This window comes from Ptychodera flava, chromosome 3 (assembly GCF_041260155.1).
Source record: "Ptychodera flava strain L36383 chromosome 3, AS_Pfla_20210202, whole genome shotgun sequence".
Taxonomy (NCBI): Eukaryota; Metazoa; Hemichordata; class Enteropneusta; family Ptychoderidae; genus Ptychodera; species Ptychodera flava.
The window spans coordinates 21,559,914-21,675,354 of NC_091930.1; the positions used below are offsets into that span (position 1 = coordinate 21,559,914).

The window sequence follows — 115,441 nt, forward strand, 5'->3', positions numbered from 1 at the left end:
CAATCGCTACGGGGAAAAAAGATGAATGGTGATACATTAACCGATCAAGTTAAGAGAGGAAGAACAAAGATGTGAAAACCATTGTTCATGTTGTGAAACTTTTGATTCGGTTGTTTAATAAATAGATATATTTTCCTTGCAGAGCATGTCTTTGATTTAATTTTAAAAAAACTGCACCCACTCTAACAGAGGAAGTCTAAAACAGTTCATTGCTGTTTCACTATTTGGAATATCAGGGAGGCATACAAACAACAACAACAACAACAACAACAACAGAAAAAACCAAGGTTGTTATCATTTCTTGACAGAGGGAGGGCAAAATCAGGCCGTAGGGACTGAGGGGCTTCAAAGGGTAAAGAGGGGTGGAGGAAATCCATAAAAAGGGAAAGTGTGATCTCATTCGCGACAAAGACCAATCTTCCTAGGTTGCCCTCGGGGCAGTGGGGCCCACTTTTTGACCTTCAGGACAAGGGGACACACATGCACACACACGCACACACACAAGCACACACAAGCACACAAACAAACGAACACTCTCACTCATTCAAGCAATGTTTACACACAAACATCAACAAATAAATTCAAACCCACCATTGAATCAGTTCAAATTAACTAAATTGACTTTGATTTATTGCATTTCAAAAGATAAACAAGAAACTGCATTTTTTGCTGTGTTACCATGTAAAAAGACATGAAAGGTACAATTTGAAAACAAAACAAACTGTTGATCTGTCATGTTAAATTTCAAATTCAATATTTGAAAATTAAAGGGAGGAAATGTACCCTCTTGTTTCTTTGTTTTCATTTGCAAATATGAATCACATACATTTAAAGTGTCTGAAATATACAACTACAAGTCTTACAAACAGATTGATTAGAATACATTTGCAAAAATATTGATCAGGAGATTTTTTAATTGTCAAACTACCTATAAGCAAGATCAATTTTAATTATACTAAATTTGATGTTTTGAAGAAAGTATTCTTTAAAAACATTATACAGTGAATCGCTGGAACATACATGAAATTGTGAAAACATTTCACTACACTTCATTACATCAACCTCGAATAACTTGAAAGAATAGCACTTTACATAGATGCCATGGCTATAAAATAACATTTACAATAATTCTTTTGTTTGAGTGAAATCAACAAACCCTCATGATGGTTGCATCTATACCATAATCTATAAGTGTTGCAACTGATCCATTTAACTGATGGATACATTTTGGGTTAAGAGAGGGGGACTCAATCTTAGTATGAATGCAAAAATTTGATAAATTCTCCTTAAGGTATGAATCTGAAGGGAGAATCATCTGCTCTTAATTCTTAGGAATGAATTCTATGTTAGTTAGTTTTGAATTCTGAGAAAGACTCCTTGTATAGGATGAAAAAGGGGATACTTCAGGTAGGGGGATATCGTTGAATTGAATCCAGAGTGTGAATAGATAGGTTGAATTGTACTAGGTTTGTACATTACTACAAATTTCTTGTCAGTAAAAGGTATTATTCAGTGAGAACGGAACAAGTGACAGTCTGGTCCTCTTATTTTTCACTTAGTGTAGCCATATGATATTGTGCTCTCTTTTTTCATAATTAAGCTATTAAGTAGCAGAAGCTGTACTTGCAGACCTTTTCTAAACATGTGGACATTAAACCAAATCATATCAATGAAAGAAGAAAGCTATGGGTAGAACAATTTCCTAGAATTAGCAGTGTATTTATTTTCTATATTTAAAAGATCTTGTATGGGTTGGGGTGGGGGGCTTCAATGTAAAAAAAAACAGTAATAGAAATAAGGTTGTCCAAGTGCATGGTGAGATACCACATACTTCATAAGTAGACATGGTTTCTTCATACAGTTGGCTTTATTTCTTGATGATGGCAGAAATAAAACATAACCTAAAAGGTACCTTCTAAGTATTGAACCATAGTTCTGCTTTCACCTGATGTTCAAATAATATTCCACGCTCTTTCCTTCTCTGTGACCCAAGCATTGTTTCTCAGTGAAAATAAATTACTATATCTTTCAGGTATTTAACCTAAATTTCCATGATGAATACTTCGATGACTGTGTTGGAACATACAAATATTACTATGGATCCACATTACTTTCCTGATGTATCATATTTTAGTTGTGAACCAAGGAAATGTTGTGTCACAGTCACTGATTGTATCTTCTCACGAACAAAAATATGTTCAAATATGAGTCAAGTATTTTTGCAGAAATGATAGTCCATGACGAAAAACTTTGATGTTGAATGTTTCACAGATACGGTATTCTGGCAGGAGGACGGGTCGGGGTGGGGTGGAGTAGATGCTTTCCTTGAGACACGATTATTCCCTGGCATCAACCTATGGATTAGTTTCTAGTGATGAAAGTCTCACGTGTACAACCTAGTCATCCACTTTATTTCTTGGCGATCAGCAGATTAGAATCAACAGCCACCTGAAAAGAAGATAAATTATCAGAAGAGTGTAATGAAATTCATGGAGAGTTAAACAGCTGAATGCATGGGAAAATAAATCTCAATCTACACCAGATTATATGATTAACCCCCCTTGGTTCTGTATAAGTATAGTGGAGAAGGTAATAGATAAAAAAATTAAAAAAAACATAATACAGTGAGGTGATTTTCTCTTTAAAAATCCATCGACATTATAAATAAAAATATGGCACTGCATAACAAAAATTATTTCAAATTTAGTAAAGGTGACTATAACACTTAAAGCAAGCAAACAATACTGAATACAAATAATAGCACAAATAATGTAAAGTATTGTATATATAATGTTGTTGTGTGTGTTTTATATAAATTTGCTTGCAATTTACATCAGTGGGTGTGATTTGTTTGAAGCTCTTGTTCATCGACGGGAAAGAAATATTGTGAAACGATCAACTCTTAGATTTTTTTTGTTTGATTAGTCACTTTATTTTAACTTTCACAGTTATTATCATTTTCATAGGTTTATTTTTTTATCACAGGAACACAGGTCTCAAACAGAATTTAAAACAAGTGTAAACAAGGTGATATAGTAGTAATTTTTTAACTATGCAAGCTCTCATTCAAAACACGGCATAATTTCCTTTGTGTTTCAGTGTCACCTTACATTTGGTGCTAAAGTCAATGAACTTTGAAACTCAACGCAGAACAAAAGTAAAAAACTGGGCAGCTAGGCGTTTGCTTATTGCTTACTACTTTGCGTGAAAAAAAATCACGTCTGGCATTTTAACTTGTTAAAGAAATTGTGATTGTACAGTTTACCACTTTATCAGGATAGCACATTCAATTTTAAGACACAAACGAAGTTTGTCAACATTTATAACCAGACGGTAGATCAGATAGGAGACGTTTGAAATGACATCAAAATAGCGGCCGATTTCGATTGCCCCGGCCGACCGCCATAATAAACATTATCATATACCCATGCCCATATTGCTACATCCTTGTGACGTTCAACGTAAAATATCAGCCGTGATATTTCACGGTAAACGTCGAGATATACACGATGAACGTCATCAGTTTTAGAGTTTTCCCGAACTACATTAGCAGTTTGTTGGTAAACAACGTAAACAACAAAATGGCTGCCGCTCCCCGCCTGCGAAGCGATGTCGCCGACGTAAAAACTTGAAGGGCTTCGAGGAACACGGGTATTTCTGGTTGCAAAATACGGAAATATCACGTTGAGTCTTGAAATTTTTTCCCATGGTATTTTTTTGGTCAAGTTCTAGCAAACATTCTGCCGTTCCCACGGCGCCGGCACTGTGCACGGTCTCCACCGAACAGGTAGTGAGCGCGTGGCGTGACAGCGATGTCGCGCGCGCGCGACGACTGTTGACATGGCAACTCTAAAGGTAAACTAACAAAATGGCGTCCCCTCTCCGCGCGAGCTCCGTGCCGTACGACGATCGAAATCAGGATAGATTTAAAGCTGAGCAGTTTTTGATCGGTTACAGTTGTACTAGCATATTGCACCTTAAAATGTTCCTTCTGTATGACGATTTTTGTATCCCGGTGTCTTTCTTCTTGGGTCTCATTGGAGATATGGATGACTTGCAGCGATGTGCGCGTGGTGTTGACATCTTCGTCGTATACTTTATGAATGAAGCCTGTTCACATAAACATTCTGATATTTATGCGCAAGGCGTAATAAAGTAAAGCCTCAAAATGAAGGTTTTTCGTTCTATTAGTAAAAATTCCCTAAAATATGGGCATGGGTATGTGATAAATCGGTTATTACCCAATATCACCTATTCCTTTTGTCGTATCAGCATTCATGTCATTTGTGCTGCGTCAGACACTCGACTTCGTCTCGTGTCTGACGCAGCACAAATGACACTCATGCTGATACGACACAGGAACAGGCGATATTGGTAATAACCTCTAAATATACTCAGACACAGCATACAACACGGACTTCGTGCATAGAAAGTTTCCGGTATCATGCACACTGAGTGACTGTCGATCAAAAATTTGTTACAAAGTCTCTCTCCCTTGCTAGACATTGACCTAGTCGTGTGTATGTGACCAGTTGCGTATGTTTACAAAGTTTGTGCTTCCAGTTCTTGCCCATGCACAGCTTCAAGTTTCTTTCTTAAAGCAGTTTTAAAAAATTGCTGGACGTGTCCTCTACTCAACAGTAACATTAGAAGAGGGCAGATTTATTTCTTTTGCTTGTTTAAACGGTTTCCCACTTTCTAAAGCCCAAAATCAGCAGGTTCGCTGCAGTGCCGTGCTGCATGTTTATCGAAAGAAATTATTGTAAAGTTTCAACATCGCTGCGATAACTTAACATCACGAATCGATTCAGGACCAAATTTTCAAATAGGGCAGACTTTTACATTCAAAGTACATCATCAAAGGTACAGAAAACATACCTAGCCTGCACATCGATTAGCTCCGGAGCCGTAGCGTAGCCCCATCGGTGCAGCGTATTTGTAGTACATGTCATGTCATGACCTGTAGAATCACAGAGTGGTTATATGCCAACAGTTTAACCACCGAAATAAACATTTTAAGCGTCACCAGTGCTGCGGGTGTGATAAATTTATTAAGATGGCAAAGAAAATATTGAAAGATCCGAATCATCCACTCCATACAGAATACGAATACCTTCCAAGTGGTCGTCGCCTTAGGGTTCCACGTTCTCGTACAAATAGATTTAATCACAGAGTGGTTATACGCCAACAGTTACCTTTGAAATCATCACATTTTCACTCCATGATTTACGCGAGTACCGGACAATCGAACGCAAACAGTATCATTATCTTGCAGGTCAAGTACACACGGACGGTATCACTCGCGTTACTTCTAGTGCTTGCAAAATGATGTCATTCTATCGAGTACAGTTACGGATATGTCAGTTCTCTTTAAAAATTGATAGATTTGATCCAATGAACTTGAAAAATTATAATATTGAACAATGTTTTCAACCTCTTCCTTCAACTCGTATTCGTCGCTAAGTGTAACGTGTTCACGGACAACATGCACTGTATGGTGCTAGCGCCGCGTATACTGGACAGTGTTGTACAGTACGACATCGCTCCTTTAGTTTACATTTTAAAGGCAAAATTCTCATTTCCTCATACTACCTACTCCTTTATCGAATGTAGCAGAATGATAATATATCACTACAACAGTTGACATCGTGAATGTACATGCCCCGGCGCCCCCTCTCCACTTGTTTGATAAGGTAAATTGGGCAATTGTGGCCCATAAGGCAATTTTGGCCCACGATACGTTCTCTGCTTTTTAAAGCGCCATCTATCAACAACAAGGGCATACGAACGTCTGCCTGTATAGAACCCGGATGTTGTTTTCAAAATCGGCCATTATCTGAGCTTGTGGACGGAGAGGGGTGCGAGAGCATGGATTTTTCTGATACAGGTAGCGATATTTGTGCAGTCTCGTCAACGAAAATAAGCATTGGAAATCGTTATTTGTTGAACCGTCTGTGTATTTAGTCTTAAAGCATATTTCAGTCAGGAAACAGCAAAAAAGGAAAAAAAAACCGGCGTTCGTATCATTTGGTCAGCGATTTACCTATCTATGTACATTGGCATTGCCCCGAATGAGAATTTTGTCGTCTGCCTGGTCGTCTGCCGGCTGGTTTTGTAACATTTAAATATGGCGGCCATTTTGAATTCAATATAACAAACGTCTTGTACAAGAATTCTAGACGTTTTGGCATTTTTACATCTCTATGTCAGTTTTCGGCTCAATTTCAAAGCCATACACATCGTGACCATTCTCTTTGCAGTAGTTCATATAGAACCAAGACACTCAGGCATGTATGATCATTTGATCATTCCAATAACAAGTGACAAACTGGGATGACCATCCACATGTTGTGCTATATCACAATATGTCATGATGGTGGTGCAATATACTGAATGTCTAGATTTACCAGACATGATGAAAAAAAAAAAACATTCAGAAGAGTGAGTAAGCCCGTGACTAGCTTTCATTTTAGGCCTATGGGATCATGTTTTGTTATAGTTAACCACACAAATACATGTATAATGCACAGGGTTCAATTTGGAGACCATAATACAATAGTTCAGTGAAACTGCCTCGTGTACACTAAATTGTTGTTTGATGGCCATGAATAAATCTATAGAATTAATACAACATGATCAGTATCTTTTCAGCCCAATAAAAGCATTTTGTGGATTGACTATATTAAACACCTATTGCCTAGTCAAGAAGGCTATAGCGCCGGCTATTACCACTCGTGGCCGTGTGTTACCAGAACACATCGCTATTCCCGAGGCCTTATATAGCGATGTGTTTCTGGTAACACACGGCCACGAGGGGTAATAGACGAGCGCTATAGCCCGAATAAAGACAAGGCTATAGGTGTTTTATAACACACCACATGCTCATGTTGTATTGTTATATAGTTTTAATGTGTTTTGATATTTTGCACCGCAACAATCCATTGTGACAAGTTTACTGGGCGATGTTTCCACAGCGGTTTCAGTTGTACGTGGTACCACTTTCTTTCAAAAAATATTCTAAGCATACCTAGCGACATCCTTAGTTGCACTTTAATCTTTTCCTTCGATGAGCTGTTCAAGTTCCTACGCTGTTGGAATGTTGGAAAATGTTGGAAAATCTGTTTTAGAGAATGTGTCGTCACCTATCCCGGACGCACATCATGTTCCAGTCACCCGCCATTGTTGCAAAACTGCAGACGACACTACGGTCACGTGACCGGGCACTTTTCCAAATTTGGTCAGAACTATTTCCCTAGGGAAATAGCTTTTCAAAAAATACCCTCTGACGTCACTTTTGTCGATCCGGTGGGGACTAGACGTATCTATTTTCTCGTCACGTGACGTATTCTGGCGATCGCGACACGGAATGAGCATGTGGCGTGTTATAATATAAAGTAGAGTCACTGATGGCAGGCCCAGGGCAGCCTACTCATTTTCTTTACTTTCATAAATTTAATATTGTTACTCTAGAATGCCTATTGGTGGTAGTCAGCGAGGCAGGTCAGTGATGAGAAGTACCTTGAAACACCATAACAAGAAGAGAAGTTGGTAAAATAACCATGGTAGCTAGGCCAGGACCTGCAACCATCTTATCACCTGAAGAAGAGAGTAAATTAGTGACGTACCTACTTGATATGGAAGCCATGGGATTTGGCTTAACTGTAACTGACACATGTAGACTAGCCTATGAGATAGTAAGCATAGACCCAGCACGTAAACATCCATTTAATAGAGTAACAAAGACAGCAGGATATGACTGGTTTTGTGCATTCAGCAACAGACACTCTGAAATATCCCTGCGTTCTCCAGAGGCAACTTGCAGTTCACCGTGCGCAAATAGGAAACGTAGAAGTGAAGAAAGAATACTTCAGTAGACTTGATGGAGTATTGACTGACTTACAATTGAAAGATAAACCAGGTCAAATATATAATGCTGATGAAACAGGCATTTCTCTTGTTCCAAAGGCAGGGAAGATTATTGCCAGAAGGGGTAAAAAGAATATACACGTTCAAACAAGTGGAGATAAAGGCATCAATACCACTGTTCTAGCATGTGGGAAAAAATGCTTCAGGAAATGTACTACCACCATTCATTATATACAATGGTGAACGGCTGTCAGCAGATCTGATGTTTTCTGCTCCACCGGGGATGTATTTGGTTACAGCACATCTTCTTACATTGATGCTGAATTGTTTTACAGCTGGTTTGTACATTTCCTGAAGAGTATCCCGCCTGTACGACCAGTATAGTATTACTAATAGATGGCCATGGATCTCACATTTCTCTCAAAGTGATCAAACTTGCCAAGGTTTCCTCCTCATACAACCGCCCTATACCAACCACTAGATACAATGTATGTGTGTGTGTTTAGGCCTCTAAAAATCAAATTTACAATGAAGGCAAAAAAGTGGATGCACTCACATCCTGGCAAAACTCTGAGCAGAAATGATTCTGCAGTGTCTTTAGCATAACTTGGATGCACGCTATCGCTCCAGCTAACCTTGTGAGTGCATTCAAGAAAACTGGAATATATCCATTTGATTCAGACCAGATAACACTGAGAAGGCTTGCCCCTTCAAAGGTGACAGAGTTGGAAAACAAGCAAGGGGACTCTGATGTGCATGATCAAAACAACACTGCTAATGTGTGTGAAAAGGAAAAGCAGCTATATCTCGATAAAAAAATCACTTGATACCATCAGAGGAGTTTTGGTATTCCCAAAAATGACAAATTAAAAGAGGTAGAATCAGGGGAGGGACAAAAGAAAAGCAGAAGGGTGAGTAAATCCAGAGTGTTAACTCAGGATGAATTCATTAAAGAAATGGAGGAGAAAGAGGCTCAAGAAATAAAGCAGAAGGAGGAAAATAAAAACTGTAAGAGGAAAAGGGAGAAAAAGTGTGTAATCAGATTAAAAGAAATAGCTGAAAGAAAGAAAAAGGCAGCTGAGAAAAAGCTACTGCAAAAGGCAAAAAAGAAGAGATTGAAAAAATAAAACAGGAAAAGAAACTGGAAAGGGAGGAGAAAAAAAGGAAAAGAGAATTTGAAAAGAAAAAAGTAGCACAAAGAGAAAAAAATGTAAGACCAGTACAGAATAAGAAAAATTAGAACTCAAAACTTGAGAAGGTGCCTGATGATTTGATAACCCTGAGAATTATTGTGGTTCATGTGATGGTAATTTCTATGATGATGAAGCAGAGGAGGAATGGATTCAATGTCAGTATTGCTTTAAGTGGTTTCACTGCCTTTGTCAAGGCATGTTTGGTGAAAACGGGCAAATTTTTGTGTGATAAGTGTGACATTGAAATATTTGAATCCTGACAATTTCAACGACTCGATGAATTTCAAATTGTCCGTGTTGAGGAAAAAAATCAGCCTTAACAGCAGTTTTACAAATGAATTTTTGCTGTTTGTTGTTTGAATAAAGTAAACTTGTGATTTAATTCAAATTCTAACCATTAATAGGTGTGGTGTCAATGATTTTTGAAGGTATGTATGATGGTCCACAATACCCATGTAATGCATATGAAATTTACCTCATTATATATGCAAATTAGCAGACAAGACTGGAGAACGCTGTGCCTAAACAAAGATGTAGCAGAATCAAACATGTTTGGGATATGCTTGCATTATTTTATTCATCATTAAATGCATCATCATTGGAGCATCGATTTCTACCTTACGAGGATACGGCCCCCTTTTGCTCTTGAATCCCTCTTTATTGTCTTGATACTGAACGCCAGTAATTTAAAATCCACTTTCGAAAGAATTGTCACTTGAAGGGAATAGCAAACTTGGTTTTTGAGTTGTAGGACATTCAAATGCAAAAAACAAATATATTGATCTAACAAAACAGCCCTTCAGTAAAAAAAAAGACTACAGGTTGTGAGATAATAACTTTGAGTGCTGATTGGTGGTGGTTTCGGTAGAGCGCTACATCTATATGCATACATTAAATTGCATCTGGGTGGATTTAAATCATTTGTCTGCCCATATGGACCTTTTCCCGACTTTGTGTGGAACTTCCAGGATGATTGCCTTCATGACTGAGAACATAATGTGGATACTGACATAGCACTAAAAATCTTTGAAACTGGGTTTTGTAGGGAATGTCAGCAAAGGCGACCTGCCAGCTTGTTATTCTGTCAGAATCTCGGTTCGCTTTTCACAATGGTAACAGAAATGTGTGGCTGGGATAAAAAAACGCTATTTTCTCAACAATGGTGAGATTCTGCGGTCATTATCACCAGTATAAGGCGGGAAATTCTGGGGTTTTTTACCAACATATGGCGACAACTAAAATCTATACATCAGCCTGATTCTCAACTATGCCGCACTGTTCGGCATAGTTGGCCCCAAAGACTAAATCCCACAGGTGACATGAAAGAATTTCAATTTTCACCGGTGAACAGCAACAATATTCCATATCAGGGGGGAGAGTCAGGCTGCTTAACTTGTTTTATCACATTGTTGGTAAGGACCAGAATTTCTCACCCGATAGAGATGAGAATGACAGTAGGAAATCACCATTAATGAGACAGTAGCAATTTTCCATCCAAGTCCGAATGCCCATTGTTTTTCCCCACTCTGCTTTTGCTTATGTCCTTTTGTGGATTAAGAGCTTCTTGAATGATAGTTAAGACATATCGGATCGGCGATGAAAATTGAGAAAGGCAACCTGAACTGGACAGCCGTTAAACACACTTATTTCAGACTAAACAACACACGTAGGCCATTGAATCGGATTTGCTCTAGCGCTTGATGAATCGATTGATTGCCCAATTTATATGATCATATGTCAGTAAGGCTTCGGTGAGGCAGTGGCGTAGAAATTAATAGTACTGAATTTTTTGCTGCGTGAACTTTTAGAGTTTGTTTTAGCCAATTAAAGTAAAATGTATCAGTATGGGTCCTGTCAGTGACGTCTGAAAGTCTGTGGCATTTTCCAGAGCTTGTGTAGAATGAATATTTTTACAGCTTTGTGTCAGTCTCACCTTGTTTCCAGCTGTCATATGTGCCTGTGTTTGTCAACAGGTTTATCCGTAAGTGGCCGGCTATTTGTTCTCATCATGTTGAGAAATACCTACATTGAGTTTCTTGCAGGGTACATAAAAAAAAAAAACTTGCGTTCACAGCAAGTTTCCGAGTTTGTACCGTTGTTGATATTTACGCTATAAGACGGAGATATCAATTAATTCTTTCAACAATAATATCAAAAATATAGTTATCACTCAATCATGCCGCTGTACTGAATGGGTAGTGTATTGTAGTCTTGAAAACTCTCTGAGGTTTCGGGAATATTATTCATATCATGAATAAAGTTGACAAAATGTGTCACAAATAAAGTTATCGATATTTTGTGGTTTCATTGTGACATGTCTAAAATGACTTTTATCATCCAATGTGTTTGCTTTTCAGAACGCATGGCAGCAGTTTTATGATACAACATATTTGCACCCCTTCAGTCCCTGCATGACCCGTTTTATATCAACGCATGCGTACTCGCGCCCTCACAACTGTATGCACGTACACGTACTTTATCCTTGGTTTCTGTGCACGTACCGATTGTACGTTCTGATTAGCGAATTCGGCACTAGCCTCTATGTCGGTACGCGCGCAATCGTGTGTTTCTTTTTATGAAATATAATTTCGCTCTATTCGTTTGAGTCTAGAGTGTTTACAGATTAATATGCCCGAGGAAACTCGATCCTGGTTTAAGTAGTTCTAACCAATCACAATATTTACGTTTAACATCCTAACCTTTACGAGGTACAGGTTCTTCATATTTCAATTAGGCTTGAAAGAATATTCTGCTTAACCAATTAAAAAGTCGTCAAGAGCAGTGAAAAAACATTGTACTGAACGGCAACATGAGCAATTATATACACTTGAGGTTAGCCCCTTACACCGTGATTTAATATTTTTTTTCTAAAAACTGATTGATATGCATCTAAGTTATATCGTTCCTCATAAATTGTGTTGGCGCATCTTCGATTTTGACAAAGTCGACCGTATGATCATGAAACACTGGAATGGCGTATGCGAAACAAACTTTACACCGAAGACCTGGTACACAAAAGTTACACGACAGCATAGACTATAGGAATTTTGTGTCGTCAGCTAAACTATGTTTCAGAATTTGAAACAACACCGTACTGGCTTGAACTCGAGGTCTAATTTTCATGTTGCACTTACCGACATTTTGAATTTCAAATATCAATATATTGACGACAACTTTGTTCTCATACTTTTACGCCCAATGCTGCTATATTGTAACATTTGCACTTTAAGACTTTACGACTTTTGTAATATTTGTAATATTCAAAACCGAGAAAGATTAAGTAATACATTAATATACATACACACACATACATACATACATATATACATACATACATACATACATACATACATACATACATACATACATACATACATACATACATACATACATACATACATACATACATACATACATATATACATACATACATACATACATACATTATTAAAGCTATGCATAAATTTGTCACACTGTAAGATCGAAATATTACTAGCTAAGGCCAATGTGATCAGGCAGTGTTGATGCACTCATCTCTTCGTTCAACTGCGAACGGTGCTGTTAAACATAAAGCCTTTTGATGTCTGAGCACGCTGTTATGAACATTCGTAAACAAATATCTACGAATTAGCATCTCCAATCGAATTGATAGAGTTGTCCCTAGCTGTTAGTTTGTATAAATAAATCACTGCATATTCTAAAACTAATTGAGTTTGTTTGCCTGTAGTATCACCTGTCTAACTGTCCTATTACCTGAGTTTCTTTTACTGTGACGTGAGCTTTGTGACAGGAAGCAGAATTGGCGTAATAGATGATAAACGGAAATAAATGTTTTAAGTAAAAACAGCCGGTTTCAGCAACTTGAAAATTCTAAGACACCATTGCTATTGAATTTCTTACCAAAGTTGCTACTACAAATTCCTGACTATCACCCTCCGATATTAGGGTCAAGAGAATAACTGAAATAAAAAAAGGCAGAGAAAAGAAATCTGTTGATATTTTCATTAAAAATACCGTAAACCCGTCGTATAAATTTGTAAAGTTTAGTGACTAGATTCTACAAACGGAGGAAAATGAAATTCTGGATAAACAATTCCTGAAGTTCCACGTTGGCGAAACGATAAAAAGGGGCACGGGAAGTTCAACTTGTTCTATGTCAGTTTGATGGCGCTATCCAGCCCAGTGGTCGCAACTAATTGCACGGTTTGCTACTGAGTAATTGGCCATCTGAGAACCCATCATGGCACTGAAATAATGTCCTCGCGGAATGATACTCCATGTGGTATTCATAAATCAAGTCATTTCTTACAGGCTTTCAAAAATAATGTTAAATTTTGTCTGTAATCGAAACTTGAAGGTTGAAGTGTTCTTCTTGTTCTTTTTGTTGTAATGTGTGTTTTGCGTGCTTGTATTTTTTGGTGTTTGGAAGTTGTGTATTTTCTGCTAGTTTTAGCGGAGGACAACGTGTCTTTTTATCTCTATGAGGACCATTATGGAAATAAGTTGCTTGTGCAATCCTCGGCAAGTGTTTTTCAGTGATATTTTTATATGTGTTTTTCAGTGGTCTTTTTCCAAGTTCGACTTCCTTTTTCGTACTGAATAATTTGCCGAATAATTCAAATCAAAATAATTTTATAGGGTATAGAAATAAATGAGCCACAAAATTCCGACTTCACCACTCACGAAAAATACACGACAGAGGTGTGCACATATATGTTTACAGCGAAACTAAGCCTGGTCCCGTCGTTCGGATTTTCCAGGCAAGCATGCATATACTTACTTTCTGGCCAAACCGGTGGTGGCAGTCCCCCGGGTTGGTGGGTACCCATGCGCGTTACCAAATTCACGAAAAAGGGGGTGTTTTTCTTCAGTCATCTCGGAGATTCTAGGTCCGTGAAATCGAGAAAAAGGGGTACTTTTTCAGAGTAACCTCCAAGATTAGGGGTAGTCCTTTCATAATCTCCCTAGGACACTAAATCTGGTCTAGTCTCACTCACAAAGAAAATGAAAAACAGTACCGTACGTTTGTATGTACATATGACGTATACATGCCCATCACTTAGGTCCATCCCAAAGTCAACCTCCAGGTCAACCCTGGAAGTCAACATACTAACCTCCTAGATTTCGAAAATAAGGGTATGTTTTTTACAGCTAATTTCTCCCAGATTTGCCACAAATAGGGGGTGTTTTTCTCAGAAATATTCTAGGAAAGGGGGTACTTTTCAAACTTGGGTAACAAGCATGGGTACCCACCAACCCGGGGACTGCCACCGCCGGGCTGGCCAAGGACTGGTGTACCTTGCAAACCGGCGCCCGCTAGTCAAAGCGGTCTGGCCGTTTGTTGACATGAGCGTATGCGTAAGTAAATGATTGGCAAAGACCCTCTGACTAACAGAGAGATCTGTTTATCACAAGAAGCACGGTCCCCACAAAAAGTAACCTTGATTTGCAGACGATAGTTCTCAAAACTTGAGGAACGAAGTTTTCTTGTCTTGGTATGATCTGAGGAGGATATGTGCATGCAAAATGACCAGGCAATTTGCCTGACACCGACATACCAACACTCATTACTACACAGTACAGTGGTGAATAGGCCTCCGTCACGGGCCATGTCTCCGTGTTCCGTGCATGCATGGTTTTCCGTCCCATTAATCAAGTTGTATTTCCCGATTTGTAAAAAACAAGAGTCACAAAGTTACCACATTGAACATTCTGGAAATAGAACTTCCGTAATCAGCGCAATAAAGAATAATGGCTTGTAATTCAATAGTTGCAACATCCCACTTCCACAAATTAAATTGGTCTGTCTGTTCATCATACATATTTATAAGCCTGGCGTCGTTTACCCCGCACAATGTTCACAATTCTGCTGTAGGCCATCGCGTTCACCCTAGGGAGCATACGTTTTTTTTTGGGGGGGGGGGTGTCGGTGGAACTTGAGTGACAAAGAAAATGTAATCAAAGTTCAAAATTTTGAACCCCTCCCAAATTCATCAATTTTAAATTGTGACCCCCCCCCAAAAAAAAATCATCAGATTTGATTCATAAACCCTTTCGCACCCTATGGCCCCGGGGTGAAAAATTGGGATCTTCAAAAGTGTTTGCAAGAAAAAGAGTGATCCACCCCAAATTTCATGCACAAAAAACTTCGACCCTCCCCAGGATGTCACAATCCGTATAAATAATTTCCCATTTGACCTTTAAACTTTCAAAGAATCCTTTTTGAACTTTACAAATATTCACTTGGGTGAAATTTCAATATCATATTTGTTTTTCAGGTCTGCTTTTTCAGACATAATATCATCATCACATACTTTTATATCTATTGTTAAACTTTTTTAAAGCACAGATTTAGCTAGTTTTGTATTATAAAAAAATATCCAAAGTTTCCTCACAGACTACAATGTAAAGAGAACCAACATTTTTGGTGACACTCCAAAATCAAATTTCTTGCTCTCACATGCACCTGTGACCACCCTCGTCTGATCAAGTACATTAATATCAATAATAGAGAGTCTAAAAATACACAGATTTAGCTAGTTTTGTATTTAAAAGAAATTATTTATAGTTTCCTCATAGCCTACTCATAGATGATCAAGAAACACTTCAGTGAATTTCCAAAGTTGAGTTTTTTCCATGACTCTGTAAAAACCTTTGTAAAAATATGACCCCTCCAATCATTGATTGTAAAATTTGACCCCCGCAAAAAGGTTTCGTAAAAGTCAACCCCCTGACCGACCCTCCTCCCTGAAAAAAACGAATGCTTCCTTACCAAACAGCCTGTCTACTACTACGCTACAGTCTGCTGAAGTTTTTTCCTCCAATTTACTCTGCTTTAATAATATTTAAATGCCCACAGACTTGGAACAAGGCTAAGGGAGACTCAGGTCAAGTTCGTGTCATGTTCCGTGTACGTTCACTAGGATACAAGCAAAGTAAGATACACCAAAGAAGGTCAACTTTTAATGCAGGTCATATAGGCATGTTTAGTTCTTCTTTCGAAAGGCAGTAAAGAAAATATACGAGCAGACGATGCAAATGCTTTTGAAATGTTTTATTCGTACGCAATAAATGTACATTACAATGAATTGACTGGTAAGTAAGGCTACTAACGCCAACATCATTCCAAGATTCACTGGAGCTGTTCGCTGTGTTTCATCACGGCCACTCGATCGAGTATACTATTGAAAACGTCTTACCCCGACTCTTATGCACACAAGAAACAACTGTCCAAACTACACACATACTATGGGCGATGCGGCAAGCTCCCGCGTTTATTGAAAAAGTAGGACTTTAAAGAAACAATTAATCTAATGACCATACGAGGAAACCGTGCAAATCTCATAATAACAAACTATGTAGAAAACACACGATGAACTACAAAAAGAGCATATAGACGTCCTGGTAAAAACCAGAGATAAAACCCTAAATACAAACAGAATTAGGAAAAACTCTGGAACCGTGTATCCGAATATTTTGCTACATATGCTCGCAACAGATGTCGGGTATCATCTTGAAAATAGGACTAAGATCCTAACGGTAATATTTACGTAACAGAAAAAAAGTCGAAACGAAAGTAAAATAATAACTACAGTGGAAAAATAAATGTTTTATTACCTACGACGAAGAAAGATGACTCACAGTGAGCAAACGATCCAAAATGGAATATATTACATTCTTTCGATTTCATATGACCACGTTAAAGTTTAAGGTAGTTTGCTCCTCCAAAGTAAAAGTCTAAAATTTTAACCATTCTGTCAGCAAATCCAGAATAAAAATAGGCGTCATAGAGCGACGTTTAGTGTTTAGAGAAACAAATTACCTAACATTTAACGATATTTGAAATTCAAAATGACTGAAATTCCTGTGTCAAAACGACTCTACCGGGGAAAATGTAATTTTCGATTTTGGAAAAATTAATGAGACGATGAAAATATTTCTTACTGCAGGAGCTTCGAAATGAGCACCAATACTAACTGATAGATGAAAAAAAGAATTAAAAATATCCGAATATCCGTCCCCGAGACGCATTCCACTCTAACTCAAACGACAAAGATGGTCTTGAAAGAACATCGCATACTTCCTTACCAAAGGCGGATATAGATTGTTAGGAAGTACTTGCATATCTTCTAGCAGTAAACTATGTGCCTTAATTGCCATAGGAAGATGGGCAAACGTTCTTTGATTACTGATGGTGTCCAATAGAAAAAAAAAACAGTTCAAGAATCAGCTGGTAGTGATACTGTGACGCAACACTAAGGAAGAGTTGCATAACGATCTTGATTGCCATAGTACGCCTGGTAGACGATGAGCAGTCCGCTAACCTTGGCAAGGGCGACCGACACCCAGCCAACAATAATGGAGTAGCCGAATGCAAAATCCCCACCTGCTTGTTGTACCTCTTCGGTATAGCCTACGGCGAACCAGGTTGTTCCAACCAGAACGAGTAAACCTGTGGAGGGGACGGAAATGATTTTACTGCTTCCATTATTGGTTTTAGTTTATTTTCTTTTTGAGATTGACGTAAGTTTCCTTGCAAATCACATCTAGTTAATTAAAAAATCAAACATTTTATATTATAACATTTAGGGACCGTTCAGTTTTTACGGCCGGGGGGAGGGCGGCAAAATCCAGATGGGGGGGTCATCGTAATTTTGGAATCTGCAAAGGGGGGTCATCGCTTTTTCACTGGTAGGAAAGGGGGGGGTCACCACATTTTCAAAAACATAATACCAACAATAAAGTTCACTTTATGCCATGGCCATGATCGACCCTCTTTGGCGGCCCAGTACAATAATTATACATTGTGTATTACCCATGACCCTCTTAACGGGCAGACGCCTTTGGCGGCCAACTGCAATTAGGTTTACTTCATGCAATGGCCATGATCAACCCTCTTTACCGGCGGGCCGCCTGCGGCGGCCCACTAAAATAAATTAACTTTATGTAATACCCCACGGCAATCTTACCATAAAATTCCCAATTTAAGCCGTGGCTTGTATTGGAAACATTTTTGAGGGACCCCTGGGATCACGCACTGAATAATGGTAATGGCCGCGCGCCTTCAGCGGCCCTGTCCAGTAAAGTCTACTTTATGCAATAGCCATGATCGACCCTCTTTACCGGCGGGCCACCTTTGGTGGCCCACTAGAATAAAGTTGACTTTACGTAATGGCCCATGACCCTCCTAACCGGAGGGCTGCCTTTGGCGAACCACTCCAATAAAGTTTACTTTATACAATGTCCATGGACATGAGTTGTCTATGGAAATGAAGTTAAAAATTGCCTTACAGTCGTCCTAATTAACAGACGTTTCAATGGATGTGGCTGAGAAGTTTGTGCACTGGCATCTCTGCTACACGAATAAAGTGCACCGCGTACCGGAGTTCAAATCCAAACCATGCGGGTAAATTTGACATATGGGTTTTGGTTTTTTTCAGGGGGGTCATCAATTTTTTTCGTCTGACAAAGGGGGGTATTTTTTTTCACAAAAAATGCAGGGGGGTCTATATTATTTTGAACACCGGCGACAAGATTTTGCCGCCCCCCCCCCCCCCGGCCGTAAAAACTGAACCCTCCCTTATCAACCTTGAGTCGACGGCTAACCCTGCCAGAAACAGTGCGTTTGAAAAACAGAGCCTAATAAAAATACTAATGAGGTAGACCTTTGTTGATGAAAGAAGTACTGCAGTTTGAAAGAAAGGTCACATGACCCTTACTCAAGATAAACCTCGACATGTCTGTATAGACTGGTAGACTTTCCGCTGTCAAAATGAACGAATAGTGCTAGCTCTTAGCTCAAAGCATTTGATAGAAAACATTTTGATTGAAGCCCACCTGTGCTGACGTACATTATCCCGACAGCTACCATGCGTAATTTGGCTCTCTCTGCAATGAACATCAGCACGCTGCAAACCAAGGCGATGAAAGCCAAGATACAGGCTGACACCATACATGCTCGTGCACCATACACGAAAGCTGGAAAGCATGGAAAATATCAAGTGATAATAAATAAACGTTTACTCTCTTCACGAAAAAAAACCGGCATATTTAAATGTAAACTGATACGGAGCCCATCATTTGTTTGTACGAGCCAATAAAATGTACTTCCCCATTGTTTATGCCGCAATGTAGATTACAAATTTCTATTTAGTTCAGAGAAGACTTCATTTTAACCGTTTGTGAACATTTATAATCTTGCTGCCACTCATTATCTTATCGATGTTTTATTCTTCAGAGTGATCGTCTACCAAAGATAGTTTTAATTGTAGTAGCAAGGGTAGACTTACCATTCAGATCACCACCTAAACCTTCGCACTCCTTCTCACCATAACCGTAGGCACAGAAACGCCACAGACCTGTTGAAAATGTTGTCCCTTCTATCGGCCCAACTGTAGTCCAAAAATCTGTCGCTGTACTTACAGCAATAAGGACGCAAACAACAACGAATAACGACACTCCAATCACAACTTTTGCTCCAGCCATTTTCATCCGCAAAATCGTCTGGACCTGCAACAACTAAGTTACAAAGTCAGTGGGACTACCTATCCAGCATTACGCATGCGCTAATTTTACCTCTCACAGTCAGGCTGAGGGCGGACATCGGTTGTAAGGCATTTGCCGGGGGGGTCCTCGCACGCTCGGCCCTTCCGCCTTGCAAGCTCGGTCCACAACAGCCGTGCTAGTGCGGTAAATATTATTACTTAACCTTTTTGTTGGCTCGTCAACACGACTTTCAACCGTTCATTGTATCCATTGGCCTAAGTGCTGCATGCTTGGTATCGACAATGCGCTTATTGTATCGGAGATGCGTTTTATCATTGAAGGAATAGGGTTATATTTCTGATGGATGTGTACCGTGTGGATATTTGGTTTCCTGAACTGATAGGCTTCAAAAAGTATGTTTTATTTTTGCTGAATGTATGGCGAAAAAATAACGATTGTGGTAAACATTGCCAACATATCTCTAATGCGTTACTCTATTCACACTGTTTCAGTTGCCTCGCCAACTTTGGGCAATTTTCGATGGGAAGTGGGGGATGGGGGTTGGTCGAGGGTAGGCTGATGATTTGAGTTAAAAAAAAATTCAAAATGTTGCGTTCGCTTCCGGGGCGGTTATCAATTGGACTCAAATAGAAGCTGATGGCCAAACATTCGCACTGGCATGTATTACGGCAAAGTTTTCTTCCTTTTCTGCACTCGTCCGAGTCATTTTATAAACACTTCAGTGAGCATCAATAATGCCAATGAATATTTTTCAGAAGTGATAATAAGAAATTGTACAGTTCCCATTTTATAAACACTTCAGTGAGCACCTATAAAGTTAATGAATATTTTTCAGAAGTGAAAATCAGAAATTGCATTGTTTGTTCCAGAAGGAAGAATTTTAAATTGCGGCGAATTTAAACGATTTAAAACTATCGGAAGTCGATGCGTTTCTAAGGCTGCGTTCACAAATACTGGTGAGAGGGGTTAGAGGGATTCAGGGGGATTTGAAAATTCGGGTGGTAGCTGAGGGGGACTTGAATGTTTTTCTCTGCATATAAAAAGGGGGACCTGAAAATATTTTGGTTCTTTATTATTTTACCATTTTCAGATTCCATACGCTTCTAAAGGTAACGCAATGATAAATGAATAGCATTTTATGCCAGTCAATATTACTATTTTCATAGTAATATTTAAACAAAATCAAGAACCCATTTTTCGCATTTTACGACTTTTGAAAAAATCTCAAAATGTATGATGATGTCATCGAATCGTCACAAGAAAAATAACAATGACAAAGTGTAGCCAGGAATTCACAATTGCATCCTCTCTCGTGATCGTCATTTTGGAAGCTCTTCAGTTGATTTCCTTGACCTGACCAGAGTAGGATTATCTCAAGTCGGCCTAGACTTTGAACTTCAAAAAAGGTCAAATAATACATTTAAAATGAATCAATTTAAGAACCTTGCCTTAGTAATATAGCTTTACAAACTGCTGACAACATTCCTGTGACCACTTCAGAATATTTATATGTGCGTCAAAAAAGGTAGTGTCGAACATCTTCCATGTTTGTTTTCCATGCGCGTACATCCCTTGAGAAATCCCACTTTCCACCCCGATATCTACCTCGATATCTCCATGAACTTGGAAATGATAACACTCTGTTAAAACAAAACATGTTGCAAACAAAACTTTTAGTGTTGAACTTGAAGTGTTTTTAATATTCAATTATTCACGTGCTTGGTGTTCTTGTGGAACCGTTTTCCACTTGTACCATGTATGTTGGTGTTTTTATATTATTTTTTCAACTTTTATCTGTTTTTTCAACCGTGGTGATCGAATTCGTAGGCGTAACCCTTGCCAACGGACCTGCGGCTATTTGGCTACTGCTGTGAGAACTTGAGGACAGATTATACGTATCCATTTCGAAAATATCGTTTGACAAACATTTATCGTCCGCCTGGGGTATGATGAAAGTTTGTCAATCGACGTGACGATGTGTGTTTGTTTCTTGGCAATCACAGTAACATGGCAGGCAAATTCCTACGGTTTTGGGGAATTATATTATATCATACTACCATACGCCATTCTGATTGGACGAGAGCTCATTCCACCTATGCTAAAAACTGTTTTAGCATATGATAGTCCGCAGGATCAAGTACGCAGATCAGTATATGTTGTACTTTAGTACATTCGTTATATTTTCAAATGACCCCAAATTAAAATACCTACATGATATAAAAAGTCTGTCTTGAAAATTTAGTTAGAATATAGCTTGTTCAAAAACCAAACCGTAGAATCGTAATCCATTGAATTTCTATGATAACTATCTCGGAGTCTGTTTATAACCATGCAGCCAAGATCAGTTAACAGCTTCTAATTGATCATGATACGAACAGAACCATGTGCAGAAATGCTACTAGAACTTCGTGTATTCATGTACCCACACATTTTACTTGATTTATTTTATTTATTTATTTATTTTATTTATTTTTTATTTATTTTATTTATTTATTTATTTATTTATTTATTTATTTATTTATTTATTTATTTACTTACTTACACATTTATAGAGCAGCCGAATCGCTGGTAAAGGTACCACTATGGCGTTTTCAGGGCCCGTGTTTCATGGAACACGTACTATTATAGCATTTAAAGTGCGACAAGTTCCGGAGTAGGCACCCTGACGTAGATGTAGTGTAATCAGACATGCGTCATCCGAAATCACTAACTGCACTTCGATAGCTTCAGAGGCTTGACGATTTTTTTATATTTTTCTTTCTCTTCTTTTTAGATAAATGACTAATTTTTCAGAGAAGTTGCTTTGTAATCACGTTGTTGGAATAAATTTATCTTTTACCAAAAAGAGGCTTGTACGACTCCTAATTGTTACAGTATCGAATGCACTCGTTACATTAAGGTAGAACACGCCTCGGGGACAGATATTCGGACTCTCAAACTTTTGAAATCTTTTCTGATCTACCGCTTGTTGGGGCTCATTATAAGGCTCGTGGTGAAAGAAAAATTTTCACCGCTTTAGTTTTTGAAAATCGAAAATTTATCTTCCTTCATTGAGTTAACCCAGGGACAGAGATGGCGGCCATTTTAAAAATGCAAATATCGGTAAATCTTGGGTAATTTGTCTCTCTAGTACCAAAATCTGTACGGGTACACCCTTATTTTTATTCTTGATTTTGAAAGAGTGTGGTTGAATCATTCATTTTGAGGAAAGTTTGAGCTGGTAGTTTAAGTCTTTCATTTTTAAGGCGCATACCACCTTAATACAACATATGGTCCTAAGTTTGGAGGGCACCTCGCTACGACGGTGTTGACGAACATCTCTGAACGATGTGGCTTCTCTAGTGTTGACACATTTTATGTAAACAGTCGATAAAGCTGAACTGTCTACCAACCATAGTTTGCTCGGTGATAAGCTGACATCGGACGATCATCAGGCAGGCTACAGCGTGCGTGACTGACAGCTAGAGACCAGGATACATCAAAACCAACATATTTATCGCTCTCTTAGGGTTTAAATATTTCTTATCAGTTAAAACTTTACAGTTCAGATTTAAGTTTAGGTACACTACTTAATACCAGACCTGATTTAATACAGTACTTGTAAATCAGGTTGTTTTTAGCTATTGTGTGAGGGGGATAGGGGTGGTAGAGGAATTTGAAGGTGATAACATCCAAAGGCATACCCTCAGGGAGGGCAACATTTTGCAAATTTTGCCTGTGGCAGAACTGCACGTTTCACCATAGGGAGTAGCCTATGTGTCCGTCCCCAGGGGTGGGTAGGTGTTTTGTTGTATTGCTAATAAAGGTTTATTCTACCAAACTCTGGTGTTTTGGTCTTGCACTGCCCTTTACTGAAAGATTCCGTCGCGTGTCCTACGACCCTTTCGCAGTGCGCCGGAGCGCCCGCACGCGACGGAATCTTTCAGTCTATGCCCTTGACAATCTTGCGTAAACGTTTTATCAGCATTCTGCATCTATTATCTGACCAGTTTGATTGCCTAATTCGCCAAAGCAAGCAAGGGAGTAATTTAGTCTATTATCTGATGAGTTTGAGTGCCTAATTTGCCAAAGCAAGCAAGGGTAAATTACCAATCTGTAAACGCTGTCACCAGATTATCTCCCGATTAACTTAGACAAAGTCAACAACGAGCGCACCGCCAAGGTATGCGCTCGTTGTTGACTTTGTTAGCAATACAACAAAACACTACCCATCCCTGGGGACGGACACATAGGCTACCCCCTATGGTTCCACATTCGCAATTTGCTGTTTTACTCTGTTGAGAAACTTTTCACAAGATTCCCAAATAGCTGTCCAGCAATACATGAATTTCATCTCATCAGTTTAATACACTGTGTTAACTATGGATCAATACATGAATTTCATCTCATCAGTTTAATACACTGTGTTAACTATGGATCAATACATGATTTTTATCTCATCAGTTTAATTCACTATGTTAACTATGGATCAATACATGCACAAAAATAACAGCATACAAAGGACCAACTAAAGGTATTATTAACACCATTTTGATAAAAAAATGAGAATAAACCATATATATCTATTGAGCGTCAGCTTCACATGTTCTACTAAAATATGTGATTTCCATTGCACCATAAAAATTGGTTTCAAAAAGAAGAGACAGAAAGAGAGACAGAAAGACAGACAGACAGACAAACAGACAGATAGATAGATAGACAGATAGATAGATAGATAGATAGATAGATAGATAGATAGATAGATACATACATACATACATACATACATACATACATACATACATACATACATACATACATACATACATACATACATACATACATACATACATACATACATACATACATACATACATACATACATACATACATACATACATACATACATACATACATTTGTTTATGATCGATAACTGTATTAAAACGTTTATATGTAGGCACTGTGACAAAATTTAGGAGGTTATTTGAACAACAATGTCTGGGAATGCATCAGTAATTAGTGTTACTGGAGCTTTTATTACTGATAATTTACAATAAATGGCCGACGATGTCTTTCACCTTTTTCAGGCTGAAACAACAACCAAGTGTACACAGACTACCAAGAACCGCTACCGTTTACTCATGTAACAGGTCATTCAAAAACGCTAAGCTGTTACCCTGTTACCACATAATCGGTCTCGACTGCGCTGATGTGCTGTTCTGCTGTGATATTCTCACCTGTCATGAGAAGTGCAACAAGGATCACAAGTTGCCGGGAGATGGCGCCATCTCCTTCCTCGATGTCCTGATGGACGGGACTCTCGATTCCGGCTCGGCTCCCAAGACTCCCGTCGCTGAAAGTCAAACGGGGAAAACATGGGTTGTGTTCAAGTTGTGCTGCGTTTGCACCAAGAAAAACTCGAGTAAATTCAGCAGCGACTGCGGTATTGTTATGTGCGCGCAATGCAGTAAGACCCACTACCAGGGACCAAGAATCACCGATTGATGACCATAGACGAATGCAAAGAGGGCGCCCTTCTCCAGGCGGAGGTAGTCAGACCGAACGAATGCCCGAAGCACAAATGGCGCGAAATGATGTCTTACTGCGCGACGTGCGACGTCCCGATTTGCGAGTTGTGCGTCAACTTTCAACACAGAAAGCTCGACCACAAACACAAGACGCTGAATGAGACGATGGGGAAGAAGCAAGGCCTGCTCTTGCGGAAGTTGGAGGACGCTTGAAGGCCTCAGGCTAAGGTAGTGAGCTTTAGAGGAAAGACAATGCCTCGGCGGAGTGGTACAAAAAGAAAGAAGAGTAGATAAAAGTTGGTTTCAAGCAACTCATGGATGGACTGACGAACGCCATGAAATTTCTGGAAAGTGAGCAAGATGAATTACTTCGAGACATCCACAACATTCGCAGCGCAGAGAAAGCACTGCACTACGGTCTCAAGGAGGAGACGGATTCTCTTGGCGCCGGCGCCAACCTGCTGCAGCACAGCAATGAGGTTGGATTTCTGTCCCTAGTCGGGGATACCATTTCAACCATCGATAAAACATCGACAAGGAACTTGGACAGGTGCGAGATCTGACTATCAAGGCAGGGCCGTCGCCAGAGGACAAGCTCAGAAGACATGCTGAAAAAGAAGAGCAAGGGAACCTTGAAAGGGACGCTTAAGTTACTCAAAAAGTGACCAGAGGCTCAGTCTATGCGCTACTACAGCGTGTCTAGGTAGTTTGAGTGTTGTGTTGTGCAGTTTGTGAAAAAGTTTTATTTTTCTTTTGTTTCCCATGTATTGCTTATTATACCATACCAGTATATTGATGATGCAAATACAGCGATCTGATTTGTCGAGACGCGAAAAGAACCGTGGTATATTGGCGATATACCACGGCTGGCATACGCGCGAGTTCTCAGCTTGAGCAAAATTCCTGTTATGACGTTCTACGCCAGAATTTCAATATACTGTTATGATATAATAGCAATAAATCACACCAAACGACGGTATAGCACTAGATTTTGACCAGTTCACTTCATATATGCACTCGCTATCTATCTCGACGTGCATATATGTTGTGAACCGGTCAAAATCTCGTGGTATACCATCGCTGGGTGTGCTTTATTACTTAAATAGAACTCGGAGATTTTAGAAAAAATAATTGTACTCAAAGAATCTAACATTGTCCCATTTTTTCCAGGTTTTTTTTGTCAATTTGTGTGTGACGTCTATAGTATTCTGATATATGTCATTTTTGCCAATGTAGTTTGAATTTCAGGACGACTTTCTGTCTTTCTATGTATTTTAATCTTTTATAAAGTGTTCGTATTCTAACGAATGAAATATTTCTACTGTTTTTGTAACGGTTCACTGTATTTGTTATCTGAAGTTGTTGAACGTTTAAGAGTGCGCTCTCAACTTATGTTGTCATGGCAATGAACGTAAGCGTAACTACACAGAGTATGTAATGTGTGAATTGGAATGTACCAATCGTGGATAAAGTGTTTCTTAATGGATATTTTATCACCGTGAGAGGGAGCAAAATGTCTCATGATTATTGCCGATAATTCTAACCTTACAGAACCCCTCGATGCCGATCTGCAGCTATACTTGTTTCACACACAAAGTCTAACGAAATGAGAAAACAGTGTACCTCTGCATGGGGTGATAGATCTACCAATCATCGGTGCAACGGGTAATGATATACAGTCACGGCAACTTAGAGGTATTTCAAGTACTCTTACTTATGATGTTTACATACCGACAGTCGGCTCTTCTCAAACGAACGAATATTAATGGAAGTATTATATTTTACACCTTTCTTGCTTACTGTAATGATACCACTTTCATTTTACCTTTCAACGCTTGGAGTCGCTGTTTTGTGTGTTCCGCCTGATTATCCGTCTTAAGCTATATGGCTCTGAACTGAATACGATAGATACTTATTGAATCTTATCCATTAATGTTTCCTGTTGTGGAGTTAGTTTCTTCCCATCGCCAGGGAAAGAGTACAAGATCAATATAGCGCCAAAAATCAGGACTTGCGGTTCAGCTAACACGTGTCATAGATTGTGTAGTTACTGAAATATGAAGAATAATAGTGTTACTTTCATTTATTGAATATATGATTGTCTTGAATACAACACGACATCGGCACTTTTCAGTATTTCATCCGATACAATTATAATTTAGTTTTGACTAATACTATCAATATTGAGTTCGCATATCGCTGCTGTACCTGGTAGCTATGACAACTCAGGAGGCTATAAATTCAGCACCTTTCAGTAATCATTTCGGTAGCATATGCAATGCTAGTAATGACTTAATTTTCGAAAGTAGGCAAACTTTATCCCAAGGCAAGGTGGTACAGTTTCAATACTAGGAATCAAAGGACTGAAATAATGAAAAATTCAAAACACACTAATGCGAGAGCTCGGGATTGATACTGTTAGCTTTTATCGACAATTCCTCACTAATGCTCTGACAAGTATTCAGTATGTCAAGATACCGTATCAGACAACGTATGCCGCGGCCACATAAACCAAGTCGCGTACGGTACTTTTTACAGCCTCGAAAGAAGGGAACTTTTTACTGCACTGTGAAGCAAAATACCTTTTCTCGCAATCGTTCATATTTTCTCGAAGATTCTAATATACAACCGCCCAACGTCAAATAACCAACCCTTAAGATAAGTTGTTATTGAATACAGTCCGTACATCATTGCGAAACTTGCAGACACAGAATTTAACGCGGAGAGTACACATTCAACTGAGAAGACGTCTAAAGAGACCAAGACTTAAGAGAATATGATGATTTAATTAACACGTACATTAAAACCTCGTTATTGAAATTTCGTCAACTTTGCAAATTTGGTGTAGCATGGCTATTCTAACTTGATGATGGTTTTCTATAACAAGCAGACAGACATAAACACGGCTCTGTGGATATCGAAATCTTGTGTGACCAGATCTCGGTAAAACAATAGCTGCCCTGGTCCATTTTCCTATGACAAATTGTATTAAATGAGTAGGAAGAAATTACAATGAATAGTTAAAAAACTGTGTGACCAAGCTGGCGTGTGAATAATTTCCTCTGAGTGTTTGTATTTGTGAATTTCAGCCTGCGAATTTATCGAGTGCGTTGACCTGGTTTGACCCCACGATGACACCCACTTCAAACAGTCGTCCGCCACCGTAGCTCGACATATTGGTATATTCAACATTGGCGTTTATCATTGTTTTAGAACTTGTGGCCGTTCTCAAATTCAAAAGGTTAATATTAGCTACATTTTTATCTACATTACGGGCTACATTATTGCAGGCGTAGTAAGAGGAATACGATCCGACAAAGTGGCTACGGTAAACATACTTTGAGCATTTACTAAAATTATTGCATCGTCTTTGAAGCTTTGTTAACGAAGTTATGAACGTCTTTTTACAAATGGTTTTGTACTCTTAAATCCTATATTATATCAATGGATCATAATACTTTCCAAACCCTTCCCCTAAATAATACAAACACAAACAAACAAACAAACAAACAAACAAACAAACAAACAAATAATCGAGAAAAAAGAAAACGTCTGAAGGCATTGTTATAGGCAACGTACGCATAATGTGTGCCACTGTTTTGATCCCTTTTTCGCCTCATGGACATTCTTGATCGATGAAATCCGATTTGGCACTATGTTGATAATATTTTTTTGGGGGGGGGGACGTAGAGTTTTGTCGCCATATTTTGGTCAAGATAAAGACTATTCGCCCTATTTAATAAACGATTTAAAAGTTTGTGATATGTAGTTTGAACTGATGTACACTTCTCCCAAATCGAGGGTCAGGTGCCCCTCCCAATCCCCTTGAACAAAACGTGCGTGAAACAAAACGTGCGTGAGCGAACATAAAATACACCAGCCACGCGGTAACATATTAATTGTTAATAATTATTCATGAACTGTTTCGTGAATCTTTCGGTGCATATATGACCATGTACCACATACGTCTTGCTTTCAAGGTATTTGGTTGATAATAGTTCTCAGCCACATAACAACACAGCTTAATACATAGATAATGCCTCGCTGCCTGCCAAGTTTTTCCAATTCCCATTCAACATAATGCATTCTATTTGGGTTACTAACCTTACAGGCCCCATTGACGACACACCAATATGCGACTGTCAAGAGTCGAGCGATAAAAAATGAGCTAATTCTGGTGTAAATGAAATACAAAATTATCTTTTGTTTGTATCATGCGTGGATAGCGTGTGTACCGTCGCCGTCATCTCCATCATTAGGGCAACTGTCGATAACTTTCTGAGAGCATTCTTTCTTGACTTTACTGTGTCTTGCGTGTATCTCTCCGTCTATGTCTCTGTCTATCTGTATCTCTGTCTCTGCCTCTGTCTGTCTGTCTGTCTCTGTCTCTGTGTCTCCCTTTTTTCTATCTGTCTCTGTCTGTCTGTCTGTCTGTCTGTCTGTCTGTCTGTCTGTCTGTCTGTCTGTCTGTCTGTCTGTCTGTCTCCCTCTCTCTCTCTCTCTCTCTCTCTCTCTCCTCTCTCTCTCCTCTCTCTCTCTCTCTCTCTCTCTCTCTCTCTCTCTCCCTCTCTGCTATTTCCTTTTTTTGATTGACATTTGTACACATGACCAGTCGCGTACATCAATGATGTGCTCGCTGTAGTTGTAGACAACTGTTTTTTTGCCCGGAGAAGGTGAGTATTTGTTTGTTTCAGTTGGTATCGAACGTTGATTACCGGTCATACCCATATCTTGTCTATCAAAAACTATCCTAAACCTATCGTTCAGAGTTCAAATGAGCATGCGCGAAAGGGTTTCAACTGAGATGCTCGGGTCGTAGTATGATACTGGTTCGCTTTGTATTACGGATAGTTTCGAGACACCAAACAATCGCATGTGCTGTCAACTTTCTGAATGGATGGTAGGAGCAGGTCGAGGGAAACGGGTAGTTACAAAGACTTTAGATGAACAGTATTCTCAGCTGAAAAAAAACCAAAAACAACGAAACTAGGATTAAAAATGGCAACTGATATGAAAAAAATTTGCATTGCCGCAAAGGAAACTGCTGGTAAAGAACAAATACCATCGACCGACGGGCCTGACAATGGTCGCACGAAATACCGCTAAGTTTTCGTTGTGCACATGGAGGTAAGAGTGAAGAAGATCGAAGTGAGACTCCATGGTACAAGAAGATCGAAGTGAGACTCCATGGTACAAGTAGATAGAAGTGAGACTCCATGGTACAAGAAGATAGAAGTGAGACTCCATGGTACAAGTAGATAGAAGTTAGACTCCATGGTACAAGAAGATAGAAGTGAGACTCCATGGTACAAGAAGATAGAAGTGAGACTCCATGGTACAAGAAGATAGAAGTGAGACTCCATGGTACAAGAAGATAGAAGTGAGACTCCATGGTACAAGAGATAGAAGTGAGACTCCATGGTACAAGAAGATAGAAGTGAGACTCCATGGTACAAGAAGATAGAAGTGAGACTCCATGGTACAAGTAGATAGAAGTGAGACTCCATGGTACAAGAAGATAGAAGTGAGACTCCATGGTACAAGTAGATAGAAGTTAGACTCCATGGTACAAGAAGATAGAAGTAAGACTCCATGGTACAAGAAGATAAAAGTGAGACTCCATGGTACAAGTAGAAGGTTAACGGGAAACTTAGTTGGTCTATTATAGATTGGTCGTTGACGAGCTAAGAATTGAACTTTTCTGTGAATGGAGCAATTTAATAGTTTTTTTGTAAAAATAATTTACAAGAATGTCTCTTATCAATGCCAAAACTGTCGTGCATATGAACGGGGGCATGCGCAAAGAATGCTGGGATTGAATTATAGAAGAGCGCCCCCTGTGTCAATAATTAGATTCAAAAATTGCAAGTTTTTAGACGGAACGCTATAGTTTTCAGCTTGCAAGTGGAAGGTGGGCAGTGCGGTTACCATTGCAATGATAATTATTGCATAATACGTCCCTTGTTTAACGCCATAGGCTGTTATCATTGTAAAAATTGCCAATTTTTGTCCAAAATTTTTACACGCTACAGAAAATCTATACCTGCCCTGCTGCAGGGTTTGACGTCGTGTAAGTACGTGAACTGCTTTCATCAGAGGGAAACTGGGCATAGTTGTCATATAAACGTTTATGAAGTAACAATTACAGCTTATCATGAATCAATACAAATAACATTGCCAATCTTAACCCCTGGCGCGACACCAAGGGCTGAGCCCTATATAATATTAGTTTTTTTGTGAAAATAATTTACAAGAATCTCTCTTAGCAATGCCATAGATAGTGATAGTATAATAATTCTTTGAATTTTGATGCTCCATCGACGATGCAGTGCACAGTCACTCAAGAAAGTTTATCCAGGCCAAAAATGACGATCGTCTGAAGCATTTTAAAAATATAACTGTCTCTCTCAAAACAAACATTAACAGGTCCTGGATCATCTGTTTAAGTTTATTACTTGCGCATTTATATTTGTAGTTGGGACTGAAACAAATTTGTTGCAAACCGGCAATGAAGAATCTTGTTCGATGTAGCCTGTGCAATGTTCTGATCAGTGATTGGCTTGAAAGAGTTTCAGAGCTGGACACGGCATAATGACTTTGGTTGTAGAGACACTACCTATTAATGACATTCATGTACTTTCAAGGTCAACATCTGGAGCTTTATGAATGTGTAGTATGAAGAACAGCAGACAGTCAAATTTCTGGCACGCACTGAAATATTAATGACGACTGATATATAAACTGATGTTACAATATTTTTAATACGACTATTGTAAAGAATTATTTTTAATACGTTGTGGTTTGGTTTTGCAGCAGATTATCATTGTTCTAATTCCGGAATCATGTTGGGATTAACAATATTAATTTCATCTCAGCCTGTGCAATTAACTGAAAAAACATCAACAGTTACAACTACTGGCTCTTTAAGCAACGACTGAAGAGATACCACACAATCTTCTCTGAATGAAAGAAAAAATGATGATATCATCGAGTAATAGCTACCAATAACTCTCTCTCTCTCTCTCTCTCTCTCTCTCTCTCTCTCTCTCTCTCTCTCTCTCTCTGTTCATGTAACGGTTGATGTCATGATTTTTTAACGCTTGACTCAATAATCAAGGAAAGACAAGTCGTAATATTTAAAAGACTATTCAATAAATGTGTACAGAATAAATGAGTCGGGATCGTTCGAATCAATTCAAGGGGCAATCACAATAAAAGGTACTTACGTATTGTTATTTGTTTTTGTCTCATTTCACTGCACTCCTGAAAACTAAGTTTCACTACTTTAGCCACGTGCGTCCTGGTCATGTTGCAATACCAATTTTTTTCCGATGTCTTGTTGCGTTTCCTGTTCGTTTACCGTCACGGCGGTCTGACTCCATAAAAGGTAATTCATAATGATATTAGGAAATTCCACTGAAACATTGCTATAGTAATCAATGTCGTGCTTTCCAGTCTAATCAGATAAAACATTACTTTGTACTCGACTCGTAAAAGTTTTCCGTTGGTCGAACGGTACATGGCAACAAGGACAAAATTTGCGTTTTTTTTAAGTAATGCGACATCGAGAATGTCTCTAACAACACAACTTCACACATGCTATATCAATAGTTTTTAAGAGTGAAAAAATGCATGGCTTATATTTGAATCAGGTTGACTGTCAACTTGTTTTCTCACGTCATGGTTGGTACCAATAGCTCTGCAGGCTAGCCGTGTCAACAGTTCGTTTGCGGTCGTATTCCAGGAAAGGACTAGCGCCCTCAGTCGTATGGAACTTGTTCAGCGTCGAGAGGAAACGCATATAGTTGGACAACAAGGTAGTATGTGTATGGTGTAGGATGGTTCAAAATGGACAGAGTTGTATGAAGTAGATTTGAAAGTCTGACAGAACTCACCGATAGAAATGTGCACACTCGATTGGATTACCCACCATCCAAATGTCACAAATCAATAGATCATCTCCCAGGGAATTCGTCGTAATTGTCGATTTAAAATCGGTGATGGTAAGAAAGGCGGACATAGACTTTAATTTTATGATTGTGATTTCGTTTTATTGCGATTCTTCAAATTGTTAGATATGAAAGTTCAGAAAACAACTCAAAGTTTACCTTATAAACACATAAAGGTGAACGGTAACACTAAAACTACAAGGGTTAGGGTAATATTCTGAAACGGCTAACAATATTGATATCAATCTAGCATGAAATAAAAAGTACACTCGCAAAAAATTGAAACCTCGAAACTCTGTGCACATGTCATTTGTATTGATGTGCATTAAAAAACGATTGAAAATCAAGAGACTGGCTATAAATTCTGCTTTTAAGATACTAGTAGTACACAAAAGTATATGTCAATACAATATCCGTGACGTTAGGATAATAATGAGTGAAAGTAACTATACCTATCGAAGAGATAGCTATCTTATCTCTGCAAGTAAATACAAATGTTCCATGCCAGCTGCAGTCACCAACAATGCTGTGAAAATAGAGATTGTATTTGACTAGTACTTGTCAAGAGTTCGAACATATCAATTATTCTAGTGTTTACAGTATGGAACAATTGAAAAAAAGTGAGTTATTTGATAACAATAACAACTGTAATTTAAACATGACAAGCCAGCTCACTAACAGAAATTTGAAAAGTCAACCCTTATACAAATAAACGCGTTCACCACGTGTAGCAATGACTAAGATAGAAGGAAACTACAAGTTAAATTTTCACAATATATTCTTGAAAAAATACACACAACTATAATTTTTATAATTTTCATAAATTTGGTAATATTACGTTTCCCACGTGTTATAAAAAAACTCAAGTTTACTAATCTCACAGAAACTTGTCTAATCTACGCTCGCAAAGTCTTCAGTTTTCACCATCCAGTAACCAGAATTGCTGTGAAATTTTGTTTTACATAAAAAATGCTACTCCTAAACAAATCTATTCTTAACTATACCAAGTCAAATCTACAAGGGAAAAACGTGGAATACAATTTCTGATCCAAAAATACTCACTTAATTGCATTATTTTAATAACAGTAAAATAACAGTAACAACGGAGCTGTAGTAAAATTCAACTTGACAGCAACGGTACAGTAACAAACCCAACAGTAGTCAATATCGCTCAAATACAAAAAAAAATTCTTCTGGCAAGATAGCTCTATTTACATTTCAATGATTATAAATCTTATAAAAAATAAAACGACGTCAATGCACGACAAATATACCAATGCGTACTTCATTTTTCGAAGTCGATATTGTCTGGCCTGGGCCTGACGGCGGTAATTGAAATAGCGCCACCTATCAGACCCAGCTGATACGCGTAAGAGTTCAACACTGTATTGTGAACAGGTTCGTCCCTCATCGTTTGAAATACAGACATGTTAAAAATACAAAAGTGGTAGGATGTGCGATCCATGGCGATTAAGCTTATCTCTTTGGTTGCTATCATTAACTTAACAAAACTGCAAAAACTTTAAATGTTTAGATTTTATTCGGGACTACATTTTCTATGGCGGAAATTATTCCGGGTGAAACGTGCACATAGAATCATAACACAGCGTACAGGTTGCTAGCTAAAGTGACCTGTGGATTTACTCCCGGAATTTTACAAATCTGGCTTTGTAACAAGAAATCGGAAGGTATTATTCTGACCAGGAATAGTCTCAGAGTGTATGGACATTGTTCAGGTAAGATCTGATGTGTGTCTTTCTTGAAATCGAAACAAATATGAGAAGATTTCACAGCGATGCTTTGATGAATGTTTACAGTGAATACAACTGTCATTGCAATGCTGTACAGAATTAACAAATGTATTCTGTAAAAAAATATGAAAATTTCAACCGATCACTTTGATTTCTATTTTATGAACTTAATTACATCAAGAGGTAAAATTCTAACCCCAACATGGCCAGGAAAATGTGAATATTTTCTGAGTAAAATGACATTATTTACATTGATCAGGTTAAACAATTGCTTCAAAACAATCATAATTCATTTAACAATTTCACAAATATTGACGGAAAAATAGTAGAAAATTTCAGTTTATGAATTAAATATTCATATTTCTGAATTCCTTACATCCAGACAAGAAATTCTAACGCAAACATGACCGGGAAAATCTGGATAGTTTTTGAGAAAAATGAAATTATTTGTGAACTCCATGTCAAACAATTGCTTCATTTCAAAACAAACAAGATGGCCATTTCTTTACATTTCCAAAATGTTGACTCTGAAAATTATACAAAACTTCAAACAATGAATTTAATTTTAACATTATTGGATTCCTTACATCCAGAGGAGAAATTCTAACCCCAACATGACTAGGAAAATATGAATAGTTTCTGAGAAAAATGAAATTGTTGACATTGTTCAATGGTGTCAAAACAAGACGAATTAAAAATGGAATTTCCAAAAAGTTGACTCTGAAAATAATACAAAATTTCAAGCAATGACTTCAATTCCACTTGGAGTCATTTCCTTACGTCATAACGTGAAATTCTAACCCCAACTTGGCTGACAAAAAATGGTGCGTTTTGATGAAAACGGTGGAAATTGTGTCAGTTATGGTGGTGATGTGTTTGTAGGTTGTTCAGTTGTACAAGTTGTAATTTGCTGCAATATTTGCATTGACTGTCTTCTCAGATTTCTTACTTGTAAATGACCTTGACAGTGTCATTGACATCTGAATAAACTATTCTACCGTCTGTAAACACTGCAATGTCATAAGCATTTACATCTTCAGTTACAGTTTCCTGGTATTCACCCTGTCTATCAAATTTCACTATCTTCCCTTCATCTGCCACATAAATATTGTCTGCGTTGTCAACTGTAACTCCAAATGGGTCCTCTAAGTGATCACTTCCAAATTTATTCAATATTTCAAGATTACTGTCCAAAACATAGATACAATTTTCATCACCCTGACATGACACTATGAGTTGATATTTGCTATTCATGGTCAGAGACCAGGGCCACCTGAGTTGTTGACTTGAAATAATGTCCCCATCTCCATTACATTTGATTACACAGTCTGCACCGTAGTCTGCTATGAAAACATTTCTGTCTTTATCAACAAATACACCAGTGGGGTCTTTCAGTTTACCCATTGCTATTATTTGTTTCACTTCACTCTTTGCATCACTCACTACAATGCATTTGTTGCCGTAATCCGCTGTGTAATAGTCACCATTGTCTGCCATTGCTGTGTCTTGTGGACTAAATCTGTGAGGTAAGCCATGAACTGTGACAGATGTTAGAATCTGTGCAGTGTCTGCTGTTATTGTCTTCACACTGCCAGGCTGCTCACTGTATTCATCTCCATAGTCACTGACAAGTACATGTCCATTCTGGTTTATTGTCAATCCCTGTGGGTCATAGACTTCTCCTGGTTTCTTACCACGCCTTGACAATGACCTGATAGTGTCTGGTAGGGGTTTCCCTATAAGATATCAATTTGCAAATGTAGGTCAAAGGTCAACAGCTGATAAAACAATAGAACTGCCTTATAACGATTTCTTTTGAAATGAAACTGACAAATTCTTGCAAAGTTCTTCACAAATAAATAATTTATTATTTTACAAATATTACTAATTTGCATAATTAATTAATTTTCACCCCTAAACATAAATCTAAGGCAGGTTTATGTATTTTTCATCTGTTTGTGAATTTTGTTGTTGTTACACTGATCATTAATGAAAATTATTTTGCATTCTTTAGGTTTTTGGTGATAATTTAAAGTTTGCTAGTATCATTTCATTTGCATAATTAATGAATTTAGGTAATTAGGCAATATCTCAATAATTGTTCAGTGTAGTTTGCTACAATTTTGCAGAATTGTTACTGAAGCCATGGCAGTGTCACTGCCTTTTGTCTGATGGATTTTATCTCTTTTATAATTACTTATTTGCATAATTAATGAACTTTGGTAATTAGGCTGTATCTCAAAAGTGGTTGGGTGTAATATGCCATAATTTTGTGGAATTGTTAGTGAGGCCCTGGCAGTTTTATTGCCACTTGTCTGGTGGATTTTACCTCTGTGATAATTACTTATTTGCATAATTAATGAACTTTGGTAATTAGGTGTATCTCAAAAGTGGTTGGGTGCTATATGCCAAAATTTTGTGAAATTGTTAGTGAAGCCCTGGCAGTTTTATTGCCACTTGCAATTGTCTGGTGGATTTTACCTCTGTGACAATTACTTATTTGCGTAATTAATGAACTTTGGTAATTAGGTTGTATCTCAAAAGTGGTTTGGTGTAATATGCCAAAATTTTGTGGAATTGTTAGTGAGGCCCTGGCAGTTTTATTGCCACTTGCAATTGTCTGGTGGATTTTACCTCTGTGATAATTACTTATTTGCATAATTAATGAACTTTGGTAATTAGGTTGTATCTCAAAAGTGGTTTGGTGTAATATGCCACAATTTTGTGGAATTGTAAGTGAGGCCCTGGCAGGTTTATTGCCACTTGCAATTGTCTGGTGGATTTTACCGCTGTGATAATTACTTATTTGCATAATTAATGAACTTTGGTAAATTGGCTGTATCTCAATTATGGTGTGGTGTAAAATTTGTGGCATTGTTAATGAGGCTTTGACAGTATTATTTCCTTCATCAAGGAGATTTAATTTACTTAGTAAAAGGGTATTTGCATAGTTAATGAAGTTTGGTAATTAGGCTGTACATCAGTAGTGGTGCAATTTAAAATACTACAATCTTGTGCAATTGTTACTGAGTAAAGTGTCATTGTTTTGTGTTATGTGAATTTTATCTTTGTGGTAAGTAATAATTTACATGATTAATGAATTTAGATAATTATGCAGTATCTAAATAATAGTTTGTTGCAATATGCTACAGTTTTGTTATTTTCTTACTGAAGCCAACACAGTTTTATTGCCTGCTGTCTGTTGTCTTTTATGTCTGTGGTAATCACTGATTTGCATAATTAAAGAATTTCAGGCTGTATCTCAATAATGGTTGAGTAGAATGTACAACAATTGTTTTGGAATGTAAGGGAAACAATGGCAGTGTCATTGCATTTGGTCCAGAGAATTCGAATTCTGAAGTAATTACTTATTTGCACAATTAATGAACTTGGGTAGAGTACTTGTCCGATAGCTTTGGTTGACATGTTCCTAGGGATGATCTCTGTGTGAACTTTTATGTTCAAAATATGATGAGTTCTTCAATTTAGTATTTTTGCAGTTATTTTTGACATACTTTGTCTGGCCATCCTTAAAGAGCTATCCAAGATTCCCACTATCACATTTGTCACAAGTAATTAAGGTTCCAAGACAAGAAATTGACCTTTTTAAGCCAACAGTTTTCTAGTGGTTAGTTAAGCTCAGAACCCCCATAAATTATATGTTTTCAGAAAGCCTAGATATAGGGGAACATTTTGGTTTCCATAGTGTCACCATAACTATCATGTGACAGGTAATTTGCATAACCTTTCAAAAATCGGTTTTCCCTATGTTTTGTTTCAGTGCTCAGAGATATGTGGCTGATATTTGTGTGAGTGCAAGCTGTCCTAAGGATCTTCCAAAGTGTGTCTCATAATTTTTCTAAACCTTCTCAAACAATTTTTATGCCAGAAAAACTTCCAGAGCGATGAATTTATCCAAGTTGATTTCTTTATAATTGTGCTCAATTAAAAACTAAGCAAGATATAAAAAATCTGAGACACACTTTTGAAGAGCATTGTGACACTAGCCTTCATTCCAGCAAGTTTGAATCAGATATTTTGAAGTATTGAGACAAAACATAGGGAAAACCAATTTTTGAAATGTTATGCAAATTACCTCTCACGTGATAGTTATGTAAACAATGGTGACACTGTGATTACCAAAATCTTCCCTTATATCGAGGCTTTCAGAAAATGTATAATTTACGGGGGTTCTGAGCTTATTAACCACCAGAGAATTGTTAGATTAAAGAGGTTGATTTCTTGTCATGGAACCTTAATTGATCTTTACATAACACAGCGGAACTATATCGGCCGTTAGGTCGCTTGTTTATGTTTTTATGATAGTCTTTTCTTACAACAATTGTTTTGAAACTTTACCATTTCAGGAAGTACATTGTAGCTTTATAACCACCATTTACAGAAATACAAGGTACCTTGATCAACCATTTACAAACATGCAAGGTAGCTTGAATTACTATTTCAGGAAATACAAGGTATCTTTTCACTCATGACTTCATGATGTATGTGGACTATTTTGAAATATATATTACTCAGTCTATTATGTTGCAATACAGTTACTTTTTTATTAATAAACAGTAAGTGTTTTCTATTTCTTTTGTTCCATGTGTATCATTAGAACCCCCTCACCCTTCTCTAGGTCTGAAGGTACTGTTGTCAAGCAAACAGGTCTGTGAACTTTAAAAGGCAAGTGGCAAAGCAAATTGTTGCCTGCAGGTACAAGAATCCAGGGTCACCTGATGACAGTCTAAGTCATAATATAAGTAAAAGGCATCACCAAAATTCCACGCCAAATTTGTGTGGGTTTTGATCAAAAACCTACTCAAATTTGCTGTGGAAATTTCGTGATAAGACACCTTAAAACCACCCAATGCAAACACACCTCAAATACGCCATGAAAAGGCACCATAACGGCACCTAAAGCGACCAATTTAAGGTAGTTTCTGGTGCATCCAAAGGCACCTGTGCTTCTTCAGTGGGTGCCTTTCAGGTCCACCTAATGGCACCGATGGCATGTTCAATCTAGTGCCTTTCAGGTGCACCTGAACACGCCAAACAACACACCTCTAATACGCCTCAAAAAGCCACCTGAAAGCCACCTAGAGTGGCCAAATCAAGGTAGTTTGTGGTGTGCTGCGAGGGTGTTTGGGGCGGCACCTCAAGGGCACCTAGTAGTGCCCACTAAGGTGTGTATCAGGTGCACCCAATTTTGGTAAGGGTAGGACTGCATTCACTGACTGTTGTATACAGGCAGTGTGACTGAGTGTTGTGGTTGGGTTGTAGGACTGCATTCACTTACTGTTTGTATACAGACAGTGTGGTTGAGTGCTGTAGATGGGTTGTAGGACTGCATTCACTTACTTATTGTATACAGGCAGTGTGACTGAGTGTTGTGGTTGGGTTGAAGAACTGCATTCACTGACTGTTGGTATACAGGCAGTGTGACTGAGTGTTGTAGTTGGGTTGTAGGAATGCAATTACTGACTATTAATTGGTATTCAAGCAGTACGACTGAGTGTTTTGGTGTGGTGTAGGACTGCATTCACGCACTGTTGGTATACAGGCAGTGTGACTGGGTTTTGTGGTTGGGTCGTAGGACTGCATTCACGCACTGTTTGGTATACAGGCAGTGTGACTGCATGTTGTAGTTGGGTTGAAGAACTGCATTCACTTACTGTTTGTATACAGGCAGTGTGACTGAGTGTTGTAGTTGGGTTGTAGGACTGCAATTACTGACTATTAATGGTATTCAAGCAGTACGTCTGACTGTTTGTGGTTCGGTTGTAGGACTGCATTCACTGACTGTTGGTATACAGGCAGTGTTACTGAGTGTTGTGGTTGGGTTGTGGGACTGCGTTCACTGACTGTTGGTATAAAGGCATTGTGACAGAGTGTTTTAGTTGGGTTGTATTACTGCTGTCACTCATAATGAGTGTCTGCACACAGGGAATTAACAGTACTATCGAAATGTTTAATGCCAGTTAAAAAGCCTATTAAAAGAAATGAGGTTACCAGTCGTACTGGTAGGAGAGTTGAATACTGGTAGGAGAGTTGAAATTCCACTCTCATAAAACTAAAAGTATCAGATAATGCAAAAGTTGACTTAAACCACATCTTTATTTATATCTTTCAGAATCTTGAACAGGACCACCTATTGCAATACAGTGAAGAGGAAAAATATGAAATAATATTCCACAGTCATACTTGTAATGATGAATTTAGAATTGAAATTTTAATTGACTCTTATAATTAGGGCAGTATTGATGATGCTCAGACTACATAATTGATGACCACTGCCACAGTTTGAAACTTACAGTGAGTGATACTCTGATGAAGACTGACACAATGTCAAATACTAATATTCATGGATCTAATGAAATTTTTTGATAAAATGAACACAACTTGAACATTGCCTTGATAACTGTGCGAAATTAACGTTGGTCCGACGGTCCAAGACCGACAGATTTCTCGTCGGGCCGAAAGTTTTCAGACAACATGTCGGTCCTTATGACCGACTGGAATTTGGAATAAATGGTGAAAATTTCTCCATCAAGACCTGTAACAGACGCAGATCATGACTGACTCTGAATCATGTGATTCAGACTTGAATGTCATGCGCCTATTAATGTTTTCCACCGTGGGAGTGAGGGGCAACAAGGGATATTGATCGCACTTCGTGTCCCGGTAGTGGGGAATTCGATCTCTGTGGTACGCAAGACCGGGGGGGGGTTGACAATGTCGCAACAAAGTAATTTTTGGTTTTGCGACTTTTTACATTTACGAAGAGTCTAATCCCTCCGATCGACACGCAGAGTACGGTGCAGCTGATTACATTCAGATCAGTATGAATTACGTCCGTGCATGCAGATTCTAGCAATGGAATGCATTGATTTTGGTGCAACAATGGGACACAATATTATAATAATACTCATCTAGTGAGTGTAAGCCTGGTAATGTTAGCATATCTGTGTCATATGATAACAACACCCAGAATCACTTCACTAGTTCCACACTTTACATGTAAGTGTTTGGAATTTACATGTATACAAATGAACATAATACAGTACTTCATTTTATCAAACTGACTCTGTTTTCTTTGCTTTGATTTTCCATGAAGCGTTCAAACATCAGCGGTTCATAGAAGAGTTTAAGACAAAAACCTACTACGACAACAGTAGCTGTTGACTAATATAAACATATTTGGTTTTGAACATGGAGGTATTTTTTTACCTCCATGGTTTTGAACTACGCCCAATACAAGGATAAGATGTTACACGACAGCCTAAGTGTGCTACCTGCAGTCGACAGGCAAGTTCACGTTTCGCTGCATTTGTTTGTGGACCACTAGAACATCTTGCTTTTGCTCGTTGGTCTTCAACCAAAGTTCACAAGGCCGACTGTTACCACGATGTATCGTGATAACAAGTGTACATTTTATAAAACAGAGCGGCCTTATCATTAACAGTTTTGTCGAGTTGCACGATCCGTCGTGTATACTCTCAGAGGCCGAGAGTAGGGCTTCAAATTGTTTCGATGTATACCGTTTTACGACAGGCAGGAAAAACTCACCGTCATCCTGGACTGTGTTTAGGCCTAAATGTCGCAAAAATTATTTCTTTTTTACGGTATCATTTACTGATCGTGTCGATGATCGATTTTACGGTATCATTTACTGATCGTGTCGATGGTTTTCAGCAGTATCGAGTGTCTGTCAAACTTTTCAGAGCCATTTTAATAGCTTTAAGCTTTCAAAGGGCAATGAGACCCAGCAATCACTCAGGCAAACATTTCGATCAGAAAATATGTGCCATTCATGTTGTCTGCAATTTTTCTATAACTGAGAAAAAAGTTACGATACTTGTCCTTTTAATTAAAAGTATAACTTCATCTGTTTCTTCATGAATGCAACAGCGGTCATATTTAAGCATATTTATTGAAAAAAATTGAAAGTAATCCATACGTCATATAATAATACATACCAGGTATTTTCTCCCTTCTGTTTTACGTTACAATAAGACACGTTTTCCTTCCACTGTCTTAAAGCAAGTAGACATGCCACGTGGATCTCACTAACACTCCAGCCAAAAGTAGGACTGTAGGCGCAACGATGTAAGTTGATTTCCTTTTATGACTTTCCAATTATTTAGAGGACCATTTTGAATGCAGTGCTTAGATATTTTTGGTAGAATTTAGTTCTTTTCTTCTTTTACATTGAACTTGATTTGCCTCGACTCTCCGATGTAGACAATGAATGACCTTGTATTTGAAATCGCTTATTTACCAGTTTTCACCGCTTCTTGAATAAATCTACTCTAAACTAAAGCAACTGAGGGTGGTTATTTCTTGGAGTGGTTGGCACTTAGCGGATACAAAAGTAACTGGACTCCGCCACAGTGAAAAATCGTCGCAAGTGAAAAATCGTCGCAAGTGAAAAATTGCTGACAACCAGTGAACCATTGGACAAGACACTGGCTCGAGTGCATAGCGGACACTGGCATATAGGCTACAAGGTAGGCTCACTGTATGCACATATACAGCCGACTACAACTGACTCAAAGAAACTATAATGGATGAATATCAAGTCGAAGGAGCTGAACAACCAGCCCATACAGAATCTCAAAATGAAAATCAAGGAGATATTTCTAAGGCAGAAAATACCACAGAACAAACAAAGGAAGGGGCGGTTCCCAGTGGGACGGCCACTGCTGGAGGTGGATCTGCTGCCCGAACTGAAGGGCGCCCTCTACAGGACAGTAGAAAAAACGAAGGAGGACTGCTCTATGCTACCTGAACACTGAAAAGGCCCTGTCAAGCATTTGGAACCAAACAAGGGGAGTTCTCATCGACCTCAGGGGGATGCAGGACCCAACAGAACGCAAAATTGATACAGCAGAGACACTTTCCAAGGAATATGAACAAACTTGGAACAAACTTCAGAGACTTTATCAACAAGACAAGACTCCAGAAGGTAAGGAGCAAGCAGAATTAACGGAAATAAGCTTCAATAGGAACATTGAACAAGCAAATGAATACATTAACGATGCAAAGACAAGGAGAGCTGAAAACAGCGCCCCCAACTTCAAATCACCATCCGAAAGAGAATCTACACTAGGCAGCTTGTGTAGTTCACACAGAACCAGATCATCAACATCATCCAGAACAAACGCATTAAAGGCACAAGGCAAGGCACGCTTTGCAGCAAGAGAGGCAGCGTATATGAAGATAATTGCTCACCATCAAACAAAAATCTAAGTTATCAAAGCTGAAATGAAAGCAGAAAAGGCAAGGATAGATGCAGAAACCCTCCAGCAAGTAGTGGAAGAAAAATCCTTACCAGTACAGACACATCCCTTACGGAAAATTGAGATCTACATCTAGTCCACATTAGATCTACAGTAGACTTTATTTTAATTGGGCAGTAGATGAACTGCTTCATCTACTTTTGTGCATACTAATGAGGTCATAGTTCAGAGAGTAGATGAAATGTAGACAAAATGTGGATGAAAAATTAGATGAAATGTAGATCTCAGGTAGATGACATGTAGACAAGATGTAGATCTATTGCTTTGTCTACTTTTGTGCATATTAATCATCAGGTCATAGTTTAGAGAGTAGATAAAATGTAGATGAAAGGCAGACAAGATGTAGATGGAATAAATTACGTATAAGATGTAGCTAAGACAAAGAACAAGAAATTAGTGAGGCATGGAGATCTTGCAAAAGTGTTGAAAATGAAAATGTAAGTATGTTAACATGTCAATAAATTTTTAGACTTTAAAAATTGACCGATGGCCATGGTGTAGCACAGGCTAGGGCTGCAGTTCATGATGAGTATCACAATATATTGCATATCACAACAACATCCGTTTGATGTAATTTGGTGGCAACTTCACTGAGCACCATGGTATCGATGGACCTTTGCATAAGATATCTCACGCTGGAAAAATCAATCATTCAATGACCGATCATGAGTGGTATTCAGGTCGAAATAGAGAGTAGAACATTGTGCATGCTTAGGCCTACTCAAATTTTTCAAAATCTTTCTCAACTGTACATATCGCTGCAAAATTGTAGCGCTACGGTGAGGCGGTGGTCGGTGATTTAGCGCTACAATTTGCAGCTACTGTACATACATCATTACATGATTAACAGAATAAACTGCATACAGAGCATTTCAGTACATTCAACGACGCTTTATTAAAAAATTTAGAACTGAAATATTCTACATGTTACACAATCAAAATTCATATGGTCGTGGTATCAAAACAGGCGATCAACAAACCTTGCCTACCTCAAGCTCACGGGCCTACCTTACAAGTTGCATTACAATTACCGCAGTACCAGTACGTACAGCTGTATACTGGCAGTGTAGAGGCACTGCCATCGTCAAGTTATCGATGCAAACCTATGTCTCAACCGGTGTAATTCTCGATCGGAACACTTTCTATGCATATCAGAATTGATGTCACATTGTTTCCAAGGTGTACAGATGACGAAAATGTGCTTGAAAAATAAGATTTGTTGAAGTACGAATGGTGAGCAGGCTGGCTTCTCTCCCCGATATGCATTGATATGATCATGGATGTATGAACCGTTGAAAACATGGCGCCTTCAGATTGCGCATGCGCATATAAGGTCAACTCTCACAGTTGACCCGGAAATCGAAGCCAGTTACAAGGTCATTTGCTCTGAAAGAGCAAGAGATGGAGGCTGAAACTTGAAAGGTGGTGGGGAGATCAGTCCATGCGCGAACTCTTCATGAAAATGCAAGAAAATACGTCGCTCAGGTGAAGAAATTACTTAAAGCAGTACTGGTAATTTTAAAGCTGACTCATGTTATGCATGTGTACTGAAATGCCATTGCCAAAATAACACTGTAACGTAGTCTTATCTGTTACGTTGCAATGATAACAATGTCAATACAATTATTTGTAAGTTGACCGAGAGATAGGGCCGTGGCTGCTGATTTTCACACGATTCAGAAGTGACTTAATGATACTCAGAAAGTTTTATACGAGGATAGTTTTGATTTTATTTTTACAATTAAAAGCAGCTGGGATATCAAACAGGTTCGTTTGATTGTTTGTTGGATATGAAGCCGAGGAAATAAAGTTGCAGTTAACAAATAGCTCACTTGCATATTTATGAAGTTTTGTAATAGTCACATAACTAAAAAAAACAACTTATGAATTAGATCAGGGTCCGGCCCGTGGTTAGATGCTACTGTATTGACCAATCTGAAGAAAGTATCAATGAAAACATTGATTTTTTTTATTCTTTTTAATATGATTCACTTTAAAGTCACTTTTTCAAAATTAATTACTGGATAATCTTTACATTTTTAACTTTACCACAAAATTGTAGTTTGATCCCTGTGATATTTTGCATTTGTGTTTCTCGAGTTAAACAGGAGTGCCTTAGGATGAAATGAAAATTAATTCACTAATTTCTTCTCTCTATTGTTGTACAGTATATATTCAAATGTAAGGTAAAATGTCTTGTCTTTTACTCATGCCTTCTCGCATGGAGCCTGCAGTTTGCCAATCATAGAATTTGAAGAGATTGGATTGTTGGACATAGTATACAGCAAGAAACAATACATTTTATAGATTAAATGTAGACAAGATGGTGATTTTTGAATTAGAAGTAGATGAGTCTTTGTTTGCCTAAGTAAATTTGTAGATGAAACTCCCTTAGATTGGATGGTAGATCAGTGTAGATCAAGCGTAGACGAAGTTAGTGTGAAATGTAGACATAGTCATATCTGGTGTGGACAATATCTGTAGACAAAGCTTCATGTAGACTAACTGCTGTGGCTGTTCATCTACAAAACCCTGATGTAGATCTACATAAAGTCTACTGCAGACGGTCCGTAGATCTACTCTCATCTACTGTGGACATAGGTTTTCCGTAAGGGTTACTACACCAGACCAGTCATTGAACGACCATGTATCACGATACATTGCAATGAAAAGAGAAATGGAGCAAGATCCATTACCAGCACTGAACTTTACCAAGTTCGTACCCAAAGCACAAAACAAAGACTTAGAATCATCCCCTCTACTGATACAACCAGGACAGGGAACACCAACAGAATCAGGTGAGACAGTCACACCTACTTCAAATCAACAGACACCTACAACAAGCCAGAACAACAACATGCAACCTCTGACGGAGATAGCCCAAATGATGGCCTGTCAACGTTTACCACTACAACAACCAATAACATTTGGAGGCGACCCAACCATGTACATGTCATTGAAAAGATCATTTGAGGCCACTGTAACACGGCCTGCATACAGACATCTGAGAAACTGGATTTCCTGCATAAATACACGCAGGGAGATCCGCAGAAAATCGTCGAAGACCATCTACAACGATATGTAGACGACCCAGACGAGTCATATAGAGAGGCTTGGATAGAACTAGAAGACAGGTTCGGCAACCCTGCAGTCATAACCGCAGTAATCCTGGAAAGACTGAAGTCCTTCCCGAAAGTTAAACCAGACGAAAGCAAAAAGCTACTCGAACTATCAGACTTATGTTCTAACACAGAGGTACACATGAGAAAACTTCCTGACCTTTCGTCCCTCAATACACCACAGGGACTAAAGCCTGTCATGGAGAAGTTACCAAGATTCGTCCTCAACAAATGGAGAGATAACGTGGCATCATACAAACGACGCCACAAAACATTTCCTCCATTCAAGTTCTTCAAAGACTTCCTGAAAGACACAGCGAAAGCAGCATGCGATCCTGATATTCCAAGACCAGACGACACACACCCTGGAACAAGTAAGTCAAAATCCAGTCAACATACGAAGACTAGAGTGCTTGTACACGCAACGAAATCATCAAATGAAGAAAAACAATGTCTCTTCCACGAGGCTAAAGGACATGACCTGAAAGATTGCAAAGCATTTGCGAAGCAACCAGTTGCTGACAGAATTGAACTGTGTAAGAAGAAAGGCTTGTGCTTTAAATGCACTGAGAAACATCTCGCCAAAGACTGCACATCGACCATTGAATGCGTCATATGCAAGAGCAAGAAACACATCACCTGTCTCCACGCTACACCCGGTGACAGATCTAAGCAGAAAGCAACCGAAACCAAACCTGAAGATAAAGTAAAGGAAACCAAAGAAGCTACAACAAATGTACCAGACTCACGAAATGCCCAGCCGGACGTTCGTGTGGTAAGATAGTCCTCGCAAAGGTGTATACACAAGACCGACCAGCAGACTACATAGAAACTTACGTAGTCCTAGACGACCAGTCCAACGCCTGTATGGGTGACAGCCACCTCTTCGACGCACTGAAGATACACGGCCCATACCTTGAATACGAACTGTCAACATGCAGCGGCAAAGGAGAACTCAGAAAGGAACGACGTAGCAACGCGTCAACATAGAATCACATGACGGAAAGAAAAAATTCTCTCTTCCCGTCCTGCTAGAAAACGACAACATACCGAGCGACAAGAACGAAATACCCACACCAGACATCTGCAAGACCTTCAAACATCTGAAGCCCATCATCGATTACATTCCAGAACCAAAAAAGAACGTTGGAATTCACCTCCTCATTGGCAGAAACTGCCCAGAACCACTGAAAGTCAGAGAAACAAGGAACGGACCTGTAAACTCCCCTTGGGCTCAACGCACCGACCTAGGGTGGACAATTTCAGGCGAACTGTGCCTAGAGACAGCAAGAGGTGTAATCCGCACTTCAGTACACCGTACGACTGCAACCCTCAACAGCTACGATGAATCAGCACTCGAATGTAATCCTCACATCCACATCAAAGACATAATAAGCCCAAAACCTGTCAACTTCGGCACCACCGTCTTCAAGCGGACACCTTACGATGAACAAAAGGCACCCTCTATTGAAGACAAGCAATTCCTGGACATCATGCAACAAGAAGTCCATGTGAATGAGGAAGGCAATCTAGAACTTCCGCTCCCCTTCAGACAAGATCCAAAGAAATTACCAAACAACCGACAATCAGCTCTGAATCGATTCTACAATCTACAAAACCACAAATGATGGAAGAATACTTTCAGTTTATGAAGAAAATAATGGAACGTGACCACGCAAGTTCCGTTCCAGAAAACGAAATAGATGCCGACAACGCATGGTACCTACCACACTTCGGTGTCTACCATCCCAAGAAACAGCAGATCAGAGTAGTATTCGACTCCAGTGCAAAGTACAACGGAGTCTCCTTGAACGACGCATTGCTTCAGGGACCTGACCAAATGAACAGCCTCCTTGGTATCCTGCTATGATTCTGACGCAAGCTGACAGCAGTAATGGGCGACGTAGAACAAATGTTTCATAGCTTCCACGTCAACAAAGAACACAGAGACTATCTGCGCTTCTTTTGGTTCAAAAACAACGACCCTATGAAACCAGTAATTCAGTACAGAATGAACGTACACCTGTTCGGCAATGTCTCCTCACCAGCCATTGCTACCTTCGGACTGAGAAAGATCGCTGAAGACGGCGTATCTACATATGGAGAAGACGTGAAAGAGTTCATCGACAAGAACTTTTACGTCGACGACGGACTAACCTCAGCACCAGATGCACAGAAAGCTATCAGTCTCATCAATAGAACAAGAGACTTACTAGCGACCAGAAACGTTAACTTCCACAAGATCGTTTCTAATGATGAAGAAGTCATGACAGCACTTCCAAACAAAGTACGAGCCAAAGATCTACAGAGTTTGGATTTCAACCAAGACACCTTACCGACACAGAGATCATTAGGGGTCAAGTGGTCTCTAGAGGCGGACGCATTCACATTCGAAGTAGACTTGAAGGAGAAGCCATTCTCACGGCGGGGAGTACTGGCGATCGTCAACTCAATATACGATCCACTCGGTATACTCGCACCAGTTTCCATAGAAAAAAATTAATACTACGAGGCCTCATGACAGAAACTAAAGGACGCAACTCATCAAACTTGGATGGGATGAAACATTACCAGAGAAATACTTGCCCAGATGGACCCGCTGGTGCAACAACCTCAACTACATCACAAAGATACAGCTACAGCGATGCTACACTCCACCCACCTTCGGACCCGTAAAGAAAACTGAGTGTCACATTTTCTCTGACGCCAGCAATGAAGTCATAGGTGCTGTAGCGTACATGCGGTTAATCAACCATGAAGACAATGTCAACGTATCATTCATATTTGGCAAAGCAAAGGTAAACCCAACTCATGCAGTCTCCATACACCACCTGGATCTGTGTGCAGTCGTCCTAGCAACAGAAATCGCACAGAAGATCACATCAGAATTCGGCCTGAACATTAACAATGTCATATATCACACGGAAAGCGAAATCGTTCTTGGATATTTAAACAACAGTTCGAAACGTTTCGACATATACGTAGCGAACAGAGTAGAAAAGATACACAACATCTCATCACCACACCAGTGGCGACATGTGTCTACACACGAAAATCCAGCTGACATCGCATCACGCATCGTACCAGCCCCAAAACTCAACTCAACTATCTGGCTATCAGGACCAGCATTCCTGTGGCAGCGAGACGAGCAAGACAAAGACAACCATGAAGAAACAGAACACAAATACACAGTAAGTGACGAAGACCCTGAGGTCCGCAAACAACTTGCTGTCCTCAACACATCAACGAAGGAAGTAGAACAAGACGACTTAGGTGCTCACCGATTTCAACGATTCTCATCATGGAGATCCTTGAAGAGAAGTATTGCCAACTTAATAGGCAAAATTCGACAAAGAAAATCACCAGAAAAGACAGACAAAAAGGAGAAAGAGAAGTCTCCAGAAGAACTGAAATTGAGATAATGGCACAAGCAGAAACCATCATCCTACGCTCAGTACAGAAAAGTGTGTTTCATAAAGAATATGAGATACTATCTGCAGCAAAGTCAGCAGGCACGGACAACGACAGACTACAGAAACGAAATCCCATCACCCGGATGAACCCATTCATCGATGAAAAAGGCTCATCCGCATTGGAGGAAGACTTCGTCAATCTGATATCGACCTCTGCGGCCGACACCCCATCATCCTCCCACAGGACAACCACATTTCACGACTTATCATCGATCATGTACATCGACAAGTACAACATCAAGGCAGACAACTCACCCTGTCGAACGTCAGAGCAAATGGCTATATGATCATGGGTGTACATGACATGGTAATAAGTATATTACACAAATGTGCAATATGTAGAAGACTGAGAGCAAAACCACTCACTCAACTCATGGCCGACCTACCGTCGGACAGAACAGAGAAAACCCCACCATTTACCAATGTCGGAATGGACGTATTCGGCCCCTGGACTATAGCTTCCTGCAAAACCAGAGCCGGTACGTCTAAAGCAAAGAGATGGGCAGTTATCTTTGTCTGTCTCTACACTACAGCAGTACACATAGAAGTAATAGACTCCATGGACACTTCATCCTTCATCAACGCCCTACGTCGCTTCATAGCTATACGAGGCAACATCAAGAAACTCAGATGTGACCAGGGCACCAACTTCATTGGCACAAAGAACGAACTTCAGGCAGCAGCCAAAGAGCTGGATCAAGATCGCATAAAGAAATTCCTTACAACAAGAGACTGTGAGTGGATTTTCAACCCACCTCACGCATCCCACTTCGGCGGTATATGGGAACGACAAATTGGTACCATCAGACGCGTTCTTGACTCCATGCACTATCAACTAGGCAAGCAACAATACACACATGACTTGCTGCAACTCTCATGGCAGAAGTCAGCGCCATCGTCAACTCCAGACCTATACCGACTGTATCATCAGATGCAAACGATCCTCAAGCTCTCACCCCAAACATGCTACTCACCATGAAGACTCAATCACCGACACCACCACCAGGCTCATTCGTCCAACAAGACATCTACAGTAGTAAACATCGGCGACGCGTACAGTATCTAGCTGATCAATTCTGGATACAATGGAGAAAAGAATATCTACAAAGCCGTCAGCCACGACCAAAATGGAACAAATCTACAATCAACGTCAAAGAAGGAGACGTGGTTCTTTTGAGAGAGAAAGAATACGCAAGAAACAGCTGCTGGCCCCTCGCTCGCATAGTGAAGGTCTACCCCAGCGATATGACAACATGGTACACAAAGTAGACGTCATGATCTACAAAGATGGCGAACATCGAACCTACCTCAGACCAATTAGTGAATTAGTTTTGATTGAAAGTACAAATTGAACTCTGTGATTGAATTCAATGAACACTATATACGGACTCTTAGTATGAACCCTTTCGTATATACTCTTAGCTTTTAGAATTTATTAAGACCTAAAGTTTTAGTAGGCATCTATTCTATTAGAAATTTATGATTAGTAAAAATTCAGCTTACCGCGCATTTTTAGACGGGGAGTGTGTCACTTGTGATTCGATACATGATGGCCGATGTGTGGATGCATTACGTATGCCACACAGCGGCCGTCGTGTATTGAACCACACGAGACTGTGGTAGTCTGACGCACTGGACGTGTTCGCCTTGCATGCATACCGGTACATGTCCACGGAATTCGCGGAAGCTGGAGGCATCATGGGCACGATAATATTTCCATAGGCTACGACAACAATAATCCAAACTACGAAAACACAAGAATGTAAAGCTTGTATATTCCTAAGGAATTACATGAACATTTTGAAAACAACGAACTCGAAGCTGGTAGCATTATACTGTGAGTTCCGCATAGCAACCAGGGTCTTGACGGGCGCAACGTTATTGTCAGTGAATGTAACTAAACTGGTGTCGGTATGATGCACATAAAAAAGAAATGAGGGCATGAGACCTATGCATGTATGGATTTTATTGTAAACATGAAGAAGACATCAGTATGAATGGCATAGGCTTCTTTTTTTAAACCAAGTTTCATGTACTGGCTCTTGAAATGCTCAAAATGACCTGAATGGTACAGGCATGTGTGAGTAATGGCTCTTGACATAAAAAAAATCAGAATGCTAGATAAGAACCAAAATGTTTATTACAGAAAATATCTGCTATAATTAGCTACTGATACTACCCTCAGTGTGACAGTTTTCGGACGACCTCAGTTTTCGGACATTTAGTGACATGCTGTTAGTTACACTCACTTCGCTCCGTATCGATAGCGTTTTACAGGTCATGTGACCTCATATTAAGTCAGGTGACACTGTTGTCCCGTTTTCGATAGTTTTTTTGGTAGAAGCTATTGAGTTCGCTACGAGCGGCGGTCACAAATTGTCGTCTGACACCGCGTCAGTGATACTGTCAACCTACTGCCGTCAGATCAAAGTAACTGAAATTTTGACTAAAGTCCTTATTTAGCATTGAATTTTGAATGTGGGGGAGAATAATGATTTTGAAAATATTCATTCTATTGTTCGCTACGATTGCATGTAGTTTTAACGAAAACTGCCGTCAGATCAACATCTGTGCCATGTTTCATCAAATTTGAATGAAACATGGCACAGATGTCATGCATTGCCACAGTGGCATGCATTGATATGTAGTAGCATCATGTCAATTATGTGCTGATCACCATATATAATGATGTTTGTAATTAGGCTGGTATGTCAAGAAATTATTTATCAAATCTCATGAAACTTAGTACAAATGTTGAGCACACATAATGACATTGCTTTATCATTTGAATGAAGAAATATATCAGTGTCATTCAAATTTATTGCTAATTGCATATTTAATGAACTGTCCTAATTAGTTTGCTACGTTCAGAATACTGCATCAAAATTGATGAAACTTGGTACATATGTTCATCTTTCAGTACTGTTTTACTGTGCAAAGACATTCAAAGTAGTATCATTTGAATTCATTGCTAATTTGCATATTTGATAAACTTTCATAATTAGTATGATATGTCTAGAGATGCTGTACCAAATTTGAAGAAACTTGGTACAGATGTTAATCTTCCAGTAGTGATATGGCATGCAGCTGATTTGCATATTTAATGATTTTTCATAAAAGGCATTTATTTAGTACACTCAGTGTGACAGTTTTCGGACAGGGTAGTGAATTTCGCCCAAAGTCGTTTCCTAAATGACCAGCAATACGAAATCTTATTACCATACCTTTCGAAACTTTATTGTGGTTATCCTCAAACTCAGTTGACACGACGGGAGTGGTATTTCGGGGTCAAAGTTGCCAAAGTTTTGACCCCATGTTGAGGGCGTAGTAATCGGACTGCAATCCCAGAAATCGGACGTCGTGTTTGGAATGTGATTAGGAGCTAAGTATTGATAATTTAAACCTTAACTTCAAACCACCGATTTTTAATTTCGATGTGTTTAGAAAACTGTATATAAGAATGATGATAATTAGTTATGTTTAATCCATGGACGACTCAACTATATTTCGACGTGTATAGCGCTTAGATATATCGGACACGGGCTGTCTCTGTGCGTGTTGCTTTCGGCACCTTGTATCGTACGGTATGGGTAACTTCGCTAATTTGTTCAGTGAGTATATACTTATAATTGTTTCCATAGCATATTTTGTTTGTATTAGAATCGCACAGGCATTATTTAATAAAAATAGCGAGTATATTTCATCGTACGGAATTATTTACCTGTCAAGTTTTTACACAGTAAGTCACTTACTACGTTTACACAATTATGCTAAATATTGTCTGTCCGAAAACTTGTACACTTCTTACGTTCATTAAATGTACTTTTTTTCTCGAAACAACTGCGCAGTTTTCGTTAAAACTACATGCAATCGTAGCGAACAATGGAAAGAATATTTTCAAAATCATTATTCTCCCCCACATTCAAAATTCAATGCTAAATCAGGACTTTAGTCAAAATTTCAGTTACTTTGATCTGACGGCAGTAGGTTGACAGTATCACTGACGCGGTGTCAGACGACAATTTGTGACCGCCGCTCGTAGCGAACTCAATAGCTTCTACCAAAAAAACTATCGAAAACGGGACAACAGTGTCACCTGACTTAATATGAGGTCACATGACCTGTAAAACGCTATCGATACGGAGCGAAGTGAGTGTAACTAACAGCATGTCACTAAATGTCCGAAAACTAAGGTCGTCCGAAAACTGTCACACTGAGGGTAGTATCAGTAGCTAATTATAGCAGATCTTTTCTGTAATAAACATTTTGGTTCTTATCTAGCATTCTGATTTTTTTTATGTCAAGAGCCATTACTCACACATGCCTGTACCAGTCAGGTCATTTTTGACATTTCAAGAGCCAGTACATGAAACTTGGTTTAAAAAAAGAAGCCTATGCCATTCATACTGATGTCTTCTTCATGTTTACAATAAAATCCAATATATGCATGGGTCTCATGCCCTCATTTCTTTTTTATGAGCATCATACCGACGCCAGTTTAGTTACATTCACTGACAAATTGCCACTTACAAGTGGGGACTATGCCATTGTGAATGTCTTGTTGCTTCTGAACTGCGCTCATGTTTAGCGAACATCAGCAGTTTCCACGTTATGGCTGGAGTTACATATTCACTGAAATCAGTCTTCAGTTCTCTGTTAAGTCGTTGCATTTTGAAGAGACTCTCATGTTCACTTTGCTGTGAGTAGCTGGACTTCAAATATCTCATGCTAGTGAGATATAATTTTTTCTAGAGTTTGGATTCTAAATTTACTGTATTATTTCAGTTCATTTTTTGCAATGTATTTTAGGTCTCTCACTGGTTTTAATATGTTGTTATACTTCCTTTTGTGCCCAGTGTTCTCACCAGAACAAAAATTTGTGGGACATTTTGTCCCGCTGACCAAAAAAAAGCGGGACAACAAATGATTTTTGTGAGACAATATATAAATATGTTAAAAAGTCAAACTGCAAATACGAACCTTATTCTATGCATGGAAAAAATAAAGGACTCAACAACTCATTCAGCTTAACAACTTTTTTTGTAAACATTCGGTAAACATATCAACTGATATTGAATATCAGTGCCTTTTAATGAAAAGTCTGTGTCGGGGCCCTCTACCATAACAGTAGTTGCTAGAGTGTCCAGCCGTTCAGCTCCCAGTTGATTCCTGTCATTACAGTTTTTTTTTGTTTTTTTTGTTTTTGTTTTGTTTTTTTTTTGCACACTAAACCCCCTTTCACAATCAGCAGAAGGAACAGGCCAAGTCAGTGCTATGGCATCTATTTAGATCAGGAAACATATCCCTATGATGTTTGTAAACAATCATCAACTTTTGACGTGAAATTTTGGTCGCCAGCCAAGGCTACAAATTTTGTCAATTGATCGAAGCATGGAAAAAAGACGTCCATGTTCTCACGTATGAGTTTGCCTGGAATAATATACTTATCACATGCGCAAGCCAAGAATTGATAATTTTTTGCATAATAAGGGAACTTTCCTCCAACTGTTCCACATTTAAACCTCTGAACTACTTTTGGAATAATATTATCAATCGGCAGTGGGCCAGTTGTCAATCATTTCCAGTCATAGGTACTAGGTCACGCAGGCAAGGAACAGAGCAAAAGCCTGATAACATCACACAACACGTATCTCCCGCGAAGTTTATACATGATTCCAAACATAGCAAAGACCTAAAAATTATCTCAGACAAAGTTGCGTTATTTTTCGAGAACAAAAATTCACTGAATCTCAACGGCACGAACAATAACGTTGCGCCCGTCAAGACCCTGGTTGCTATGCGGAACTCACAGTATAATGCTACCAGCTTCGAGTTCGTTGTTTTTGAAAAATGTTCATGTAATTCCTTAGGGATATACAAGCTTTACATTCTTGTGTTTTCGTAGTTCGGATTATTGTTGTCGTAGCCTATGAAAATATTTATCGTGCCCATGACGCCTCCAGCTTCCGCGAATTCCGTGGACATGTACCGGTATGCATGCAAGGCGAACACGTCCAGTGCGTCAGACTACCACAGTCTCGTGTGGTTCAATACACGACGGCCGCTGTGTGGTATACGTAATGCATCCACACATCGGCCATCATGTATCGAATCACAAGTGACTGTGGTTTAAGTACGCCCTCTGACGGGTATTGCTTCCAGATTGCCTCGGTTTCAACCAGGAAGTGTAATTACTCGCGTCAATCATTTACGTCCATGGTGAAAAGTACTGGCTGTATGATACGGCCGGGCGGCAATACGGCTGGCACCACGAAAGTTTATTATTTCAAAGGCGCGCCACCATTGGCGCGCAGGCCCAAGAAATCCGCGACAAAACAGAAAAATAAGCGAGAATGTCGCAGAATCGCGACCTGGTGAGAACGCTGCATGCCCTAGTTTAGTTTTCCTTACCATGTATAGTTGATCCATATTTTTGGTCAAACACATAAGCACTTGCTATAATTATATCAATTATCGAACGTAACGTTCATAAATGCACAGATATTGCTAATATATTGCAATAAATGTTCATATTATACCAAGAGACTTCCTTTATTGGTTAATCAAACACATGCCCTTTTTATCTCCCATTTCAAGCAAAGTACATTTACATAAAGTATAAGTAAGATAGACTTCCAAGTATTATGATTTTTTTATTGTTGCACAAAAACCTCTATCGGCCCCATCTTGCCTTCTTATAGTGGCATAAAAATGGTTACCCCGAAGGCATGCATGAAATATCATGACCATTCAAAATGCTTTTGCAAAAAATTTCGACACAGCCATAAGACACTGGCCTCCTCACTGTAATTTTTCTTCAGTCACGAATAGCTCATATTCTAATATGTTCACAGTATTTACTCTCCGTTGTATACATTTAGCATTTTCCCATGTTTCAATATTATAGCAAGGTTCACTATTCCAGATTGTAAAATGTGATAATGTTAATTCGTTTCATAGCTTTACATACCTCTTTCAACATGCCGCGTTTATGATAGATCTCTTTCTGTTCACCAGGAATATCAGCGTCATCAACGATTGCCTGGATGCGCTCATGCAGATTCTCTTGCTTTGCAGCCAAACTTTCGGTGACAGTCGACTTCCCTGACTTTTTCTTTATCATCATTCTGAATCGCTCCTTCATATCTCCTTTCGTCTCTGTAGGAATGTTTAAGTCAAGAATGGTGTTCTCAACATATTCCATGAGTAAGTGTCCCTCTATCACCAGCTGTGGCCAGGCTTGCTGGTCTTGTCTGTACCAACAGGCAGGAACTTCTGGAAAGCAGCCATTAGCTCTTGCTTTATTTTTAAGGGAATGTCAACTTCATTGACTATGGCCCCGACATTTTGAGTGAACTCTCTGCGATCAAAAACTAAATCAGAATGAGTGATATTCAATTCTTGTAACTGCTCCTTTATCTGAATCCATTCATTCATTAGTTTGTCGAGTTCAGAAGCTCTAGCTTTGTCTTCTTCGACTGACATTCCTCTTAGATTATCTCTGTTTCTAGCTTTCTCCCTGGTAGCCACTTGCTTTACTGAAACGTTGGCCACGTGCCCTTTAATTTCAGATTCAAATTTCTCGTTCATCTCTTCAATCTCTTCTATGGACAGATGGTATATCTCCCCATCTGTTTACATAAATGAATGAAAATGTTATAAGTAAGGTGCACAATACTAAAGTTATTTTCACTAAAATATATCTTAGCATTTTTGGATCTTGCTTGAATAACTCTATCATTCTTCCAGGGGAGGTCAAAGGGGCATTGTAATTTGGGAGTTGTATCAATGTAAATTTTAAAATTATAAGTGGAGCTTTCCAGTGACTACTGTTTCCATGTCATAAAATGTAAGTGGAGATTATGAAATATAGACAGTATTGAGGGAAGATCTGATCTTCCCTCAATACTGTCTATATCTGATCATATGAAATATTATGTATAACAGTGTAGAATTTGTTTCGTGTCTTATTTGTTTTACATAATGATTTTAGTCTACCCATCAATGAAATTAATTCCCCAATTGCAAATGCATACAATATAACACTTTCTAAACATACACATTCCAAACAATGTTTTAAAAACCCTATATACAAAGAGGGAAACACATACGTGACCTATCTATTAATTTCATGGTTCATCTCTATATCGCAATTTATTAGTCGTCCGTCTACTTATCTATATTACAGTGTGTCACGTAACGTGATTAATGTACCTTCAGTGTCTGCCAATTCCTCCTGGCATAGCAGATACTCTTCATAGTCTATCGATGTTCCTAATGACAAGTAGAGAGCTCCAATCTCACCCAGCAGGCTTTCAGACAGAAATGTACTCTTTACCATCCTGTGAAGACTTCCACTTGAATAGTCACCCATCAAAGACTCCAGGGCTTCCAGTGACTGGCAATCCATGATATAGGAAATGCTACTTTTACCTATATGATGTAACTTCATACGTTTATGGCGTTGATTTAGTTGTTTACCAACCAATATCGCATTTCCTTTTGTCTTTTCGTTGGAGTAGAAATCAGCAGTAACTTCCCGTACACGTTTGCCTTCCTTCGGAATTATACCATCCGGTCTCACTTTCACTTCTATTTGACCTGAGGTGAAAAACAGGTAACAGAACAGCTACCCCCGGACATTTAGTCCCCAGACATTTGCCACCTACCATTTACCCCCCCCCCCACTATTTACCACCGGACACTTACTACTCGGATACTTACCACACAAGACATTTACCACTGGACAACCCTCTCTTAAAAATTAATTTTAAATGACGTCTGATTCATTATCTTTATTTTCAGAACAGTTTGAACTTTGTTTTGACAAAGCATAGTCACTGTTTATGATTCAAACAGCCTTGTATAGTATATTTTATATTTGTGATGAAGGAATTAGAAAATATTTTATGAAACATCTAAAACACATTCTACCCGTATAATATGAAAGTGAAGATGTGTGTAACTTTCGATACAACCCGGTTTTGACAAAAAAAGACAAAAATCGAAAAAGAGACAAATATTAGTTCCCAAGTGTTAGTTTCAAGGTTAGGTTTATGGTAAGCCAATAATATCGTTTGTATAGAGACAATGCTTTAGTCCGTTAACACCATATAGCTGTTATTTTACTTTCATTTATATTATTCATTTATTATTTAATGCAAAATTAGACATACAGTGTCAAGTTCAAGATTAACATTTGAACTGACAGCCGCGGGCAATTCCGCTTGGCGTAGTTGTTGGAGTTGGGGTCTTTAGTTAAAGCATCCCCGGTTCGATTCCCTGATATACAAAGGGTAAAAATAGAATGTATAGTAACACTTGCTTGGCATGGTGAAAGGTAAATCATGTGGCACCCAGAAGGAGAAACTCTTAGAAAAGATGCACACGCAGTCGTCGGAATGTTCTTTTTCCATAATTTGCCATTTGAGATCATTTTCGACAAGGCAATATTGCCGCTATAAATAGCTGTAGGGGGTAAATATCCGGGGGGGGGGGTAAATATCTTTGGTGGTAAATGGTTGGTGGTAATTAGCCTGCGGTAAATGTCTGGAGTCCAGAGGGTATTTGTCTGGGTGGTAACTGTCCTACAACCGAAAAAAGAGGTGTCTAAAAAAATATGTTTTGTATTTACTGAGTTTTGTACTTGGACATCTTTGTCGTATCGCATTATAAGCCAAACCTTTTAAAGTCATCAGTGAGTCAAGCTTTTATGCTTTAAGCAATTTGAGCATCACTAATATTGAGCTGCAACACAAAAGATATCTAACATTTTCCTCATTATTGATAGAACGGTTTTTAAATACTTTACATCTGCTTCAATTATCCTTGACGTTCATCGAAAGACATTTTCAATTAACATTTGACATGCCACGTTTTTCATTTTTACATTTCGCCTGAGTGTGTCAGTCACTGGAGAAAGCTTTTAAACCTTCAATTATGTACTTCTGAACAACGGTGAAAATGCATGAAATTGCTGATTTCTGCACATTTTAGTACCAGCATAGAGCGGTTTATATTTTCTGTGCTCATATTTAGAATAAAACTTATTTTCTTACATGGGCCACGCTTTCGCTTGTTTTTCTTTTGCCATAGCTGGTGAGAAGGAGAATCTTTTGACTTTCTTTTGGATCTTCGAACATCTGGTTCGCCTGCAAAAGATGTATGTGTTAATGAGAATGCAGATATGGTGAGAAATGTTTGACATAGACAGATATTAAACAAATCTCAAGCAGATATCAATATATGAGAACTGTTTTAACAGACCAACCAATGCGTTACAATGCATTGGCCGATCAGAGACAAATGTATCTGTCAAATGTGTACAAGCTATATCAGCACCTTTACTCTTTTTGCAGGAATTTTTTTATCCAATATCGATCATATCAGAGCCAGAACTGTCTTAATAAAATGTCGCTGTAGGAAAATGTTACAGTTTATATACACAGTAAGATAGATTTGGCATTCTAGGTAATCTGAATGGTTGTGTTTAATGAAAAGGGCACATTAGTTTTTACGGGACAGGGTCGATGGAAACCGGGGGGGGGGGGTGACTTTGGGGTTGTCATGTTTTACAATGGTTGGCAGTCAAATTCTACGAAGATTGGTATCGAGTTATGGCAAACCCACAACAGAGTGTTAAAACGGGATACGAATATGGCTTTATCCTGTCTGAACAAGTGATAACAAACAGAAGAGAGCACTTTTGTTCACAAAAATAAAATTCCCAAGTTGGCAATGGGAAATGTGTTATGCCCCATTCACGATATAACTTTTATAACACTTTGATTACTTGGAAAATAGCTCCGACTTTTGAAAATAGCTCCGAATTTTGAAACAATATACTTTACACATTTGTCGTTTACTTTTTCAGAGTAACTTGCTTGATAATAAAAATGAAAGAGAAGACAGAATGAACTATATTAGTATGTGATTGGTAATCAAGAAAACAAAGTAGGCAAGTTAATTGTTTTATATGTATATTTTGAAAACAATATACTGCAGACATTCCTGTTTTATTGTCTTCAGAAAAACTGTTATTAGATGGATAAGGGAAGACATGGGACGACATGGATGCCTATTGTTATGTAGGTCATTTCCCCCACACTCATCATGACCTGAGTCCAATTAGTCAAGGTCACTGCCCTCAATGACCTCACAACCTTGAATTCAACTAGTCATGTTTGGAATCATCTGGAAAGTTGATTAGTTGTGTAAGAGAGATAATTTTAGAACAGTAATTAGCATGTCAATAAAAGTTGTAGACTGTTCTTATATGCTCTTATGTAAGCACATGTGTATAAAAGGGACGTGCACAGCTTCCAGTCAGACTTTTGGGATCGTGTCTCTTGTGTGTTACTACATGTGTTTGGAAACCCAGCAGTAGTCATTCTCAAGACTTTTCAAGACCTTCACTGCCAACGCTGGATTTATACTGTGGACTTTTGTGCAGCTTCAAGCCTGCAAGTCAAAGGACTGTACATTCATCCGACTGACTGTTACGTATACAACTCTGAGACTGGAGCTTTGCCGTCCCAGCTGAGATAAGTAGTCGGGAAACTTGTACCTGGTTGGTCTAAAGGGCTCTTCCGATAATTTTTATGACCCCTCCTGCTGGTGAGGTGTTAAACTTCTTTTTAACAGTAGTATAGTCTCAGCTATACACAATGATCAGTATTACAACTGCATAGCATCGGTTGAGACACCATGGAAGGTTTCGCGCTTGGCTGTAAGGTAGAAGCTCTTGACGATGGTAACTGGTGGTCCAAAGGCATTGTGAAGGAAGTGATTCAAAACAAAGGGACTAGTATCTAGTTGGTTTGATGGCTGGTCGGCAAAAAAAAGTCAAACTGGACTCCTCGAACAACAGAAAACACAAAAACTCGAAAGCTATCTAGAAGCGACAAAACTCGCACTTCTAGAGATACCCTTTCAAACAAGGAAACAGAACATGTCGCGTGCTCAAAGAATCGCGATAAACAAGCTCGACAAGGGTCCAGGCATCGTCATTGTAAACACAAAAGATTACGTACACGAATGCGAAAGACAATTACGCAACACCCAGTATTATACACAACTAGACAATGACGACACAGAACAAACAGTAAACAAAGTACACGAACTATTAAACAAAATGTACGAGAAAAAACACATCGACCATGATACTTTTAAGTATCTCGATCCAAAAACATAAAAATCCGTACCCCGCAGTGGTACTTACTACCTAAAATTCACAAACCGCCGCCCGAAAACTCAACGTTTGCAGGGAGACCAATAATTAGTGGCTGCTCTAGTCCCACAAACAGAATCTCAGAATTCTTGGATTACATCATAAAACCATTGGTCCAGCAACAACCAACGTATTTAAAAGATACAACAAACTTCATACAAGAAATTGAAAAACAATGTCCCCCTACTAGTCAAACAAAATTCACAGAAGTAAAGAAACAAAAAACAAACAAACCAGACCACCAAATGGACTCACAACGAGACCCAAACATTGATATTCTTGCCTCGCTATTCAATGAGCAAGATCACTAAAACACATTAAAATAAATATTCACAAACACATAAAAGTAAATATTCACAAACACAAACTAAGGAAAGAATCTACATTGCGACTGATGAGAAACCACACTCGGGTTTCGAAACGCAAGCGTCGAAGGGCCACTCTATCAACTTTGTAACACCATAGGTCCGGCTGCGTCTCGCCATAAGCTTTCCCCACACAAACAAAACATTACCGTACACACTAATCAAAACTTCCCTACAAATATCCGAGGCGAAACAAACATTTGTTTTTAACACAAACAATCGGATAAGAATGTAGGAACACATTTTTGAAACAAACCAAACACAAACTCGACACAAAAACATTTTGGATAATTAGGTGGGGAGCCTCTTTCACACAATATACAAATCTGCTGATGATGTCATGAATATGTAATTAGGTGAAAGTGGCCGTCGACGCGTCGCGACTGGCAGTGGCGCTGCACTTGATAAGTCTTAGTCGGGTGGTTACCGTATAACTGGAACAGCCGATCGTTTGCTGAGACGATCAAATGTGTCAAGTGCGCCTCCTATTAAAGTAGTAAAGTAAACTATGCATAACTAATAGACGGGGCCCAGAACGTCGTTTCAGGCCCAAACGACACTCTGAGCCCCGTCAAGTTCTGTGTGGGCGCAGGGCTGTCATGAATATTTTGAGCCGTTTGACAACATTTTGCCTGCCTTTTCAAAACTACTGTATACTGCGAACTCAGCGAAATTCAATCATGGCGGAATTCAAACCAGACGAATTTATGGATGACCTTGATCAGGACACATTTAATTCCCTCAGAAAAGAAAACCTCATAGCACTGGCAAATTTCCTTAAAGTAGATGTCAAAAGATCTATGCACAAGCGAGAAATACAGTTCAAGATTGCAAAACATTTAGTTAATCTAGGCCAATTTGAGGAATCCACCTTGAAAGATTATGAGCCTGAGTCTACCTTCGAACTAAGAAAATTAGAATTAGAAATACAGGCAGATTTGGAGCTTAAAAAATTGGCATTAGAAAAAGAAAAAGAATTACAAATGAAAGACAAAGAATTACAAATGGAAGAAAGACAGAGAGAAAAGGAGAGAGAATTGGAAGAACATCGACTACAGTTAGAAATGAGACGTTTAGAGCTTGGACAGTCAGGAAAATTCTTCCCTTCAGACAAGTTTGACATCACTAAGCATTTCAGGTTAGTTCCCCCTTTCCAAGAAAAGGATGTTGATAAATATTTCCTTCATTTTGAGAAAATTGCTCAGAGTCTGAATTGGCCTAAGGAGTCCTGGTCTATGCATATGCAGAGTGCTTTGGTGGGTAAAACCAGAGAAATTTACATTCAGTTGTCAGTAGAGCAGGCTTCAAATTATGATTCTGTGAAGGAATTAATTCTCAAGGGTTATGAGTTGGTGCCTGAAGCTTACCGTCAGAAATTTAGGGATTGCAAGAAGGTGAAGGATCAAACTTATGTTGAATTCGCTCGGACAAAAGAACAACTGTTCGACCGTTGGTGTTCTTCTTAAAAGGTCAGTCAGAATTATGACAAATTACGACAACTTGTTTTGATTGAGGAATTTAAGAGGTGCATTCGGAGTGACATCAAGACGTTTATCAATGAACAAAAGGCAGTACATTGGAGGTTGCTGCACGTTTGGCCGATGATTATTCATTGACCCACAAATCTTCATTCTCAGCAAACCATCACAGTCCTTTTCCTACAGAAACAATGCAGGTAAATTTAACTACTCCTTTTCATCCAAGAATTTTTCAAAGGACAGTAGGAAATCAAATGAGAACAGTTCACAGAGTTCAAGTAACACTCCCACATCATCAGATCCAAAGTCTCAATCTCCTTCTGACAAACAGTCCAGTACACTTTCTTGTAATTATTGTAAGAAAGACGGCCATTCAATGTCAGATTGTTTCAAATTGAAAAGAAAACGTGAAGGTCAAAGTGGTCAAAGTGGATCTAAGCCCACCGGCTTTATTTCTTCATCAACTCAATTAGAATCTAATAATGTGTGCAACACATTTTCTGAGGTTAAATCCCTCTCATCCCCAATTAATGAGGTGAAGGTCAATTCTTCTCAAGATAGCATTATGGGTATTTTCGAGCCATTTATTCATGATGGTTTTATATCACTTTCTAGTGATTTTTCTTCCGCTACCCCTGTCAAAATTTTAAGAGATACCGGGGCTTCCCAATCTCTTTTGTTGGCAGATACCCTGCCGTTTTCTGAAAAGTCATTTTCAGGTTCTAAAGTTATTATTAAGGGGTAGATTGCAATGACTTTATTCCTGTTCCTCTCCATAATGTCTATTTGTCTTCGGACTTTGTTTCTGGACCTGTGACTTTAGGTATTAGGCCTTTTTTGCCTTTTGAAGGGATTCACCTTCTTCTTGGAAACGACCTTGCTGGGGACAAGGTCATTACTAATCCACTTGTGAATGATAATCCTAGTTTAGATCAGGATCCAGAGCCAATTGAACAACACATACCTGATTTATTTCCTTCATGTGCTACTACTCGAGCCATGTCAAAGAAACTTCTGAGAATCAAAATACTCTCAAAATTATTGTCACAGATGTTGACTTAAATGACACCTTTCTCAGTCAGGTGTTTGACACGGATCATTCCGTTATCCCTCGTGGATTTGAAACTTCCAGTAAAACTTCCGCTGACCAAAGTCAGACATTTTCTAGATCAAATCTCATTGCAGAACAACACAAAGACCCAGATATTTTGTCTTTGTTTGACAGGGTAGATGATGAAGGTAAAACTTCAGATAGCTCTGTTTCCTATTATACAAAATCTTGTATTCTCATGCGTAAATGGAGACCTCCAGATGTTTTGGTTGATGACGATTGGGCTATAAAACATCCAATTGTGGTTCCAAAGCCCTATTGTGCTGAAATACTGTGCTCAGCCCATGAAACCCCCTGGGGTCGTCATCTAGGAGTAAGGATGACATCATAAAATTCTCAGTCACTTTTATTGGCTGGCCTAGTCTCAGGCAGGATGTAGCACATTTTTGTAAAACTTCTCACACATGTCAAATGGTAGAAAAACCAAATCAGACCATTCCAAAGGCCCCTTTAAAGCCAATTCCTGCATTTCAAGAACAATTTAGTAGGATTCTCATAGACTGTCTTGGGCCTCTCAAAAAACAAGATCAGGAACTGAGTACATGTTGACAATTATGTGTACATCTACTCGGTTCCCAGAAGCCATACCACTAAGAACCAAAAAGACAAAGACTATAGTGAAAGCTTTAGTCAAAATTTTCACTTTATTTGGCCTCCCTAAATGTGTCCAGTCCGATCAAGGCTCCAACTTTATGTCTGGTATTTTTCAACAAGTAATGGATCAGCTAGGCATTAAACAGTATAGGTCATCCGCCTATCATCCAGAAAGTCAGGGTGCTCTTGAGCGATTTCATCAAACTTTGAAAAACATGATTAGGACCTACTGTTTTGACACAGAGAAGCAGTGGGATGAAGGAATTCATTTTCTGCTTTTTGCTGTAAGAGAGTCAATTCAAGAGTCTCTTGGTTTAAGTCCACTTGAGCTTGTATTTGGTCATACAGTCCGTGGCCTACTTAAGCTCTTTAAAGAGAAATTGCTATCAGACAATAATGATTGTCTGAATATTTCACAATATGTGTCAGATTTTCGTACAAAACTCTCTAAGGCATATGAATTAGCCAGAGAAAATCTTGAATCATCTCAGCAGTCCATGAAAATCAAATACGATAAAAACACCTCAAAACGGAAGTTTGAACCAGGTCAAAAAGTTCTTGTTCTACTTCCGGTTCCTGGCAAACCACTCCATGCTCGTTACTTTGGGCCATATCTAATTGATAAGAAATTGAGTGATTTAAATTACATCATAATAACACCTGACAGGCGAAAACAAAAACAGCTATGTCACATAAATATGCTTAAGCCATATTTGGATAGGGATAATCCTACTATAACTCAGCCTGTCAGTACAGTCAGTTCTGGCCATTATGAAGATAGTGATACTGAAACTGACTTGAGTGAAAATACTCTAAACTCAAAGCTTGGCTCGGTCAAGCTTCAGAACTCAGAAATCCTGGAGAAGCTGGAGTCTACAAAGTTGGCACACCTCCAGCCAGAACAACAACAACAGGTGAAAGAACTGCTCCACGAATATAAACACCTGTTTCAAGATGTTCCAATGAGGACAAACGTCATCTATCACAACGTTGTTGTTGGGGACAGTAAGCCTGTAAAACAACATCCATACAGACTGAATCCAACAAAAGCGAAATATCTCAAGGAAGAAGTTAAGTACCTGCTGGACAATGACTTTATTAAACCCAGTAAAAGTAACTGGAGTTCGCCGTGCATACTTGTTCCCAAATCAGATCACAGTTATCGTATGTGCACGGACTTTAGGAAGGTCAACACTTTAACACACACAGACACTTTTCCCAATCCCGAGGATTGATGACTGCATCGACCGAGTGGGAAAAGCCAAGTATGTGACGAAATTTGACCTACTGAAGGGATTTTGGCAAGTCCCTCTGACGGATCGTGCTCGTGAAATATCCGCCTTTGTTACACAAGACGGATTGTTCCAGTACAAGGTGATGCCATTCGGAATGAAGAACTCTCCGGCAACGTTCCAACGAATAATCAACAACGTCATATCCGGGCTAGACGGATGTGCAGCTTTCATTGACGACGTCGTCCTCTATAGTGACACCTGGGAGGAACACATCAAGCTCATGCGGAAGTTCTTTGAGAGACTGAGTAAAACAATGTTGACTGTCAACCTTGCCAAATCTGAGTTTGGTTGGGCAAGGGTGACTTACCTCGGACATACTGTAGGACAGGGTGAGGTAAAACCTGTTGATGCCAAAATCAGTGCCATTTCAAGTTTTCCCATACCAAACTGCAAAGGACAACTGATGCGCTTTCTCGGTATGGCTGGCTACTACAGAAAATTCTGTCCAAATTTCTCCACAATTACTGAGCCTTTGACTAACTTACTTAAAAAGAAAGTAAAGTTTGTTTGGTCAGAGCAATGCCAACAGGCATTTGATACACTTAAAGCCATACTGCAAAGTGCTCCAGTGTTGTCTGCACCAGATTTCACTTTGCCATTCAAATTAGCTGTGGATGCTAGAGATACGACTGCCGGTGCTGTTTTATTGCAAGAGGATAGTCATGGTGTAGATCATCCTGTTTGCTATTTTTCACGCAAATTTAACAAATCCCAGAGAAACTACTCTACAATTGAAAAAGAGTGTTTATCTTTGATATTAGCTTTACAGCATTTTGAAGTTATGTTACTTCTTCAAATCAGCCAATAGTGGTTTATATTGATCACAACCCTCTTGTTTTTCTGCAGAAATTTAAAGGCAAAAATCAGAGATTGCTAAGATGGAGTTTAATGTTACAGGAGTTTAATCTTGACATTAGACATATCAAAGGCAGAGACAATTTAATTGCAGACTGTCTCTCTCGTATTTAGAGTTTATTGTCGTTCACACTTTTAAGATTACATTTGTAAAAGAAAAATTTTTCTTTGAAAAATTTTCTTTTTTTGAAGAGGGGGTGTGTTATGTAGGTCTTTTCCCCCACACTCAGATTTAGCCGAGTGGTTCTGTCTCTGGCCTCTCAGCTAGGCGACTGATGCCGTATGTTGTGGGTTCCAATCCGATTGAAAACTATCCGTATTTTCTATCCTGGGTCGGTAACACTGCTGGTGGACAGAATTGTCCCCGAGGTTATCGTTTGCCCAGTTAAAGCGATGAAATTCGTTTCTTCGCTTCGATAAAGTGTGTATGTGCGATGCATGATAGTGAGCATGCGTGCGTGAGTGCTTCACGAACTCTACAACGTGTTGAGCGGTCTCAGTCAGAAAAATGTAACAATTAGCCGGCTATTGAACCACTCTTTTTTGGGAGTGGAGATTTAGCCGAGTGGTTCTGTCTCTGGCCTCTCAGCTAGGCGACTGATGCCGTATGTTGTGGGTTCGAATCCGATTGAAAACTATCCGTATTTTCTATCCTGGGTCGGTAACACTGCTGGTGGACAGAATTGTCCCCGAGGTTATCGTTTGCCCAGTTAAAGCGATGAAATTCGTTTCTTCGCTTCGATAAAGTGTGTATGTGCGATGTATGATAGTGAGCATGTGTGCGTGAGTGCTTCACGAACTCTACAACGTGTTGAGCGGTCTCAGTCAGAAAAATGTAACAACTTACCCGGCTATTGAACCACTCTTTTTGGGAGTGGAGATTAGCCGAGTGGTTCTGTCTCTGGCCTCTCAGCTAGGCGACTGATGCCGTATGTTGTGGGTTGGAATCCGATTGAAAACTATCCGTATCATCATGACCTGAGTCCAATTAGTCTAGAACATTCTCAAGGTCACTGCCCTTAATGACCTCACAACCTTGAATTCAATTAGTCATGTTTGGAATCATCTGGAAAGTTGATTAGTTGTGTAAGAGAGATAATTTTAGAACAGTAATTAGCATGTCAATAAAAGTTCTAGACTGTTCTTATATGCTCTTATGTAAGCACATGTGTATAAAAGGGACGTGCACAGCTTCCAGTCAGACTTTTGGGATCGTGTCTCTTGTGTGTTACTACATGTGTTTGGAAACCCAGCAGTAGTCATTCTCAAGACTTTTCAAGACCTTCACTGCCAACGCTGGATTTATACTGTGGACTTTGTGCAGCTTCAAGCCTACAAGCCAAAGGACTGTTCATTCATCCGACTGACTGTTACAACTCTGAGACTGGAGCTTTGCCGTCCCAGCTGAGATAAGTAGTCTGTACCCTTTTAAAGCTTGTACTCTATCCCTGACTTAGCAATTAGTTTTATTTTCGTAATAAATTTTGTTTAAACGTTAACTGCTGAGTTCACCCTTTTGTTCGTTTTCTCTGCACGTAACACTATGTCAATTACAAACGGCAGCGATATCATCCATATCGACAATATTATGTTCTATAACACCAGCGCTTTTATTCTTATGTATATGCTTCAAAAAGGGCCTTTGTTTACATTAAACTTCATAAGAAAAAATTCAGTGTATCTTTTCGTGTACATTTTACAAATTTACGCCAATTTTTGCTGATTTGATGGGAAGCAATGCAATAGTTTAGTAATGGAAAATGATAATCTTCTATGAAATTATTAAAATTAACATGTGGAAAAGTACAATATATTTATACGTTTGCTTCTACTTCAATATTTAATGAGATCGCATGACCACAATTCGCATTTTTTGTGACAAGTATTTAATGGTTTTTAAAAAATATATGGTTATCGGGACAGTCTTGGATTATGTCAGAAGTCATGCCACATGGTAGTTCTAAACGTCAATTCCACCCGGAGCTTTAGGGTGCAGAAGGGTCAATCAAGCAAATCAGATCATTGAGGCGTCACATTTTAAAAATGATGAATTTGGGGGTGTCAAATTTTAGAAATTTAATTTGGAGGGGTGCTTTTTGTATATCATTCAGGAAGTATGCGCTTCGAAAGTGAAAGACTTAAACTTGTGTTCAAACTTTCCTAAATGAATCTCTCAACCATTCTTTTACTAAATCAAAAATTAAAGTCGGGGATCACCATGCAAAGTTTGGAACTAGAGAATGACATTGCCCAACATTTTACGATATTTGAAATTCAAACAGCCGCCATTCCTGTGTTAACTCTATGGGGAAAATTAAACCAGGTTTTCGAAAAACTGAGACGGTAAAGGTTTCTCTTTCTGCAAGAGCTTCAAAATGACCCCCTCCGCCACACGTTGTAAATCAGAAAATAATTGTAGAAATTTGTGAGTCTGAATGAGCCCGCAATGAGCGTTCTACCTTAAGGCTTACGTTCATAGGAACCCACCAGTAAAAAACGAATGCTATAATGTTCATTTCTTAAATACGCCTTCCATGTTGATGGTATCTCTAGGCGTCTTATTTGTTATCACTGCTTCCACTTCTCTTTTCGCAGAAAAAATGCCGAATTTAAATTTTCCTCACCTATAGTTTCTTGACCGATGACCTCACTGAGAATGTTTCTCACAACATCAGAAGTATAGCTTACTGAAACCGATCAAAATTAAAACAGATATTAAAGTCTGCAAAACAAAACTGCTATTTCGTAAGAGCTAAATGAACCCTCTTCTATTTTTCAGCCTCAATTCATTTTTCTTAATGTTTCGCTGATATTACTACTTCAGTTCAGCCTTTTTTGAAGGAAATAGCCCAATGTTTTCGTTGTTCCTTGAGCGGTGAACCTAATGCTTGCTAAAACCAACAAACACAACTATCAAAACAAACTAAACAAAAAGGTAACATTCATTGCAGCAAGTTTAGTACCTCTCTTAAAAAAAGGTTGTGTGAACATAAAAATGTTAAAAACAAAAAAGGATATATATATCCCAGTGTGAAGAGAAATCAGCGTCCAATGAAAATTTTGTAGCTGTACGATAGTTTGCCAATCCTCGCCGTTGTCTTTGTCTCATATTCTTTAGTTTTCTTACTCTCCTTCTCTTTATATTAATTTCACACTAACCTTGACTTTGATCAGCTGATAGACTAGGAATGTTTTCTCGTTTTTGTGTTCCTCTATCCACTTGTGGTATCATTGGTTGCTCAGCAGACACTGGAAGTCAGACAATAAATTTGCAAAATCAACATGAGATCATTATTTTGCATGCCCGTACCTGCTTGTGTGTCTTTATCTTATTGTTTTATGTATGTATGTATGTATGTATGTATGTATGTAGGTAGGTAGGTTGGTATGTATGTATGTATGTATGTATGTATGTATGTATGTATGTATGTATGTATGTATGTATGTATGTATGTATGTATGTATGTATGTATGTATGTATGTATGTATGTATGTATGTATGTATGTATGTATGTATGTATGTATGTATGTATGTATGTATGTATGTATGTATGTATGTATGTATGTATGTATGTATGTATGTATGTATGTATGTATGTATGTATGTATGTATGTATGTATGTATGTAAGTATGTATGTATGCATGCATGCATGCATGCATGCATGCATGCATGCATGCATGCATGCATGCATGCATGCATGCATGCATGCATGTATGTATGTATGTATGTATGTATGTATGTATGTATGTATGTATGTATGTATGTATGTATGTATGTATGTATGTATGTATGTATGTATGTATGTATGTATGTATGTATGTATGTATGTATGTATGTATGTATGTATGTATGTATGTATGTATGTATGTATGTATGTATGTATGTATGTATTATGTATGTATGTATGTATGTATGTATGTATGTATGTATGTATGTATGTATGTCATTCTCTCTGTCCCTTTTTAGAAAGCCTCTTCATTTTGTGTGTAAACTTATGCCGTTTTTGTTTAGATGTGATTGGTGCTGTCCTGTTAGATTTAAGTAAGGCATTCAATCTTGTCAATCATAATGTTTTACTTTCAAAACTTAAGCTTTACGGATGTACAGATCATGCACTGTCACTTTTTAAATCCTATTTGACTTCACGAAAACAATTTGTAAAATTTCAAAGTCGCTGTTCTAATATCACAAATTTGGAGGTTGGCGTTCCACAGGGATCGATTCTCGGCCCTCTACTATTCATTACCTACGTCAATGATTTGCCACCGTATTTGAAAAAACTCAAAATCAACATCATTTGCTGATGATACTACAATTTATGTTACTGGTAATAATATTGCAAAAATTACGACGGCACTTAACACAGATCTTACGAATATGCGTTACTGGTGCTTGAACAATACGTTATGTATAAATGCAAACAAATCAAAGTCTATGTTAATAGCATCTGCGCACAAACGTTTTCACTTGAATGCGCAGTCTCTGTCTGTTTCTGTAAATAATATAAATTTAGACTGTGCTAAGAGCGAAAAACTATTTGGTGTCATGATAAACCATACATTGGATTGGTCTGACCATATCCGATCGATTGAATCTACAGTTAAGCCCAAATTATACCTTTTATCAAGAGTCAAGCGATTCTTGACTCTACATTCAAGGAAGATATTCTATTGTAGTTTTATTTTACCTTACCTTTGTTACTGCTCTATTGTTGGGGTTCAACACCAAATACTAATTTACAGATTCTCGAGCGTCTACAGAGACGTGCAATTCGTATTATTTTTGATACTGATTCCAGTGTGCCAACCAAGGATCTTTATCATAGATTACGATGGTTACCACTCGCTTTTAAAATTCAATTAAACAGGCTGGTCCTAGTTTTTAAAGCTAAGAAAAAGCTCGCACCAAGTAATATTAATGAACTTTTTAACGAATACCGTCCTTCGAGAAACTTACGATCTGCAAATAAGCATCTTTTAGACATTCCAAGAGCCAGAACAGAGTTTTTTCAGAAAGTCATTTCAAGTAACAGGTGCAATTGAATTTAATAATTTACCTTTTTATCTTAGGGAGCTGGAAGATGTTAATGATTTTAAAAAGGCTTGTCATAATTATTTATTAACCAAGTACATCGAAACTTGTTAATGCTGTTTTCTCACGCACTGTATCATTTCTTGCGTGATTTGTACTGTGTCTCTTTTAATGTTTCATTGTATTTGTGTTTTATGTCTTTTTATGTCTCGACCTCCATGAAAAGAGGTTTTCGTAAACTATGGAGTTATCGAGATTAATAAATAAAGTTTAAATAAATAAAATATAAAACAAATGAGCACAGCATACTCATACACTAATTACTAACAAAAACAAAACGCAATACACTCTTCCTAATGTACCAAAAGTGTAATATATTGCATGAAAGTATTAATACCTTTGCTTTTATCAGATTCTGTATCTTTGTCTGGATCATTTTCGTCGTTGGAAGTGACTTGCATATCAGCAGTTATGGCAGAAATGAAGTTTTCGTTGCTGTTCCGTAGATCCTCAACGACTTTATCCTTTATGTGATTCCTTATGATCTTCGCTCGCTCCAAAGCTGTCGGATTCCTTAGCATGACGGATATTATTCGTTGTTTCAGATCTTTTGGATCTTCATCCATGTCAATAGCACATTCTTTCGCTTCTATTACGTCAATATGTTTATTGACAAGTTCATGGCTGTGAGACCCTCGAGGATAGACCACTGGTATTGCTGCACACATACCTGCCAGAGTGAGGTTGACATAGCTTGTTGTAGTTGGTGGTATGAGTACGAGATGAGAAGACAGAAGTTCATTGTTAAGTTCATCAGAACGCGTCACGTAAGTAGGCGTGATCTTTAATCTTGAGCTTCTTGTCAGCTTATCCACTATCTCTTCTTCTCTACTCGGTGGTATTCCTATGATTTTCCAAGCAGGAGGAGTCCTTTGCAGCTCATAGATATTGTCTGCGACTGCGTTTACCGCATTGATGACAACATCAAGTTTCTTGGGGTCATCAAATTCGTAATCCTGGACGACCGATAAAATTTGAAATCTTTCATGCTCGAGTATCGGTAGTTTATCTGATCTTGGCGGCAATAGGTATTCCTCGTATACTATCGGAGATAGGAGCTTTTGATTAGTTTCATGATAAAGTCGTCTATATCTCGCGAATACTCTTTCTCCGACAGAAAATGAACATTTCGCATTCTTGAACTCATCGGACATAATTCGCTTGCGAAATTCAACTTCTTCCTTACTGCAGCCTACGATCAAAGGCGTGATGTCATCCTTATCGAAGAGATTGATCAAATAGCAAGACGCTTTTGGAAACACCTTACTCGTGATGTGAAAGGCAGCTTCCGAGGTGAACGCGCTGAAGCAAACACGAATTTGACATTCGCTAATTCTTCCAACTTGGGATAGTGTACGTTATGGTACAACAACCAGTCACGAGTTGGCGATCTGAATTGCAGTGTGCGGTCTTTGTTGGAAGTTCCAGATTGACTCCAAGTTCTTCTGCCTCAAGTTCCTCTTCTTCTGTTGCTTGTAGGGCGGTACAATGGACAGATATTCCCATATTTTGCAGTAGTCTGATAGCCAGATGAAGACCATCGGTGACTCCTCCATGAATTGATGGTCCCCATCGATCACACACGATTAATGCCTTGGTAACCTTAGACCTATCACATGAACAAAGTGATCGCTTGACTTTAAAATACAATGAGCCTATTGCGATGAATGTAATGTGTCTGCCCTTTTATTTATCTGGTCATGTTCTCTGCGACAGCACATGAACAGAAACATGGTCTTTTTATTTTACGGAATATATTAGCTACAAATGTTTTTGTCTCTAACAGAATTTGATATGTCACAACGTTACATCAGTTACAACACTTAAATTTGATGAGCTATTGCCAAAAAAGGTATCGTGTTATCACCTTTGAGATGCCACATAATCTCCTTACTGCGTCCAAAGTCTCCTTATACTGTCATAAAACAACTGCCAAAACGCTATTTTGTATCTTTTAAATTTATGGTTTTTAAGATTGCTAGTTAAACTCAGGCAACCTCAAAACTTCAAAATGAAGAGTACGGAATCGACATTAACTTTGAACATATTACCAATCATTTTACAGGAATGATTTTACACAACATTGCCATTAAAGGTATACTGTCACATGTTCCAATTTTGCCACAGTTACCATGGGAAAGAGAGAATCTAACCAATCACAGATTTTAAGCGGGTGGCCGCTTTTTAAAAACAGCGCCCTCACATGAGAATTCTGAATACCAAGGCACGCCCCTTTGACCATATAAGGGCATAGTTAGATTACAGGTGACTGTATACCTTTAAGTCAAACACCACTTGAACAAAACAGAATGCGTTCATGGTGTGCCTAATATCATAGTAATAATGTAGAACAGTTTAGAATCCATGATAACTCAGAAAAGTTTAGAATCACGATAACATCGAAAACAAGGGAGTGAACTTGTTGTGAACATGTAGGTCGTGTAACGTAAACTTTGTTCTCAGTTTGTGCAGAAATAATTTTAGTGCAGAATTTATTTAATCTGTTGTCAGGTTAATGAGAACATTCTAGAAAAGGGAATGGATACCAATTTTATAACGTTTACGGCTTGCTGAGCCTCCCTCATTCCCTGCAAACAAACGTTTTTCACTAATTCAATGATAACTTGATAAAGGCCTATTACCAAAATAACCAGTGGTACTTCTTATGTTAGTTATTGCTTTTTCTAGAAACTAACAAAAAGTAAGGATTGTGTAATGAATGCGTCTTCAAATTCTTTATTTTCTCTGATACTTGCGATTCAAGTTCAGTTAGCAAGCCGGAGTAATGCATGACCTCAACTGACCGCCATATTTTGTGACGAAATAGTCAATGATGTGGCAGCATACTTAATAGTTTGAATGTCATCACATCTCATGCTAAAAGTCTTTTTAGACTATTTTGGGTGTAATTTTCTTTGGAAGTACAACTTTCGGAATACGGAAGAGAGTTCATAAGTGTCGGTGTTGTTAACATTTCTGAAGGAAAGTGACATGATCACATCGCCTTAACGCAATTTGTAAAGGTCATATTGAGATACCTAGATAATGGCAACCTGTACATGCGCGTCACGACTTGCCCCTTTCCATTTTATTTTAAAGTAATAAGGGCGGGAATTTCCTCTTATCTGTATGCTTATGAATGCTGAGCCGAATAGTAAAGTATTGTAAAGTATGTAAATAGTAAATAGTAAAGTATAGTAAGTATGTTGAATCATTGCCACTCGAATTGGTCGGACGCAGTTTGTCCTGTTGCTAAGGCAGTGTTTGTAGCCACTAAAATTATCACATCATATCTGAATGCAATCGGTTACACTCAGTAGATGCCACACTTCACACTTGAAATGGTAAATCAAGTTTCTTATCTTACATGCTAAGTGATTGAGCTGGTTAACATATGATATCCGTAGTCATGAAAAAAATAACAATAAATAGGCGCTTGAGGCGTGTTTATTGAGGCGTCAGAAAATAATCTCTAAGTTGAAGTTTGAAAATCTTATGTCCATCGCAACGGCGATATGATTTTGAAAACTCAACATAGCTTGACTTTTGAAAATTTACCTTTTCGTCTTCGTTGGCGTTGTACTGCCTCGTCGGCCGCCCTTACCACCTCTGCCGTCAGAAGTACTACGTTTTACGTCAGAGCTTGCCATGTCGTCTCTGGATCTGTGCATATTAAATTCACCGTGAAAGATGGCTTAATCCAACAACGTAATTCGTAATTAGAATGACCCAGAAACGTTTAATTGTAACATATAAACAATATACAACCGTGTTAAAAAAAAGACCTCGTGACAAGAGCATGCCTGAATTATTAACTTTAATGCGTGCGTATTAAAGAGTATTCCTGCACAGTAACTTGCAACAAATGCCTAAATTTAAACAAGTACGAAAAACAATGAATTGCAATTGCCCTTATAAATTTAAAAAAGGAATAATATCGGATTCTAAAACAATATCTTGCGCACTTGGCTTTTAAATCATATTGTGTGTACGCTCTAATGCGATCTGAAAATGACTGACTGTGTGTCCTACACTGCGACGACATAGCGTTGTATATAGGCAATCAATCATTCTGACGAGTGTCGTGTGTCAAGCTGGAAACCAATAAAATGAACCGTGGAGTAGATATCATGCACATGAGATCAGAACAGCTACTGTCACTATTACTATACGAGCAACTTCACAATTGTTTAAATTGTCGAGATTTAACTGACCGGCCGTGGTCGCAATGTGCTGCGTGTTTGCGATCCTGGAATAGACATTAGGGACTAGTCAGTTTCTTCGGCCTGGGGGATTATTTTTTGCCATGTCAATAGTGGCTGACCCCCCTATTCCAAATTTCGAAAAAGGGTGAACCCCCACCCCGCGCGCGACAACGGTAAAAAAGGGTGTACATAAATTATATATATATATATATATATATATATATATATATATATATATATATATATATATATATATATATATTATATATATATATATATATATATATATATATATATATATATATATATATATATATATATATATATATATATATATATATATTAAATAGTCATTCTATGTTTTAATGAAATTGTTGACATGTCAGTTGTAAGATAGGAATTTCAAAGTGTCAATCTCGTATTTCACGCTTTCTATGCTTAACCAGATGCCCTGAACTGTTGTACAGAAATGGATGTCAATCATTAATATCAAGCAGGAAAAGGCAGTAAATCAAAAACTTTGATGAGTGTTAAGACTTGCCAGCCATCTAATTAAATCTCCTGAGGAGCCGTAGAGAGGTATTTTAGCCAAATCTGATGTGTGCAGTGTCTGAGAGGACCTTTTCTTGTAACATTGAAACCATAAAAGCACAGATATTGCCTTTTTAAACTGTTATTTTGGTCATAAAAAGCATCTTTCAAAACATTTTTCTATCTCTAAAATAAGTCACTGTATCAAATATATATTGTGAAATATTTGTGCATGTTGAGTTCTCATACTTAATTCTCATAGAGAGAACAGAAAAGTATCAGGAATTTGTCATGCTTTTCTTATGAACTGCAGATTTTATAATGGTACACTTTCACTTAGCAAACATCAAGATATCTCTGACATATATATCTGATTTATCAAAGTATGCGAAAAATATGAAACATCCTGATATTTCTGATATATATGTTTGCATATTAAAGTCATGCGCCGGAAGGACGTGCTGAAAAATGTCTGATATATTAAAGTAATGTGCTCAAAGAGCACGTTGAAAAATATTAAACATACAGATATCTCTGATATATGTATGCCTGATATGTTAAAGTCAAGTGTGCTGAAAAATATGTCTGATTATTAAAATTACGCGCCCTTAGGGCGCGCCGAAAAAAGCAACTGAATGATGAAATTTGTGGCTGACACGATGCATTTTAGGCAATGATGAGCCTGTGTCAAAATTCAAAAACAACCCCCTATCGGGCATTTCAAAAACATCGTGACCCCCCTATTACCAAAGTCAAAAACAGGGTAACCCCCATGAATCCCCCCCCCGCCGGCCGCAGAAACTGACCAGTCCCTTACACTATAGATAAAAGCTATACGCGAATGGTATGCCCATGCTACCAAACTAGAACTTGCAATTGCTTGTCAAATTTTACAGGTTTCTAATTGTACATCAATGCCATTTTTAGCTCACGTGTGTAAACACGTGGGCTATTGTCATAGCGATGTCTGTCTGTCTGTCCGTGTGTGTGTGTGTGTGTGTGTTAGTGTGTGTGTGTGTGTGTGTGTGTGTGTGTCTGTCTGTCTGTCTGTCTGTCTGTCTGTCTGTTTACACGATAACTCAAAAACGCCTGAACGGATTCAAGTCAGATTTGGTAGACAGGTACCATATGCTACTTGCAAGAACTGATTACATTTTGGTTAGTGTGGCTTGCATATTAATGAAGTTATGCAATATCGTTTTTTTTTTCCGTACAATGGTTTCCCTATGGAGACGGTAATGACAGTGTCGACATATATCAAGAAATACTGCACAAAATTTCATGTAACTTTTCACAGATGACAATCTCAGAACATTATGATGATGCTGTGAGTGTCATGTCAATTACCTTCTCATTTGCATATTTAATGAACTTTTGTTATTAGTGAGATAACTCTGAAATTCCTGCACCAAACTTGATGATACTTGCAACAAATATTGATCTGATATATATCTAATTATACTTAGAAGCATTGGGCAGTGTCAAGTTAATAAATAGGTCATTTGCATATTTTATGAAGTTTTGTAATTAGTCATATAACTCCGATATAACTTCACCAAATGTGATGAAATCTGCTGCAGATACTGATCCGACTGATATCTAACTGTAGTGTAAAGAATTAAGTAGTGTGAAATTAATTAAGGGTTCATTTGCATATTTAATGAACTTTGTAATTAGATATATAATTCTGAAATTACGGCACCCAAGTCTTTGAAATTTGGTACAGATACTGTTTTGATAAATATCTAATTGTACTGAGAAGCATTTGGCAGTGTCAAGTTAACAAATAGGCCATTTGCATATTTTACGAAGTTTTGTAATTAGTGACATAACTCCAAAATAACTGCACCAAATGTGATGAAATCTGTTGCAGATACTGATCCGACTAATATATAATTGTGGTGTAGAGCATTTACTTGTGTGAAGTTAATTAAGGGTTTATTTGCATATTTAATGAACTTTGTAATTAGTGATATTACTCCAAAATTACAGCGTTAATTTGATGAAACTTGCTACAGATGTTGATCTGATGGATATCTAATTGTCCCATGAAGCATTGAGCAGTGTCAAGTTAATTAACAGCTCATTTGCATATTAATAAAGTTTTGTAATTAGTGATTAAAATCTGAGAGTACTGTGCGATGTTGTAAAAACCTGCTTCATTTAGTGATAACATATATCTTATTGTTCTGTGAAGCGTACTACTATTAATGAACTGTTGTAAAACACGTGAGCATATTCAGTTCATATCTGGTTCAATTCATGCAGGATAGTCCGTGGGCTACAGGGGTCTACGTGCACCCCCCACAGGATAACAAACCTGTATTTTTCAGAAGCCTTGGGATCCCTAGAATACGAAATGGAATTTTAACAGAAAAATATAGGGATGGAATAGCTGTCATGGTCATGTTTTGAAGGGTACCGCAAAATCACGATTTTCCAAGCCAAATGCATTTTCGTCAAATCTGTCTTCTTGTAAGTCATGTGCTGAGCTCATTTTTTAACATAACCTCACTTGTTTGGTATCATTAGAAAGGGAATTTATTCTTCTTTAAGATGACATATGCACTATACAATATCTTCTACAGTTTTTGTCAAAAATAACCAAAACTTACCCCTTACCCCAAAATTTAACATTGCAAATTACAGTAAATCTCAAATTCTACCAATTTTTTAGCTAGGCATAAAAAAAATGCAATGTTTTGTCTGAAATCTATTTTATTTGATACAAGAACATGTCAGAAATATGAAATAGACTTTTAACAGAAAAAATATTGGGAATCTACAGCTGTAACAGTCATATTTTGAAGGGTACTGCAAAATAACAGTGTTGCAGATTTGCATGCATTTTTGTTAAAACTGTCTTCTTATAAGTTATCTGCTGAGCTTGTTTTTGAATATAACCTGGCTTGTTAGGTATCATTAGAAAGATAATTAACTAATCTTCAGAATGACATATTGTAACATGCAATATCTTCTATAGTTTTCATGATATATAACCAAAACTTACCCCATACCCCAAAGTTTACATTGAAAATTTCAGTCATAGCTAAAACCAAATTCTACAATTTTTTTAGCTTGACACAAAAAATCTGGCCGTTTTTGCTATTAAATCTATTTTATTTGGTACAGGGACATGTGAGAAATATGAAATAGACTTTTAACAGAAAAAATATTAGGAATCTACAGCTGTAACAGTCATATTTTGAAGGGTCTCGCAAAATAACTATTGAAAACTCGCTTGTTTTTTTGTTAAATCTGTCTTCTTATAAGTCATCTGCTGAGCTTGATTTTTGACATAACCTGGCTTGTTAGGTATTACTAGAAAGGTAATTTACTAGTCTTTAAAATGACATATTGTAATATCCAATGTCTTGTTTAGGTTTCATGAAATAGGACCAAAAGTTACCCCATACCCCAAGGTTTACACAGCAAATTACTGCAAATCTGAAACTCTATCATTTTTTACAATTTATTAACTTTGTATACAAAAGGCAATGCTTGTATGCAATCTATGAAATCTGTGTTTTTGTTAAAAAAGTATGTTACAAATATGAAATTAACTTTTTACAGGAACATAATATGATTTTGTAGCCTTTAGGATCATATTTGGAAGGGTACCAGGTATCAGGGCAAATTTGTCAAAACACATACATTTGCAATATATGGGTTCCCCCTCCAAAAATGATCCAAGTGGCTACTAAATTGTATCATCTTCCATTAAAAGTTAATGTTATACTTGTAACATACTTTTGTAACAAATAAAGCAGATTTTAAATAAGAATTGCCTTTTGTATTATGTGAAGCAAAAAATGGTAGAATTTAAGATGAGCCGTAATTTGCGATTTGAACTTTTTGGGTATGGGGTAAAGTTTGACCATATTCCAGGAAAACTATGAATAACATTGTATATTACAATATGTCATCTTAAAGAAGAATAAATTGCCCTACTAATGATACCTCACAAGCCAGGTTGTGTCACAAAATAAGTTCAGCAGATGACTTACAAGAAGAAGAATTTAACAAAAGGTGCCAGTTTGCGGTACTGCGATTTAGCATTTTCCTTCAAAATATGGCTGTTACAACTATACAGTCCAAATATTTTTTTCTGTTAAAAGTCTATTTCACATTTCTGACATGACCCAGTACCATATACAACAGATTTAATACCGAAACAGAGCTATTTTTATCATGTCTAGCTAAAAATTCACGGAAATTGATCACGTTATCTATGACAGTACTTTCAATATAAACCTTGGGGTATGGGGTACGTTTTGGTCATATTCCATGAAAACTATACAAGATATTGCCTGTTACAATATTTCATTGTAAATACCAGTTAATTACCTTTCCAATGATACTAAACAAACCCGGTTATAATCAATAACAAGCTCAGTAGACTACTTATAAGATGACAGATTTAACAAAAACGCATGCGAATCAGGAATACTGAGATTTTGCTGTACCCTTAAAAATACAGCTGTTACAGCTATAGAATCCCAATATTTTTTTCTGTTAAAAGTTCATTTCATATTTCTGATATGGCAAAATACAAAATAAAACAGATTTCATACAAAAAATTGCCTAATTTTATATGTCTGCGTAAAAAATTGCTTGAATTTGACATTAGCTATGACAGTAGTTTTCGATGTAAATTTTGGGGTATGGGGTAAGTTTTGGTCATATTTCATGAAAACTATGCAAGATATTGCATGTTACAATATGTCATTTTAAAGATTAGTGAATTATTTTTCTAATGATACCTAACAAGCCAGGTTATATTCAAAAACAAGCTCAGCAGATTACTTATAAAAAGACAGATTTAACAAAAATGCATGCAAATCTGCAACACTGATATTTTGCGGTACCCTTCAAAATATCACCGCTACGGTTGTAGAGTCCTAATATTGTTTCTGTTAAAAGTCTATTTCATATTTCTCGCATGTACTTGTACCAAATAAAACAAATTTAATAGCAAAAAAGGCCAGAGTTTTTGTTTCTAACTAAAAAATTTGTAGAATTTGGTTTTAGCTATGACTGAAATTTTCAATGTAAACTTTGGGGTAAGGGGTAGGTTTTGGTTATATATCATGAGAACTATACAAGATATTGCATGTTACAATATGTCATTCTAAAGATTAGTAAATTATCTTTCTAATGATACCTAACAATCCAGGTTATATTCAAAACCAAGCTCAACAGATAACTTATAAAAAGACAAATTTAACAAAAATGCATGCAAATCTGCAACACTGTTATTTTGCAGTACCCTTCAAAATATGACTGTTACAGCTGTAGATTCCCAATATTTTTTCTGTTAAAAGTCTATTTCATATTTCTGACATGTCCCTGTACCAAATAAAACAGATTTAATAGCAAAAACGGCCAGATTTTTGTGTCAAGCTAAAACAATTGTAGAATTTGGTTTTAGCCATGACTGAAATTTTCAATGTAAACTTTGGGGTATGGGGTAAGTTTTGGTTATATATCATGAGAACTATACAAAATATTTATATATAATCCCATGGTATTTTTCTCTGTTTGACGTCATCGTATACGAGTGTTTTTCGCGGAGCCGTACAACTTCGCGCTAAAACACGAGTATACGATGACGTCAAACAGAGAAAAATACCATGGGATTATATATTTATCACATGAACAGTCTTCTTATTTTTCTTTTGACGTGAATGGATCAAAATTATCGTAACAAATTGCATGAATTTCGTCGCGATTTGTGTTTTACTTACGCGGATTACTTTCATTTAAAGAGTAAAGCGGCCCGTCACCCAGGAGATACTTTCATTCATAAATCCCATCAAGGTGAAATTTGCTACATGAAAATGGTGTCTCCACCAACCAGACGTACGGATTCTGTCACGTGAACCTGTCAATCATGTCTCGCGCTGTACCGATGCCAAGGCAAGTCGGCAATCGGTACGGTGGACATAATCGTGCTAGCGACGGATAGCCATAGTATTCAGAGTTATTCAGAATATTTACAAATAGATTTATGAAGTAAATGAAACGACACGATCGAAACAGTAATTCTCATTCTCAGAAATTCCGTGGCTTTTCAAAATATCACACAAGTTTACGACCGTGGCAAGCGCGAAAGATTCCGTTCGATGACACACTGAGTGTACCGCATTGCATGTTTATGCCACAACGCTCAGCGGCCGTCACCGGTCTCTGCCATGCCGGTGTCAACTCGTTAATCCCGATCTCGGTCGTCAATGTTTTTGTCTTAAGGACTTTGATGTTTGCAGTGACATATATCTCACCCGTAGATACATCCTAATTTTACTCTACGGAAACTCTGTTTTGAGTGTTGTCTGAGTCAACTTTCGAAGTACATCGGATTCCACAGCTCTGCACTGCAGATACAGCTCAACAGCTGATGTCTTCGATAGCGCTACAGCCTTACGCCGCGCTACAGGTTTGATTCCGAACAAGAATTTACGAATTTTTTGTATGATGAAGGAAATTTATCATTGTTATTCGAATAACTTTATGCTTGTGCCTGAATGTCGCTTTCCCGAAGATTATGCTGTACTCATTTATTCAGTTGAACTACCGTTGAGGTGAGGATTTCAGGTTTATCGCCAACCGGGATCGCCAGGTACGACGTCCACATTGAGCCTTACGAGGCGACTATACTGGATCGGCGGTATCCCATTCGATTCTCGGGAACAGCTATAGTTTTAGCGACTCAAAATTTCGCTGGACATGCCTTCTATGTTTCCATGTGTGGATCTATCGGGTCACCTATTTGAAAAAGTGTCATGAGAGCACGGCATCGATCACGACAAATCGGTCTATGTTCACGTCGCGACCCGCATGAATGAACGGTACCATGCAAGAAAACAGTTCCGGTTGATGACGTACAACAGGGGTAATTCGGATTCTTATCCGTCCTGTTCTACGTCACACAGGTGGGAATTCGGGCCAGTTCATGTGATAATGCATATTACAATATGTAATTCTAAAGATTAGTTAATTATCTTTCTAATGATACCTAACAAGCCAGGTTATATTCAAAAACAAGCTCAGCAGATAACTTATAAGAAGACAGTTTTAACAAAAATGCATGCAAATCTGCAACACTGTGATTTTGCAGTACCCTTCAAAATATGACTGTTACAGCTGTAGATTCCCAATATTTTTTCTGTTAAAAGTCTATTTCATATTTCTCACATGTCCCTGTACCAAATAAAACAGATTTAATAGCAAAAACGGCCAGAGTTTTTGTTTCTAACTAAAAAATTTGTAGAATTTGGTTTTAGCTATGACTGAAATTTTCAATGTAAACTTTGGGGTATGGGGTAAGTTTTGGTCATATATCATGAGAACTATACAAGATATTGCATGTTACAATATGTCATTTTAACGATTAGTTAATTATCTTTCTAATGATACCTAGAAAACTAGGTTATATTCAAAAACAAGCTCAGCAGATAACTTATAAGAAGACAGTTTTAACAAAAATGCATGCAAATCTGCAACACTGTTATTTTGCGGTACCCTTCAAAATATGACTGTTACAGCTGTAGATTCCCAATATTTTTTCTGTTAAAAGTCTATTTCATATTTCTGACATGTTCCTGTATCAAATAAAATAGATTTCAGACAAAACATTGCATTTTTTTTTATGCCTAGCTAAAAAATTGGTAGAATTTGAGATTTACTGTAATTTGCAATGTTAAATTTTGGGGTAAGGGGTAAGTTTTGGTTATTTTTGACAAAAACTGTAGAAGATATTGCATAGTGCAATATGTCATCTTAAAGAGGAATAAATTCCCTTTCTAATGATACCAAACAAGTGAGGTTATGTTAAAAAATGAGCTCAGCACATGACTTACAAGAAGACAGATTTGACGAAAATGCATTTGGCTTGGAAAATCGTGATTTTGCGGTACCCTTCAAAACATGACCATAACAGCTATTCCATCCCTATATTTTTTTCTGTTAAAATTCCATTTCGTATTCTAGGGATCCCAAGGCTTCTGAAAAGGTTTGTTATCCTGTGGGGGTGCACGTAGACCCCCTCTAGCCCACGGACTAGGAGTGCTGGTTAGTGCCGAGACGTGTCTACGTAAACAAAACACATTCTTTGCGGCCCTTTTTAAATGGGTTTAACAATGCCCCCTCCCCTTGCCCCCCCCCCCGTTAACAGCAACGACTTAAACAAACTGTGACTCGGGACTTTCTTGGTTATTTTATTACATTCCAGGTTAAAAGTTTGTCGCCAATAACGCGACTTATTATGTGTAAAATGTAATAAGAAATACACTGGTCAAATGGATGGATGAATTCTTGCTTGCACTCAGTGGTTATATGATGAATAAATAAGCACTGAGATAAATGCCATGGGTGTTGTTATTTGCTATGATCACCGTCATTATATTTTATATTATGACCTATTTATGAACACAGGTGTGATTGTGTATTTGAACTTGTTTCAATGTTCTACGATTGAACTTCCCGTTTCAGTTCCCATTCCTATTCCAGTCAGAGTCTATAATTCAGGCACGTTTTCATTCTTTAGCTTCTCAAACTGAATACGTGTATAAAACCGTTTTTTCTGTTTTGATGGTGTGCCTTTTTATGCAAATGAAATTACAATTTAAATCCTTGTGCATTTATTCATAACATCATAGCCGCATATCATGTCAATATCGACTAGTCTTGCAAATTTTGTGGTGGCCCAATGACTATATAGTTGCGTGAATGTCACGTTTTTCGTGAAAGTCACATGACGATAGTGGATATTGACATGACAGGCTTTAAGAACTAAAAACTAAAATTAAAAACTGTTAAAGGTTTAAAATACTCGTCGGGATTAGTTATCTCTGTTACACGTTCTGTCATTAAGATAATCATGGTAACAGACTAAGGGCAACATTGCCAGTCACATCGTACTGTAGCCCCGGCCTCCATATTTACAATTTATAATAACTAAACAGCAGTTCTGCAGATAGTCCCAAGTGCATGACTGATCAGAGAAGTTACGACTTACGTCGTACTAAATTTCCGGGACATTTGTGAAATACAGCAACATGACTAATTACGCATAGGCTACGGAGTCAAATTCAGAAAGCCTGGCAAAGCCTGTCGTCATGGAGATGACCACTGCAAAAGGTCAGAACAGCTGATTTCAGCTTAATGGCCTGGCAAGCGATAGAGGGAGTACGCGCGTTTGGGAGTCCTGTCATCTGGTTGTAAATATGTCATGTGGTTGTTGGCTATGACACACCCATATTTGGTTATTTTTCGATGTCAAAGATCAGAGTTGAAAGTCCAAGCATGGGTAATTCCTTGCATTAATTCTTGATACCTTGTGCTAGCTCTGGTTGTCAAAGCACGTTTTCATTTGTGCCATTTCGAAGCAAGCAAGTGAGTACAAGTATAGTAGTCTGTTCGATTCTTGATGGTAGGCTTGTAACACAAGGATACGATTTCTCATATATCTCTGGTGTTAGCATGCAGGCGGTTTTAAAATTCAGAGGTCTTTAAAATTCAGAGGTCAGACGAAACCAAGTGTACATGACAGTCCGCCTCTGACTGTGTCTACATACATCAGTCATCATGATCGACCTCGACAGATTCAGCACTTTAGTGTTTGATTGTTATGGTCCAAAGGCGTACAAAGCTACTGTGCTTGCTTTTGTATTCATGGCACTGCTAAATATCAATAGCAAATCTCTTAGCAACATTTTTATCCGTATTGAAACCAATGGAGGTTTGACTTTTCGAATTTTAAAACAAACCAGTTCGAAGGACCATAGGTAAGACAAAATGCCTGTGTTAGACTGATCACTTTAACCTTAGGGGTGTAACAGTAACACACAGCAGTATACACTCTTCTACAATCGTTAAGAGCAATGATTGTTAGCGTACGTGTCTCTTAAATTCACCAGATGTTTCACAGTTGTGTCAAAAGAGTCAAAGAGATGTCTTGAAAAACATCAAAGTCTACCTATTTACAAACATTAAAGTGGTTGGCCTTGTTTTATATTATCACTTTTCTCTTGATAGGATGCATGCTTCAGTGACAACGGTCGAAAATGCTCAAACCATTATACACCTGTTTGCATGGACACTCCTGCGCATCTCTCTTAGTGTGCTATGGCTGTGACTTCTACGTTTTCCAAGTGGTTTTTCATCTTTCTAATAGTTGTCTAAACTAAATTTTTGCAGGAACTGCATTTTGAGTATGCTGAGTCACTATGTGTCACCTGGTTGCATGGACACTCCGGCGCATCTCTCTTAGTGTGCTATGGCTAAGACTTCTTAGTTTTCCCAGTGGTTTTCATCTTTCTATGCTATCGCCAACTGATTTAAGTTGTCTAATCAAATATTTTTGCAGAATCTGCATTTTGAGTATGCTGAGTCACCATGTGTCACCTGGTTGCACGGACACTCTGGTGCATCTCTCTTACTGTGCTGAGGCTGTGACTGCTAAGTTTTCTCATTGGTTTTCATCTTTTTATGCCATCACTAATTGATTTAAGTTGTCTAATCTAAATTTTTTGCAGGAACTGCATTTTCATTATGCTGAGTCACCATGTGTCACCTGGTTGCACGGACACTCCGGCGCATCTCTCTTACTGTGCTATGGCTGTGACTTATAAGTTTTCCCAGTGATTTTCATCTTTCTATGCTATCGCCAACAGATTTAAGTTGTCTAATCAAATATTTTTGCAGAATCTGCATTTTTAGTATGCTGAGTCACCATGTGTCACCTGGTTGCACAGACACTCTGGTGCATCTCTCTTACTGTGCTAAGGCTGTGACTGCTAAATTTTCTCATTGGTTTCATCTTTCTCTGTTATCGCCAACTGATTTAAGTTGTCTAATTTAAATTTTTTTTGCAGGAACTGCATTTTTAGTATGCTGAGTCACCATGTGTCACCTGGTTGCACGGACACTCCGGCGCATCTCTCTTACTGTGCTATGGCTGTGACTTATAAGTTTTCCCAGTGGTTTCATCTTTCTATGCTATCGCCAACAGATTTAAGTTGTCTAATCAAATATTTTTGCAGAATCTGCATTTTGAGTATGCTGAGTCACAATGTGTCACCTGGTTGCACGGACACTCTGGTGCATCTCTCTTACTGTGCTAAGGCTGTGACTGCTAAGTTTTCTCATTGGTTTTCATCTTTCTATGCTATCGCCAACTGATTTAAGTTGTCTAATCTAATTTTTTTGCAGGAACTGCATTTTTAGTATGCTGAGTCACCATGTGTCACCTGGTTGCACGGACACTCTGGTGCATCTCTCTTACTGTGCTAAGGCTGTGACTGCTAAGTTTTCTCATTAGTTTTCATCTTTTTATGCTATCACTAATTGATTTAAGTTGTCTAATCAAATATTTTTGCAGGAACTGCATTTTGAGTATGCTGAGTCACAATGTGTCACCTGGTTGCACGGACACTCCGGCGCATCTCTCTTACTGTGCTATGGCTGTGACTTTTAAGTTTTCCCAGTGGTTTTCATCTTTCTATGCTATCGCCAACTGATTTAAGTTGTCTAATCAAATATTTTTGCAGAATCTGCATTTTTAGTATGCTGAGTCACCATGTGTCACCTGGTTGCACGGACACTCTGGTGCATCTCTCTTACTGTGCTAAGGCTGTGACTGCTAAGTTTTCTCATTGGTTTTCATCTTTTTATGCTATCACTAATTGATTTAAGTTGTCTAATCTAAATTTTTTGCAGGAACTGCATTTTGAGTATGCTGAGTCACAATGTGTCACCTGGTTGCACGGAGTCATGTGGTACATCTCTCTTTCCCTTATAAGGCTTTGTCATCTAAGTTTCTCCTTGGTTTTGCTCTTTTTATGCTATTAAAAAGTGATTCAAGTTTTGAAATAAAAATTTTATGCAGGAATCTGCTGTTAGATCATGCTGAGTCAGAATGTGTCAACTGGTTGCACAGAGACTTTGCAGTGGTATAAAACTTGCTAATTAAGGGGCGCTGCACCCAACACAGGGTATTTTGCACCAAAATCACTTTTTTGTAGACATTCATTTAATTTAATGAAATTGTTAACCCAAGATTAAATATTATCATTTGGGTTCATCTTCAAGGCTGTCAAGCAGTCGTAGGTTGCTTGATAAAGAAGTGTTAATTTTTGCAAATGTTTGCAAATCACCCAATTTCCTGGCTTCACTATTCTTCCAATTTCAAGATTTCCAAACAATTTAACTCCATACTGACTTGGTCAAACTTTCTTAGATTTTCACATTATTTTTTTAAATGTTGTTCAACAAAACTTTTTTTGATTGGCAATAAAGTTCTTACATTTTGAATAAGAGGCATTTTAATTTGTATGAGGATCATGTACTGTAAAATATGTTCAGATGTAATGACGACCATGTTAAAAGTGATATTTTATTCAAATCATATGTGTCACTGCCCATTTAGGGCAACTGCTGTCATTTCCACTTATATATAACCATTGCAAGACTGGTATCATTTTTATATGCAAAGCAAAACATAAACTGTGTCTTTTGAAGGTTTATGGCATGTCTAATTTTTAATATGAAACGTCTATGAACAGTGTCTATTCATTCTAATGTAATAATGGATTTTTGTTTGTTTTGACAGTATCTTTGAATGCTATGACCCTGCCTTAACAACAGATGGTAAGAAGTTTGTTTTGGAAGAGGAATGTGAAAGAAACGTCAATGTAAGTAGGGTATTATGTTCATATGTATGTTGCTTCTCACATTGGTGTACCATTTTGTAGTTACAACTTGAGCTGTATCATGTGAATGGTTTTGGGATAATGGTGTAAGTTATTATATTACAACTCTCAAAAATTTAGAGGGCCTGTAATGCTTACTTTTGATATTTTTTTCATTATTTATATTTGTCCACTGTAAGTTGTTATTTTACTAGAAAAAGATTGCTAACAATCAATATTTAGCTTGTCAGCATAGCATTTGTATGTGTGATTGCACTGGTATTGGAGAGCAGCCGTAAGGACTTGTTTTAAGGTGGTTGGAAAGGCTAGAGCATCAGTTATAAACTTCAACAAAACTATCAAAATATAAAAGTAGTCAACATTCTCTGTGGAATAAAAAAAAACTAGACATTTGGGCACAAAGGCATTGCAGAGTTATAGCCTGTTGAAACTTCTGAAAAACTGACCAAATAAGAAGAAGTTGGTAGAGGTCCCCAATAAAATGTTTAAAAAGGGAAAGTCATTATTTGCTGTTTTTCAGGAAAGTTTGACAAAGTGGTGCTTGCATTCAGAGTGAGTGACTGCTATTGTAAATTCATTTTTAGATTCTTTGAGTGTCAAAGAGGTGTCAAAAGTGAGATTAACCAAAAAGACTGCTCTGTGACTTCAAAAGAGGTGTGCAAATATGGCTTGTTTTCAACATTTTTGACAGAATAATAGTTTTCCTACATAATTATATACCAATTAATTTAATCCAACCTTTGAAATGCGATATGGACATTGAATTTTTACAGCCTATTAACAAGGTTACAGATAAGATATGTATGGCACAATTTTCCTGTATTTGAAATACTTTTTGAAAAATCACATTTTGAAATTTGAAAGAATTTTTAATAATTTTTTGATATGTAAACCCATGTACAATCATAAAAACAAATTTATTTACAAATCCTGCCATGCAAATCTTACAATTAATAGTGTCAACATATTTATAACTAATTTGGTAATATTAATACTATCCAATTATTATTAAATTCAAATATGTAAAAAAAATGAAAAATTGAATTTTAATATTTACTGGTGTCATATTTCAAAATCATGGCTGCAAATATACATTTTTATATTCTTTGGAGAAAGTATTAACTAAGAGACTTATCCTGAAAATTTGAACTAAATATCTTGATTCTACACTTGGAAATTGACATTAACTCTGAGAAAAGAATTGGTGCAAACATAGCCTTACCAGCCACCTTAATACGGCTAGTTTTCGATCAGGTTCAAACCCACAACAAACGACATAAGTCGCCTAGCGGAGAGGCAACAGAGAGAACCGCTCGGCTAAATCCCCACTCTCAAAATAGAGTGGTTCAATAGCCTGCTAAATTGTTACATTTTTCTGACTGAGACCGCTCCACACGTTGTAGAGTTCGTGAAGCACTCACTCACGCATGCTCACTTTCACACATCGCACATACAAACTTTATCGAAGTGAAACATCAGCATCCTGGTGCACAGTATACTGGGTAATCAGACTCAACAAGGAGCCACAAGCATAAGCAGTGGAGGTCATGAACACCCGTGCTAAATAAGAGTATTTTAACAAATATTTTTTATTGCACACAAAACTCATATAATTATTGAACTATTACATTCTATTGAATTACATTTCCAATGTTACTGTGCACAAGTTTATGGGCTTGCCCTATCATGATATCATACATTTTATGACATTATCTACCACAGGTTTCATGGGTGAAAGAAATATACAAAAATGTATTAATAGTTTATCTATATTTCTATTTTTCTCACTCAGGTTTGGTTTAGACTACATCACAATTGTGTTGTTGGAGGAGGCTGAAGTTTACCTTATGTCAAAGAAAAGAATGGTTATGCTTGAAGAAGCAAAATAACTCTAGTATTGCCACAGAAATCTAAATGTACTGTTCTGCAGGGATAACCTTATTGACATTTGTCCATATTGTTATGAAATATTTTAAAACTCTAGTATTGCCACAGAAATCTAAATGTACTGTTCTGCAGGGATAACCTTATTGACATTTGTCCATATTGTTATGAAATATTTTAAAACTTAAATTTAAGGCAATTATTGTCATATTTAACCAAAAATATCATGCAAAAGTTCTGGTCAGGCAAGTTAATATTGATTATACATGTCCCTTACGATGACAGCAATAAGATTTTGTAAAATCGTGCCAAGATATGCAACTTTGTATTATTGAGATTATTTTTGTCATTGTAGATCTATTTTTTTCTTCAAAACTCCTGCAGACTTTTGATATTCAGTATACAGGTCCTTAGGATGACTTAAGTCAGATATTTTTATACAGTGAGGAAATGCAAAGTTTTGTATTTTTGGAGCAATTTTTGTCATATTTGGTCAAAAAGTGCTTTTGTCTAATTGGTGTTTATCTAATATCTTTGCATTTTCTTATAAAAATCCCTGGAGACTACCTAAGCCAAATCATTTTTCAAACTGGGGGAACCCATGATTTTTTATTTTTGGAGCCAATATTTACTCTGCAAGCTTGAATGACCTGTTCCAACCCTGAATACCTTGTAAATCAATTTTGAAGACACTGAAAATAATGTAGTTTTATTTGGTGCCAATTTGTAGTGAAATATGATCTAGAAAAAAGTTGTGAGGCTATGTTTTATGTAGTGGATCAACTTTAGCAAATATTTCATGGAGGAAACCCCATACACTGATGAGGGATTTCAATCCACAAGAAGGCATATGGCAAGATGCACCATACCATTATATAAAACTGACTCCACTTTATTTGTATCAGTTCCAATCATTTTGTTACCTAAACAAAAAAACCTGTCATGGTATCACTTAATTAAGTAAATCTTCACAAAGATGAAGGCAGCTGAGTGAAATCATGTGTAGATTGAATAAGATGAGTGATGAATGATAATATCAGGTCACTTCACCACACAAACAGAATAAACAACGATATTAATGTTGACGACCTATCCCTCTGACATCATATTGTTTTTTGATCAGTACACTGCATATATTTACTCCTTCCAAGGTTACTCCTTCCAAGGTTCAAATTTATCAGTTATCATTGACCAATTACCAGTGGTTGTCTGCTTTTGATTACAACTTTGAACTTGCAGTAGACAATGTTGACTTACAATATATTTTGCTTGCAGTAATTGTCAAAATATAGTTGCACATTTTTATCTGAAACCAAGAAATTTTCACATTTAATGTTACACATACTACACGTACAACTAGGAAGTTATTGAAATCTTTCAATTTTTCTCTGACGTCCAACATTTGAAAGTTAATTGAGCTGTTGTAAGTTTCCTTCTCACCAGTTATTTTGGTGTGTATATTGCACATTGTATTCTTGGCTCATCTGTGTATAAGCAAGGACCATCAAATTTTTACTGTTGATCTACAAAATTGGAAAGTGGCTGTTAAAACGGAATTCTGCCTTTGAAAATTGAAAGTTCAAACTCTTTGCAAACACAATAGCATTTTGAGTGAATAAGTGGAAATAGAAATACCTCTTTTTGTTTGTCAGATAGGAGCAATACTGTGCCCTTAGTGGTATATTTTTAAATGACTTGCAGAAAAAGATCTTTATTATTATTAGCTCCCATATAATATGCATATGTATATATGCAAATGGGAGGTATTCGTATAAGGTGGAAAAATGTCGTCTGTATGTATGTATGTATGTATGTATGTATGTATGTATGTATGTATGTATGTATGTATGTATGTATGTATGTATGTATGTCCGTCCACATCAAAAACTCCTAAACCGTAGCACCTACTGTCTTAGTATTTGGTGTACAGGTGCACCTAGGGATGGAGATGTGAATTTGTTCAAATGAACATGTCAGTGCCAAAAATATGCAAATGAGGGGAAAAAAGGAAAAATCCTGCATATGGCTAAAACTCAGTAAGCAGTGGTCAGATTTGGTTGAAACTTGGTATGCAGATTTTTTAGGTATTCTAAAGTATGTGTGCAAAAATTGGGATGAAATTTGCATGTTTGTATTTTTAGGGTATTTTTTTCCGTTTTTAGTCAAAAAATCTGTTTTCTGAAATCGCTCATCTGATTGCTATGAAACTTCATATTCTTGTTCCTCAGAATGACCTCAGTCATGCTTGTGCAAATTGTATTGATATTGTCATATTTGTAATTTTGGGGCAATTTTCATAATTTTTGATAAAAAAAATTTTTTATCCAAAAACTACTGATTTGATAGCTTTGATATTTGGTATACAGGTATCTAAGATTAATCTCAATATAATGTATTGAAGGTATGTTGAAACTGGCAATTTTTTTTATTTTGGGGCAATTTTGCCTTTTTGGTCAAAAAATTTTCTCCTAAAACTTGTGATCTGGTAGCTTTGATATCTAGTGTACAGGTTCCCAGGGTTTATGTTAATTTGATATATTTAAAATTAGGATGAAATTAGCAATTTTGTATTTTGGGGGCAATTCTTCTCATTTTTGGTCAAAAAATTTGTTTCTCAAAATTTACCAGTCTGATTGCTTTGATATTTAGTAAACAGGTTCTTAGGGTTTTGTTAATAAGATATATTGAAATTAAGTTGAATTTTTAATTTTGGGGGCAACTTTGCAAAACTTTCAGTTTTACTGGGATATCTTTCATTTTGTATTTTAAGATTTTTTGGTAATTTTATACCTACTGGAACTAAGAGTATATAATGTGGTGATTTAGTAAGCATTTGATATGGTAAACTGTATTTGGTGTTGAAATGCAGTAAAAAAATCCTGGCAGATTTTGAAAAAATTCCAAACAAATAAATAAAAAATTCAGCCAGAGAAGGTTTGACAAAACGAAAAGATGGAAGAGTGGGGAAAAAAGAATGTACAATGGATCGGATAAAAATGATACTGTAATGTACCTCATTGATCTTCCAGACACCGTCCCTTATCAAATGGTCCATCCCCATGTATTTTTGTGCGCAATTAACCATGCAGTGTATTTTAGTTTAAGATGTCAAGTTAGGTAAGGATTTGAAAGGGATGATCAAGTTCACCACAGTTTAATTTTATCTCTTGTTTCATCATCCTTGTGTAATTGGTTAAGTTTGTAAGTTGTTCCAGATGTTGATGCACCAGCTGTTCTGGAAGAAAACAATGTTTACTTTCCATGTAGGGTTTCTGAGTTGATGATTGTATGTTGAAATTTCTCCATGTATCTGGTGTATAGGCAAAGTGTAAACATTGGTTGCATGTTATGTATTTCAGTCTTTGTCAAATATTGTAAATGAAAAATCAAGAACAGTTTACTGTGTACTTGTAAAAGATAACATATTTGTCAATACATAAACTGCCTTGCAGATTGATTGTCTTAAAGATTATCACAGGAGTAGAAAAGGAAAAGAAACTAATCAAATTGCTGTAACATATTCACTCTCAGTGCCTGTATAGGTCTATACTTAACTATTTTATCATAACATTCAGCTGTTCGTTATCTCCATGAGCCAAGGCACACTTGGGGTCAATGTCATCACTCTGATAACTATATGGGAGCGAACAGTGATGTTGTCACTATTTTTGCTATTATTGCTAATTGTTGTTTTGCCTGATTGAGGCACACACCTAGTAGCTATCCTATGGATTCTCTTGAATATTATCACAGTACAGCTACATGAGCCACCAGGCCGCTGCTAGTTGAAACGCCTATTTGTAGGGGTTTTAATTGACTGCAAAGCTAGGCGAATTAGTATTGTAGATATTGTGAGTTCAAGCCCCATAAAAATGCATCAGCAAGACTGCATCAAAGTTGACCACTTTTACTGTACATGTTGTTCACAAATTTAGTTCTAAGGCCATCAAGAATATTTTTATGGGTCTTTTGGAGTAATTTAACATAAGGGCCTTTGGGGTCAGATGAATGTGAGGGTAGTCACTCAAAAAATTGAAAGCTACAAGGGGGTTGTTAGCTCCGCTGTCAGTGACGTGGAGCTTATCAAATAGGTTGATTTTCTGTCGTCATCCGTCGTGCGTCAACAATTGCCTTCTCCTCTGAAACCGCAAGTCCAATTGCTTTGAAATTTTATATGCAGTTCACTTGGGGTGACCTCACTAAAGTTTGTTCAAATTGTGGTGAAATTTGCATATTTGTATTTTTGGGGTATTTTTTGGTGTTTTTGGTAAAAAAATCTTCTCTGAAACCACTTGTCCGATTGCTTTGAAATGTAATATGCAGTTTACTTATGGTGACTTCAGTCAGATTTGTTCAAATCATGGTGAAATTTGCATATTTGTATTTTTAAGGCAATTTTTGTCATTTTTGGTAAAAAAATCTTTAAAAATCTTCTTCTTCAAAATTACCAGTCAGATAGCTTTGATATTTGGTACATATGTCCCTAGGGATGATCTTTTTCAGATTTGTTCAAATTGTGCAGAAATATGCAAATTTGCATTTTAGAGGCAATTTTGGCCATTTTGGTAAAAAATGTATATCTCAAAAAGAACTGGTCAGATAGCTTTGAAATTTGGTATACAGGTTTCTATAGATGAACTTAGTAATATATTTTGAATTTCTGATGAAATCTGTAATTTTGTATTTTTGGGGCAATTTTTTCCATTTTTGGTCAAAAAATGTGTATTTCCACAACTAATCATCTGATAGCTTTGCAATTTGGTATACAGGTTCCTACAGATCACCTTAATGATATTTATTGAAATTATGATGAAATCTGCAATTTTTTTAATTTTTGGGCAATGTTTGCCATTTTAGGTCAAAAAATGTGTTTCTCAAAAAGTACTCGTCTGATAGCTTTGAAATTTGATATGCAGGTTTCTACAGATGAGCTAAGTAATATGTATTGAATTTCTGATGAAATCTGTAATTTTGTATTTTTGGGGCAATTTTTGCCATTTTTGGTCAAAAAATGTGTATTTCCAAAACTACTCATAGCATCGAAATTTGGTATACAGGTTTCTATAGATGAACTAAATGATATTTATGGAAATTATGATGAAATCTGCACTTTTTTAAATTTCGGGCAATGTTTGCCATTTTAGGTCAAAAAATGTGTTTCTCAAAAAGTACTCGTCTGATAGCTTTGAAATTTGATATGCAGGTTTCTACAGATGAGCTAAGTAATATGTATTGAATTTCTGATGAAATCTGTAATTTTGTATTTTTGGGGCAATTTTTGCCATTTTTGGTCAAAAAATGTGTATTTCCAAAACTACTCATAGCATCGAAATTTGGTATACAGGTTTCTATAGATGAACTAAATGATATTTATTGAAATTATGATGAAATCTGCAATTTTGAATTTTTGGGGCAATTTTTTCAATTTTTGGTCAAAAATGTGTTTCTCAAAAAACTACTCATCAGATAGCTTTGGTTGACATGTTCTTTAGGGATGATCCGATGTGATATATTCAAAGTATGATGAAATCTTCAATTGTATATTTTTGGAGCTATTTTAGCCACTTTTTTCTGGCCACTGCATTGAGCTATCAAAGATTTCCACCTTCTTCATCAACATGTGTCAAAAATAGTTATTCTCTACATAAACACAGCGGAGCTATATCGGCCGCTAGGTCGCTTGTTCAAAATTGGAGAGAAAGAAGGGGGTTGCTCAATTTTTGGTACAAAATGAATTGAAATACCTCTCAGATTGCACCATTTCATCAATTTCTCAAAATTATTAATGCGACCCCCTGTCACTTCCTCTCCCCCTGGGGTGTTCTAACAGTTTTTACTTAGTAAAAACAAATAGAAAACACCTAATATTGCGCCAGACTGCATCATTGAACTCATTAATTTCTCAAAATTTCTGACGTAGCAGAGGGGACACGCCTCTCACACTTTTCCCCTGTGGGGTGTTCTAACAGTTTTACACAAATTGATAACATCTCTCATATTGCACCAAACTGCATTATTGCACACATCAATCTCTCAAATTTTCAACACGAGAGGGTACAACTCCGACACTGCCCCCCCGCCCCGCCTCCTGACTGTTCTCCTTTACTTTCAAATTCTGCCCTGTCAGATATCTTAGTGAAAACCTTGTCATGATACCCATTCAAAGTAAACAATACTATGTGGTTGGATAGTGGTTACAGCATGAGCTTTTGTATCTACATTTTATTGTGACTTTGAATTTCCTTTTGCCGGTTTCATCTTTTTCAACTGTCATGAGGTAACCAATGATATTCTAGCAGGATATGAAAGGTCTGTACTATTGCTGTAGTTTTGTAAATGTTACAAATACATGTCTTGGTATTTAACTGGTCTGAGTGGGGAGGGGGAGGAGGGATCAGTCAAAATTTCTGTGTTAGAGACTGGGTTACTCAAATGCATTGGGGTTGGCAGGGGGTTTACTCGAAATTTCAGAATACCATGAAATTCCCCAGACTTCTCCCAAGGTCGTAAATAATGACGACTCCCTAAGTAAGATTTTTACCACAGGAAAACGTTATTAACTTAATTTTATTCATTCTTCATCCTTTGTGAACCTTAGAAAGTTTGATTATGTAAAATTGTGTTGTTACTTGTTGAAATCTGAATTGTTGAAATGAATAAAATCTTTGAAAGTAAAACATGATCCTGTGTCACTGTTGTTCCTGTCTTGTTTCACCATCAGAGAAAAAAAAAGATTCTAATAAAGTCACACCCCATTGCTCTACCAAAACAGAAAAATTATTGACATTTTTCAGGCAAAACACGCGACGTCTCACCAGTAATACTTGTAAGTTCAATGCAACTCTGCATAACATGTTCGGACGAGAGGTGACCATAGAGGGTGTACGTCCTACTGGTACTCGTGTGACAGGCTTGCAACCACATGACATACTCCGGGTGCGCGCGTACTGGTCTACAGGGGCAAGCTGACCGTCTCAGATTGTCGCATGAGGTCAAGATACAAATTCCTTCGTTTACATCAAATCCCCTCCCCTCCCCTAAACGAAAGTTCAAAAGTGCGAAATGTTGATGTCTGCCTGAGAGAACAATGTACTGGGAATTATGCGTGTCGAGAAGACTGTAGTATTCATTGTTGTTTCTTCAACACAATGAGAGTGGAACGACCACGTGTGGTAAGAGCATGCAGACTATTACAACACATTTAAATGATATTTCTTATCTTTATAATTTAATAAATTAAAGGTTTAGGATACAATGTTACTGTCGGCAAATTGTATAAGAGACACGAACAAGCTAGAAAACAGTTACTGTAAAATTTTTTGGCATTAGTACCGTTTTTGTTTACAAAGAACTTGTGATTACAAAAAAAAGGTGCGAATCAATGTGAAGTTCACTAATTGAATGGAGGTCAAACCCCCCCCTCGTAAACGAATGAACTTCGCTCTTTCAACTTATGCGACAATATGCGACGGTCCCTAACCTCAGTGTGGCACCTACTAAACTGCCATTCATCCCTGAAAGTGTTCTGCCCTACCCTTGAAATCGAGATAAAGGTTCATGTGCGACATCATTGCCCTTAGATGCATGCACAGTGAGTTTTGCTAGTCACCAGAGATTACAATAAAGGTACATTTATTCTTTAGGCAGCTAATAGCCAGATATTCTTTAGCGGGAGAGGACGGTCAATGCATTAGAAAGGATCATGGTTTTTCAATCAATACTTGTTGGTCCAACCGTCAAAAATCAACGTTACCAGACGATTTAACAATGGGCAAATCAACAACTCAAGTACATGCATTTATGCCTTCTAGAGTCATAATACTCCGATAAACTGTTGTCAGTTGACGACGAAATGCATTTCGAAATGACACACTACGTATGATGCTTTGAGATAAGGACAGATTTAAAATTCACACGCACAGGCAGAACATCAACCTAAGATTTTTAGCACTACAATGTTAGGGGCTGTGGGTAATTAATTAAAACATGCGCACTGTAAACGCAACTGAGTACGCTTGGCCTCAACCTCCCCCGCCCCTCTCCTAAAACGAAAATTTGGAAGTGCGAAAATCCAACCGTGAACAAAGTTTCATTCTGTATCAGCATAGCTACAATCGGTAATTATGTCATTATCGCTAAAAATCACGCATACGTTTACAAACCCATCTCCCTGCATACCCCCTCAAAAATCAATCTTTGTTCAGCGCCAACTCGACAATGACGCATCCAAAAGAATTATATGAATTGAAACAGCGTATTAAAAATGATCGTTATTAAGTTATTTCACTCGTACGCTGAACCATATTTATGTCTGAGGAATACTAGTGTGGCGCCGGTATCGCAGTGTCCTGGTAAGCTTACACGCCAAACAATATAACGCGATACTTTGCCACATATAAAAACATGTAGCAGGATGTTGCGATTTAAAAACCTGTAGTGCGAACTTTTGAGCACGGTAATCGAAATACTACCAAACCCACTGCCCCTACAAAACACAAAAAATGCTTTTACAGTGCGCGTGTTTTAATTATCCAAGGCCCTTTTAACACTGTGCTATGCTAGTGACATACTTTAAGAAGCTTTCTGGGCTACGGTTCCTCGTTGACCTTTCAGAGTACAATGGGACAACTTGCGACTATTGATATGCAACAATGTCCACACAGTCGAATAAGCACTATGCTCAGCGCCAATAACCGATGCATTGTGTCATATAACTATCTATCTATCTATCTATCTATCTATCTATCTATCTATCTATCTATCTATCTATCTATCTATCTATCTATCTATCTATCTAAGAATTCTATCTATCGATATATGACATTCTTGTTCTATCTATAGAAGCTATAAAGAAGGCAGTGTGAAAACTTCATTGCACGATAATATAATACAAAGACGTCCACTTACCTTTCAGAATTCGTGGTTGCCATGTCGTGTTGGCCGCCATTACCCACTGGAAGTTCAGCAGATACACCGTCTCTATCTTCAGGCGTACTCGGTCTTGCGTGTGATGTCGCCATCAGCGTTAACAGAATGTACTTGAGTGGTGAAATAACCTTGATGTCCACAGTGATGACGTGATTCGTGCAAGGGACACTAAAGAATGAATTCCGAATAAGGAGACAAAGTCAGACAGAAGTATCCAGATACTTGTCCGCGCATAGCTGAGCATTTTGGCAGTGCCGTGTATCAAATATCAGCTTAATAGTGGACATTTTAACACACAGCGGAATACTCATGTATCATATGAAGATTATACACAATGGAACTTACATAGACGTCGAGTTATTTCATTTCTACACCAATGAAGCTTTTACGTCCAGCGAGGTTAAGAAAATACTTTGTCGGTTTCAGCCTTTGGGTGAAGATATTTACATTTCAACGGTAGGTCAGGAGGTTAATCTATGACGTGTCTGTTGTTGACGCGACTTTTCTTTATACCAGAATCTCAGCGCGTTTGCTGACAATGTAATAAAATTTTACAGTTAATGGGGAAATCAATTACATCTCTTTGTTTCAAACATCATTTGCACAATATTCTCCGTTTACCACATCTAAAAGAGGTTGCCAAATTATCGTTAAAACCAGTGGTTAGAAGCAAACCATGAGTAAAGAGGACTAAGCTTATGTTCATGTTAAGCGAAAACGGAATCAGCATATACCCATTGACCCCCATTGACTCTCTCTTGAGCCGCACACAAATATTAAAATGCAGTCACTGACTTTAAAACAGACAAAACACACAAACAATGTAGCAAGTGTAATGAAATCTTTTTAATGAAAAGACGTGCTGGCATTGAGAGAAATACTTTTTTGAACGTGTTGGTTACATCGTGGATGTGTTAGACAAATATATCCCTGTCTTTAACAAACAAATGAAAAGGTTAAATTTCAATATTATCAATGATCTTATCAAACTAAGAAACTGAAGCGAGGGTTTTCCGTCTTTGGAAAAAACAACTGAAGTTAAATACTGATTGTGTCTGTGGAAAACACACTACGGATAGTCGCTGGTGTGTTGGGAGGGCCAGAGGAGTCGGTCACCCCTGCTGGTTTGTTCGCTTTCGTAGGAATTTTATCTGGACGTTTGTAATAGACGTACCGTGATAAAGGTGGCATCGAATAATAAGATGCAGTAATCTATATTGAGCTACCGGTATATTGAGCTGCTTGCTGCTGTGTTTGTTCGGTTGATGCTGTCCCAGTTTCGCTACTAAAGCTACCACCTCGACTGATCAAGGTAGTTTGTGCAGATGCAGACACAGGAAACGTGATACCGCGTGGTTCAAGCTCTTTCTGTATGGGATTTACCGTAGTTTTGGTTTTAGTTTTGTTTCTTCTCCGAATTGCTACCACTTTCTAACTATAACCGATACTTAGCCACACTACTCATATACTGTGTGTGACTACGCTACCACCGTCTGCTTTATTACACTTTTACGCACGCGAAGCAAACTCCAGGCCTAGCCAAACTTGCCCAGGATGATGCGGAACGTTTCGTTCTCGATGTATCAATCTGCTGGCTAGAATTATCTGCTTTCTGAGCGAAGTGGGTTGTCTTGATTTTCTTATCTTTCAGTTTTCGGCAAGCTCTCATTTCTGAGATTCTTTTTTCGTCCTCACTGTCCTCGGCTAACTCATGTGACTGGTATTCGAGGAAGTTCCCCAACCAAATTCTGAACTGTCAGCTAACAGAATCAGTTTTTGTCTCTGGTGGATGATGTCTATACCTTAGCAAGGTTTCCCTTGCGTCCTCGAAGTTCTTTAGCTCGATACTTGTCTTAGAGTCGTCTAAGGTGTCCAATACCCTGCAGTTGTGCTTATACTGGTCTTCATTGGCTTTTCTCCGGAAGCATGCACTGCATGAAAAGCCAATATACTTACTGTATTTGCATGGATTATTGCCTGTATTTTAGCTGAAGAGTGCATATACAGATGAATACAGTCAATAATCCATTGCTTGTATTCAGCAAGCCTGTATTCACGTGGATTCATGTGAATTCACGTGTATTATTCAATAATACAGTCAACTCATTAATGTTAATTTATCTGTATTATTGCGTTTTCATGCAGTGATGGGACCTCTGCATACTTGATTTTCTTAATCTCTGCCATTTGCTCCCGGCTCGCCACATCTTGTGAAGACTGGAGGTCTTGTTTCATCGCGGAAATTGTGTCAGTCACGAGCTGATTTATGGACACTAAAAGCTGGTTGTTATATGCTAGGATGATTTTCTGAATATCCAACGCTGCATCGTTACCTGGTGAGGATGAATGATTGGCTGTGTCCATTTTCTGCCGCGAACAAACCAAAGTGGGAAGCGAAGCGAACGATCCCAAAAAGTGAACTTTCGGGGAAAGTGAAATATGTCCTGCGTGTCTGGTGGAAGCGCGTAGACTGACCCTTTCACTTCCTGTACATCATCACTCACACCTGTCTATAACAGCGCCCTCCCGAAACAACAAAACTTTATTCCCCCTTATACGTTTTGACTTGAGAAATAGTATATCTCAACTCATCATGAGGAACGTTTTTTTTACAAAAGAATACAAATTGAATCAGTTCTTTGATTCTGGTATTGATTTAATATGCGGCGTGCCTTTGGTGACGTTTAGTTTGAGTGTTTTGTTTGAAAAAAGTCAGTGAATGCGTTTATTTTATTGCGCGCCAGGGCGTCAACGCTGACTCAGTTTTCGCTGTAAGTTCTATCTAAGTGGATTCTTTTTCCTATGATAAATATCCTACTTTCTTACATTATATTGTTATCGTTTTCTATTGAAGCGGCATCCAAAAGAATCAAAGAAAGCTCGAGGACACATTGATGTCAATTTTAAAAGTGTCACAAGAACGATATAGGATGACTCCAAGGAGAGCCAAGTAGGAGGGGGAAAATTTAGAAAACCTTTATATAATTATTATGGAAACAAACCTTTCCTACTAAAGAAATAGTAATGTATATTAAAAACAACAAGAGGCCTACAACGAGTAAGCTTACTTACAAACAGATTGGTCAATATGAATACAATTTGTCGCTATTCCAGCCAAGAAGTTGACGTTCTAAACCACTGTAAATCAAATAAAGTGAAGTCTGACGGTATTTTGGAGGGATTGTCATGAACATGAAATATGCTATAAACCAGTCCTCAGGGCAAGTGTGAGGTTAGTGAACGAAAACTCGTTACGCAAACCACAATCAACGGTTCCGCCCGGCTTGGTTACGTCGCGACCCGGACCGTTGATAGCGAAGGTAGTAAACTATAATCCAACAAACACTTCACCGCTCATATAGACAAGCAGAGGTGAATGAAAGCTATCAATTTCATCGGCCTTCATCATTAAAATATCATGGTTTTATTACGGTAAAGCTCTATATACCAAGGAACGCCCCTTTGACCATATATTGGCACATTTAGACTACAGGTAACTGTATACCTTTAAACGATTTCTCTTTTCTTTACGGAATATCTGCTGCCTTGCAAAGGTAAAAAATACTGAGTGGCATGAGTAGGAGCCATTATGCGCTTTTAGTAGACATTGCTTGTACATTTTGTTTGTTTGTTTGTTTGTTTGTTTGTCTGGCAGGCTTTCTTGACCAATCAACGTGAACATTGTATCTTCAAATTTTACACCTACTATGTATCTGTGAAATACGTAACTTCCAAAATCATCAACACCTGTTCAGACAGCGTAGCCACGTATGTTTACTTGATCTTGATGATGGTCGATGGCACAATCCCCAGGCCCTGACGCAATATTGACGCTTCGTTTGCATTCTTGACATAGGTAGGAAATCCACTCTCATTGTCAGTGCCATCAGTGTCTTTACATCGTCAACATTGACTATAAGCAGGTGCAATACACTATGATTCACCCTTCGTCGACAGCTCTACATAATCTCCGTATCCGAAATCTATGCACACTCGAATGACAGCAATCCTGGCTGCCACTACTGCATCGTGCAGATGTATCAAGTTTCATTTGAAGCATTGTTTGCACCGATGTTAACGCTTGGAGATGTTACGTTTCCATAGCACAGGCACTTTCTAAAGTATTGTGAACACAGAGTTGATTACAGTGGTGGCTATATTGTTAATTAACAATGACATCTGTCCAATGTGAATTGTTTCTACTGGCGTTGCAATCAGGACCTACATGTAATTCGACGACACACTCGTTGGGCACAGTACGTTTTGAATGTCTTAGTACAGTGTAGTGCTCGGTTGCATTCCAACAGAGCAATGCGTTGTTGTGTATAAAAACTGACTCTCGAAATGCGATCATCTGGCGCCGGTCTGGCGGGAAATTGTCTCAAACCCAACTGCCGACTGAATGCAGGTGTTTAAATTCCTCCGTATCCCAGTATCCGCACAAATAACTTGTCAACTGACTGGTGACCTTGAGAAGGTCAACTGGGACTAGCTGTGGGTCCATAGCTGTGGTTGAATTTTGGTTTACAACAACAGCAGAGGCTCACTGGCGTACGTTTGGGCTACGTTCGACGCAACCGGACGTCGTTCTCACCGAAGTTCAGTTCAGTGAACATTACGTCTAGTCCTGGAGTTCCACAGGAAACTGCAGGTTAACTCTGCAGCAGCAGCACCGTACCGAGTAGAAAGCTATGTACAAATACGGTAAAGCACTGCTAACTACAGAAATAATAACAACAGCTGACTGTAAACAACAGGACCAGGGTTCATCATATCAAGCGCGCTTTACACCAGCTGTACAGTCGCTTTTATACCCTAGCCAGGTCAATTGACAAATACCAAACTACTCATAGAATTCCCTTGACAACTTCCATCGTTGAGGGCTTCAGCACCATACAACACTTCCCAAGGAAGACGGGATTCCTGCCTTTTATTTGCTGCCTTTTGACTTTTACGATTTTAACCCCGGTGGTGGCGGGGTTAAAATCGTATAAGTCAAAACCAGCACGTAAAAGGCAGGAATCCCGTCTGAAAAAACCACAGCTATGGACCCACAGCTAATCTGGGGCATTCCATGAGAGAACTTATACACAGTGTAAATTGATAATGGGAAAACATTTAGCATTTATCGATCGCCGTCTCATTGATAAATCTACTTGTCACACCGATGAGGAATTCAAACCTGTAAACCACAAAACACTTACTATCTGCTGAGCAAAAGACTGATCTTTTGATACTTCCTCCCCCTCTATGAACGAAATTTCCCAAGCTCCCAAATAACAAATAAATATGACAGTCCGCCTACTCGTTCGCTGCCTATGGACGTATAAGGTAAAGTTTTCAACCGCGAACTTCAGTTTTTTAAAGAAAAATAATACTAACATCACTCACGAACACATTTACAACGTAGTACAACCACTTATGTATCGTATGAGCAAAGTAAGCTCATTGGGTCTTGACAAGATGTGTCATACTTATAAACAAAAGAATGGGAATGTCGTGTGTTGTAAAATCGAATAAATATTTGCGAATCATTGGGATCAAGACGACTGCACTTCAGGGTGACCTAATTCTGTGATAAATCCTCGACTATCGCTTACCTTGTAGACCTTGAGTGAAAGATACCTATAAGTCTGATGTGATAGTTATTCTTTTATGGTCGATTTAGCGTGGAGAATAAAGCGAATTCCACGAGTATCTTTATGGACGTGCTTCGTATAGTGTGTGCGTAAGTATGTACGTATCAAGTGGATGAACGATATTAATAGAGCGGTTTTCCAGTTGAGACGATACAAAACAAGGAAAGAATTCGTCGCTTTTGGTGGTTTTATGATAAGAAAGAGTATACATAATTGATTTTAAATATATCGAGAAAACACAGCATATTCTGAAACCTTATGAAGATGAAGTTGATTCAACTCGTCACATCCTCGGGGGGGGGGGGGTACTTCTTCCTCTCTCTCTGTTGTGTGATATGATAGTATATTCTGACACTACCTTTGAACTTCTTAAAATCCTTACAAATAAAGGCGATTGATTTTAAAGTTTGGATAAAAAGACGGATTAAGATGAAGAAATCAGTTGAAAGCACCGAGAATCAATTGAGTATAAAAAGGAACAAAAACTTGAAAGTTCTTCGACGTCCACAAGACATATGCGGTGACCGTTGTTTAATAATCCTTGTGTCATTGTTGGCCTTCAAGATATAACATAGAAACATTGTTGGCCTTCAAGATATAACATAGAAACATGGCCGAGAAATATGTCAACTTTAAAAGCTTCGACTCGATATCCCCGATTTCCTCTCCATTTCTTGACACCATTTCTTGGTTTGTCGCATCCATTTGCTGAAACATTATACTAGCAAGTCATTATTGAGCTTTAAGTATACCCCCACTTTAGTGATCTGTTTGTTTCATCTCACCAAGTCGAATTGAATGAAAACGGCTTGTGACTGCAAGTATTGTTGATGAATACGTTTGTGAAAATAAAAAATAAATACTCAAAGAGGAAAGAACAAAGGCTTCAAAGTTATTTTCATTGCAAGCAACATAAGTGTCTTATTTCAATCGTTGTAGGAGTCTCGTCTAATTTATCGTCTGGTGAGGGCGCTGTTCCGCGGTGCGCTCACAAGCTGGGCGTCCCGGCCGGCGTCCATGGTATGAAAAAGCGGAATCGATTGGTTTCGAGATGAGATGTTATATCAGTTATCATAACTTTACGTGACTGAGTACAGCTATAGGAAAAACATCATCACGTGCACATCCGTGCTGTTTTTTTAACGTTTCACGCCCCGGACCGATGCCTACATTTGGATGAGCACGTCCAATGGTTCTACTCCGGAATGAAAAGGACGGGATGTAGGGTTTGGTTTGTAGGCGATCTAGTGGTTGAAATATCTTATTATTTTTCCATATGTGACTATGGCGGGAAAATACCGTATGCTTGTAAAGTGACTTGGTCGAATTGTAACGTCTCTACGATCAGAATTTCCTAAAACGTGATCCTCAGCAACTCCGAAATGTTAAAAGTCCCATGCCTTAACATTCATACGCAGAAAAATATTTTCGATTTCCTACTTTTAATAGGGAACCCATAAACTCTAAGATATATTTAACAGCTGCATATAAGCACAACTATGAAAAAAATTATAAAGTGGATGAACAGACAGACATACAGCAAGGACGGCAAACGGACAGATTAAAGACTTTTCATAGAAACAATCGCGGGAAAATTAACATGAATTTCCAGTCACGCCATGTGTAAGTGCTGTGTGATTTTAGGTGTTTTTTAAGCGCAGAAGGCGAGAGGCTTTGTTCATAAAATAGCGACATAAATAGTTGAGATAGACTGCAAACATCATGCACACATCATGATGATCAACGCCATGTCTACGAGGGCAAAGTCTCTGTCCTGTGCCCTTTATTTTCTTAAATCTGCGTACATTAATCATTTCTGCCAATAGATACACATGCAAATGAACAATTGACCACCCTATGCAAACAAAAAATTAATTAGAATAAATCAACATGAATTCACAGATAACATTTTGAAATTAGAATGAATCTAGGTAGGCTGTACAATCCATAGTTATATGACGTATGGGTTAAAAAATATAGCAACCCAGTTTTTTAATAGCGCTGATCGCAAGTGACGTCATTTTCTCTCATTAATATGCATAAATAATATTGGTACGCATTTTCCGCATAAACGACGAAAATAAAACTTGCTAGTTTTACAATAGGTACTAATTGTCACACTAATTCATACGAATTTATGGCTAAGACTATAGCTGCAACAACAGCCGCACAAAAAAAACCCAAAATTTGTCTGAATTTTGGACAGTGTTGTCCAAGTCTCGCGTGCAGCTATATCTAGTAACAAACCTGAAATCGCGATAAACGCTATTAAGATCCAGATCAGTAGAGATGGTTATTATATACCCTAATGTGTAAAGCTATGGGAAATGCGCCTCACATCCGGGCACCTTTTTAGGTATCAAACCCGGCTCACCGCTCATATTTACATGAATGCATTCAATAGGTTAAACCCAGAATTCAAATGAACCAGGGTACAAACAAAACCAAGTTAGCAAACGTGTATAGATATACACGTGTATTTCCATACGCGCTTGCACGCATGGGTTTGTTTGTACCGGTATCACGTGATCTCTTAGGTGTCACGGTCGAGTCTGTTAAAAACTGTCTTCGGATGTTTTTAACGGAGTAGAACTATTCCGGAAATATTTTTTTTTTTGCATTTTTGTCTGTATTTTGAGAGTTGTGGAGTCTTTTATCAAGATGAGAAAAGCAATATAGGAATAGCATGTATGATGATACTGTAAATGACAGTGCTCGAGATTCAAAAATCTAGTCAGGTAGTCTCAATCTCCGTACAGAGATTGTAGCGGCGTGAAAAATCATAACCTAGATAGGGAGTCTCAGCGGTAGCCACACTAATCTCTGCCACAGGCAACATTTTACACCCACTTTATTCTTCGACGTCCACTAGACATATGTTGTATAGCCGTTGTTTGATAATCATCGTGTCATTGTTGGCCTTCAAGATAAAACAGAAACATGGCCAAGGAAGATGTAAATTTTAAAAGCTTCGACTCGATTTTCCCCTCTACCCATTAAATTCTTAACAATTTCTGGTTTGTTGTGTTCATTTGCAGCAAATATCATTATTGTGTTATCAGTATATCTGATCTGTTTGTTTCATCTTACCAAATAGCGCTGAATAAAAACAGATGTGACTGCAAGTAAATAATGGATACGTTTGTGAAAAAAGTACTAAAAATAGGAAATAACAAAAATGCTTCAAATTCATTTTCTTTGCAAGAAACTTAAGTATTTGATTCCAATTGCTTGATGGGTCTCGTCCAATTTATCGTCTGGTGAGGGCGATGTTCATCAGTGCGCTCGACACGTCCGTGGTTCGTTTGAAAGTAGCGGAATCGATTGGTTTCGGGACTAGATTTTATAACAATTGTCATACCTCTACATTCACGTGACTGTATAAAGCTATGGGAAAAGCGCCCTCACATCCGTACATGTTTTTATAACATTTCACGCCCCGACCGGTTCCCATACTTGGATACATGCTTCCAATGGAACTGCTCCGCGCCGGAATGAAAGGGACGCGTGTTTATGTGTGATCTAGTAGTTGAAATCTTATTATTTTTCCATATGTGACTTTGGCGGGAAATGCCTTATGTTAGTCACGTGACTAGGTCGACATTCCAACATTAACATATACTGAGAAATGTTTTCTTACCAACTTTCAAGTCTTTACCATCAGAATTTCCTAACGTTATCCTCAGCTACTCCGAAACGTTAAAGTCTCAGACCCGTGCTTAACATTCATATAGCCGGCCGCACACGAGAGAAATTAGCTGAGCAAAAATCCTCGCGAGGAAAATTGCTCAGCAAACTTCTCCCCGTGTGCGGTCGATTTTTTGCGCGTTGCATCACTCTTTTGCGCGTTGAGTAAAATATCCAACATGTTTGATATTTTTTTCCTCGCGAGGAAAATTACTCACCGTGTGCGCTCGACTGAGTAATTTTACTCACGACTTTCTACCTACGCGCATGCTTGGAATCACATGACAGTACAAAATGGCTACCCCTATGGAAAACGATAGTTATATTAATGATGCAGTTATGAGGATAAATAAATTAGTTGAAATCTGGTCAAGTTATCCCGCCTTATACGACGTTAGATCACCCGATTTTAAGAATAGGGACAAAAATAATGCACTTGTAGCGATAGGGACGAAGCTTTGAAAAACAGGTAAAAATGGGAGATTCGCATATTTGTGTTCTTTCAAGTCAAACATATAACTCCGCTCCGGAGATTGAGAGTTCCTCTCCCCTAAAAATTCCCTCATTTGTTAGTCTCGTCGTGCCGCGCTTGCGCGACTTTTATGTTGATAAACATCTATTTTAGTACACCTAGAACTTCTCGGTTTCTATCGGGGTGAGATAGTAACTGTCCAACCTTACTCTATGCAACCCAGTTTATATATCAATTCTGTCGAAAATCTGTGGACGGTTGTGCGTAGATTCCCAAGTATGCTCGAGCGATAAGAGTAACCGCGGGCTAAAATAAAATACACGAAAATCACGATCAATGTGATTTTAACATAATATTTTCAATATTTAGCAGATATTTAAATTAGACCAATGGATCTTTTTATTGCGTGTTAGTTTTGGCAAATTCGTTTTTGCGTACAGAAAGGCCACTGATTTAGTGAGGCATCTTGGGATATGTTTTCAACAAGGGGGACCCCTCACGAAGCGTGCGCCGCACGACGAAACTTATAAGCTGATTAAACATATGCGAAGACCGTCACAAAATAATTTGAATAATAATAAAGGCACAGCGACATGGTAATTAGCATAACAGGGCAGGTAAGTATCTTCGGTGGGGGAGGTGTCACTTTTTCTTTTAATTTTATTATGGCGGCGAAGCACTTTGTCACCTGTTACAAAAATGCTAAATGGGGCCTATATCTTCTTGTTTTATGGCGCCTTTCATTTCGATACTGTGGCATTCATAGGCAATTATGTGATTTTCTGAAAAAGGGGAACATAAACAGAAAAAGAAATAGGAAAAACCAATCATGAATTTTAGCATATAATTTTTTTTATATTTATCTCATAAAGATCAGGATAAAATCTGAATGTTTCGCCTTTTTGATTTATCAAGTAAGGGTGGGTGGAGAGAGGGGAAAAGCATGTTTGTAGGAAGTATATTTACTTTTATAAATTAGTTATGGCTTCTCTCATTTTAATAAAAAATAATTTTTTAAACAATTGGCCGAAATGTCAATTTGAATCAGAAACCAATTGGTGTGTACAATAATTAAAGGGAAATTTACCCTGAAAATTAATTTCAACTAATTTATCCTCAATAACTGCATCATTAATATAACTATCGTTTTCCATAGGGGCAGCCATTTTGTACTGTCATGTGATTCCACGCATGCGCGTAGGTAGAAAGTCGTGAGTAAAATTACTCAGTCGAGCGCACACGGTGAGTAATTTTCCTCGCGAGGAAAAAAATATCAAACATGTTGGATATTTCACTAAACGCGCAAAAGAGTGATGCAACGCACAAAAATCGACCGCACACGGGGAGAAGTTTGCTGAGCAATTTTCCTCGCGAGGATTTTTGCTCAGCTAATTTCTCTCGTGTGCGGCCGGCTCAAGCACAAAAATATTGTCGAGTTCCTATTTTTCATAGGGAACCAATAAAGTATAAAAAATAATTACCAGCTACGTATAAGTACAACTATCAAAATATAGTCAAGTTGATGGCCAGATGGAGGCATACAACAAGGGTGGGAAACGGACAGATCAAAGACTTTAAAAGAAAAACAATAACATAACAATTTGCAAATTTAAATCCAGCTTGCGTTGTGTTATGTGATGTTATGAGTTTTTAATCCGCAGAAGGCGATATGCTTTGTTAAGCACAATCATTGTATTTTTACCGAAAGTAAAGACCAAAAAGGACTCAAATAGCTGACAACAGAGTGCACTGAAACGATCATGAGGATCAACGCCATGCCTACAAAGAGGACAAAGTCATCATCCTATGCCTGTTATTTTGTCATATCTGCATAAAATTATCGTTCCTGTCACCGGATACACGTGCAAATAGACAATTGACCACCCTAAGCAACAAACTTTCTATAGTCTATATATGATAAAACATTTACGGCCCTGATACAGGTTCTGCGGGCCTCGCTTGTATGGCGTACTGGCCCACGCACGCTCGGGCCCTTCCTTCGTAAAACCGAGTCCGCAAAACCCGTTATTCATCATGATGTTGAAAAGTTCTTTTCGTTTAAAAAATTATCTGTCCCATTTCACATACTTTGCGCAAATGACAGGCGATTATGACAAATATTACTTTTTTCACTTCAAAGGACTCGATATATAGAAAACTAACATTGCGTGCCAAAACTCGGCATGGGATTAGGATACGTCAACTTTGGTGGCGAGTTGGTATTTGCCTACGTAGCTATCGATTAAGCCGTCTACAAACAGTGACCAAGGCAACAACGTTATGCAAGCCTATAAATTTCTACTGTCCATACATAGAGTTGACAAGAGACTTGTGTGCAACTGATAACCAAAATGCTGATTCTCTGTTATTTCCATTCATTGACACGTGAATCTTGTGACTTCTGAAACAATTTTACAAAATTTACAGAATTAACGCACTGAGGCCAATAACTTGTCTCCTTATATGCTTAGCGTTGACGCTCATATTTTCAGACTGGACTATCGTCAAACATGGTTCCTTTTTGATCTTGAATGTTGAGAACCTTGGAAATCAAAATTAGAGTGAGTGCTGACAAAGCCGATTCTGCTCCGACACTCAGATGTGGGTATGAAAGTCATAACGTCATAATCATCTCCCGCATGACCCTCGCGTGTGGGTAACGTTATGATGTCATCTCCCCCACGGCCCTCGCAGATCATGCTATCTTGGTTAAGAGCAGCTATGACACAGTAAGCATGACAATGATTCGAACCTCCAGTGACGACAAGGGTAGAGAGACTGTCGACAGTTGATATCTTCAGTATGAATAAATTCATTTTTTGAATAGTCAACACATCTGCAACGTTGCGTCTGTTTAAAACCCTATGCATTTCGTGCTTAAGAGTAAATATGTCTTTTGTCACGAGAAGGGATTAAAATGTAATTCAAACTTTTTTAAAGGTCATGAAAAACGTAAAAATAAAGTCTCAATGAAACTGAATCTTTTCATCATCTTTTCGTTTGTTCCTGTGGCTGGTAATATTGTATAATGGTTAACAGCATGGTATAGCTGTTCCTGATTTTATTTTACACGAACAAATCGTCTGGAAACAACGCAATGACAGAAAAATAAATGGACCTCGCCTTAAATGTAATTGCAGACTGAGAAACTGTTTTGTGCGAGTTAGTTCCGCATTAATCGGAATAAGATTAATTACTAGAGAATTTTTATCGTTCATATCAGCAGTTTTGGTCTCTGCTTGACGCTTTGCAAAATGCCATATAAGTGGCACGTTGTTCATCCTTTGACGAGGCAATTGTGCAAGGGCTCTCTTAATATTTGGATCTCTGTACTCGTTGTAAGGTAGGTTACGGTCTTTGATAGTTTTCCTTTTCTCTGCTCCCACACTGATTTTTTTCACCGCCGTATTTTCTACGCTGGGTTGATAACTCTGCTGGTGGACAGAATTGTCCCCGAGGCTGCCTTTCGCCCAGTAAAGCGATGTGTTCATTGCTCTTGAAAAATTTGAGTGTGCGATGGGTGAAAGTGAGTGTGCGATTGTGAGTGCTTCTGAATTTTACAACGTGTGTAGGGGTCGCAGTCAGAAAAAATATAAAATCTTAGCCCGATTCTTTTACGAGCGTGGGGAATTGGCCGAGCGGTTCTGTCTGTTGCTTCTCCGCTAGGTGACTGGATACCGTATGTTGTGAAGCCGGTT

General features: G+C 38.0%; 7 protein-coding genes across 7 annotated transcripts; 3 read left to right on the forward strand and 4 right to left on the reverse strand.

Annotated features, from left to right (window-relative positions):
• Window positions 1-16,099: 16,099 nt before the first annotated feature.
• LOC139125427 (peripheral myelin protein 22-like) lies at window positions 16,100-19,650 on the reverse strand. The gene is made up of 3 exons (XM_070691512.1): window positions 19,349-19,650; window positions 18,897-19,037; window positions 16,100-17,511 (listed from the first exon to the last, which is right to left on the reverse strand). Exons 1-3 carry the CDS (start codon window positions 19,548-19,550, stop codon window positions 17,315-17,317), a joined length of 540 nt encoding a protein of 179 aa, XP_070547613.1. The 5' UTR covers window positions 19,551-19,650; the 3' UTR covers window positions 16,100-17,314.
• A 16,068-nt stretch (window positions 19,651-35,718) lies between these two features.
• LOC139128248 (tripartite motif-containing protein 2-like) lies at window positions 35,719-38,301 on the reverse strand. Its single transcript, XM_070694067.1, has 2 exons — window positions 38,289-38,301; window positions 35,719-36,509 (listed from the first exon to the last, which is right to left on the reverse strand). The coding sequence occupies exons 1-2, from the start codon at window positions 38,299-38,301 to the stop codon at window positions 35,719-35,721; spliced, it is 804 nt and encodes a 267-aa protein (XP_070550168.1).
• An 8,451-nt stretch (window positions 38,302-46,752) lies between these two features.
• LOC139128262 (uncharacterized) lies at window positions 46,753-48,822 on the forward strand. The gene is made up of 3 exons (XM_070694073.1): window positions 46,753-47,055; window positions 47,115-47,964; window positions 48,230-48,822. The coding sequence occupies exons 1-3, from the start codon at window positions 46,753-46,755 to the stop codon at window positions 48,820-48,822; spliced, it is 1,746 nt and encodes a 581-aa protein (XP_070550174.1).
• Window positions 48,823-49,088: 266 nt separating this feature from the next.
• Window positions 49,089-50,616, forward strand: LOC139128273 (uncharacterized). Its single transcript, XM_070694080.1, has 2 exons — window positions 49,089-49,662; window positions 49,769-50,616. The coding sequence occupies exons 1-2, from the start codon at window positions 49,089-49,091 to the stop codon at window positions 50,614-50,616; spliced, it is 1,422 nt and encodes a 473-aa protein (XP_070550181.1).
• Window positions 50,617-50,956: 340 nt separating this feature from the next.
• Window positions 50,957-51,646, forward strand: LOC139128282 (uncharacterized). Its single transcript, XM_070694088.1, has one exon. It carries the CDS (start codon window positions 50,957-50,959, stop codon window positions 51,644-51,646), a length of 690 nt encoding a protein of 229 aa, XP_070550189.1.
• A 5,991-nt stretch (window positions 51,647-57,637) lies between these two features.
• LOC139129737 (uncharacterized) lies at window positions 57,638-71,277 on the reverse strand. The gene is made up of 4 exons (XM_070695424.1): window positions 71,219-71,277; window positions 60,726-60,818; window positions 58,882-59,268; window positions 57,638-58,298 (listed from the first exon to the last, which is right to left on the reverse strand). The coding sequence occupies exons 3-4, from the start codon at window positions 59,117-59,119 to the stop codon at window positions 57,889-57,891; spliced, it is 648 nt and encodes a 215-aa protein (XP_070551525.1). The 5' UTR covers window positions 59,120-59,268; window positions 60,726-60,818; window positions 71,219-71,277; the 3' UTR covers window positions 57,638-57,888.
• Window positions 71,278-74,024: 2,747 nt separating this feature from the next.
• Window positions 74,025-102,377, reverse strand: LOC139129738 (uncharacterized). The gene is made up of 4 exons (XM_070695425.1): window positions 102,291-102,377; window positions 101,925-102,113; window positions 77,246-77,350; window positions 74,025-75,296 (listed from the first exon to the last, which is right to left on the reverse strand). The coding sequence occupies exons 2-4, from the start codon at window positions 102,035-102,037 to the stop codon at window positions 75,017-75,019; spliced, it is 498 nt and encodes a 165-aa protein (XP_070551526.1). The 5' UTR covers window positions 102,038-102,113; window positions 102,291-102,377; the 3' UTR covers window positions 74,025-75,016.
• Window positions 102,378-115,441: the final 13,064 nt, after the last annotated feature.

Excerpts from the sequence above, each read along its gene's own strand:
- LOC139128282 (XM_070694088.1), top strand. The coding sequence starts at position 50,957 with ATGGGTGTACATGACATGGTAATAAGTATATTACACAAATGTGCAATA.
- LOC139129737 (XM_070695424.1), bottom strand. The coding sequence starts at position 59,119 with ATGAAGTTACATCATATAGGTAAAAGTAGCATTTCCTATATCATGGAT. Across the intron at positions 58,299-58,881 it reads GGAATTGGCAGACACTGAAG|ATGGGGAGATATACCATCTG; the intron begins GTACATTAATCA and ends TTATGTAAACAG.
- LOC139128273 (XM_070694080.1), top strand. The coding sequence starts at position 49,089 with ATGGGCGACGTAGAACAAATGTTTCATAGCTTCCACGTCAACAAAGAA. Across the intron at positions 49,663-49,768 it reads CTCAATATACGATCCACTCG|AGAAATACTTGCCCAGATGG; the intron begins GTATACTCGCAC and ends AAACATTACCAG.
- LOC139128262 (XM_070694073.1), top strand. The coding sequence starts at position 46,753 with ATGGAGCAAGATCCATTACCAGCACTGAACTTTACCAAGTTCGTACCC. Across the intron at positions 47,056-47,114 it reads AAAGATCATTTGAGGCCACT|GGAGATCCGCAGAAAATCGT; the intron begins GTAACACGGCCT and ends AAATACACGCAG. Across the intron at positions 47,965-48,229 it reads AAATGCCCAGCCGGACGTTC|AAAACGACAACATACCGAGC; the intron begins GTGTGGTAAGAT and ends CCGTCCTGCTAG.
- LOC139129738 (XM_070695425.1), bottom strand. The coding sequence starts at position 102,037 with ATGGCGACATCACACGCAAGACCGAGTACGCCTGAAGATAGAGACGGT. Across the intron at positions 77,351-101,924 it reads GCAACCACGAATTCTGAAAG|ATCCAGAGACGACATGGCAA; the intron begins GTAAGTGGACGT and ends TAATATGCACAG. Across the intron at positions 75,297-77,245 it reads ACGCCAACGAAGACGAAAAG|GTCTAAGGTTACCAAGGCAT; the intron begins GTAAATTTTCAA and ends TTCATGTGATAG.
- LOC139125427 (XM_070691512.1), bottom strand. The coding sequence starts at position 19,550 with ATGAAAATGGCTGGAGCAAAAGTTGTGATTGGAGTGTCGTTATTCGTT. Across the intron at positions 19,038-19,348 it reads TTTAGGTGGTGATCTGAATG|CTTTCGTGTATGGTGCACGA; the intron begins GTAAGTCTACCC and ends CATGCTTTCCAG. Across the intron at positions 17,512-18,896 it reads GATAATGTACGTCAGCACAG|GTTTACTCGTTCTGGTTGGA; the intron begins GTGGGCTTCAAT and ends TCCCCTCCACAG.